Raw genomic sequence first — 144,179 nt, 5'->3', positions numbered from 1 at the left:
GCGTTCTGTCTGGTTATACTTCCCTAAGCTTAAGGTGTTCATTATTTTGGGTGCCCTGAGTTATTTAGACCCTGTCCTCCTTCACAGCTGCCCTTTTATCAGCTCTATGGATTGGAACTGTATTTTCTTTTCTTTGTTCCCTATGCGAGAATAGAAATTGGAGTATTGAACAGTTCATTCTCATATTTACAAGACAGATGCAGGCTGGCAGAACAAGTACCTACACACCTCGTCAAGTCCTCCTTGAGCACTTCCTGCCCTTCCCTGATCCAGTCCACACTGTCTGCTCTATCATGTATTTTTCTATGCAGGTCAAAAGGTGCCTCTTGTGGTAATTGCTGCATCTAACTAGATCTGGCTGATGAATGAGCCTGTGGCTAACACAAAGCAGTATCTGTAGTTATTAAGAACATCACACAGAGCTTTGGCAAACAAAACTCAAAAGGGCTTGGTTTGGTTTTGGGGTGGTTTTTTGTTTTGGTTTTTTTTTTAATTTAATTTTAATTTTCTTAAATTTGAAAGTTTGATTCTACTTCATTTGAATGGCATCCCACCAGTAGTCTTTCCCCCCTCCCCCTTTGGAGGAAAAAAAAGTGGAAGATGTAAAAAATGTAAAATTATGTAAAAAATGTAAAATTATTATTTTCCCCTCATGGAACAAATGAGAGCTGAACATTTTTAACCAATTCCCCAATAAACAAAGAGTGCAAAAACACTTAACAGGCTCTTGCCTAGACAAATATAAAGCAGTGAGCCCAAACTTTCCAACTGGATGGGTCATGCTGTTATTCTGGTGTCAGGATAGGCTGGATGTCAACACCAGTTCTCCTCTATCTGACTGGATCTCCTGCACCATACAGTCTCTCACGGCAAATGACAACCCCTCATCAATGTATTGCACAAGCACAGGTCATTTGCACCATGTAAGATCAGATTGGGTTAACATCCGTCAGGATGGCTGTAGGATTACCGTGTGGTGAGGCTTGATGGGCTTTATGCCTCACAGGGTCACTTCAACCGTATGGCTGTGCATGCTATCCGTGATGTTCTTCCTGTTCCTGGGGATCCTGCAGGAGGTGGTTATCACCAGAACAATTAATCATAGAATCATAGAATAGTTAGGATTGAAAAGGACCTCACAGAGTAGAGGGGCAGGATCACCTCCTTCAACCTGCTGGTCACGCTCCTCTTGATGCAGCCCAGGATACGGTTGGCTTTCTGTGCTGTGAGTGCACACTGCTGACTCATGTTCGTTTTCTCATTGACTAACACCCCCAAGTCCTTCTCCGCAGGACTACCATGAATTTCCTTTTTGCCCAACCTGTAGCTGTGCCTGGGATTGCCCCAACCCAGGTGTAGGACCTTGCACTTGGCATGGTTAAACTTCATGAGGTTGGCATCAGCCCAGCTCACAAGCGTGTCAAGGTCCCTCTGAATGGCATTCCTTCCCTCCAGTGTATCAACAGAACCACACAGCTTGGTGTCATTGGCAAACTTGCTGAGGGCACACTCAATTCCATTGTCCATGTCAGCGACAAAGATATTAAACAAGACCGGTCCCAACACCGATCCCTGAGGGACACCACTCGTTACTGGTCTCCAACCGGACATGGACAGGGGTGGAGCAGTTGACGTCATCTACCTTGACTTGTGCAAAGCATTCAACACTGTCCCACATGACATTCTTGTCTCTAAATTGGAGTGTCATCAATTTGATAGGTGGACCACTCGGTGGATAAAGAACTGGCTGGATGGTTGCACTCAAAGTGTCTGGTCCCTGTAAATGAGGTTTGGTGGTTGTGGCCTGTATTTGGCCTATATATGAGCTTGTGAGTTTGGTACTCCACATGCAGATACCTCAGGACCTCTCCACTAAGGTGCAAGTAAAAGCAATGCAGAATAATAAAAGCAGAAAAGACCCACAACAATGATACATTTGGAGAAAGACAGACTTTGCTGATGGATGTGAGGGTTTTCTTGCCATTACCCTGAGGAGTTAGCTGAATAAGCAGGTAGTGAGGAAGCTTGGTCTGAGCAGTATTTGAATTTGCAGGGTGCTAGGCAAGTGCATGATGTGATAGCCAGTGAATGGTTTCCATATGCTATTCATGTTCTTATTGTTCTTCTGAAAGGTGATACCTTTTTTCCATTGAAATAGTATCCCCTTGTTGGCCAGTGAGGGGAGAAGTGGTCTGTTGGAGTTCATTCTGTAATTGCTATCTAACTGCTGACAGAAAGCATTTGGGAAGCTTTTTAAGCAACCTAACGATTTTACATTGTGTACACCTAGAGGAGCACTCAGCCTTTCCAGTTCCGTTGGTGCATTAACATGTCATGTAATGAAACTATTCAGCTGAGATTAGAGGAAAGCTGCAGGGGCAGGCAGTGAGGAATCGGTTAGTCACAACTGTATCTTCCTGACACTCATATTGGCAGGGTCACAGAAACAGGCAGAGTGGAGCATGAAATGAGTACATTGCTGATAATTTATTAAACAAAACAAATTGATATAAAGCCATCTAACACAGACATTATGATTCCCTCCAAAAAGCAGCTATTGCAACACCAACCTCATGTTCCAATGAAGCATTTTTTTTGGCCCAAGAATTCAAAGCTTCCTGGTCTGAGCATTCTCAGTTTGCAGGTGGTAGTCAGGTTGTCAATGACCAATTTCCACTGCCTATGTCCACAACCTGGGACTTCAGCAGGATTTTTGAGTGCTAGTTCATTGCTGTAACACAGAGGCCACGCTATGTCACTTGCCAAATCCTCCCTTCAGTGGTGTCTTTTCATTTTGGACAAGGGTTGGCATTTCTGTATAGCATTCCTCAAAAATGCCTGCAGCTCAATAAGTTGCAGTGGAATTAGAAGGCAATTTCTATTCCACGACAGAAGCTCCCTAATGTCTCGTTTTTTAAAAGCTTTCAAATGTTGAATTTAAGTCAACAAAATTGCAATTGTTTTTCCCCTAATATTCCAGCCAAGGGAGGGAGTATTTATGCAGATACTGCTCAAAGTACTTGAGAAAATGTTTGTCTGTGGCTTTGAGTGGAGGACTCCAAACTTCCAGCAAAGCTTCCCATGGGTGATTTCACAGTCATGTGCTTAGGGTAGAGGAAAACAGCCTCCTGCAGCCCTCACAAGTGCTGGGCAACTTGTAATCCTGTGGGCAGCTCACAATAGGCTCAAGGGACTACTTTTTTAAGAACCACTGAAAATTCTCATGGGTTTCAGAACTGGGAAATTTGATAGGGAAAACTCATCAGAGAATGGAGCACTTTCTCAGTGCTCCAAAGAGGAAAAATACTCTTCCTTTTGTTCTTTCCTCCCTTAATTTCTTTCTTTCTCTCTTGCCTTCCCATCTTCCCTTGGCTTGCTTTCCTGTCTTTCTCTTCTTTCTCCCTTTCTTAACACAGATAATTGAAAAACTGTCATTCTGGAATTCCTTTGTCACTGCAGAAGGCACTGAACAGTGATTCCAAAATAGCCCAGCGTTTTCTTTTAATCCATAATTCATCATCCTAAATTGTTGTTCACTCACTGCAACCCTGAACAAAATGTCACAGTCACAGCATAAAGAAATCAAGCAAATGAAAAAGGAACAAAAGGAAAAGCAGCAAACCCCAAGGCTATCTGCAAGGAGAAATAATTTTATCCAAAAGGCTTTTGCATAGGAAATCTGACTTGTGCCATGTATGTCACCACATAATAGGGAAATGCAGTAGTCTTATCCTGAGGTGTGCTGTAGAGCAACTTATTGGGTGGAATAAGATGGAGACAGGGCAGAGAAAGACAGTAGAATATAACTTTCCCCACCAAGCAGGACTGCAGTGAGAAGCCAGGCCTGGCTCTGTCAAGACTTTCTCCATTCAATTGCAGACTCTCACTCAACTGTGATTTATGCAGCTGACACCAAGACGTGGCACTGGCTGAGCCCATTGACTCTGCTCCAATCCCTGCAAAATACAGTAGCAGCCATGGAAATGCTGGGAGAGTGGAACAGAAAAGTGCCATAGGATCCAGTGGGGGTGGTGGTGTCTTAGGACCTCTGAAACCTGTAGCCAGAACCACACTGTGGGAGGTATCTCACAGTGCTGCACATGCCAATCTGAATGTCACGTTAATATGGGATTTCCAGGAAACACCTTCATCTGGAAGGAGTCCAAAGAGGGAGTTTTGTGCCTTGCAACCTTTAGTTTGTCTTCAGCTCTAAGCACATCAAGCTCTGGCAGTGGTCACATGGAATCAGCTCTCCTCCACACCTCTTATAGTGCCACCAGCTTCAGGGCTAGGAGCAGACAGTTTTACAGTGTTGCAAGAGGAGACAGGCAGAAGGCCAGTCAGGCAAGAAAAAATCCCAGAAGCTGGAATGATTGAATTAATATGTGCAAGTTTTCCTGTTCCCATTGACATTAGTGGGGAATTTTACTGCAGCTTTCAAGGGAAACAGAATTAGGCTCACTTTTGGGAAGAGCAGATCAAAACCAGAGACAGAACTCTTGTACATGTGATTGTGCTGTGATTTAAATCTTGTTGGTTTTCCTCAGATGCCCATGCAAAGATGTTGGAGAAACTGTATTAAAAGAGAAGATTTTAAGGTCTCCCTGACAAGAGAAATAGAATGGAGAAAGTCAAGGGTTAGTAAATGCAGTTATTATCCATTCATCCCACTTATCCCCTTAGGCCTGTAGCATTCACATTAGAGTACACTGGTTTAAATGCTCTGCTCTAAATAATATCTGCGAAAAAAATATTGATTGCAAACATATTCATAGCTTTTTAAAAGCTTGCTCAGCTGTGAGAAAGAGGGGTTAAGTCCTTGATCCAGCAAGGTGTTTAAACATATGCCTATTTTAAGCATGTGAGTGGTCTCATTGATTTATATTTATGAATTCTGCTGAAGATGGGTCTTTGACCTCTGCATTAGCTTTGCAGTTACTCACGTGCTTCACTTTTGGCGTGTGTAGTCCTGTGACTTTCCTGAGGAAACTCACATGCTTGGCTGGCTTGGGACTAAGGGAGAGGGAGAATCTTCAAGAGATGGACGTCATTGCAGCATGGCCAGGGTTAGAAGGAAAAACGTCCCAGATCCATGTCTGTGGCTAAGTCACCACCTTTCTCGTGACTGCTTAACTCTGTTCAACTGCTCGTAGCTCTGGGATAAGCCGTAGTGTTGAGAGAGTTTCTTGGGAGAAAGCAAACTTTCACTCAACATTTTGGCACTTATAGTTCCACCCTTTGCCAGATATGGAAAACAAAAGGTGTAGCCAAAAAGTTTAAAGTCTTGAAGAAAAAGATACTATAAAAGTTTGGTTTTAATCAGGGAAAGTAGTTTTGGAAAGCAGAGAGGAAACAACAATTTGGGTCTAATTCTGTTCCTTCTGGCAAAATACTAACCCCCTACGCTGACCACATGAGATCATCAGTGTGGCTTTCCTCCAAGCTGATAACAGAAGTGCTTGGCTGGTACGCCTTGCTCAGATGCTCAGATAAACCCGTTTTTGGCTAAAAAGGATTTCTCCTTCAGGTCAGATGCACCAACTTGTTTTCAGCCCCTTCTGTGGGGAGAGCCGCTATCTGCTCCCCCAGATCACTTGGGGTGGTCTGTCAGCCTTTCTCCTGGGGTCTCCATTGGGAACAGATTTTGGTCTTTTACTATGAGAGCTGAGCTTATAATGGGACAAAGGGAAGTATCATAGGGCAGGGTGGACCATCTTTCTGCCCCTGATCCCACCCTACCTTTCCTGTGATTCTGTGAGCTAGGCTCAGAAGTCTCAGGGTGGTCCCTTCCCACCCCATGTCTCTAAAATCCAGCTATCATGTGCACTGTGGTGAGGGAGACTGATTACAAGCAGTAGCTGCTGGTGTGTTGGCAAGTAAATACTATTCCAGTAAGAGGATTGGTGGATACATACACAGTGTATGGTTTGTATGGTTTGTCAATTCATTTTGACAGCTGGAATATCTTCTGACTTGCTGTCAATGAACAACCTTTTCTCTAATTCCAAAGCAGAGCGAAGCCTCTATGCGGGGCAATGCCACTAACACTATGGTGAGAGCTGAGCAGCACAGGCAGTTTAAGCATACCACACAGAGAAATAGCTGAGCACACTGGGACACAGGAATGCTGGGGAACGGATGATGGAGTTGTCTGGGATTCCAGTTCCTTGGATTCTGGCCCAAGACTTTACATTTTGTTTATACAATAGTAATCCCGAGCACTTCAAGTGTTAGATCCCTGGCGATACGTTTCAGGGGAGTTACATGGATTTACACTGCTCAAGGCCTTGCCCTATATTTTCCAAAGGGTTTTCCAAACTTTGCTAATGAAAAATACCAGAGTGATCTGATCAGCAAAGGGTTAGGTTGCTGTGGTCTGCAGGCTGGGGAGTATGGGGAGGCCTTCTCCCCAGCTTCCCCTGGAAAAGCCCTGGGTGCAATCTCTTCCAGGCTGAGGGGTGTAGGATGAGATGTGTAGGCACCAAGACACTTGGAATTTATCTGCTGGCTCTCACCCCTTTTAATACTGTCTGTAATGTGCTCAGCTCCTACTTTGAAAAGCTGTGGGGCACTCCTTGCAAGCCATAAAGTTTAAAAGTCTCAACACTGATTAACTCCTTCAGCCCCAAACAGCACCCCAGAGATATTCTCCTCCCTTTGCATAAATTCACTTGGAATGGCAGAAGTGAGCTGACAGCCCATTAAAGCCTGTAAAATACCACTCCCCAAATAAGATAAAATACAAGTTGTGTCTTGACTTATTCTGCCCCCTCCTGCTGACACCGTTTGCACTGCTGGAGTCTCAGACCCATCCCTATATCCTAACAGCCCCAGCAGGTCAGTCACAGGCTCCATCTTGCCCAGGCTCCTGTTTCCAGAAGTGGTCTGAGGTGGATGTCCTGTATGACTCTCATCACTATCTATCTCCTTGTCCACAGCTTCCCCATGGAGCACTGTATTCCTCTGAGGTAAGGACCAGCACAAATGTAGGTAACAACTGAGGGTTACCATCCAGGTAAGAGGAATTGATTCTTGCTGTGTTCATGGATCAGTGGAGAAAGGAGAGAGAAGGAGAAGGGCTCATGAGAACACAGTATGCAGTCTAACAAGTTTTTTTGTCAGGATTTCCAAGTCTGCATAAACCATATTATTAATACCTAAACAAAGCTTGATGTTTAATTTTTTCTTTTTTTTTTTTTCTTTTCTCTCCTGTCTTCCTGTTACAGGATTGTAAAACTCATTTCCAAACCATCTTATTTCTTTCCTGTTACTAACAGCAGCGGAAGTGATTAATACACACACTGTGGGGGAAGAAGTGTACCTGAAAAGAAAAACCATTCATTCTTTCTTCCACCTGTATCCAAACTTATTCTCTTTTCTCCATTCTTCCCTTGGGGCTCAGACGATGGAGTTACTGAGATTTCTGGAGCTGCCATGGAAACTGGAAGTGTGTTCAGGCCCAAGAAGAGCCCAGCTTTGCACTGTTCAAAGCAAAAGGTCCCCCTTCTTGTTTCAGGAGGTGAGAAAGGCTGAGATACTGAGTTTAAAACATTGCCTGTGTATGGGCAATGAGGTTTGGTCTGAAATTCACTGCTCCAGTAAGAATTTGTCTTGTGGGTTTTTGCCTGGTATTAATTTTAATGATTACATGATGCAAGCTCTGGCAAAACAGAATTTATAATGGAAACACTGGCTTCACATTAGTGGGAGCAATGAGATGGTAATAACAACGCCTGTGCTTATTTAAGCTTGTTCGGGCTATTTCGGAATTGGAAAGCTGAAAGTCTTCCTCAGATGCCTCAACTTGGCCCCAGGCTGAATTACAGTGCCTGTCCCCTGGTAGTGCCTGTCCCTGTGACACAGCTGCTGGAGAGTGAGGTACAGAGCATGGCTGAAAAGGTCCTGCAAAGCCAGATGCTTGTCCAAATGCTTTTCTGTGCAACCAGTACAGAGAGCTCACCACTAGCACGGCATCCGCACAGTGAGAGAACGGCCAGACTTAACTGAAAAGGAGTTTTGGAGGTGGAACAAGTGGCCTGGAAAGGGATTTGCCAGGCTGGAATATAAGAAGTTAATAGCAAATACTGCACCTGATTTTGGTGGGAGGTTTTTCTATGCAAGGTTGGCAAGGGTATGCTAATGAGTATCATTAGAACTGGGTAACAAGGTACTTCCATGTAGGATTGCCTAACTCTCTTGCTGTGCTTTCAAGCTGAACATATGTTTTCAATTATTAACATGATTAACGGGAATGAGGTGACTTGAATCCCAATGAGCTCTATCTTGCTATCATGAGCAAACCCCACTATATGGGAATGCTTATGCAGTGTGGAAGTGCAAGATTTCCTTCACAAGCAGAGGTATTACAAGGTCCAGGTGTCTAACTCTTAGCAAGTTTAAAGATTTACTACTAGAGCCACTTGCTGTATTAAATCCCTAGGCTCCTGCCCTTGCATCTCCAGCAGCACAGGGTGTCGAAACTGCTAAGCAGGAGGCAGTTCGTACTGTGCTGTCCCAGATTGGCTTGGGTTTTGATCAGGACTCTAAGAAGGGCTGGGAAGCATGAAACCATCTTCTTCCTATCACCATCTGGAACAACATCCAGAATGCATAAATCTCTGGTTCAGCTGAGACTTTCCCACTATTTTCTGTGGGCTGTAAGCCTCCCTTTCCATTTGTGGTGGACAAATTTTGCTAAGGTGTGCATGATTTTCATCCTGCCCCATGCCTTCGAGAAGAGAAGAAGGTTTAGAATTTGGAACAAGAGAAACAGACTTGGAAATTTTTTTAACACTTAGTTTCTTTCCAGCTGCCAGACCCAGACATCATCATTATACTTGGACCCTTTTCCCCCCATCAATTAAGCCATGGTCTAATTCCTTCTGACATAAGTACATGTCACTCACAGAAGTTATGAAATGATATCTTTGTCATTGAGTCATTCAGCTTCTTAACAAACACGAAAACGTTTGGTGAAAGCAGAATTGTAGAGAATGAGAGTGTTTGCCAAAGGTCCAATCTAGAAATGGACAGAAGAACAGAGGAACATCCTCCTTCAGATCAACAGAAACAAAAGAGTGCCATGAGCACTGGAACTAATGAAGCTAGCCTTCCCATGGGCTTGGGTCTGGTGGTTGAATGAAAATTCCCATTTACATTTTTCTAGGGTTGCTAGACTTTCAGATTTGCTGCCTCTTGCAGCTTCTGTGGGTTAAAGTGAGGGTAAGTTCATATTATAGCCTTGACCTCAGTCATGATACAGATTGAGCCTTTCTCCTCTGGATCCATATTTTCATAGATTCTGTAAGAAAGTAGCTGTCTCCAGGTAAGCTTGGAATTACTAAAAAGGATTGCAAGGAGAGCAAGAAGGCAGAAGGAGAATGACTTCATAAATCATTATTTCCATGGGAAATGTGACTAAAATTGCTATACAGGGCAAGCGCAGATGGTTTTTACAGTACCAGCAGTGTGTGCACATGTGTGTATGCAGAGAGATGTACAGTATCAGTTAGCATCAAGAAGCTGTGTGACTAAATATCCTTTTTAGTTTGAAATATTCTCTCTATATACGTACATATGTATATATACACATACATATAAATGTCATCTTCCTTTTTGTCTTTATGCATATATATGTGTGCAGTTTTCTGTTTTAGCATTCTATATATATTTAGGCAGAGTATATAGCATTGTCAAATAGGCTGGTATATGACTGTTTGTTGTACTGCATTTCAGACCTATACTTACTCTTTTCAGCTCTACCAAATCAAATAGATTGCATATAAAGTCTCTTGAATTCAGCCATGGAAAAGAGGGGGGTGTGTTGGTGTGTATGAATGTGTTTGCATAATAGGTAATGGGATGTACAGCCATACAAAGGTTGTGTTCACTTTGGTGAGGGACAGCTACCTAATATAAAAACAGTAAGTGCACCCTAACTAAGCACCTATTGCCACAGCTCAAGTGTCTGTATGCTAATGGATGGTCCCAAGTCACCTGTTATCCACCTTCCTGTGAGTAATTTTATTGTTAGCAAACAAGAAAATTCATGTCACAGGAATAATCCACAAATGGTTATGGGTGGTATTTCCATGTGTGACTGTACCTGGGATCTCTATGAATAAAAACTTGCCTTGTAATAAACTATGAGTTCCCAGACTGTAAAATACTTATAATTGGATCTGCACGGAACCGCTGTTTTGCTTGCTGCAGTGAAGGAGAGTGGAGTATTACCAGTTAACTAATGGCACGTTAGCAGACAGTATGGAATAGGTTTAACATAGTCGCTGCTACAGGTGTACAATCACACAGAAGCTGCTGTCAAACAGTAACAATTTTTGGTAATTGCCAAGCACAGTGAGAGGCAGCAATCCTCTATATTCCATTACCCATTCTCTCAGACATCCACTTTTGCTGAGGAAGGGATTTTAGAAACAGAACCTATATTTAAGGTCAATTGAAGTCTGAAGAGATTCCAATTTTTCTTTAAGTTGCCATTATCCAGTAATGCACTGCTGCAAGCATCTGGAGAAAGCAAGGCAGGGGGGTGAGCTGCTCTTGTGCTGGAGCAGGCATCTGAAAGCAGAGTCCCTGCTTTTTGGTTGGCGCAAGGCTGGCCCAAACTGGGGACCTCAAACAAAAACAAACTGCTGTTTGTGAGAGTGTGCCCACCTGCGAAGTGCTTTCCACACCACAGGATGCTTTGTTGGCATTGGTTGGGCTAAAGAGGTTATTTATGGAAGGTCACATGGTTTCAAATGGAGAAGAGAAACTGCTTTAGCAAGGGATACTGAGGTGTCTCAGGCCCATGGATTGCTTTTATTGCTGCTTAGGTAAGTCCCAAGAGAGATCTTTGCCTTCTGTGTCCTTGGCTGCTTCCATGCAGGCAAAAGACATTCACTGCTATAGATGGGCCTGATGAAGAGGGCTGACTCCCTCACAGTTGTCTTGTTTTTTCTGTATGTAGCATGAAGCAAATGAAACACAGAAGCCTGGGTTTTAATAAAAAATGCCCATCATTCCTGGGAGATGGGGACCATTAAAGGTGAGCAGAAGGAATCCACTGTGGGTGCAGCAGTGTTAGCTGGCACCTAAACAGGTTGCAGGGTTTGTCACCCTATTTTGGTACCAGTTTTTTGATACCAAGCTTTCAAAAGCCTTGGTGTCTTTAAGCCAAATCTCTGCATTTCATTCTCAACATCAGATTAATCTGGACTTTCATTTTACCTTGCCAGAACCTCAGTTCTTGAAATACCTAAAGAGAATGAAGAAAGGAGGATTCCCAGAGAGAAGTCTGGGAAGTCACCACCAGGCTGGGGCACAGTATGCAGTGGTGGTGGGACCACTGAGACTCCAAACCACCCTACTTAGGATGCAGTATCCTGAGATGCGGGCTGTGAGTGATGATAGTGAGGAAGGAGTGGAGGCTTGCTTTCTCCCACCCCTACTTCCCAATCCTTTGAGTGCTCTGGCAGCCCATGCTGAGTGGCTGGGGCAGAGCTGGGGGAGCACAGATGCTGCTGCACCTAAGTCTGCCTTTCCCATGCCTTAATCACTGCCCTAATTCACTGCTGGAGTGAATTAAGTAAAACTGAATTAGGGGCTCTCTATTTCTGAATGAGAATGTTTAATCTGTCTCTTGATTATGTGTCTAGCTACAGTATTAATAACAATTACACGACATTTTCTTATCATCACAGCAGGAATTACATGATCCTGTGGTTTTATCCTGCTCCCAACTGAATTCTGCAGGAAATAACCCTTATCTATGGCAGGAGCAAGCTTGAGTCCATTACAATGGCAAATCATCAGTATCACCCTTCAAGGTGTATCCCAAAGGGCTGAGGGGTCCTGCTAGCTCAGGGCAGAGCTCGGCTGTCTGGATAAATATGTGGGGCTGTCTTGTAATTTCTGCTGCTCCAGTCACAGCTGGAGACTAGAAGCTGAGCTGGAGGAATAGCCAGTTACTTGAGCCAACACAGCAATGCTTCTGGTTGCTCTAGATCAGGCAGCCTCTCTTAGATTTTTGCCTGAAGTGCCTGAATGTGAAGAGCTGAGATGTCTATTGACAGCAAAGAGCATCCAATCCAAGATGCCAATTTGTAATATGAGATGCAGTTAAATACCACCTTGAACCAGCTGATGTTCATCTGCTTGTCCATAGCCCTGAATTATTTATCTGTTACCAATTGCACAGCATTTTATTGCTTCAGCTTACTCTTTTGTGCCTTGTATTCATGCTCAAAAGAATAGCACAGATCCACAGAAAAATCTCCCATGTCAGTATCCTGCGACTGGAACTTCCTTGTTTCACTGCCACAGTTTTGAAAAACGTGAGAAGAAAGGACAATTTTTGGGTAGATGTTTCATCAACATACACTTTTGTGCCTTCTGCACTCATCCAGCCTTTTTTTCTCTCACACAAATAACAAGTGATGCACCACAGTCTGGAACGTCATCAAGATGCAGAAGTTGGACAGTATGTTAAGAGAAGAATCCAGGTATCTGTAACACTTCAGATCCATCCTTGTGGTTTATGGATCTGCAGTATGATCTGCCTGATAACTTATGTGCAATTTGACTTATCACAGTCTCAGATTATTGCTTTTATCACCCTGGAATAACTGGTGAAAAGTAACAGTTACTTTGCTTTCAGCTTCCAATGGAATTGTATCTCTCTGTGCTGAAGGCAATGTGCCATATCTCAGGGAATTCCACGCACAAGTAATTTCTTCGTATCCTTTTGGTTATGCTTCAGATTTTGTTATCATTATTTATTTATTGAGCATTGCCAATGAGCTCAGTCCTATAGACCATGTAGGAAAAGCATGCAGAGCCTGACTCTCAGCCAAGCATGTTATGCTATGGTGAGTCTGGCTTTCGCTCCCTTATCTTCAGGGCTTACCAATGAAGAGTTTCATATGGGTGCATTAGGTACCAAGCTCTTTGTTTCATTTGCTAGCTGTACGTTCAAACAGCTTTGGGAGTATGGCCTTGCTGAGAAGCTGAGACTTAAATCAGCTGCAGTGGGAACTCCAATACCTCATTCCTGAATCATACCATTCTGTTTTTCCTTTTATTTTCTCTCTTATTTTGTTCATACCCCTTCTTGCATGCTGAAAAAGTGCTGTACATTATCAGAAGCAAATGCCACAAGGCTTCCCTCATTCCTTTGAATACAAAAGCAGACTTCTCCTGAGCATGAATAGCACACAGTCAGGTCACTTGGTGATGTGAGGTGTTGCACATCCCAAAACTTGCATTAACCTGCGTTACCTTCTTCCCTGCTTGCACCCCTAAATGTTGCTCAAAAAATGGCTGCAAAAGTTGCCATTCATCTGGGGTGTTTATTAAGATCCTGTCCAGACTTTGCAGTTTATAGTAAATCCTGCTATCATACTGAGCTGTCGTAACACTATGTGTTCCATCAGCTGCAATTGGTACTCTGGCTCATAATAGTGTACCTAATAGCTGGAGGGGTGGAGTACAGAAGCTTACCCTGGCTGCAGGGGACATGAGCCAAAGCCGGGAGGTGATGGGAAGTGGAAAAATGTGAGAGCTTCTGTGAGGACATTAGCCAAAAGCAAGAAACATATAAGTAAATAAATCAGTAGGTGGCTGAGGAAATATGAGTGTAGTAAGAAAAGTAAGTGGAAGAAAACACAAGATTAGAGAAAAGCACTGGAAGAGAAGATGGGGAAAAAAAAAGAATATTTTACTGGGTGCTTATTTTTCTTAGGAGGAGTTCGGAGAGGGACTTGGGGAATGGGAAGAAACTAAATAGAAAAATTAAAAGCTGTGAAAGGAAGGAGAAAAAGGAAGATGCTGAAGGATATAAGAAATGTTAAATATAGTATATTGACTTTAGGGGATGGGAAAACATAGGCTGTGAACGGATGTAAAAAGCAAGTAGGACCAGACTTTAGTGTCCTTATGTTCAACATCCTGCTGTTCAATGTGAATAAGCCAGTGAACCCAGGGGGATGCTCTGCAGAGCAAAGGGCTTGTCTGCAGGAGAGAAGGGATGAGAATCTGACAGAAGTGTGAGGTAGATTGAGAATTGGATTGCTGAGAAAGTACAAGAGAAAAAAAAAATCAATGTTCCTGTGGAAAGGCTGATGTCAGGGTGTTGTGGAAACATAGTTTGATTTTTTGCTTTCTGCAGCATAACTGCTGAGAGGCAGGAGGAAAACCAAGCAGGTCTGGTGGTTGCTAAAGGGTTTGCACATGAGCCCTGCCTTTTGGGTACAAGTGTGAATCTCCCTCTTCAGATGTTATCTTGAGCTTTTCTGTGATGGCTGGAACCCACTTGAGTACATCCATGCAGTGACTTGGTGCATGCTGGTGTATCAGAAGTCCAATAGCTTTTTAGGAGGAAGTTAAGAGTTTACCAGGAGCCTTCCTTTATTCTGAATTAAAATCTCTTTTTGTACAAAGAAAGTCTTCTGAAAATACAGGCAATTGTGATTTTTTTTACACTTTCCAAGAAAAGAACTATTTGCATGAAAGCTTCTACATTTTGCTTTGACTCCTCTTCACACAGTTTTGGTTGCCTGTTGGAACAGGGGGAGGACATTCTCCAACTGTAATGGAAGTGCTACAGGGTGATGCAAGGGAAATCTCCACTCTGTTTACCTGCATGGTCCTCAATCCTGAGGTTGCCATTCAGCTTTATTCTCTGTGCTAATTTTATTGCTGGTGGTTTTGGACTGTGAACAAAATCATTTGTAAGAGCTACTGTGAAGCAGGGCAAATCAGCCTGCATGCCCCATCCTCCTGCAGATAATTTGAAGTTATCTCACACATGTTGATACTGCATCACTGTCTGCAGCACACAACAGCTCAGAGACCCAGAAACATTGCCCATACTACTCCTCACCACTAAAGCAGGGAGCAGGTGAAGTGATGGTGATAACTTCACTTCCTTGCTGCACAGATAGCCCCTGGTGCTCTGCTACAAACCTGCATGGAGGGAAGAGTCTTGTCCTTTCCTTCACATCCCTGGATCATAAAGCTCTTGCAGGTCAGCACTGCAGTGGGAGAGGGGGGATTTGTGAGGGGTGCTGCACTTTCAGGCCCTGGCAGAGACATTTATTTTTCAGGGCTCCTTGTGAAGCAGCATGCAGGGGGAAATCTGGAACAATCATAGAATCATAGAATAGTTAGGGTTGGAATTCCTCATTTTCTGAGCCCTGGCAGGCAGGGATGAGGGACTTAGAGCAGCTCAGGGCTCATACATAAGCTTGCGGTTCAGGATGGTGACTGTGGCATCCCATAGCTCAGGCTTTGACTTCAGCAGGGTTGATCCTAGGATAGAGATTGGAGCCTGAGGGTCTTCATGGACAGCTGAGCCCTGAGTAAACCTTCTCTGCTTTCAACCACAGTGAGGGCAAAAATTCAGGGTGACCCAGGAAACACTGTGAGTCCTGTATCAGATCTAGGAGAGACTGGAAAGGCGGTATGTGTGACCACATGAGTGTACACATGCCACAGAGCTGGAATTGGGGGGGAAAAGGGGAATGCAACCCCCTTAGGACTCTTGCTACTAGAAAACCCACATGTGCAAGCAGGGATCAGAGTTAGATAAGAATGGTCCCTGCTTGCCCAAAACCAGCATGAGAAAGGAAAGGTGTCTGAACCTGAATTTGTAACTGCCCAGGTGTTGACGTGGCTGAAAAGCACCTGCAGCTCATCCTTACCTCTGTGCTGTTGCAAACAAAAAGGAACTGGATTGAGCTGTTAATGAAATAGAATTGAGAATATTGAGAAGCTATATGAGACTACTGAGAGAATTTTCCTGCTTCAAGTGGGACCAAATATACCTGTAACACTGTCAGATCTCTTCCTAAAATCCTCCACTAACACTAAATCCCAAGTCTCCCTATGGATTGCTAGCCAGCTTTGGATTTTCCTCCAATATCTAACTGCAGTTTCACAGGACCTAATGGATTCTTTCCGGAAAACTGAACAAATACGATAAGTGATTGTTGGTATTTTCTTGGACAGTGTTTCACATACTGCAAAAACCATTAGCAAATCTCCTTTTGGAGCTTCTAGAGTGACCAACGTAATTATCTGGGCTGTTTCTGATAGGCCACATTCTCTAAATGTCTTATATTCTTGTTACTCTTTTTAACAGCCACCCAGAACTAGTTCCAATACACTAGCTGCGTCTTCACCTTGCAGAGCTAAGTAATTTCCTCTTGCATATGACACTCCTGTATTAATATATCTCAGTATGAGAGTTGCCTTTCAGGAATTTTACCTGCTTTGCTCATATGTGGTTTATGTCATACTGTAGCTTTCACATCCTCTTTTTCTTTTCAGTCATCCCACTTTGCTATGATTCCTCATTTTGTATTTGTGCATTTGATCTTTCATTTCTTCATGTAGTGCTTTGTGCACATTGCTACTAAATGCTGTCTTGATAGCTTTACACTGCTTCTCCAACATATTTGAGATAATTTTGAATTCTGATCCCATTCTCTGAAGTGCTTCCATCCACTCTCACCTTGGTGTCATCATCTGCAAGTTTTATAAGTGCACTCTCCACTCAATCATCTCTGAGGATGGCAAGGAGATACTGAGCTTGGTAATAAAACATTCGTTTTAAACCTTGCAAAGATAAATAGTGAGTTAAGCTCTGATAAAGAACACCTCAGGATGAAATAGGAGTGAATATATCTTAGCTCTAGGACTTCTAATCCTCGTTTGTATGAATAGTTTGCATATGCTACATACTTGACTAAAGATGGGATAAACACAATCCTAATTTTTGTGAAGGGCTTTCTTCCTCGACCAGCCTAACTGCAAATGAGAAATGACACTGGTAAACTGAAGTATGAAAAGAGACAGATTGTATAGCACAAGATAGTACCAGGAAGAAGTTTAGTATTCAGGGAATGTACAGCCCTAAAATACTTGTCAGTGTTGCAGTATTCTGACATATAAGTGGGACACATCTGAAGCCCTATCTTTGCCCTCCATTGCCTAGTGCTAAGAATTGGCACACTGACAGAATTCATCTCGCTCAGGAGTCAAGATGTTATAAGAGCCACCTCTAGCAAGAAAAAAAGAAAGAAAGAGTAAAAAAAAAAGGAATGGCAACACCTATAGAAGTTTTACAGCCTTGGTTTGTCAATTGCAGCATCTATACTCTTGACAAGCCTGGGAGGTTTTATCTGAACTCAGAAACGTACAATTTGTGAACTTTGTGAACTTGCTCTCTAAAATAATGTCAAGAAGCATTGGGTGAAGAGAATACTTTCCTTAGCCTTTGGGATGTTGCCACTTCTCCCAAATTGCTGTCAACCTTGCCACTGCTTGTATGATTTTACCATCTGTGTAATCGATTGACAAAATATATCTTTTTGCTTCCAGAAGGTATTCATCTTGCCTTTACTTGAAGCTGTCTTTTTCTATGTAGGGTTGCTTTCATGCCTGGAGATCTAACTGGAACTGAGCTCAAAATACACTAGGTTCCAATTGTACCTGTTCTTTTTGTTTGGTTGCTTTTAGGGAATTTAATGGTTCTGAATGATGCTAGGTCAACACCCTCTGTATTGATATTCGGTCAGGTACAGGATCAGTGCTGGCTTTACTAAGGCTTCCTTACTGGGGTGTATCTCAGCCCAGTAGGACTGAGACCAGTTCACTGGCTCAGTTGTGGTCCCTGCAACAACCCACAGCACAGGTACCTATTACAAGTGCAAACACTGATTGTAACCTGGGCTGTGGACTCTGATCCACTATGAGAGGCCTGAGACCAGGCCATTCCATAGACAGCTGTTGAAGAGCTTCAGGGCACTGAGCAGCCCAGCCAGTTCTCTCTGGTGGAGACCGGGAGCTCTGTGTCCTGATACCAGCTGCCTGAGGCTGTTGGCTCCCCAGCAGATGTGTGGGGAGCCTGCTTGTGGCAGGGCCAGTCTGAATGCTTCTGGGCTTTTCTCAAGGAAGCAGAGGAAAATCTTAGCAAGGAGATTTACATGGGAAGGGGGTGACTGGTTACACACTGAAAAGAGGCCTTGGCTCAGCTGATTTATTTACTCAGACTTTTCTCAGGTCTAGGTAATGTCATTCTCCATGGGGCATGCATAATAAAAGCACAGCTCTGGCAGGGTTTCCTATGTTGAAGAAGTTCCTCTCTGAAGACTGTTCTTCTTGGATAGTAGAACTTCTCCACCTGGTAAATAAAAAATGAAGACCTCTTCTGTATTTGTAAGTGTAAGCCCCTTGGTTCTGTATTTCCTGGGATATCCAAAGCACATTGGCTCCCCTGGAAGCAGTCTGTCATTGCCAGCGATTAGGATGCTTTTCCAGAAAACTGGAGTTACCACCTCAAGTTCCCACCAGGACCCTGCTTCTTTGGCTGGTGGGGTGGGAGTCCTGTCAAGACCTCTTCTGGCTCTTGGAGGCCATTTATTTTCAAGGCTTTTTCCCTGTGCATCAGCACAGTACAATTTTTCAAGAACTAAAAGAATGACATGTGCAGACTGACCCTGACAAGCACTCAAGATCTGAATCTGTTCAGGTCCTTCAAACACAAACTCCCAATTATTTCTCTCTCTCTCTCTTTTCATGAGCAATGGTATGAGCTCATGGATGATCAGATTCAGCAGCTGAAGTACCAGTGGGATCCTGAACTAATTTGGTGTCCCATCAAATTCTTTGATACAGCTGTACAACAGCTGAATGTTTTAGTGAGTAGAGGGAAAAAACAGCTCTCCTGGGTGTATTGGTCCTGCTGATGGTTTTTTGGCTTTTAGAACAGAAAACCTAACTACAATAATAATCTTATGAACTGCCTCATTTTTCCTGTTTATTATTTTTACTCAAGCACATGGTATGACTGAAGGTAACCTAGCCAAAAAAGCAGCATAGACAGCAAGCAAATACTATGAAGAGCCAGCACAGAGCACCATGATCTAACACAGGGAAACTCCAGCTGCCAGGTTAATTACTGTTATTTAGTCACATGCCAGGAAACATGTGATTAATTGTGGCAAGAAAATGCAGTGCCCTTCATCGAACTTAAAAGAAGTCTGTGTGTCAGGAAGAAAGTCAAAAGCTGTGAAGCTGATAAACTGAAATAGCAGCATTAAAGAGAAAGATAAAAGCTAATGGTGGTCGTACTGCAGGTGAGGCTTCCCACTGCATCCGACCTCTAGCAGGGTCCTGTCAAAAAGCAGGGAATATCATGGCATCCAAGCACAAAGGATGCTGTTTTTGTTCTGGCTGAAATCCTACACCAGTGGCTTGACAGAGCCTGGGGAAGTGTGGGAGCACAGAGAGATAGTGCTTAAGTACAGGGTTCCTCTGCAGTGCATAGGTGTGTGCTTGGCTAACAAGCAGTGACATGGCTCTCTTCCTGAATGGATCCTTGCCTTCAGGTGCAACGGTGTCTGTAGCATGGAGCTGCTGTCTGCTTCACACTCTCCCTCACACTCTGGTCAGCAACAGCTCTGGATCTCAGCTGTTCCAGGGCACGTAGCGTGTGGGATCCTGAAAGGGCAGATGACTCAGACAAATAATGGTTTAGGTGAGGCACTGCTAGGCTTGGCAGGGGCTGTGCTGGTTACAGGCAGGATTTCTGCTGGTGGACCGCTAGCATTGCTGCCGGTGCTCCACATGGTGTATGACTGCCAAGGTCAATATAGTGTGTGCACATTTGTCTCACCACTGTCACGCTGTTCCTCTGTGGGTACATCTGTGTCCCTAGGCAAGTATTTAGTAAGCTCTTCTGTAACAAGGACACACAGAGAATAGTTGTTAAATGTTTTATACTGTGCAGTACAGCCAAGGATGTTTGCTCCCGTAAGATTGTCCTGGGACATCCATCTAGAGGGGATGACTAAGTGCAAAAGAAAAGTAAGTATGCAGTAGAAGCGCTGCTTATAAAGATGTGATTCCAGAAACAGTGTTTTTCTTGTTCAGCATCACAGTTTTCTATCCCCAACATCACAGCAGGAAGCATTCCTTCTCCTTAACAAGTGACACATGAAAGGCTACAGTGCAAAGGCATGTCCCTCATGCTGGGCTTCCTGACACAACCAGTATATATCCCCATACATAACTAAGCAGAGGGCATGTGCTCTCTTTACTGATTCTCCCCTCCTCTACCACTTCTTCCTCTTCTCATACCTTTCTCACCATCCCTTCCTTCACACAAGCCTTTAGGGATAACAGTGGTCCTGTGAAGTTTTCCATGCACGAAATCTTCTGTGGTGACAGATTTTAGGAGTGTTCTGTATGAAGTACATGTAGAAGTGCAGTGCTCTGTGCAAATACCTTTATTTTGTCCACTGTATATCACCACCTTTCAGTGAGAGAAAAAGCTATAAGGGAAACCTGATTCTTTTTCTCACCTGACATCAGTTTTATCCTTGGAGTGACATGGCCTTCTACAGAGTCACTCCCAATTTACAGCAGTGCACATGAAATGACAGTTGGACAAAGTATCTCCCTCTTGGACTTACGGAAGGAATGACCTTGCTGGGGAATTAGTGAGTCTAGAAATGTTATTTCAGTGGGGAAGGGCTCATTTACACCTGTCTGCATTGGAAAAATCTAATTTACAAGTAAAAGTAAAATCATTATGCAACCATCTCTCCATGAGGTACAGGTATCTCTCAGTTCAGAAATAGTTTTGAAGGCTGGAGAAAACAGTGAGTGATCCTGTTCACTGATACTGGCAGAATGAAAAAGGGAAAAGGATCTTAACCCCAGTTCACAAACCCACAGACCTTCAGCTTACAGAACCAGGAAAGTAAGTTGTTCTATTCGCCATTTGACTTCTTGGAAGAAAACACTTGCTCCTCTACCTGAAACTCTTGAAAGAACAAAGGGTATAGAAAATATATGGTTTCTGCAGGCCAACCCCAGTTTCTCTTTCAGGTTATTTTGTTTGTGTGAAAGATACTGAGGACAAGTTCACTGTGGTTCAGACATGTTCCACAGAGGGATGATCTAGCTAATTTCTGCTGTAAGAGTCACAGTGCAAAACTGATTTCTCGAGGTTTGCTGGTTTTGGCCCTGTTTTCAGAAACAGTGTCTTTCATGATTTCAACAGATGATGATGAAGGTTTGAAGCCAAAAGGGTCATGAAGGCTACAAACTGGATCAGTTTTCATCCCCTGTGGTAAGTGAGCCTATTTACTGCCTGTTCCAAAGCACTGAAAGATTAAATTTGGGAGAAAGCAATAGATGACTTCTAGAGGGTATGTGAACTGAAATAGCTTTGAGCATCTCTTTTCCCTCTTACATGAAATATGCTCTGTAGTGTGATACAGAAGACCTGTGTAGTTTCTTATAATGATTGTGGGATCCAAACACCGAATTTTGCAAACTGTAAATATGCAAATAAACATGATAAAGTAACATTTATTGATTATATGTGCTTGTGAAAAGACTACTTTTAATTGCACAGTGCAAAATGTTCTTGAAGCAATATCTGGAAGTAAATCTATAGTGTTGATAAAAATATATCACTGTGGTTTATTTACTTAGACATAGTTGTAGTACAAAAAGCAGTCATAGTGCTAGGGCAGGTATGTGGGGAGTGGTGTCCTTCACTTGGTGCAGAGGAGTCTCCGGGGATGTACAGCACTGCTGACTGCCCAATTGCATTGTGTCAAGGAGGAACTGTGTGAATAGCTTGCTATGGGCAGCATACCACTTTTGAGGCATAGGCTCCACTGTGTGTGCATCTGAGTGGGAGTCAACAGTATGAACAAGGAGAATGATACTTAATAAAATAAAAAATATTAATCAAAGACATCTCAGCTGTGTTTCAGCCCATCCGCTATGGCATCTCTGCAAGTAGCTTGTCATTGCCAGCAATTAGGATGCTTCTCCAGAAAACTGGAGACCTGCTTTCTGTTGTCTCAGACTAAAAATGCTTTCCTTAACTCCTACTATAAGGGAAGTGGGGAATAAGTAAGGAGATGTTTTCCACTATTCAGCTGAAACTAAAATACTGCATAGAAAGGAAAGGCTTTATCTCTGTCCTTCTGAACCTGAATATATTGTCACTGAAGAGAAGTATTTGCAATACCTAGGTTGAGCACTCACTAAGCATCTGGTTCTCCCTGACATCTGTATAAGAAGCCAGGGTCTGACACCCTGGGGAGCTGGTGATCTGAATCACTTACCAGTCTTTTCCATTCAGACACTGCAGGGAGAGGGCCTGAATATACTGCAGTAACTCTGGAAAGGCTGTGTTGTTTCCTCATACTCTCACCTCCCCTCCTACCACACCTCCTTCAGTCTTCTTTCCTTTTTTTTTTTTTTCCCTTCTCCCACATTCCCCATGGTGAGCTGATGATGGTGCAATTAGCTAGGAAAGACTGTATTTAAAGAGATAAGCAAACCCTGCTTCTGGTAGAACTTTTCAACATGGAGAAACCTTTTTCTTGATCTCCAGGAATCTTACTGTGGGGTAACACAGCTGTATTTTCTACACTTTGCTGTGGCAAAGCTGTATCATAGGTAGACAGCCTCAAATTACTTGGCTGTAGCCTTACTGATCTGGTTTATGAGTTTGAACAGACAAAGTACCCTTTGAGATTACAGCACCATTGTGTGATGTGTTCACATTTGTCTTTGTTGCTCTAAAATAGACTTTTGTATTATGCATTAGCACATAGTGCTTAACCCCAGCCTCAAATGACTTTCAGTACTACAGCTGCACACCACTACAATGAAGTCTTGCTCGAGAGGAAAGGATGGAATTTCCTGCCCTCTCTCAGACCACAGATCATCAGTATTTACCACTTCTGGCACCTATGAAGAATTCAGCATGACCCCCAGAATTCAGATAAATACAGAGAAGGAGGTTCAAACTACCTCAGTCAAAGGTGGGGTCATTGTTTCAGCAAGTCTTTCCCCACAGCAGATTCTCTCTTTCATCTATCATCGCTCTCCTATGAGAGATGCTTCTGAGCTGTATCACATTTTGATATCCAATCATCAGCCTACAGAGTGCTACAGAGGGTTGTTTTGTACTGCTGAAGTTCAGTCCAACACACTAAGTGACTCAGCTCAGGAAGAATAGTTGGCAATGGGACTGCAGTTTATACTGGCTTCTGCCATCTTTAGCGGGAGGCCTACCAAAGGCTGAGTTGCTCTTTCTTTGTCTTCACTACCCATAGGAAAAGAATCTGTTTCCTCTCTTTGGAGAACTGAACAACTCCAAAGAATGTAGAACCTTAAACTTTATTTAATAGAGAGGAAGGGCTTGCAGATATGGATCATTTGCCTTGGAAGAGTGAAGGCTTCAGCTGATACTTCAAATCTCTGTGAGAAAATGCAGTGATTACAATCACTGCATCTCATGATGTAATGTGTTGATCAAACTCTGATGGGGAAGCAGCATAAAAATTCTTATGCTATCAGAGGAAATAACCATTTTGTATTGCTTTAAAAGTGAAGATACCACCTCTTGGTATGGAAGTCTAGGATGAGAGCTCTGGTTCTAAAAGGCCTCAAGGTATTTGGACCTTGCATGGCAAACCCTGTAGTCAGGCAGGGTGAAACTGCTTTCAAGGTAAAACTGCATGATACAATATTTGCTACTTGGGGTTTTAACACCTCAAAAAACATTCTTGGAGGGTAACAAGATTTTCTGGAAGTGAGCCACTTTCGAGTGTTATTGCCAGCACGTCTGCCTACTCTGGGTAGCATCAGAAACTGTGCTGAAAAATTAAACAAACATAGTTCTTGGCATCTAAACAGATGGGAAAGGACATGTTGACTCCCAAGTCTTTAGCTGAGGAGGTAGTCTGTTTCTCATTGTTATCACTGTGCAGTGAGGAACTGCAAAACACCCACATAGATTTTCAGACCTGCTATCTGCACTTAACCTTTAATCCTGAAAGTACTCAGCCATGAGCATATAATTTTAAATGTCTGAGTAGTCCGACCGACTCCAGTGGGAATACAGACTGAATGAAGTTAAACATTTGCATAAACATTTGCAGGATCAGTATCGTTCACTACAGATGCAATTCTTGCACTATAAACACAAACTCGGCTCGGGCTGAGTACTCAGCTCAAGCTCTCAGGGCATTAATAAACCTATATCTTCTACAGATGTATTTTAGATTTCAGATTAATGCGTGATTTCTATGTTATAGAACAGTTTACATTAGGCTAATGAATAACTTTTCTCGTGAGAGAGGAGGAATGATATACTTTCTGAAATAACTGCACACATTTGAAAGAATGTAATCTGAACTGGATCAGCAACATAATAGCTTCCGTGTTTCAAAGAGGTTCAGGCATCTTGGTTGGATTTTTGGCCTTTTAAAGCTTTTAAAGATATTTTCTGTGGTTTAGACCTGATCTGAAAGTCCTCCTTCCTGTCTTTGCAAGGACAAGATTGCTTGCATGAGTAAGGGATTGACTCATTCCTAAAGGTGAGGTCTGCTTTCCATTTGCCCTGTCTGAGGATTCATTGAACCCTGACTAGGTCATTTTGCTCCAGAAAAGGACAAGCAGCTTTTGTGGTCTTCAGTTACAAGAAGACAAACACAAACAGTCTGAAGTAGACTCTAGTTGCAGTTGTGCCTGGTTTTATACCTGCTTTCAGGTAAGTTCAGTCAAATTCCCTCTGGTTTACACCCTATTTAACTAGATCACAATTTGTCCCACTGAAGCTAGGTGTCTGCCCTACAGATCAAAGACAAAGTTTTGATTATTTCTTTTGCAAAATTCACTCCTATTTGTACTCTCACATGCTTTCATCTCACTTGTGTTTAAGGGCTGTGGTTGATACAGAAGCATTTATATTCCGTGAATCATTCTAGCAAGGCTGCTTTTAAAATATGATAGAATGCACTGGGGAAATCAATTAAAAATATCTTACACTTTTCTTGAGTTCCTTGCTTTAATTGACACGCCTCCTCCCCCCCCCCCCCCCCCCCCCCCCCCCAGTCTTGCTTTTCTGACTAAACACGTTAGGACTTCTGAGGAAAGAGGTATGTTCATGCAAATGCATTGTAATGGAACAGGCAGCTTTTCCTAGAGTTAAAGCGATGTAACATTTTCCATTCTAAACCTCTGTGTTTTCTGTGGTCTCTGAAATACAAATGATTCAGGATGAAATCCGCTGGATTGGGACTTTGTCCAAATGTGAATATTTTGGATAGATTTGAACAAAACTGGTTCAGCCAGTTCAGAATATCATGAGAGTGAAAAAAAAAAAAAGACCCACAACTTTTCTTGAACTAAATAGGATTTTACAGCCTTTTCTGAGCATTTCTGTAACTTTATCAGCAGAAGACTGAAAAATTAACTCTGACATGGAAGTAGCCTTCCTTGAAGTAGACATGTATTTGCTTGCTCAAGAAGAAATTAGTTTTGATTTGACTGAGGTGTAAACCTTTGAAAACTGTGATTGAGCATGTGCAGTGGATTATTTTGGTAAGCTTGTGAAGTGTGCAGCTACAGAGAATTTTCTGTACATGCATGGCTGACTAATTTTGCTGGAAAGGGAAAAATCTATCTAAGCACATTGCTAAAATCAGTGAAAATACCTGCAGGACTGTGGGGACACTGTTGGAGACTGTCCAAAGATCTTTTAGACCATGAAAAGAGCAAGAAAAGATTCTTTAGGTTTTGTAAGGAGTTTAAAGAGTAAGTGGCAAGCAGATTTTGTAAAGTTGAATGGGATTATGTTTCCAGAACTGAGTGCTTGGCACACATACGTTTTCTGCAGGGAAGCATGTCATGCAGAACACCCTCTTCCTCAGCAGATCTGCCCAGTGAAGGAATCCCCCAGCAGCTGGGGAGCTGCTTCTTTATCTCATGTCTAGCTGATTGTAGAGCTTAAGTGGCAGGGGTTTATGAGGATATTCACATGGTTGGGCTGCTGAGAGTACTCTGAATTCTACAGAAAATCTTGCTAATTAAAACTTAGCCTCTGGGATGGAGTGTGTGTGTGCACATGTGTGTGTGTCTTTTTAGACCGAGGCACAATCAGGAACTGTTCTCACTTGCATCAGATACACTTCAGATTAATCAAAAACTCTAATTGAGAATATGTGCATGTCTCCTGGCAGCCCACACTCTCCAGTGTACCTCACTTCAATAGGTGCCAGCTATTTGACTCCAACAGCTGTGTTTTGCAGAAAGTGGGTGTCTCTCTCCAACTCCCTTCAAAACCAAGAAGCATAATGCTGAGCTTACTGAAAAAGTCATTTACTCTGAAGAAAGAGTCCAGAGGAGATAAAGTCCACAAAGATAACTGGACAGCTGGAGTACCTCTCCTATGAAGACAGATTGAGAGTTGGGGTTGTTCAGCCTGGAGAAGAGAAAGCTCCAAGAAGACCTTAGAGCAGCTCCCAGTACTTAAAGGAGGTCTATAGGAAACACACAGAGGGAGTTTTTACAAGGGCATGGATGATAGACAGGAATGGCTTTAAACTGGAAGAGGGTAGATTTAGATTAGACATCAGAAAGAAACATTTTACTGTGAGGGTGGTGAGACACCGGTACAGATTGCCCAGAGAAGCTGTGGCTGCCCCATGCCTGGCAGTGCTCAAAGCCAGGATGGACAGGGCTTTGAGCAATCTGGACTAGTGGAAGGTGTCCCTGCCTGGTGCAGGGAGGGGTTGGAACTTTAAGGTCCCTTCCAATCTAAACCATTCAATGATTCTATGATCTCTTTATTTTACACTCCCTGGATGAATACTTATCTGTGATTTCTTCCTTTGTCTTTTCATTCATCCTATCTCTCCATCAGGGCTTTGGCAGGTGAGAAGGTAAACAGTTATTCACTGAAATCATTGCATGCCAGACAACTTCTGCCCAGTCAGTGCCAACACTGACATGAATCACCTCCTTGACAAGACTGTCAGAGGAGTGATTGTGCTGGTGAGCAGGTGATCTTTTCACTGCCATCTCTTTTGGCTGCTGGATCTTTTCCTGCTCTTGCAACAGAATTTCTGCCAGAACCTTGACACATCCTGGCACAGCTTGGGGAGAAGACTTTTACAGAGGCTCTGTAGCTCTGGGCTGGCAGAGGTCTAACATCATTATAGACAGAAGGGGGACAGAAATGGCGGTACGCTGAGAATGGGTTGCAGTAATTCAGCTTATTGATAAACATGATGAGATAACAGAAAAACTTTAAAAACCAACAATATTCTGCTTTGAGTGGATACCATGGCTCCAAAATAGAGGTACTTTTTAGTTGTTAGGTAATATCTCTGCCCTTCTTAGTTTTTGTGTTCTCATTTCTCAATGTCTCACAGTAGGATGAGATAGCAGCAAATGCCGAACAACAGGAAACTCAGTAGTGTGGAAAAAGAGTAGCATGAGCTGTGCACACCCCAGTCAGTGAACCACAGTGAGAGCCAGCAGCAGTGTGGAATTTGTCCTGAGGTGATTAAGGGTGGAACTGAGTAAGCAGAAAGAAAGGTAATTTTAACAGGCAATGACCCCGTATCAGCAGAGCAGCCTCTGAGCAGAGCCCCATAAAGGGTCAACCTCCTGTGAAAATCCAGGCAGAGACCCCAGGAGTGTAAGAGGCGAGCAGATGTGTCACCTCAGTGAGAAGGTGGAGTTGTCAGGACCTTGATGTCTCCCATAGGACTATGGAAGAATATCTTAGATAACATCAGGCAGAGGCTTATCAAATGATATGCAGATACCTGTCACACAAATGACACTGGACATCATCCAACACGACTTTCTCACCTTTGAGGTTTAATGAAAATCTGCCTCAAGTGACTTCAAGGACAGCAGCTTCATAGAGCATGTTCTCTGTTCCCTGCTGTTCCCACGGAAAGGCAAACAGATGACTTGTGGTGGCCAGTCTGGAGTTTCTGAGAACTGGGAGTTTGTGTAATCAGCCAATACGGGTGGGAGTGGGACAACCCAAAAGAGGAACAACCGACACATCAGTGGTGCACTACTGTGCTCGAACACTGCACTGGATGTGTGTGCAGCCACCAGCAAGCCGGGACCACCCAAGTCAAGGGTCCCGCCGCTGGCGCTGCGAGTGCCGCCACTCCGCAGGGAGCCCGCATCCAGACCCACGGAGCGTGGGTACTGGCCCTCCGCCGCTCTCTGCTGGAGGCAGGCGAGGGCCCGGGCCCAGAGCGCACGGCTCTGAAAGCACTCTGCTGCTAGCGCGGCCCGGCCGCTCCTGACCAGCCCAGGAAAGGCACAGCCGGGATAGGGACAGGGGTTCGGCCCCTCCGCCTCACAGAAGGGGAGCTTTACCCCCGCTGCCGCCAGGCCGTTGGCCTCCCCCGTAGCCGCTGGAGAGAGGGGCCGGAGAGTCCAGCAGCGCCGGGCTGGGTCCGTGCAGAGGCGAGGGGCTCGCAGCCCCCGGCCAGTGAGCGAGGAGGCGGCGGCCCAGCGTGCTGCAACCATGGCGACGCCGGTAGCCCCGGCCCGCCCCCCGCGGGGCCGGGCGGCGCGGGATTGGTCGGGGGGCGGGCGTTCGCCCTCTGCCCCCTGACCCTGCGCGGCGGCAGCGGCGGCAGGAGTGGAGGCTGCTGCTGGCCGTTTCCTGGTGGCCTGGCGGCGGCGCGGGAGGGAGGATGCGGCGCAGGTCTCGGCTGCTGCTCTGCTTTGCCTTCCTCTGGGTGCTGGGCATCGCCTACTACATGTACTCGGGCGGCAGCGCCGCACTGGCCGGCGGCGGCAGCGGCGGCGGGAGGAAGGTGAGAGCCCAGCCCGGAGCCTGGCGCGGGGCGGGTGGGGAAGGTGTGCTTGATCCGTGCCCCAGCGGCGGGGCGGCTCTCGCCGGGCTCGGCGGGGAGCGGCGCTGCTCGTTCCTGCGGCGGGGATATCCCCTCATCCCCGCGGGTGGGGGGCTCTGGCGTTCAGGCGGGGTGAAACTCCCGCCGGCTTCTCCTTGTCCCCAGCCTGCTCGTCCTTCCCTAGCCCGCTTCCCGGAGGCAGATGGCTTCTTTGTGGACTTCAGACCGGTTTCAGCCTCGTCACGTCGCTCCCTACCCAACTGCGACCGGCCACGTCCCGGGCCGGGGGAAGTTGGTGTGGGAGGGGAGAATGGGGCGGGCGGGGACCTGGGTTGCACTCCGGGGATGGGGGGCCCGCTTCGGCTTGGCTCAGCTCCGCTCCCCTCCGAGCAGATAGCCTCTGCCCCTTTCTTCCTCCCTTCCCTTCCCCCGCCGCAGCGGAGTCGTTTGGGATCGTGTTCCCACCTCGAGAACACTCGAGGGTCCTAGCTGGAAATTCATTTCCCCTTTTTTTTCCCTCTTGGATGCACAGTGGTTTCCTTGCTCCTTAGCGCTACGCCTAGAAGATAGCATTTTCGGATCTGTTTTGCAGTGTTTCAGGGAATAGCTGGATTTGTCACGTTTCGTGTCTGTGGTGTGGAAGGTCTGTTTCTTCTTTTTTTAAACGGGTCAGTTCCTAACGTTCAAGAAGTTGTCTGTTGACAGCACAGGAGTAAGCTCTCCTTATTCTGTCCATCAACTTATGAAGTAAATTTCTCCATGTGTTGTAGTAATTCATTGATCAGGAAGGTAACTGGGAGTTAAGTGCTTCATAGTTCATGTTTGTGTCAGTTAAACCATGGTTTTGTGGCATGATGTGTCAAATGACAACTTTATCCACTAACTAATTATGTGTAAGCGTGCTTTTTTTTTTTTTTTTCTTTTGGTGGGCTTTCCCTCCCCCTCCCCCAAAAAAGCCAACCAAAGACAAGGGCTTTTTAGAGAATGTTTGAACCTTAGATTTTGGAACAGGAAAGGGGATAAAGCGTCTCAGAACTGCATCGGTTTCAGAAAACCCCAGACAAACCCAGAAATGGGAATATGGCAAGTGAGTGAAGTACAATAGCACATTGCAGCTAAGCAGTGTTATTTGCTAATTAAATGGCAGTCTCCTGTTAAGTGAAAAGTAGCCTTTCTTAAATGTAGCAGTGTATAAGGAGAGAAATCTTTTCACGTTGCTTTGCTGCAGTTTGGTTCATCAGTGCATGTATCTCCAGTAAAATTCTGCTGATGACTGGCTCCCGTGGCAGGTTGTGAAAGCAAATACTTGCGTGATTACTTACATGAGCAAGGGTCTGGAGAATGAGCTGCTGCTCGTTGATAATTGGCTCTCCGTTCTGATGTGCCCTGTTTTATCTTTTCCCTGTAGCTTAGGAATGCGTTCAACAGCAGCTTTTGACATAATACATTAAAGTAAGTGTTAAGTGTGTATTGCTAAATACAAGCTCTTGGTCCTTCAAAGTAGATACAGGAGCAGAAATAGATCAAGCATGTTATAAAAAGTAAAGCAGTAGCCTAAAGCCTTTTTCAAAGAACCACCAGAGTGTATTTAGAAAGGAAAAGCAGTCTTGGGCAGCTACTGGTATGTAGTGGGATAAAGAAAAGCTGTCAAGGCAAATATATCTGCAGATAGGGAAATATATTTTTAACTCTTACGTTGTGTTTCATTTGGAGTTTCTGGACAGATTTGCAACTCTGCTCAATTAATTTTTACTGCTGGGGAAACTGCAATGTTGGGAATAGTGATTTGCCCAAGGTCACCTAGAAGACTAGGTGAGAATAAAATAGAAAAGAAACCAGTTTTTCTAGGTACCAGGCCGGTACCTAATTACTGGAACCTGCTGCTGTTTATTATTGATATTAGCAGGAGTTTTTATTATGGTTTTAAGATATACTGACATGTGCTTCAGTAGTATGATTTGTTATAATTCTGTGCAAAATTCAGTAAACCTTGCTGGTCTGGGTAATTGGGAGAGTTTAGGAAAGATAATTTAAAGAAAATGAGACATTTGATAGGCCTGAACTGAAGCGTAGTGCTAGGACTGAAAATGTGAAAGTTTAAAGTTAAAGTGTGGTAAGGAAGAAAGTAGGTACTGTGACCACAAGAAACAAGTGGGGAAATTAACAATTATACGTGCATTGGTGATTTAGGATTCTATTTTCTGTCAGTGAAGCGTAAAATTTAATCCTGCGCCTCAGCGTAGGTCAACAAATGTAAGTAGAGGAAGATGTGTGTAATGTAATGGCTTTTGAATCTCAATAAAAGGCTTATTAACTTAGTGTCAGACCTTGGTATAAAGCAAAAACACAAACTGTCTTAAACATAGGAACAGAAACCCTCCTGTAGTAAATTTCTTTGTGTGTATGACTTCATGTAGTCCTTACTTGCCCACTATTTCAGTATAATGGAAATGGAGTTTGTACAGAAGAACATCACTTTTAGTAAATTGAAGTTTCTACAATGTTCAGACTATAAAATTACAGAAGCTGGGAGGAGATAGTTCTCCAATTGTGTAAGCGATTTACATGTTAATTACAGACCTGGCTATACAAACAGAATATTTTTTTCCATGAGGGTGATTTTTCTTCCATACATAGAGCTAGTGTGTTATCCAGACATCCTGGATGTGTTTAGTATGGCAGCCAGTCCTGCTGCTATATGATGTGTGCCACTTCAGTGGAGTTGAAGGTGTTTGCCCTTTGCCATCATTGCACTTGAGTAAAAGAAGAGTGATAATTATTTTTTTTGTCCCCTTGCTTTTGTTATTAGAGTAGTGTCTGCATTAATGTAAGCTTGTACTTGTTTTGGTTCTCTGTTTACAACTTTCTAATGAGATCTGTGGAGCTATTTGGATGCTGCAATGTGTGGTACAGCCTTGCCCAATCTTTTGGCCCCTGGCAACAGCAGTGAAATCCACAGCTTTGTGTGCAGTGCTCTGGCCTGGTAGGAGCTGAGCTGTCATGAAAGTGTTTAAAGCACACAAAGTAGAAGCTATTTCATTGGTAAATGTGTGAATAGTAATAACAAAAACATTAGGAAGGTGCAGTGTTTCTCACTCAGGACCTGGGCATAAAACTGTAGTAGAAAGAAGTGGTGTCTTCCATGTCTGGAATTGTGGGTGTGACAACCTTTTTCTTTTTTGCCTTTTTTAAAAGAAAATTATTTCTTGAAAAGAAGGGTAGAGTTGAAGCCTTTAATTCAAAATGTGCTTGGAGGGGGAAGAAGTATATTTTTTTACGTTCTTCTCACCTTTAGTGAATGTCCAATTAAAATGATTGTAAGCATATGAGAGCCATGTTCAGTTCATTTTCTAGCCACTGGGTTATAGATTGGAAAGAGTGAGTCTGATTCACTTGTGTAAAGGTTAGAGAAACAGTTCGCAAAAGAGAGGCAGTAACACATAAGAAAGTTGCAAGCCCTACAGTTGCGAGAATGAAAGAAAATGTGGGCTACTTTTATGTTCACTTAATGTGTTTTATATTAAAAAAGGCTTTGGAATGGAGACTGGAACTTCCCTTCTTTTTGTGACTGAAGTTCCTAACCCGCAGCAAAAGTGGTTTATGCTCTGTGTTCCAGGCTTGTACAATGTGGAGCAGCTAGTGAAAAATGGGTAGAAAGTTACTCATACCCTCCCAAGCCAAAGTCATCATGATGTGATCCTCTCTGAAGAGTGTGGATTCGAATATGAGTCTTTGTCACACAGGTTTTGAGTTCTTTAACCACCAAGTTCTTTCACAGTAGAGTGACTGGACTGGAGAAAAACCAAACCCAACAAACTCAACCCAAAAAAACTCTGCCAGCCAAAACCCCCAGCTGTTTGCAAAAGAACTTGCTCTTCTAGGCAGTAAGAGAGTAGCCCCTTGTAGTTGAGCCCTTCAGGCAAGACAGAGGAATGTCTACATCTTGTCGAAAGCACCCTATGCTTCACTGCTGCCAAGAGTGAAATCCTACTAGGCATATCCCAGAGGAGACCTGTAGGCAGCAAGGGCATTTACTGTTAAAAACGAAGGCATTGAGAGCAGCCTGCTAGGTTAAGCCATAGCTGAGCCAAGGTTTGGAGCCTTCTGGATTTAGGTGCCAGAATGCTGGCAATCTTTTGTTGCCATCTAGAGTGTCAGTTGTTCTTACGTTGGACCTCTGTCCCTTCCCACCCTTTGCTATGTAAAGGAGGAGGCTAAAAACAATCTTTCAGTAACAGGAGAAGGCTAACTTTTGACAGTGCTTCTTAAAATTAGAAACGTATTTCTTTTTCATCAACTCTCTCTCCCTTACCCCTCCCACCCCCCCAGAAAAGAAGAATCCCCCCCAAAAAAAGGCCAACAAAACCAAATCCCAAACTGCCTTGAACTAGAAGCTTGTTACTCTCTTGGTTTTACCAGATTTACTGGGTCTAATGTAATGAGGAAATCTGATTAACGGTTAGTTGAGCCACAAGGAGGCAGGCTTCTCCTATAGAACCCGTTATTGCCCTGTACATAGTGCTATTTTTTCTTTCTGTATTGTGGTTTTGTTTTGGTTTTGTTTGGGGTTTTTTGTTATTTTGGAGCAGGCTTTTGGTAGGTGGTGTACCATGGAGCTAGCTGAGATGAAATAAAATCAAAAGTAAAAGGTGATACTTTACCTTTAGTGCATGATGAATTGGAAGTGACTCCATGACTTTGGGGAAACTATGGGAAAAAGAAACAAACTTTGTAAGTTCGTGTTCTACAAGGATGAAACTTTAGAATAACTCTTTCCAGCATATGCAAAGCTTTCTTTTGCTATTTATTGTCTCCTTTTTTTGGAACCCCTAAACTATTTCATTTACTGTAAAATGAGGCTCTTATTGCCATTATGCATAATGATGTACATAGTGCTATGTATGCTACAGATTTAATATTCCTAACCTTCTTTCTGAAGGTTTAAGTAGGAGGAAAAAGGAAGTGTCTTTTAATTTCATGTGCATTAGCCTGTTTTTGCCAGAGTATGAAACTGCATGTTGTAACTTCTTATGACTGTTCCTCTAAAGGTGGGGTAGGGCAGTAGAGCTTCTTTTTGGAAGGAGGTTAAAAGTAACTGTTCCAGTTCTAATGTATCCCTTCATCTGAGGAAGGCATTGCCAGGTTTAATTGCTAAATCTTAAGCTTAGTTTGCCACATAATTTTAAAACATAACTTCAGGTCCTTATATAATGTGACATTGGACAGGATTTATAATATCTTAGTCTTCAGACAAGTGGAAAAGTTTGCAATGCTAAAATAGTCAGGTTATCATGTGTCCTTTCTGTGGCATCTAGAAGGTGCAAGGAGATAGAAAAGGATAGAAAACCTCTATAACAGGTTACAGTTTCTGCTGATGCACATTTTTCTTCTCTACAGTTCTACAATAAATGTGAAAGAAATTAAGAGCCTATGCATTTCAATAATAAAGCTGTCCTAATCTCACTAGGATGCAAATATGAGTCTCTGGAGTTTGTCGTATTTTTTTTAATATAACATATGTCACTTGACAAAGTGACTGTCTTGGCAATTCAGTCACTTCTTTTTGTGGATTACTTAATAAAATTTAACGTTTAGTACAATGAAAAGACAGTCAAATGCAAATTTTGGGTAGTCTCTTTAGGTCTGTGGTTGTATAAAGTTCTTCTCTTTTAATCTGCTATTTGGAATGCTTCAGTGGGGCTTTTTTCCTGTTGATATGGAGAGACAATGACAAATCACTTCTTATCTAGAAGACTGTTGTGTTGTCCCCTGCAACCTGCCAGAAACTGACGACTCTGGCTTTGATATAGATGCTATTGGGTTGCTGTTCGCCAAATTGTTTCATAAACGTAGAAGTAGAGCAGGACTGCGGTGGTGGCAGAAGGGATTGGAGAAACAAGAATGAATTCTTCAGTAGTTTCATACAAAACATGGTCATTAACCAGCTTTTCACCTACTTTTTCCCTTTCATGTGGGCATTTTAGTAGCTTGCTGTACTTCTCTGTGTTACCCTGTTGCTGCTGTGGTTTGCTGCTTACTGTGATCTCTGTGTACAAAGTTTATAAGCTTTAGTGATGTCATTGGGCAGACACAGTTTAAAAACTTACTGCACTAATGAAGTGTGCCATGTACCTTACCTGTTCTGTCTCGTTGGTCTTGTGTTTTGAGACATATTGCAAATAAATGCCAGTCATTCTTTCCATGTATTCTAGATCCTTCTAAAAATACATAAGGAAAAGTGATGTAATAACACTTTTTTTTCTAATTTAGAAAAGGCATTTCATATGAAGTAAAAAGCTATTAAATATCTGTCTTGGTGGTGATAATGGAAATGAAATTATCATCACTTGGTCCTTAGACACCTCCAAGCCCCATTTAAACATATGTTAGACAACTTTAATCTCTGTTTTCAAAATTACATAGTAATTCCACATTTTTCCCTAGAAATTGTGATTGTTTTTATTATTTTTTCCACTTCAGTCCCTTTGGTCCTTTTCTCTTTGGTTTACAATGTTACATATTATCCAAGTGCTTGTGTATAACTGATAATGTTTTGTTAAGATGGTGGTAGATCAGATGAGGTATGTGGTATTGTCTCCTAGAAAGCATTTCACAATAATACTCTGCTTTAGAATAGAGGAGACACTTTTATATTGGTACTGGGTGTCACAAGAGAATAACCCTTGTTTCAGGACTAGAAACTGTTTAAAAATAATTCCAGCAGACAGCCTAGGAAGTATTTTTTTTTTGTTGGCCTTTCGGTGACTACATTATAAATAATATAATACACAGTGGTTTTGGTTAAGTTAAATCTGTTTGAAAAGAAAGGATGAGGACACAGTTGATCCTGTGAAACTCAGGTGATGAATGTAAGCTGCTCAGAGGAAGTCAATGCAAAGGATAAATAAAACTAGTATTTTTGTTCAAGTTGATTTGGCCCACTTAAATCTTTTCTCCGTAAAACTACTCTTGAGAGCAGTTTAGCTATAGTGGTACAAATCAAGGGTACAAACAGTTTTTCAACTCCCTGGCCATTGATAACTTGTTACTAAATGTGATTTTTATTAGGGCTTGGTGGAAAAGCTGGGTATTGCTAATATATTGCCAGTGCCATATGTTTGCAATGCGTTGAAACTCTAATAATGAATCTGCAGGAAGCAGTGAGACATTTGCATTTTTTCTTTGCAGGAATATAGGGCTGAATGTCATTGCCTGAATATATCGGGATAGTGTGGAAACAGAATATCAGCGTGGGTGTTACAGAAAGAAACACTAAGCAGGTTGTTTTTTGCCATCATGTAATGCAAAGTAATGGAATCTTTAGTTATATAAATTTTAAAGCCTGGGTTTGCTCTTCATGCTTTTTGTTTTTAAATTATTTCTCATGTTCTCGTATTTTCCCTTTCATATAAGTTTTCAGAGGAATAAAGGATGGCTTGAGGAGGGAAGGTGGAAGAAAGTTGTACGTCCACATTAAAATGTTTGGTTTATATATTTGGGAATTTAAAGAGACAGCATAAAATAGTAGAGAAGACTAGATACTGAACCATTTCACGTTCCCTCTGGGTCTCTAGAGTTCTTCCAACAGAAAGCTTTATATGATAGACCTCTCCTGCTAAGTGGAAGTGAAACTATTTAAATATGTCATTGGGTTTTGTGCATGTGCTGGATTTCCTCCCCCCCCCCCCCCATTACTTGGAGAATGAATAATTTAATGAAACCTGTATGTTATTGGTGCATACCAAGTACTTTCTCACCTGTCATTCTTTCAAGTGTTCATTTGCCAAGTAGTCTTACCATGAATGAAGCAGTTCTAGACTATTTGTGTCCTGTGGCAGTTGTTAAATGATAGAGACAGTGGAGAAAAACCAACCCCTCAGCATCTGTTTTCTTTATGTAAACTGTGACTGATGCATCTTCTGTTGGACTATAGTATATTTTAAACTTCCAAACTTCTGTTGTGGCTTTAAGGTAGGCCTTTATTTTTTTTTTCCTTGGTGTGTATCAACCTGTGTGTTAAAGTTGCTTTTCTCCTGAGGGGAAAAAAAGTAACTAGTTCATATGATAGCCTTCCAGCCTAGCGTGTGCAGATTACTATCAACACTTTTTTTCCCTGGTTGTCTTGGAATCTAAACTGTTTATTTTCTGCACTATCCCTTTTTTTGTGCACTGATTTTGTTACTTGTCAAGGGTACCTTTATTGTCACTTAAACAAGTTAAAATATGTTAGTCCAGATAGCTTCACCACCTGTCAAAGCCCATCTCTGTAAAGGGACTATCCAAGCAGATGTTAGTTTTGAGCCTCACTTACGGAATTCACTTACGGGAAAGGCATGAGATAATAAAAGAACAGAGAGTCTGAATTTTTAGAGCATTCTGTATATCCCTCAAAACTGCTACATAGCGCATATCAGATGCAATAATTTGGATTTGTCTTCTTTATAACTATGCTCTCTTATGGAAGTTGTAAAATTGCTGTAAAACGTGGATGCTTTTTTGAAGAAAGCAAAGAATACTAGAGATTCTGCAGAGTTCAAGCAGTAGAAAAATGCAATAGGCTGTACTGAGTAATGGATCTGTTTGAAACAAAAAGACTTTATACAAGGAAAGATTATACAAAGAATTGGCACTGAGCTAATGCTATTGTGTACAAATTCTCAAAGAGCTATGACTTAATGAGCAGAAAATGTTTTCTCCCTGTATACAGTTCCAAATATTTAGCCACCCTGGAAATAATCAACACAGCCAGAATTAGTTTTGGTTACTAAAATAAATTTACTCTAGCTGGCCTGTTGGTTTAAGGATGGTCAATAAATATATCGGTGTATATCTGGATATATGTTTTAGTGAGATGAAACACTGAGGTTTGTAGATAGAAAAAGAAAAGCCAAGCTCTCTTGCTTCTCTTAAATGAAATGGAAAACTGTTCACTTAAGTACACTTAGGCTTTCTTAAGGCCTTGGTAAGGAAAAAGAGAATTTCCTTCTTTCTTATTTTGGTAGCAAGCTGCTGCTGACTAATCATGGGCTAGCCTGAATGCCTACAGGTCATTGTTCAACCATTTGGAAATATCCCCATCCCAAAACCACTATTGTGGTAGGTAGACCTGTCACACTGGGGGGGTTATTGAATTGAAGTATATATCTGCTGGAGAGTTTTGCAAAGTAAGGTTTAGCATATGTTGTCCAGACAGTGTAGTAAGTTCTTGTTACAGGTGGCAGCACATCATCTGCTACAAGGGAATGCACTGGTCCTCCTGGTTACCATAATGGATCATCTGTGAACAGCAACTTTGCTCATTTTCACCTGTGTTATCTATTTGGAGCAAATAAGGGTTGTTCTTTACTTCTCTGACTTGTAGTCTCACGGCGCAGTGTGCTGCTTTGCCAGCAGACCCTGACATGAAGATGTGCTATGTCCTTTATCCTCAACAAATGGTGAACTGACTGTTTTACCATGTGGAATAGTTATTACTCGTATATACTATGTTAGTGACTGTTTTTCAAGTTTTAATTAAGGAAATGCTCCTTTCTATTCTCCTGACAGAACATCTAGCTTTTCTGATGGTGAGCAGTAGTTGTAGCAAGTGCCATAGGAGCCTGTGAGAGAGCTGGAGCTTTACTCCATTACTTGGTGCACCTTTAAGAGCCATTCTTAATACCTCTTAGATTGGTAGATGTCTATTGAAAGCAGTGCCTCCACCCCACATGTTAAGCTATGTGGTTTCTGTTAATAAGCACATTTTAAGACCTTGCAGGTCTTGATAGTTAAACAAAAGGGCATTTGGAGTCAGAAAAAAGTATTTCAACTAAAAGTAGTGGATAGTGGCCTAGCAAATAGCAGTACTTCTTTGCATCCTTAGGTTTCATATTTAAAGTGCAAATAAGTATGGAAAGTTAAGGTGCAGTTGTTCAGTTATTCCCAATACTTTCTGAATATTCTTTAGCAAAAATAAGCAAGAGATAGATCTTGATGTTCACTCTGGCCTAGACCTAAAATAACTGGCTTCATACACAGCAAAAACTATTTGCTTAAAAATCCATTTCAGTTGCCTACTGAGATAACTAATGCAGATCATAGTGGTGTTCTAGGAAAAATACTTCTTGTATCCTGGGAACAATAGCTTGAAAATAAAGATGATAAAATTGGTCTGCAATCATTTAATGTTCTGTCGCATGTGTGCTTGCTGTCCTGAGAGCCAGAAGCTTAGGTGAAAACTGGCTTTATACACATGGATGGTCTTGATGTGTGACTTTTTTAATGTGTTGTTTTTTGGTTTTAAATTTTTCATTATTATTCCTTAATGGTTGCAGATGTTTTAAATTGGGCCATGGTTTTGTCCTTATTTTAGTGATGTGCTAAAGCAGCTGTGTGGTGGTTTTGGGGTTTTGTGGGGTTTATTTTTAAGCATGTTGTAAATTTTTTGATGATTTTAACTAGTAATTTTGTTAGGTTGGGTGTGTATAGTTATTTTTCTTGATAAACTTGGCTGTTGTAAACATTGTTCAACAATATTAGAAAGTCTGGTGAAAAGATACCACTAGTTGTTCAGAACACTTTTGACTATTGTTTGTGCTACAGCACTGTTTATAGTCCCGGTTCTGTTATGCAAAAGATTGAATGGTCTTAACAGGCTATTTCTACACCATGAACTTGGAAAAGGGCTTCTCCCTAGTAGGATTTAGGTATCTGTGAATGTTAGCTGTGTTCTTATTCTGGAAATGCCCATGTGGTTCTCTCTTGGTGCGGCCTTTCACTCAAAACCAAACCTTTTTGTCTATGTGTAACACAACAAGCTGTATTAGATAATTGGGTTTTATGGGTTAAAAATCTGTAATTGAATGGACAAGAAATGACAATGTCCCATGTTATACATCCTAGGGAAAAGATAAGCTTTTCAGGCTTCAGCATTGAAGTGTAATGGGACCTCATGGTGCTAAGCTTAATAGAATGGGGGTCTGGATCTGATATGGTAGTCAAGCTGTGTAGTGAACCATAGCTGATGTCTAACGTTAGTATGGTTAATACACCATTTCTAAATCCTCCAGTTCACATATACTCAGTTTTGCTTAAATTGTGATATTCTGATGTATATTTCAGAGGGCAGCTACAGTTCAGTCAGATGCAGGGAACAGTTCGGAAATACGGCATTTGTTCAGATTAACTGTTATTGTGGCTATCATCTCATGATGTTGTTATCCCAGTTACTGAGAGAAGATTCCAGTGACAGATCTGGATAAGTACACAAGAAAACTGATGTAAAAAACTTTCTATTACTCACTGAATGTTATGTATCCTGTAACGATTATAAAGGCAGTTTAGGGATGTTGTTAGAGAAGTCTTGGGATGCAGGAGAACTTTGGATGTAACTTTCTTTCAATACCTTACAATGCCTGAACCGGTTCCTTCTTAACTGTAAATTGCTCTCTGGTGTGTGTGTTGTAGGGTAATGCTGTTGAAGTGATTTGGTAAAATCTTGTGAAGACTCCTAGGACTATGTTAGGAAACACTGGGTTTAGTGTGCCCAATCTGTGGTGAAAGCCAGTTCATAATGATGACTAAGCAAGGTGTTAGATGTTACTGGATCTATGCACATATTAGTCTTCTACGATGTTACCTGGTTTTTCTTAAAAGACATGACCAGCGGAACTCAAGGAGAAACCCTGATTTAAGATGGCAACTTCTATTTAAATGATCTGTAAAAGGATTGAAATGATGGAAATTCTTTGACTCTAAGCACTCATTTATGTATGCAAAACAGCTATAAGTGTGTGCAGTTTGCTTTGATTATTAACACTTTTCAGTTTGAGTGTTGTATGCAGTCTTATTTTGAGTTTATCCCTAATTCCTGTTAGCTGTATGACTATATCACTTTCCTCTTGTACTGTCATGATATTTTCCCAGAACATCATGGCACATGCTGGATTTTTCTGGTGGTATGTTTTTTGTTGTGTTTTTTTTTTTGTTGTTGTTTTTTTGGGGGGGGAGTGAGTTGGGTTTTATTTTTTTTTTTTTAGCCGTATATATTAGTTAAGGCAGTTTTTTTAGGTAGAGATTCTATTTTATACAAGTGAGGATAGATGTAAAACTGGTTTTGGCAAAGCATGTGTGGGTTTTTTCTTTCAAACTGGAGACAGTGGCCTTTTTGTACATGGAGATACTTCGCTGCTGTTTCTCATACAAAATTTGAACAAGCCTGACTTTCTTCTTTTATGCCTGGAAGTGTGAGCTTTGCAGTGACACAGATAGATATCTGCAGTTCTAAGTCAGTTGAAGACATTTGTCTGGTTTTGTCTTCTGCAGGTTAAAGTACTGCGTTCCTTTTCCTGGAGGGAGGTGTCAAAGAGGAAGTGTTAAATGATCAGTCCGGAAAACGTACTTTCATATAAGCATCTTATCAGAGTAATTAAAAGATGTTTTTTTTTTCCGAGCTTATTTTATCAGCTAGCACTTGCGGATATCAGTTTTCTAGCTCTGAATTTGTTTAGCTGGCTCTTTTGTCAGCTGAAGAAAGAAGTCTCCAACGGGAGTGTTTTTTTGGAAGCATGTCAGTATAACTGTTCTTCTGGCAACTGCACGATGTTTTCATTTAGACTGTTCTCATGTTCTTACTGACAGTAGGCTGTAGCAGCTGGGATAGCAGCATGTTTGCTTTCTTGTGACATGGTTTAGTTTTCTTTTTCAGGCTTATCAGTTTAAGACAATAACTTTATAGTTTCCATCCCCCCCTTGTATTGAAATGGCATTTTGCCACTATACAAATAGTGAAGAAAATGGCAATGGAATGATACGAAGTGCTAGTACTGGCTTCCCTGCTGCTTTTGGAAGTTAGTAGTTATTTCATGCCTGAATGCTATTTTTGCCCATAGTTCAATGGTCAAGCAGTTGATTCTCCTTTACTCTCTTTCTGAATTCTAGGTTTTTGCCAGGAAAACAAAGCTTTTCCCCAGCTCAGCCAGTAAGCATCAGTGCTTGCCAGTTAATGCAATGATGTTAGCATTGATAGGACTACTGTTGAGATGGGAATTGTCCCACTTGTACAGTTTGAATAGGTGGATACCATGGTATGGGCTGTATTTCTACTGTTCATTTGAGTGCTAGCATGCCCAAGTGTGTCATCTTAATTTGTCCACATTAACTTTAAGATTAATCCCCTAAATACTTTAGTGAAGAGAATGCTAGACTCATATCTAGTAAAAATGCCTTTTAGCATGTTATAGTGGGAGGAATTAGTCCCTAACATGGTATTAGTAATCACAGTTTTTATGTTTACCTATCCTAGTATAATCTATCTCACAGGCAGCACTGTGTAGTTTTTCAGCTGTTAACTTGAGTCTGCCCTTTTGTTTTTTTTCTGGAAGTACAGTTCTAGTTCTTATGTCCATTCTGATAATAGTAGTCACTTGTAATATGCACTGCCCTCTTACTCCTTTGAGGATTGAAGATGTACAGCAGAAGTGGTATTCTAGTTGTTCAGTTCCTGTGCTGTGCTCTTGAGTTTGTATTTGAATCTCTAGCAGCTGTACTCTTTATATCTTAGTTGAAAAAAAGTACTGTGTTAATAAATTGCATGTTCTCTTCTTCCCTGCAACTATGAAAAGCTACTGATACTGACATGACAGTATTTCTGCCATGGACTACAGAACATATGGTGAATACATTTTGGGAAATCTGCTACCTAACCAGGAACTTAGAAAGTTAGATTGTCACTTGATTATTTTCCATTAACTGAAACTTTTATGTTCCTAGATTTAAACACTAAATAATTGCGTGCTGGCAGAATATGAAAAAAGGACCTCAGACCTTCTGTTTCTGTAAATAACTTAAACTAGCAACTGATTACTTCTGTTTCTGATGCCCAGTGTTCAACACCAGTGTTTCTGTGGAAGTTGGTCTGCAAGAAACTAATAATTTTCATAGTATCTGGTACACACTGGCACAAGTTTTACTTGTGTACTGCAACAGAAAAGAGAAATGTAATGATACAGGGTGCTGCTTGATCTTAAAAGGCATAGTATATGTTGTACGTGATTTCATCAGTCACCAACAAAGCATCCTGTATAAGAAAAGGAAATAATGGAATGAAGATAAGCTGTAGGTTAAAAAGCAAAGAAAGGTATGCTACAGAAGTGTAGCTGTTTACTTCACTTTTCTCTATCTTGGAAAATAATCACAAGCCCTAAAAGATCAAGTGTGTATTTTACTAAACTTAACATTAGTATAAAATGCTGCCTATGTTGCTTGGTCTCTGCATGAAAGTCAAATGCAGTTGAACTGAAGGAAATCTGGGAACAGTACCATGCTGCAGATGTGTTTTTTGTTTGGTGTTTATTTGTACTAATGGCAACAATGTCTAAGTTCAGTTATCCTATTAAATTCACATAGCTTTAAGGCTTACAAAACAATAGTCTCTGCTAGGAATAACCATGCAGTTTTAGACTGGGCTGCTTAGTACACCTCTTTACCAAGTTTACTTGTAGACAAAACCAGTTATTTCTCATTCAGAGGAAATATGCATGGAAAGCTGTTCTTTTCACGTTTGCTTTGTTGTTTGGGCTGTTCCATCACTGTACTTGACCATTTGGTTGCTTCTTGACAACTCAACTGATTTCTTTTTCAGTCATGTTTGGATTTTAATGAAGACAATTGGTTTGGTTTTGATTTTTTCCTGTAGACTGTGTCAGTTGCCTTCAGATTTGCATTAGCAGAGAAGGAGGCTTCTACAAACATAAACCACATCTGTCATTGTACCACAGTGTCTTTTTTGGCAGCTATAAAGTACGGTGTGTGTAAGGAGAAATATGCGGTGTACGAGTGTGCAAAACTAAGGAAGATAAACACAGTCATGGTCCTTCATCCTAGGATTCTGGGTGATTTGGGTTGTACCCACTTTCAGTGGGTACATTTCAAAAGAAGTTCTACAACAGTCTGTAAAAACGCGACTTTTACAGAGCCACAGACCATGGAAAGATTCAGCTGGGTTGGAGAATCCATGAGTGAAGTTACAACTCAAACTGTGGCAAAACTAAGGTACTGAAAATCTTCTAGAAGGGTCAGTTAACTCTGTAATCATTACAGTGACTCCAACTATTGAAATACTGGGTTTAGGTTATCGTTAGAGCTAGAATACATGTCTGAAAGATAAGACAAACTCACTTTTTTTTCCTATTGCTGGCTGTTTGGGAATTCACAGTAACTTTTGACAAGTAGTGAGTTAGTTCTGGCCAGCATAGAGCAACCATGGCTCCCACTGCAGTCATTGCCTCTCTGGTACAAAACAGCTGGTGTTGATGTGATTTTTCAGGCTTGCTTTCTTCCTGGGCCATTGTTCCTGCTAGTTACGTGGTACTGGTGCTGGAAATGTCAATGCCTATATTAACATTGCACAACTTCAGCTTATTTCAAAATTGATCAGAAGGTGTTTTGAGAGGAGATCTGCAATTATGAAGGGGAGTTGAAACTGTGAAATAATTTTTTTTCCTATGAATTTTAATGTGTTTGCTGTTTTACCATGTGATTTTCAAACTGTACTTCAATAGTAGGCTTGGGCTGTTGACTGAGAGAGGCTGTATACTGTGCAACGATGTTCATTTGCCAAAGCTGTTTTGCAGCTGCCTTCTTACAGATGCACTAATCCAGAATGTGCTGCATGTTCAGCATCCCCCTCTGCCCATATTTGTTACTTAAAACCTGTCTTGTCATGCTGCTGTCAAAGGTATTGGACTGAAGATTTCTTCTATTACAACAAGAAATAACAAGCACCGTTTTCCCAATTTTTTTTTACCATTTGATGTGTGCTATTTTACTTTACAAACTGTCTGCATTGAATGCAAGTGGAAAGTTTGTCTTATAAATTATGGTTAATTTAATCTGCCTGATATTTTTGTCACTATACTGTTTACAGTCTATAAGACTTCTTAAATATGTTGGAACTTGTTTCTTTTTGAGGATGGCAAAATGTGTGTGTCTTTCACATCACCATTTACTCTGTGCTGCAGTTTGGATAAGCAGGTGTATCAGAGCCTTCAGTTATCTCTATAAAGCTGCAGAACAGCACCTTATTTTCTGGATCACTGGTTACTGGACAGTTGTACTTGAGCATGGTTTCCAAACCAGAATGATGTTGACCTCAGATGTCACTGACATAAGGATACTGTAATAATTTTCTCTATAAAGGATTGATAAAATAGAGTAAAAGCCATGTAGGCAGGACAATTTGTACTTTATTTTTGTCTATAAGAGGGAATGCACTGTTACTGAACTCTCACACAAGATACTATGACCGTATGGTCATGATTAATGCGTAACTGTACTTAATTAAAATTTTTACAGTCTTTTCTTCCCCCCCAAACACTTGCTTTCCTCATTGTGTAGTGTTAACTAATAGGAATGTAATCTTATTGTATAAATTTTCCTTCTTGAGAGTTACAGAAGGTGATAACCTTTTGGAGACCAAACAGCTCCTTGGAGTCCTTAAAGAGGTGTGGTTTTCTTTATAACAAAGGCTACATTTTGCAAAGCCTGAACAGCATCTTCTGCATAAAGTCATCATAATAAGAAAATCTCGGAGCATAGCCAATGCTTGAAATTCAAGTAAGGTTTAGTAGTCTTCATTTGAATTGTTATACAGTAGTAGTACAGAGACTACCAAACTTATGAGTTAAAATTCATGTTAATTTTCAAGATGACAGTGAAAACAATCAGCTCTGTGTTCAGAGGGTTGGTTCATTGCTCTACCAAGGAGCTCTGCCCCAGGAAGGAACTTTGCCTTGGTTTATAAAGATCACAGAATAGGTTCGTATTCTGTGCTGACTGGCTTTCTTTGCATCTGGTAACTTACTGTCCCTCTGATTTTTCTGTCTTCTCCCTTCCAGCTGATACTTGACTGCTGCAAATAAGTAGCCATGTGGTTACTGTCTTCACAAATAGTTTTTTGGAGTATTTTCCCACAAAGTTATGCGATTTTATTGTTCCAGGTTTTAAATAATTTGTCTGCTGATAGGATTATATTAGATTATCCATTTTACAGTAGTGATTTTATATTAGATTATCCATTTTACAGTAGTGATTTAGTGAACCATGCACATAGGCACTGACGCAGAAGGAAGAGTTCTTGCCTGTTGATGTTTTTTGGCCACCAGTACAGACCAATACCATATGGAAGGTAATTATGTAAAACACTGTCATAAAACAAGAAAAAATTTTTCCCATCTTGCTTGGAGAATTCTCACATTAGTGCAGGACAGGTGTCATGGGTTCAGCAGTAGCAAGTTCAGAAACAAACAAAAAATAACATGGTTATTTTACTGCTGGACGGAAAGTGTGATACAGTGCTGTGCTGGTGGTAACCGAAGCCTGAGGAACATAATGGTCTTACAAAAACCCACAGTTCTTCGGAGTGAGAGAGTGCGTGTGCTGGGTGGCAGGAGGTTATGCCAACACTTCAGACAATTTGATGTTTCAAACTGAACTTGGGTATGAATTTGTATCCAAGATTTTGAGTGAAGGTTAACTTAATGTTCACAAGGACATTTCGAAAAAGTTTCTGCCAGATCTGAATTAGCTGTCATTGTGGACTTTCTTTTTCCAAAGAAATCTGCTCTTGTTTGCAGTCTTGGAGTCTGTGTTTGTGTGGCATGGCATATCTCCAAAGGCTTGGGAATTTGTTTTTGAAGAGTGGTGATGTAGCTATTTCTTTATTCTAGCTGATTACAAAATCAACCGTCTTTGTTCTGCTCATTCTAATATATTCATTCCATAAATCAGATATAACCATCAGTATTTTTCCTTGAAGATTTCCTCGCTTTTGTGACACTTTCAGTTGCTTGACTTGAGGAACTGGTTTTCGAGCCCAGGCATTTGTATTTACTGAGAGGGATATAAAGCTTAATGTTTGTGTTTTTGTTTTCTGAGATTTGTCCATAGCAGGTACTGATGACAAGAAAACAGTATGTGAACTGCAGAAAAATGTGCTCTGTTGGTGCAGATTATCAACACAGATGTTACGGGTAAAAATTACCACAATGCAGAAACCCTCTCAAGTTTAGCCTCTGAAGCTATACATCAACAGCTAGATTCAGAAGTTGACACATTATTTGTTATGAGTAGTTGAGAGTGGCTTCTCTATTTTAAAATCTTATTTAATATCTTTGACTGTGAGCTATACCTTTTGTTGTACTTGTGTTCAATGAAACCAGTCTAAGCATTTGTCTGATGTGTCTGTTTTGAAAAAAGCAATCTGTTCAGTGACATTTTTTTTGGTTTTGAACAGCAACACATAGGAATTCTTGCCTGTCGTTGCTCCTTCTGTCCATGTGACTGCTCTCAAGGGCTTTTGCCAATCTGCTGTGGTTTTCCAGTGGAAAGGTCAAATTTTTCAAGCAGTCTTTCTTTCCCATTGCCATACTCTTGGGCAGCGGTGTTTTCTGATCAGAAAGCAAGTCTGAGGAAGTACTACATGGGCACTTATCTGTTAAATGGGTGAATAAGTGGTCTCAATTAGTGCAGAAAGCAAATAAACTGACGTAATTATTTTGTTAAGAGCCAGATTTTAAATACACCCAATTCGCTGTAATTACTGATTGACTAGTTCAGTAATTGGCCACTTGTGCAGAATGTGCATCTGATAGCCTCAGATGGCTAGTGAAATGGTTCTCATCTTGAAGTTTTGGGAAATGGGGCATAAAGTGTCAAGTTGCCACAGGCTGACTTCAAAGACAATCATTGCGGAAGTTTTAAAACTAAAGCTTTCTTCCAGACAAGTTTTCTAATGGGGAAAAAAGCAAGTTTTCCTTGCCCTGTTTCAGAATTCAGTTTCTTGGGAAACACATGTACTGAGGGGAGTGGAATTCTTATGTTGAACACACTGTTAGTGCTCTTGAGTTCAATAAACTAGTGTTTTTGATAGTTCTGTCATTTTTGAAGAATGTGCTTGGAAGAGGTGATTAATTGTTCATAACTGTTACGAGACTGGAAGTTTTCACTAGATACACATTTGGTTTTACTCAATATTGTCCTTCAAGGGAGTAAAACCAGCTGCTTGTCAGTACAGGAAAGGTCTGAATGAAGACTTTCTTTAAGTCTCCATATCCAACCCTCAGTATTGTTATTCCCACACCTTCTTCCTTTCATCTGAAGTAGATTGAATTGGTTTCTTTTTAACATACTTTAAGCTATAGGTCTTTCTGGGGCTTCTTTTTTTTTTTTTTTCTGTGATGAGAGGAACAAGGTAAGAAGAGTCTGAAGAGGGGTGTTACTGGAATTGAAAGGGAAGTCTGCTGTTGGGCTTGAGATAATTTTCCCAGTGTGTCTTGCTCAGACAACTGTGCATGACAAGTATGGTTTTACAAGTGCCTAAGAAGTTCTCTACTTTGGGAGGTGGGAGAGGCTACATGGTTGCAGATATTTTTATTAGCACAATAGTTGGTGTGGTGTTGTTATTTTTGTTTTGTTTTGGTTGGGTTTTTTGTTGTTTTTTTTTTTAATAGAGGTAGTGAATTTTGACATTCAAGGTCTGAATCTGTCAACTAATAGTGAAGATATTTCAGTACTTAAAAGTACAATGACTTTCTTCCTGGGCAATCTAGATTTCCATTTCCTCTGTGTTTTGGGGGTATGCACTGTGATAGGTAGCATCTTGTACCTTGTATTTTAGTCTGGTTAGACTCCAAAGAGTGAGCCGATGAACAGCTTCACAAACCCTATGATTTTTTGTGTTATATTGGAAGCTCTTTTTGCTTTGAATCTGAAGAGGCATGTAGTGAAGAAGAAAGCTTCACAGCCAGGCATCAAATACCTTTTCTTCTTTGGTTTTGCTGTATTTTATAGCATATATGCATAGCCTATAAAAAGCATAAAAGCATTCTGTTATTTTCTTTGCTTCTACTTGACGCGAAGATCTTTTTCTGGTAATATGACAATTTTCCATTCTTGCATCCATACTGGGATATGGATAGACTGTGAACTCCCTCTTCCTCATAGCTGGAAATGTCCTAGTGAAAGCCATTGAGAAGGGCTGTTGTAGGTGGAATTAGTCAAAATAATTGCTGTTGCTTGCAAGTTTGGCTGTGCTTTCTGTGAGATTTTGTTGTCGAATGGACTGTGGGTGAATCTGCAATGACAGTAGAGTGAAAGCCCACAGAGCTGCTGCAACAGACATAGCTAGTACCATGGATACACAACAATGTGTCTGTATTGCAATGGAAATTAAACCTGCTGTTCCTGCTTATGAATGACCGATTACTGTCAGCCTTGGCTCTGAGGTGAGTAGTATATGTTTTGCTGTTATCCAGCACATTAGGGTGGATTATGATAGGTTTTGGGGATGTAGCTTGTACTGGCAGGGAGACTTGACTCTCTAGTCCATGATAAAAGACTGCATTTGCATGAGAATTCGTAGAAAAAAATACTTAGCAGTAAATGGTATAAAGGGAATTTCTGAAGCAACAAGGATCTTTGAGGCTAGTAAAGTGAAGCAGGTGGCTACAGCTCTTCATTCAGCTGTGTTCGATGTGGTGGGTTGACCTTTGCTGGACACAAGGTGCCTACCAAGCTGCTCTATCACTTCCCTCTTTGACAAGACAGAGGGAGAAAATACAAAGGAAACCTTTTGGGTTGAGATAAGGACAGGAAAGTTATTCAGCAATTACTGTCATTGGCAAGACAGACTCAACTTAAGGAAATTAATTTGTTGGCAGTTCATAACAGAGTAAGATAGTGAGAAATTAAAACAAAATCTAAAACCACTTTTTCCCCAAACCTCCCTTCTCAGGCTCAACTTCACTCTTGACTCTTCTACCTTCTCCCTTCCTTTTATTATACAACAGTATTGTAAAACTCAGTTGTTTTTAATTTTCTGCTTGTCCATCTCTTAAGTGAGTAGAAACTCATGACATAACTTCAATGTGGAAAGGTAGCGAGGCAAGACAGTAGCCAGCATTTCTGTTGCACAGTTCATATGCACATTTACAGGGCAGTAAATGTGCAGGCTTGTCTTGAACACAAGAACTATGGCTAGGAATAAGGGGCTTCTGTGTTACTATTATTATTAGTGTAACCATAGATCTTCAACAACTTTGTACATTTTACTCCAGGTACTATCAGCACATGTGCTAAAAATGTAGATTGCTGAATGAAACAGCAGTGGTAATCAGAGCAGTAATAATAATACTAATAATTGGAGTGTGTGGAAAATCTAAACCAGATATCCTCATTCTTAGATTTTGAGGAAATAGAAGTGCTCAGAATAGCACCATTGATACTACATTCTCTTGCAGTTGTCTGTTCTGTAAGTGGCCTTCTCTACCTTGCCATCTGTTTGGTTGCCTTACAGCATATGTCACTAACACTTACATGGTTTTCCAAGAGTTTTGAGCCAGTGTCCTTTATTTTTGTTTATAATCTTGGTAAGGCAACTCACGGTTTGGAAGCTAAGCAGCAGTGATGAGGAAACAATTTTCTGTTTTCCTTGTGACTGTCAGTTTAACTAGCCTGGGTGTGAGCTGACTGCTCTGGGCTTTTGCAGGAAAGCTCTTTTAATCATCTTATTAACATTAATAGGTCTACATGAGCTTAATTACTGTGTATCAATACTTGCTTAGCAAGAACAGATAATTTAGTGGGCAATATTACTGGGCTAGTAAGAGACTTTGCTCAACCAAACTCTTCTGCAATCCATAAAGCAAAGAGGGGTGAAAACAGCAGGAAAGAAGACACCTCCCCCCAAACCCCAACAACCCAGTTAAGGGTGAAAAGGACAGGAAAAGAAAATGTGAAAGGGCATATACCAAAAGGGTATCATCAACACAGCACAGTAGGAATAATTGCTCTGCTTTAGGAGAAAAGAGTTGGCAGAGCACAGGGAGTGGGCACTGTAGAGCTGAAGGGAGCAGATGGGTCTCAGCAAAGAGGGTAGATCATAGAATGAATTTAAGCATGTTATTTTTGATCTTGTGCCTTTAAAGTGACAGTGGGTAGACCAAACACCTGTTCTTTATCATCACTTTTTAGGAAATGTAAATAAGCCTAAATGTTAATTAACTTCTAAAACTTCACCTCAGCTTACATCTAAAATATTTGCTGATGTGTTTCCTCCATACACAGAAGGGGCATTTTGAGGAAAATGATCTTTGTGAAAACACCTCCACAACCCTGACAACATACTGTAATATAGGACAAGTTTAGGAGTAAATTAACTTAAGAACCAATTAACCTATTTCATTGGTATATATGTAGTACTCTTATAACAAGTTTGTTGGGTGCATCTCTGTTGTTGATCTGTGTGATGAAGAGAGACAGTTTGCTATGTTTCATTGTGGTTCTAGGACTTCATTTTCCATATCTTGTGTTAGGGAGTTTGCGTTAGGTGTCAGTCCTTGGAATGCACTGTGCTTCTGTAGAGAACAAACTGTGGAGGATCTTGAACTTTGTTAAAAGTAGCTAACTGCAGGTGGAATCCTGGGGTAGGACTTCAGCTTTGGTTTCACCAGGAGGGAGGGAGGTGCTTTGAGCATGCTGGGGCTGTGCCTTAATAATAAATGCTGCAAAACACAATGCAAACTTGCACCAAGGAGTGCCCCTTTGGCATCCTAAATCACTATTGTGGATGCAGCTGGTGTGAGCTACATCATTACTTCACTGTTAAGGTTTTCAACAAGCTGTAATCTGCTTACTGAATGCCTAACTTATAAAGTCATGGAATAGTTTAGATTGGAAAAGACCTTTAAGATTATCAAATCCAACTGTTAACCTGGCACTACCAAGTCCTCCACTAAACCATGTCCGTAAGTGCCACATCTACACATTTTTAAAAATATCTCCAGGGATGGTGACTCCACCACTTCCTTGGGCAGCCTGTGCCAGTGCTTGGCAACCCTTTTGGTGAAGAATTGTTTCTTAATATCTGATCTAAAGCTCCTCTGGCACAGCTTGAGACGATTTCCTGTTGTCCTATCTCTTCGGGAGAAGAGACTGACATCCACCTCCCTACAACCTCCTTTCAGGTAGTTGTAGAGACTGGTAAGGTCTCCCCTGAACTTCTTTTTTTTCCAGGCTAAGCAACTTTAGTTCTCTCAGCTGCTCATCATCAGGCTTGTGCTCTAGACCCGTCACCAGCTCTGTTGCCCTTTGTTGGACACACTCCAGCACATCAATATCTGTCTCGTGATGAGGGGCTGAGAACTGAACACAGGATTTGAGGTGCAGCTTCACCAGTGCCAGGAACAGGGGGTTGATCAGTTGCATGGCCTTGCTGGCCACACTGTTTCTGATAAAACCCAGGATGCTCTAGTCCACTTGGACACCAGCTGGCTGATATTCAGCTGCCTGTCAACCAGCACACCCAGGTCCTTCTCCTCTGCACAGCTTTCTAGCCACTCTTCTTTAAGCCTCTATTGTTGCATGAGGTTGTTGTTACCCAAGTACAGAACCTGGCACTGAGCCTTGTTGAGCCTTGTACCATTGATCCAGCCTGTTCAGATACCTCTATAGAGCCTTCCTATCCTCTGTCTTCAAATTTACTGAGGATGCACTCGATCCTCTCATCCAGATCATTAGGGAAGTTATTCAACAGAACTGGCTCCAGTACTGAGCCCTGGGGAACACTCTTGTGGCCGGCTGCTAACTGGATTTAACTGCTCACCACTCTTCTTTTTGGGTGCAGCCATTCAGCCAGGATTTTTTTACCTAGTGAAGATTATCCCTGTTCAAGCCATGAGCAGCCAGTTTCTCCAGGAGAATGCTGTTGGAAACGGTGTCAAAAGCTGAAGTCTAGGTAGACAACATCCATAGATGCCCCAGTTAAGTAAAGCAGAAGGGAAGGGAGCTCTTCAGAAGGTTAGAAACTTTGTGATGCTAGTTCATACTTGACAAGGGTTAAATATAGCATGTCTCCTTGTGAAGTTTAAATGATATCCAGGAAGTCAGGACCTGCCAGAGTTCTTTGTCAGCAAGAAGTTGGTGCTATAACGGTGTTGCTTGTTAGGCTTAATAGTTGCTTCTGTGCCATGACAATAGAAGGCATTCAAGTCCAGTGCTTAATATTGGCCATGCTGATAATCTGTCTGCATTTATTATGTAATTGCATCTCCTGAAATCATGTTATTTGGTATTGTCTTAGAAAGAAAATTGCGTGACATAAATTTCAAGTCCCGGGAAATGTCTTTTATTTGGTTTCTGATCAGGTTTAAAGGGCATAGCTGAGAACCTGAGTCTGGTCCAAACTCATTTGTTCAGTAACTCTGAACTGCCCCACTTGTTGAAAAGAAAAATGCTGCTGGGGTTAAATCTTGGGGGGGGGAAGAACCCACAAACTTTTTCAATAAAAAGTTATCTGAATATAGGCCTTGCATGTTGTCTGTGGGTTTTTTTTTTTGCACGTGTATTTGTTTCATGAGCCATCAGGGTATACATGAGTATAAGGCTTACAAATTTACATAAATAAACAAGTATTGCCTTTTCTGTTTAATGTTTGTGTCTTCAGAAAGTCCTGGCACTGAATTGTTGTGCTAATTTCTATGAAATTGGAACTCTGAGATTTCTGTAAGGTACTTCTAGCAGTGAGCTGCACAACTCAGAGCTGCAATTTTTCTAATCATTCTTGATTACATCTTCATTTCTTGCATGTCAGGGGTAATTAAATGTTGACTAATTATAGTGCTTTAGATTTTTGCTGACAAAAACCTGCTTTAGAAAGTGCAAGTTCCTGTTCTAGTTATAGTTGTCTTCTTCCAGCCTATATTTTAACAAATGAGAAGTATCACTTGGAGGCTGTCCGAGCAAAAGTGAAAGCAGTCTGAATCACAGTGTAATTGGCTGCCCTAAAGTACAGTAAGCTATAGAATTAGCTGCCTTGAAATGGTGGTATTAACTTTGCATATCTTTCTGTACAGCAGTTCTTTTTATACCTGTCAGTTACTTCTACACTTCTTTTGCTGAAGGGTGGGATAGCAAAGGGTTGCGCCAGAGCAAGTGGGATTTAATTGCCATCACTGGGATCTAGAGTATAGTTATGGTGGAGAACTGGGTGGGTATGTAATGGTGTTTCCTTCCAAAACTTCAGCAGTGTTACTCTCTGTCCCTGCCATCCTAAAGTAAAGAGGAATATAATGTCTTTAATGACTTCTTACCCTGCCCTACAAATCAGTATTTTCTAACTGAATTCAAGTGATGGGAATTTCAATTGCATTTCACAAAGCAGCATACGAATTTGTGCTGCACAAAGCTGAAATATGGGGCAGCCATAAATGAGAGATCTAGCTGTGAGTTAGCAAACAGCTGAGTGTAATAAACAATTACACTTTATTGTGGAAATTAGCTGTCTATGGAAACTACAGGAAACTGACTGGAGTTTGATGATATCTTTCATAAATCTGTAAGAGCACTAAGTTATGGTAATGCTTTTCAGCATTCTAAAGTATAACTTTTGCTTTGTGGTAGGCCAGCTGTCGTAAGTAACTTGTATAGCTGAAGTGAGCCTCTAAAGGAGTAGAGGATAAAGGTTGATGCCGCTTTTGTCAATGCACTTCTGTGGTGTGTGTTAACTTGGCACATGTGTCCTGGGTTCAGCAGTAGCAGTCATTTTTTCTCCTTATTGGTAGCTGGTGCAGTGCTGTGTTTTGACTTTCAGGCTGGGAACGGTGTTGATCGTACTTATGTTTGTAGTTACTGCTCAAATGTTTACTCTAATCAAGGACTATCTAAGCCTCAGGCTCTTCCAGGGAGGAGGGGAGGCCGGGAGGAAGGAGAGACAGGACACCTGACCCAGGCTAGCCAAAGAGGTATTCCATACCATAGCATGTCATACCCAGGATGTAACCAAGAGTTACCTGGAAGGGTTAGAGGACTCTGGGGGATGGAGGAGGTATCAGTTGGTGCTTGGTTGGGCAGGGTGGGGTGAGTTATGGGTTGGTGGCTGGTGAGGTGTTGTATTCTCTTCACTTGTTATTTCCTTTATCATTATTATTTGTAGTAGTAGTAGCAGTAGTGATTTGTGTTATACCTTAGTTATTAAACTGTTCTTATCTCAACCCGTGGGAGCTACATTCTTTGGATTCTCCTTCCCAACTCTCCCGGAGTTGGGGGAGCAAGGGAGGGGAGTGAGTGCACAAGCTCTGTGCGGCTTGGTTTAAATCACGACAACATGTTTTCAAGAGTTAGGATAAAAACTGCTTAAGATGCACCTTTATTTCTCTTGAATGAAAAGATTTTATGGAAATTCAGTCATCAGTATCTTATATGCAGTATAGTGAGTTACCATACTAGAATGTCTGTCTCTTTTTTGGCAAACTCAATATGCCATAGTATATCTGTAGCAATTTCTAAAAATGCTTCACATATAGTCTTACAGATTTGGAAGGCTTCTTCTCTTACTGTGAATATATAGGGTTATAATTTTAGATAAGGCAAAATATTCTTGCCACTTTTTGTGATAATACTTGTTTAGTTGACTCAGAAAATGGAGAGATTGCAGTGTTTTCATGGAAGAGTGACCACAAAAAAACTGTTCTTAGTCCTGAAGCAGATCTTGGTTTTGGCTTCTTTTCTTTTGCTGTGAAGCACACTCGCAGGCAGTTGTGAAAATCAAGCTTATTTACTTAGCCCCGCTAGTGTGTTAGATGAGTATTTATTGTTCTCAAAATTGATTTGGAGATGTAGCTTGCTGCATGTGTCTGTGATTACTGTGTAAAATCTGTGGGACTGTTCTAAATGATGGACTTCTAGTGTTAGTATTCTAACCAGGCTTCTGGCTATGTGTGTTGCCCAGGAAATGGGGAGTGCTAGTGTGCTCTCTGAAGCTTTTGTAGAACCCTCTATCCCCTACACCTAGTGAGTGGTGATTTTTAAAGCATCTTTTAATGCCCCTGTATTAGACATAGAAAGTACCTTGCTGTGAGTATGAATGCTTAATGGCTTGCTTGTGAAATTCTGTCACATTTTCTTTGATGCTGCACTAGGCACATCAGTTTTGCATGAGTTCTGTCTTGTTTTTGCAGTTTCAGAACTGCACTTTATCTTCAGCTAACAAATGGCAGAGCCAGTCATGTACAGATCTGTCACTATCCAAGAATGGTTTTGATGATTAAAACTTGACTTGTGTCGCTGAAGTCAAATCCCGTGTTTTCTTCTCCACACCAGTCTCCCTTCAGTGATGAGCTTTTGAAACTTGACTTTGGTTAAAACAAGAGATAAGGCCTCATAGCCTGGGTGGAAATGTGGCTGAGTTGTGGTTGGGACCTCTGAACCCAGTGGATTTTAAATGGAAGTTTACAGTGGGTGCAATATACAGCAATTTGTCCTTCCATTAATATTCCCACCACTTCTATTCTACTTTCTTGTCTTACATGGTATCTAAACTCTTCCCCCTAGTCACTTCATCAATTCCTTTCTGTTCTTTTACTGCAAGAAAGAGACCTGGTATATGTATACAGGCCTCTATTCCCTTGTTTTAACAGGTTATGTTGTTGCTAAGCATACTGGGTGTAAAACCATCTGTGTTCAGTCAGTTTCCTGATAATTGCTCCCTGACTCCAGTGAATCAGTCTTTCACAGCTCTTCATGGTTCTGAGGAGTCTGTTAGTAATCACAGTATAAAGCAAAGGTTTAGTGGTTCTGAATTTAAACTGTCATTCTCAGAAGCTAGGGGACATCACCCCAGTTTCTCCAGGCTCTAGGTATAGCATCCATGTGAGCTTCTACTCCATCTGAACAGTGGAAGTGAGTGTTTTCTTCAGGGGTACTGGGAAAAGGTCTCTTAAATGGTTTTCAGCTACAGTTGGTTGCCAGAGTTTTTGTGATCTGGGAAGCTATGAAACCTGCGTCTTTTGAATAATGAAATTCATGTTTCTGTGGTATTTTGGACAGCTTTGAGCAAGAGTATTGGGATTTGAAGAGGGATGCTTTCTATTAACTCCTTAAAAATTATCTGGAGCAAAGGACAAATCTGATGTCTGATACTCATAAAGGAAGTTGAGAGATGCCCTGAGACTCTTAGCCTTAATTTGAGGTGATACTCCTGTTCCTAGTGGTCTGCTGCTATTTTGGAAAGAAGCTTAGAGGAAATAATATATGATCTAGCCCTAGCTGAAAATTACTCTAAAAATAGAGGTTTACTTACTCATTTGAATGCTTTTTGCTAAAGGCTTTTGAATTTCTTTGAAGAATAAAGTCTGTAGGAGATAAATTTAAATAATTATTTGAAGGAGAAGGAAGATAGGCAACAGTACAAATACTATTAAAAATCAGCAGAAACTGAGCTTAACATTTTTATTTTTAGGTGTGATCTGTGCTTTGGCTGAGATTCACTTGTTCATCTCTTGTCTGTCCTCCTTAGTTTTTCTGAGTACTTGAAAACTTCCACAGAAATTATATACCTTCTGAAGATAATTAAACATCAAAGTACCTGTAATCTTTAATACTCCTTGTGTTAGTTTCCCTTTCATGCTTTATTTCCCACAAGTTATATGCAGCTCTGCCTGGTCATAACTTTCTGTGAACGTACATAGTTTTGAACTAGCCTGGATGCCACTTCCATGATGCTCTGAAGGAGTTATGTTTTGTTTTTCTTTTTAAGGCTGTCAGCTGCAAAATGGTGTTTTTGAAAGTGAGTTTAGGTAAGCTGAATAATGAAAGATGACTTCTAATGACTGTCAAATTACCTGGTTGGAAAAAAAAATCACAAATTAAATGTGTGAGGAAGCATAAGCGTATTCCTGCTGTGTGTGTGTGTGAACAGTGTTCTAGGCTAAGCAGAGCCTAGACATTTAACACAAAACTTGACATTTCGGATTATCAGGTGATTAGGGGGAAAGATGCGCAGAGTCCAGTTCAGTGAGGGGAGAAATGACTTCATCCTTTACAGTTAAGAGGAGAAAAACGTTTTCTATTCCTTAATGTGATGGTGCACTCTTCTCAAGTGTTTTGTTCTGAGTATATGCCTTCTACTAAGGTGTGGCAATTTCTAGTCTGTCCTTTGGCAAATCTGAGACCATCAGAACTTGATGTTCTACATGTTCTCTTGTTTTAAGAACTTAAAGGGTGGACAGTCATTTTGCAAACAATCCTTTTTTGGGTCCACTGCTAAGATTTTTAGTTGGGCAAAACTTCTCTTGCAAACACTGTTGAATCTAATTTCTTGCTTGCTCATTCAGTAAAAGTTATGTTAAACATGTCTTTGAAGTTTGTATCTCTTGAATTTGTGAAATCTACAGTGGTTTGGATTCCTGGTTGTGGAAACATTTGTTCAGAGCATGACTGATAAATTAAATGAAAGCTTTCTTTCGTAGCTTAAACAGGAAAGGAGTGTGGTTACTTTTGAAGATTCAGGAGGGCTAGGTTAGCTGGTGTAAAATGTCTCTCTGGGACTTCTAATTAACTTCTTGCATAGGTGTTTCTTGAAAGGCACATAGGAAAGGAAATACTCTTTCATTTGTAATTTTCTTCACTTGTGCCTGTGGGACAAAAGAAATAGTAGTTACTTAAAATCTGTTTACAGAGTAGGGTTTGAAATGTAAAAGCTTTGTTTTTAAACTTACACCAAATAGGTCTAATCTGTTGGGTACTTGGGTGTGTGTGTGTATATATTACTTTGTCTTTCTCTTATCTGGTATCTTGACTGTATCTGAATGTTTTTCATTGCCTTAAAACTATTGCATATATGTTTGTAGCATAGTGCTGTGTCTTTTAAAGCCATAGTACTTCTTGTAATCAAGGTGTCTTAAAATGAGGGTAACCCTTGCTGCCTCCCCAAATCATTAGTTATTGCAGGGAACTAACAGTCACACAAAGCAATGACTTTCATCTTCTGAAAGTGCTATTGAATTAGCAGCTATCTAAATAGTAAATTAAGTGCTGTAATGCAAGTTTTATCTTTGCAGTACCTTCCTCTAAATCTGCAGAAACTTACTTCTGCAGAGATCAAGAATTTCTGTGTAAGTATAGAAGTGTTTTCTTTATTAGCAAAGGTTGGCTTCACAGAAGTCATCGTTGAAGTAACTGGGAAATTCCTTTCGTTGTCAGTATGAACTAATTAGTATCACATTGTTTGGCTTTTAGCACTTGCTAAGTGAAATCAAATTAAGTTGCACTTGCTTATTTGTTTCCAAAATAATAATTTTACATGTTTGACGAATGGGCTTGCCTTTGTTCATGCACACTCATTCTGGGATAGATTTCCCATTAAAATGAAAATAAGGCTGCCTATGAGTCTAAGCAGAAAACTCACAAAGTAGCTTTGTATTTAAGTACTCTGAGAAACAAGGGTCCAGTTATGTCCTCAGATGTCTTAGACTCTGTAGCCATGCAAGTTAAGAAAAATCCAATTTTTCATCTTTGCCATGCTATTTCACTGCTTATTTGAGGTAAGGCTATGGCCCTGTGCAAGAACCCATACTGTAGAGTGCAAGATGGATAGCAAAACTGGCTGCTGGGCTGTCTTCTGCTTTAGATACTTTTTTTAGCTTCCTGTGTGCTGACAAGTGAGTCTGTAGGCCATGCAGTGTAAGCTGTCTCTAGGATAGTGAAAGTTTGCTTGGTTTTGTATTTATCCAGTTGTGTTGATTGCAGTGAAGGAGTATATTTTCCTAACAAATCATCTATTGCTGATGAGCTGATCAGACATCATGCTGAAGTTGTATTAGTCATGAATAGCCTCCCAAGAGGGGAACAATGTGCACAGCAAATACAACTGGGGAGCACATGTCCAGGCACTTTGGTTTGTGAAACAGTTAAATGCCATCAAAACTGCATAGAATTGGTTTGGACAGGCTATGTGTAGCATTGAAGCAAAAGCTGATGCTGCTTCTGACAGCAGTAAATTAATGGTAGACAATATGGTTGGAGGAGAGCAATGAAGTCCACCATGCTTGTTGCTTTTAGCCAATTGTTCCTTAAAAATAACTTGATCAGTTGCTCTCTCCCATAGGCTTGTTCACAGAGTAATAGCTTCCTGGCAGAGAGCATGGTTGAGCTGGCAGCTCGGAGCAGGCGTATATTGCCAACTTCTGCATGGTGCAGAGGATGGCCTTTGGCCAAGCAGTGAGCTGTGAACTCTGAGGATAATTCTTCTGCGGGTCATTGTGAAAGTACTGGCATGAATTCTGCCCAAAACACAGCCTTTTGAATTAAGAGGAAAACTACCATTTACTGAAGTTCTTGTTTGTACTGGCAGATTGGCCTAACATTTTAATTCAGCTCTCACTCTTCAGTTAATGCATCAGGTATGAATCATGTTGCAGTACATAGCTGTCATGCCTTCATTCTGAAGCCTTATAATTCTTTTGAAAAAAAAACTGTCAGGATTATCTGTTCTTCTTTGTTTAAAAAAAGAAAACTCAGGAAAACTCTAAATGTAATATTTAAGTGTGTATGTAGAGGCTTCAGTGTTGGGAACATTTTACGTAGAAATGCTTAAATCCTTGATGGAGTGCTGAAAAAGTATGTAGAAAGCCTAGAATGTAGTAACTGCGTGGGAAAGATAGCTGTTGCTTTTACGTTTGACAATTCTGTAATATTCTGTTAGCTTGATCTTTAAATAATTGGAGTAATGTTTATAGTATGCATTCCACCAAGGTTTTAAAAACAGAAGTTGAAAATCCTTTTCCTTACAGTCACCTTCTCAAGATGGAAAGAAATGTTACTAGGAAATATTTCTATGTAATAAATTAGGAAACTCTCAGATTTGCCAAGCCATTCTTCAATCATCTGTAAAGCAGAATTGTCTCAGCAAGCAATGCCTTTATTGGTAGACCAAGAAGTATATCTAGTGTACTTCCACTAAATTTTAACTTAAACCATGTAGCGTTCAGAATGGGAATGCTGTCAACCCACAGATAAGCATTCATATGGAAACTTCAGTGTTAGTGTGTTTCTTGCATTTTTCTTATCTTATTTTGATAAAGCACTCTTTCTTCTTGTTTGCATCTATGAATCTTATCACTAGTAATTTCATTAAAAATCACTTAAGATGAAGATTCGTTTGTTTGGATATGAATCATTGGAAGACTAATACAAGAATTTGATAAGATCATGAGTGGGAGTAAGAGAAAGCCAAACCTGATTTTCTTGTGCAGCAACGAAACTTGGCAGCCTGAGGATTCTAGACTTTTCATTTCTTTATTAATACATTTGTCATGATGGATGACATGCGGTATGTTTTTCCAGGACAACAGAAGTATTGACTGCCAGAGCAGCTATTTCATTTTCTGTTCTCTCCCTTGTAATGCTTTTTTTGGTATGGAAGGAGTACCCTTCCATACAGTTTACTGGTTGTGCAACAAAAAACCTGTTCACCTAATAATTTTTTGTTAGCCAAGGACTTATGCATCTGTTCTGACATTTGACTTATCAAAGTACCATGAGGGACCAGTGGAAAAGGAGAAATAGTTGAGTTTTTTTTTGTCATATTAATCAGTGTTGCTGTGTAAAGTGCTGTAGAACAATTAAGAATGATATCTCATAGCCTCTGATTGCTTTTGAAATGAAGCTTTTTTGACTTTGAAGCAGAAATGTTATGATGGAAATCTGTAGTTTGTTTCCAACAGATTCTTGCTTTGTTACAAAAGTTCACTGCTTACTGCTCTTACAAGGAAGAAAGACCTGTCTGAAGCTTTACCCATAAGCAGTAGGTGGCTGGAAAATTAATAGGACAAGTGGTATATTTCAAAGTTTTGTACCTTTTAAAAGTGTTAAATATGTACTGTGGTTTGGTTTTCCCAACCCTTCAGTTTCCATAGTTCTTGTGTGCATGAAATACTTTCTCTTTTTTTTTTTTGGCAATTTTTTGTGTAGAGAGTAACATTCTTTTGAGGAAAATGCATCCCTTCTTTGGGATCAGTGTAGGCATCACTAAAATGCAAGCGTATTTACTACCAGAAAATAGAATTGACTTACTAAAATGTCTTGCACATCTGTCATCTTAGTCAGCCTAACAGATGAGATTTAGTAGTTCTTGCAGTGGCTTGAAAGAGAGCAAAACCTCACAGGGCACAAACTCCTTTACTTCTAAGCTCTCTAAGCCATCAGGAGATTCTCCTTTTGATGATTCAAGCCTGCTACCTTTCCAGGACCACTGCATTCTGATACATTATCCATATATGTTATAACATTTCTGCTACAGTGTGCTCTTGGGTGTGCTATCTCTGCTATGTGAAGCCCTGGTGTAATTGGTCTAGAAGAATAGAATTTGCAGTGTCTAGGTTCACATGTCGGTACCTGCAGGCTCTTGAGCTTCAAAACTTTTAGCTGGGTCATGGCTGACATAGCTGTGCAACTTGGGCTCATATATAATGTAGTAGTCACTTGGAGATGTCTGGCCCTGTCTTTAGTGGAAAATAAAACTGAAAAGTGGTGTTCTGCTGGCACTTGGTAAGAGATTAATAGATATCTAGATGGAAGGCATGAGAAACTCTGCTTGAAAGTATACTCTTAATAGTTTTGAGTCCTTTCTAGGAGCTGTATCCATCAAAGCAGAGCTCTACTTTTGTTGTCTGTTCAGCACAGCCATGATGAAGAGCTCCTGGAGACACACACTCTTCTATGTCTGCCAACTCTGCTTGTCTTTATGTATGTCCTTAGTTCCTGCTAGTTGAGTTGATCAGTGCACAGGCTAATCTTGGTGTCATTGTGTGTATAGTAAAACCAAGTCTGCTTTTCTACATACTCAGAACTAGATATCTGAAGTGCATTAGCAATGAGCTTTAAGGGGTTTTTTTAAGCGTTTTTTCAGCTGTGACTAGACATATTGCCAGTGTGCATGTGTAACACAGCCTTCTGTGTGCTGAACCAATGTAGGAAGTGAATTAAGAATGTAAACTGCAAAAAGTCTGGTGCAAGAGCAGGGAAAACTAATTTTAACCTTGTCCTTCATTTGAAAGCAGACATGTCCAGTTTATCAGTAGTGTGGAGGAGGAAGGTGGTGGTGGTGTTCTTCCAGTTGCGCTGCTGTGTGGGTTCCCTGAGGCTTGGTGTATTTCATGCTTTCTACACTGTATTTCTTTCTTTGTATTTTTTTCTTAAACCTAGCTACATAAATTCATGCTTTTAGTATTTGACTGGCAATAAAGACATTATTTTCTTCAAAAGGTTATGAGATTTCAGTATTGTTTCTAGAAAGTTCAGAGCCCTGCAGCTTGTACTGATCTTCAAGAAAATCGTTGTCATCAGGGACGCACTTCTCCTTTTGAGGGGTTGAAAATGTGGGAACTCAAAGTTAAGTAAAAATAACCAGTATTTCATTTAATCTCCAAAGGAATGATTTTGGTTAAGAAAACAAATATTTACTTTTATCTGGAATATGTCTTATTCATACAGTTACATAGTTTGTAGAGATTAATGCTTAAGATTCATTTTGCGCTTCACAACAGGTCTGTGTTTTCTTGATCCTGCTGGTGCAGAGCTCTAAGTTTCTTTTCATTTTGGAGAACCATTCTGTATGATCTCTTCTGCCTTATAAAAATTTATGGTAGAAATAATCCCAAGATGCTTTTCCATAATTAAACTTGGGCATGAAGCATGCGTGTTGAGTTTAATGATTAAACAGTATATTCTATTTTCCTTCCCTCCCCTGCCTTTTGCCCCCTCTAGACTGTTCCAGACAAGACCCTTTCTTCTGAAAAAATCTCTTAACTCTGCTTCTGACAGTTCTGCAGGTTCTGCATTTTCTTCAGATTCCTTTTTCTCTGCTCTCGCTACAGAGTTTCCTGGAATTTAACAAGTAGACAGAAATGAATGTACGTGGTTAAAAAATGAGAAGTGATACCTTTGTTGAGAAGAGAGCAATCTGGATACCACATCTGAGGGCTGATAGATTATGTTCTCCATATCACCTTTTGTGATCCTGCCCCATATGCTCACCCTCGTTCATGTGGTCAAGGTCTTCAATGTGACGTAGTTTTCAGTGGTGATGGCTAGATCTGTCCCCAGAATTATCTCTGATAATTGTCATCAGGTATGTATACTGTTCGAGATGTACTTTATATCTTAATTTGGGAAGAAGGTCAAGGAAGAAAAAGCATACAAAATCTGTTATGAAGGAAGCCTCTCTTATTTTAAATCACTCAGCATAGAAAAGTGCATAGAAATAAAATCAAATCAACACAATCTTTTAATCCAGAAACCTAGCAGAGTGCAGGATGGTAATAAAAATACATTAACATGTAAGAAAACAGGGCTAAGAAATCTAAATTAAACAGGAGAGAAAAATTATACTACTTCAACCTGCAAGTGTTTAATGGGAGAAGATACAGGCTCATTGCTGTGTAAAGGGACACTAGAAAATACAAGATGCTGCTTGATATTCACAAGGCTTAAAGCATGGTTGCCGGTGAACAATCTCTGAATACTAAATTCAGTAGACAATTCTTGAATAATTGTTATAAGACTTTGTATCCTAGACTTAATGTATACTCTGCTTTTTATTTGAAGTCATTATTCCATAAGTGCAATTTTTACCACTGATTAAAACTAAAAAAAAAAAATTTTTTGAAAAGCAGCACAAAATAATATTTGAAAATCTAAATATTGAATGGTCTTTTTTCTCTTCAGAGGTGCTAGCAGCATCAGTTTGTAGCTAGTGGAATAAACTGCTGCTTAAGACTGAATCAATATTTTCTATTAAAGTGAAGTGTTAACTGCAGTGTATGAGGGTGTGTAAGTTTATCTTTGCCTCTAGTAGGTTGATTTTGTAAATGGAAGGTCTTCCTGTGTCCAAAACTAATAGATCAACCTGTCTGTGAACTGCTTCAGGCTTACTGCCACCAGGCAATGAACCAAGATTATTCTCAAAGCTGTTGTTTGTAGTCATGTGTGTAATAAGACAGCCTTACTATTGTATCTGAAAAGCATTTCAACTAATAGCCTGATTAAAAAAATAATAATACTTACAGAGGTGTTCGTTAACAGAAAAATCTATGGTCCTTGTTGTAGGTCATGTATTTTATCAATGACTCAATATTCTATTGGTTTTCACAAACTTAAATATAATTTTAAAATTCGGAGTTTCCATTTACATCTGACAGTTCACTTATCATTGGCAATGGGCTAGTTGTTGTTTTCAGTAACTCCAGCCAAAAGAGAATTCCATTGGTAGTAATGTAAGCAGCTGATACAGGAATAAACCCAACAAAAATTTTGTGCACAAGTATTACAAACCAAGTTGTTATGTTCTTATGCTTATAAGTGAAGCTCTTGCCCAGTTGCTTTAATTGGTACATTTCTTCTTGTATAAGAAAGCTTAAAGATTACCTTTATATACTGTCAGCATATTTTATAAATATGTGACATTGCAACAAGTAGTTATATGACCTAAAATGTGAGGGTTTTTTGAGTGCTTTGCCTTAAGTGCTGTTGGTAAAGAAGTCAAAAGCATGAAAAGTTGTAAAATTGGTGGTTGCTGGGTGTGTAGCTTTGAAGCAGTAGAAGAAAATATGTCAGCTGTGTTTAGCATTGTTTCAGAGCCAAGTTTGGCCATCCCAGATCATAATATACAGGGCTTTTCAGGTGCACCTAATGCTGACAGCAACCAACTTCTTTTTATAATGCCAACAGTCAGAAACATTTGGAGAAATTGAAAGGGTACAGCCTTGTGAAATACAGGAGTGGAACAGGTTTTGATGTTAGATTGAGGAAGCTGAGCGGTCAGCTTTGAAAAGCAATGTAAGAAACCACTGCTGTAACTTACTCCTGTTTGTGTTGCAACATGATTGAGTGGCACCTGATCAGTCTGAACATCAAAGAATTCAACTCTGGTTTAAAGGACTGATGCATCCTTTCAGAGGAGAGACGTGTGAGTGCATGAATGAAAAGGAAAAAGGGGGAAGAAGGTTGGAAGCACCTAGCAATATTGCTTGGGGTTGGCAAAAAGTACTGGATACTTGGCTTTTGGAAAGTAGCATCCAGTAGCTGGAGAAGTTAATAGGTGTTCCTCACTCCTTTCCCTTTTTAAATTATTTGTGAATGTTGTTTTTAGTGCCTGTGTAAGTTTAGGGATTTTATCTTTCAGATTTTTCTTTAGCACTTCATTTTTTTTCAGCTTTAATCTTAACATGTGAATAATAACCATCAACAGACCAGCACACACTTTTCGAGCAGGTGACCTATGTCTCTATTTTTATCGGTGTTTTTCTATCAATGCAAAATACATGAGTTTTCAAGGGATTTTTAATAATAAACCTTTTAAAGTTGCTTTTACCTGAAAGATATGTATCCAGTAGTAAGAATGAAGTGTCAAAGAAATGCTTGCTTTGAATTGTTGCTTGGGAGTTCTGGTGGTTTTCTACATTTTCTTTAGGAGTCTTTAAACCTGTGTGACTGTTTTTTAGACTTTCTCCCTATCCAGCAAACTCGTTTGATGGACCGTCCTATACTTTTCTTCCTTCCTCTTCTCCCTCCTCCAGCTTTTGAATCTGTTGTTCAGTTAAAAATGAACTTCAATATTTTATCTTTGTCAAGGTATTTGAAACTAGACAATGTAGCAGATACGTGCAGATCAGGTTATGACTTCCATGAAGGAATGGCTGTGTTGAGAATTGCAATATTTGTAGCTCCCTGTGGGTTACAATTACAAAGCCTAATTTCTCGTGGCCTTAGCTTATAAATATTGCTGCTTGCATAGTTCTGTTATCAGTTCTGTTATCTACTCTAGTCCTACTGAAGCCTTAAAAATGATAGTAAAGCTGCATTTAGGCTGGAGCTCAACTATTAATCTGGCCATTTATTAGAATAGAATTTAAGGAGTTTTGACAGATCATATTTGCTCACTAATCTAGAAATAGCTTTTAAATCATTAGTCTGTGTAAATGGGAAGTATGACTGTGCTAGGTACAAGCTCTCTGAAGCTTAGCTTCACTTGTGTGCTGTGGCTCAATATTTTGGTGCTGTTTTCCAAACTACAGGTAAAATGGGGTAAGAAATTAGAGCAATATGTAGGGCTTTTAAGATCTGGTGGTTCTAAATTTTGGATAGTGTGACTGATCTGAAAATCAAAGCCAGTTGACTAAACATGGTTTATTTATCCACACTAACCAAAACAAGTCATTAGGAAGATGAGAGTACTTGAGCTCTTCTAACTCATGTAGTTTGAATCCCTCCTATTGTTTGATGAGCAATTTGTTTCTTATTCTCTCCTCTAAATCTTTTAGGTGTAAAAAAAGTGTTCTAGGACTAAAGAAATATCCAGAACAGTTGTTTTGGTTTGAATGTGTTTTGTTTTCTTTGTTGTTGTTTTGCCTTAGAGGATCTAGCTTTCAGGTTTGAGATACTGGATGTCTACAGCTATAACCTGTTGCTCTTGGAAATACTGTTGTTCAGTCTTCTAATGAAAAGACTGGCTGATGAAGCTTGACACTTGTAATGCCTCATTGTGATGATGAATTCTGGATGATTTGGAAGAACAGTGATGAAGGAAATGGTTTAAAAAGCCAGGGATACAATTGTCTTCAGATCTGCATGTAGTATATACTGTGTTACTACTTGTTCCCTTTATTCCCCTGTTGTCTGAACTGCTGGGGCTGGACATCTGTTACATGTATTTGTAAAGGATGACCTTGCTTGAAGTTCTATGTAAAATGAGGCTCTGTATAAAAGAGAGATTAAACAGTGTCTGCAGTCAGTAAAAGTGGTAAATACAGCTGTAGCAATCTGATTGCACAGTCCAGTGTGGATTTTTTTTTGTGAGATAAGATGTCTGATAAATTTAGTGAGCACAGTGGCACTTCATAATGGAATGTCAGAGGGTTTTAAAGACAGTGATCCCCTTTTTAGCTGGTGAGAAGGTTGCTATCCTGTAGAGATGATGTTCCAGTCAGATAACAGTTGGAAAGAGTTGATGAGTCAGATTTCAGGTGGGGAGTGGTGTTACTGCTGTGCAAAACTGAGGACCGCATCTGCAGCGTATGCAAGGGTGTAAATAAGCCCTGTGTTTTCACATGAATAAAGGAAAAAAAATGTCACTGTCTCAAATCATATTGTGTGGAATAACCAATATTAAAATTCTCCTTTCCCATCACTTCAGCTATTTCATTGTCAGTCGTTCTGCTACTGTTTTGACTGTTACAGTAAATGAAATGAAAAAATGGTGAGAAATAAGAAATAATATATTAATGACCTCTTTATTGACATGAGTAGTGTTTTCTTTAAAAATGATTTGTAGTGTTAGATATTCACTGCATTACCTGGCTGTCTTGCTTGATTTACCACCACCATATGAGTGATTTACTATGTTCAAGCAGAGTAGTTGAAGTATTTGGAGCAGTGCAGTGATCTTTCTCAATATTAAACCTGCTGGTCAGTACAAGCATCAGACTGGTAACCATTTTCTTAACTGGAGCTAGTTTGAGATGCGGAGCTGCCTTCTATTGTATTGGCATGCATTATTTCCTGAGCATTGTGTAGTTCTTATTCTTTCATCTTTAAGGACTTTTCTAATCTATGTGACAATGTATTTTGCAGAAAGCTGAACACATGTTTTTATTCTACCAGCTACATTTGGGAATGCTGCTGTACCTTGAGTTTAAGATAATTGATACTACCATTTTTTCCCTTATTTTTCATGAGGTCTTGTTTCTTCTCCTTAGCATTTTTTGCCTTCTTTGGTGTAATACATCTCTTAATTTTGTTATTTGCTGCTGTGCTATGATCAGGTTTTAAACTCTTCTCACTTGCCAGAGAGCAATTAATTTTTTTTCCTGACTTCTAATGATAGCTCAAACTACTTGTTAGGATTTCTGTTGCATTTTTGAAAGTGCACTTGGTCTCCCACCCTTGTGCCTGCCCCCGTTTTTCTACCACAGTCAGCCTGCAATTTGAGTTCACATCTGGCTGCTAATGTGAAAAGGTACTTCTCTCTATGTAAGTATGTGTGTATATATTTTTGCGTGTATATATGCATCTGTACACATGAATTTAAAGAGTCAATTCTCTTCAAATCTTTTTTATTTTCTGAATTACTTTGGATGGCTTATGACTGAAATGTCAGTATATGGGCGTATCTAGTGAGAGGAGGCAGTGCACTCACTGTTTAAAATAGTGGGGTAGTACACTGTTTAAAATAGTGTGGAAACAGTAGAAGAGTGACGTTTTACCCTTATCTTTTATATACTATTCATTACTTCCAAAACAGATGATGGCTTTTACCTCATCTTTTGGCATTTTCCAACATTAAAGCCAATATTCCATTTCCAGTTTGGTAGTGAAAAACCTTGTTTGAGCTAATGAATTCTAGAAAATGGTAGCTCATACAGTTCTACAAAAGGGTTTAGGCAGCCTTAAACTAGAATCTGAGTTGGAGTTTTCTTTTCTGTTGGAGTCTTTTGAGTTGTTAAAATCAAAGACTTTTTCTTATTGGTAGGTTTGAGAGCCAGTACAAAAGTTTTCTGTGCTGCACCTGGTTTAGCCATCATGTTTGGCTCAGCCTAATTTTGGCTTTCCTTCTCTGAGGTCAGTTTTTGTGATAAGGGCTCTTTGTGGAAGCTGTGTGAGATATCCACAAAGGGTGCACAGTTGGTGACCTCTCCTCTGAGGGACTGCAGATGAATGGGCTATAACTTGAGCAGAATTTAGCCTCCATCCTCTTCTTGCTAGGCTTTAACATCCAGAAAGAGGTTTTCCACCTCTTTTTAAAATGAGGTTAACTCCAGTGTGCCTGTGTAGTACGAAATCACCTTCCAGCTTGCTGCTTTCAAGTGTGCAGGATTTCTGGGATGCTTCAGTAAACTTCACAGTCCTTTCTAAACATAATCCTCTCAGTTGTGAAAACTCTTTTTCCTGTGAAGAGGTTTGTATATTTTTAGCATTGTCTAACAACTGAAGGTTATGTTCTCCCAGGTTTCATAGGTACATTTCGTCCACAGTGGAAATCTTGGCAGTTTTGCACACAGGACCTAAATCCCCTAAAGGGCTCAATTTTATACATTTGGTATAAAATTTGTTTGCATAAAGCTGCTGCTCCCCTCTGTGCCTCCTCATCTGCTTTTGGTCATAGACTTGCTCATCAGCCTTGCTCAGGACTGAATGAATAGGATCTCAACATGAAGGAATGTACTTTCTCACAAAAGGGCAGGCAAAGTAATCAAGTGCAGTCTGGAGGAGAAGATACAAGTGTGCTAGGAGCAGAATGCATAGCAGCAAGGTGAAATGTCTGATTTCCCTCCTTGAAGCTGTGGGTCTCAGTGTGTCTGAAATTCTACTAATAGACTGCTGTGACATGGGTTTCCTGTATTAGCATTAGTTTGGGTGTTAACCTTAGACAAAAGAGCAAGCTTAGAATCATAGAATAGTTAGGATTGGAAAGGACCTCAAGATCATCTAGTTCCAACCCCCCTGCTGTGGGCAGGGACACCTCACACTAAACCATATCACCCACGGCTTCATCCAACCTGGCCTTGAACACTGCCAGGGATGGAGCATTCACAACCTCCCTGGGCAACCCACTCCAGTGCCTCACCACCCTAACAGTAAAGAATTTCTTTCTTATATCTAATGTAAACCTCTGCTGTTTAAGTTTCAACCCATTACCCCTTGTCCTATCACTACAGTCCCTAATGAATAGTCCCTCCCCAGCATCCCTGTAGGCCCCCTTCAGATACTGGAAGGCTGCTATGAGGTCTCCATGCAGCCTTCTCCAGGCTGAAGAGCCCCAACTTTCTCAGCCTGTCTTCATATGGGAGGTGCTCCAGTCCCCTGATCAGCCTCGTGGCCTCCTCTGGACTTGTTCCAACAGTTCCATGTCCTTTTTATGTTGAGGACACCAGAACTGCACACAATATTCCAGGTGAGGTCTCATGAGAGCAGAGTAGAGGGGCAGGATCACCTCCTTCGACCTGCTGGTCACGCTCCTTTTGATGCAGCCCAGGATACGGTTGGCTTTCTGAGCTGTGAGTGCACACTGCTGGCTCATGTTCATTTTCTCATTGACTAACACCCCCAAGTCCTTCCCCGCAGGACTACCATGAATTTCGTTTTTGCCCAAGCTTCTTCCCTCCCCTCCCCCAGTTGGTGCCTTATTGCAGAATGGTGCTTTTTAAAGGTTGAATGTTGTATAGCTTTGTTCTTTGTTTCTTAGACACAAAGATTTGCATTACCTATTTCAGATACAGATCTTAGTACTAAAATTTGGCAGAAAGCTTGAAGGAAGTATGTATGCTCCTTATCTCTGTCGTGTATTTGTATGCAGGGGTTTGCCTTTCACGCTTCTTGCCTGGTTTGTCATAGCCATTTGTTTTAATATGGGATTGCCTATGATTTAGTAGTCCAGAGTATTTCATATGAATGATGTTGTTTAGGTCCGTCAAAACTGGCAGATGTTATTGGTAATTACCTGTGTGAATTTCATACTTATGGAACCTTTAGTGTTTGAATGCTTTAGTAAGTTACCATTTACTGTCAGAATTTTTCCATTGTACTGAAACTTTATACCTGTGGGCAGCATTTTTAATTTTAATTTTTATTTTTTTTTTTTAAGTGAGAGTCTGCTGGGAAACCCTGATGTTAAATACTGATACCGTGTCATGTGCCCAGACCTGCGGAGACTTGTCCATAAATCCTAATGTAGGGATGGAAGACAAAATATGCAGGGAGTTATGGAAAGCAGAAGTCATCTGTCAAACGCAAGCTTTTTGTAAGGTTATTAAATTATAGGAGTTACTAAGTATTTTTTCAGACTTCTGGGACTTACGCCATCTGTGTTCAAAGATTTCCCCCCTTAAACAGACGTAGAAGGAAATAATTCCCTTGTTTTTCAGTGTCTCTACTTTCTGAATCTGAAGATTAACCTGTTCCCGCTTTTTAAAAGGTGGAGATTTAAAGTCAGTCTCACGTTTTGTTTTTCTATTGTTTTCTTAAAGAACAAAGCAATACTTTTGCAAGCTGTGGAAATGATCTAAGACACAGCAATTTTAATCCCCTTTTCTCAAACTGTCTTTGGTTTCCTTACATGCTTGTGGTAACCTTTTGTTAGGGCTGAGAAAATATGGTGTAATGGTCCTTTATTGCACCATAACCTGGCAGATGTGATCCAGCAAAACACTCAACCTGTTAACTGCATCTTGTTTTCCTTTTTTTTCTTCCACTTTCCTCCTCCAGGGTTGTTCTCTTGGATTCAATTTCCAATGTTGTTTTATTTTAGTAGCCACCTCGTTCCCTTTACTAACAAAGTGCAGATACAACTATCACAGCTGTTTTGCCTTCAGATATACTTGTGTTTCTGATAAACATGTATCCTTTTGATGTCAGCTACATTTGTAGGTTTAAATAAAACAAAATTAAGCTGAAAAAGGTTCAGTTCTAATGGCTTTCTCTTCCTGCTCTCTGTGCTTCAAGATATTTGTAAAGCTATGGGAGTTTTTTTGCTTTCATTTTTCCCTTCTGCACCAGCTGGTTCTTGCATTGCAGCTGAGGGATTGCCTGCTGCTGCCCTCAGAAGTGTGTAATTGGAGAATCATAGGATCACAGAATAGTTAGGGTTGCAAAGGGCCTTAAGATCATCTAGTTCCAACCCCCCTGCCATGGACAGGGACAGCTCACACTAAACCATGTCACCCAAGGCTCTGTCCACCGGGCCTTGAAAACCTTCAGGGATGGAGCATTTACAGCTTCCTTGGGCAACCCATTCTAGTGCTTCACCACCCTCATGTCATGGGTTGAGCAGTAGCAGTCATTTTTTCTCCTTCCTGTAGCTGGTGCAGTGCTGTGTTTTGACTTCTGGGCTGGGAACAGTTGCTTGATAGCGAGCATGTTTTGAGGGTGTTTTTGTTCAAGGCCTTTTCTGAGCACGTGCTCTGCCGGGGAGGAGGGGAGGCCGGGAGGAAGGAGAGACAGGACACCTGACCCAGGCTAGCCAATGAGGTATTCCATACCATAGCATGTGATGCCCAGGATGCAACTGGGAGAGGGAGCTGGAAGGGTGGAGCTCTGAAGGAAAATGGAGGAGGGAGCACGCGGTGCTTGGCCGGGCAGGGTGGAGTGAGTTATGGGTCGGTGGCTGGTGGGGTGTTGTATTCTCTTCACTTGTTGTTTGCTGTATCATTATTATTTGTAGTGGTAATGGCAGTAGTGATTTGTGTTATGCCTTAGCAATTAAACTGTTCTTATTTCAATCCATGGAGGCTACATTCTTTGGATTCTCCTTCCTAACTCTCCGGGACTTGGGGGAGCAAGGGGGGCAGTGAGTGAGCGAACTGTGCGGATTTTGGTTTAAACCACGACACCTCACAGTAAAGAAGTTCCTCCTTATATCTAATCTGAGCTTCTCCTGTTGAAGTTTTAACCCATTACCCCTTGTCCTGTCACTACAGTCCTTAATGAAGAGTCCCTCCCCAGCATCCCTATAGCCCCTCTTCAGATACTGGAAGGCTGCTATGAGGTCTCCACGCAGTCTTCTCTTCTCCAGGCTGAAGAGCCCCAACTTTCTCAGCCTGTCTTCATATGGGAGGTGCTCCAGTCCCCTGATCAGCCTCGTGGCCTCCTCTGGACTTGTTCCAACAGTTCCATGTCCTTTTTATGTTGAGGACACCAGAACTGCACACAATACTCCAAGTGAGGTCTCATGAGAGCAGAGTAGAGGGGCAGGATCACCTCTTTCAACCTGCTGCTCACGTTTCTTTTGATGCAGCCCAGGATACGGTTGGCTTTCTGGGCTGTAAGTGCACACTGAAGCCGGCTCATGTTCATTTTCTCATCAACCAACACCCCCAAGTCCTTCTCCTTGGGCTGCTCTGAATCTCTTCTCTGCCCAACCTGTAGCTGTGCCTGGGATTGCTCCGACCCAGGTGTAGGACCTTGCACTTGTCATGGTTAAACTTCATGAGGTTGACATCAGCCCATCTCACAAGTGTGTCGAGGTCCCTCTGGATGGCATTCCTTCCCTCCAGTGTATCAACTGGACCACACAGCTTGGTGTCATTGGCAAACTAATTGGAAATACCTGGACTACTGGAATAGTTCAGTATACATAATTTTTCGGATGCATGCATTTTAAGTTGACTTCTGATTGTGTATTCAGTCCTTCACTTTTAATTATTTAACTCCAGTTTCCTGGATGTCCAGAAAATAGTAAATATTAAAACAGAGCACTATATCTTTTGCTTTGTTTGCTTTCCCCGTTCATGCCATACCCTGTGGTAGAATAGGTTTATTTTTTCCTTTAAAGAGTCAGTCTTATAGCTAAGAGCAAGTAGTGATGAGTTGCATTCAAAGAGGATTAGGGACAGGACTTTGAAATGCAGGCTAATTCATTGGACGCTCCTGGTATTGTAGAATTAACAAGAGGTGACATTAAATCATGCTTGAGTATTTTGTTGGAGTAATTGCTTTCTTTCAAGCAGAAAAAATTATGGTGGTTTTGAGTGATGGGTGTATTAATGTTGTAACTAAACTTGTAATCCTTTACTGGTAATGGGAACACCCCTTTCAGCACTTTTTTCCCCTGCTACCCTGACTGCTGCTTCCCTTGCATCAAACACATGGGATAATTTACTGGCTGATCTTGTGGTTTAAAAAAATCCCAACCAGTGAAATAATGCATCTGTACATCCCCCCAGCTTACTGTCAAGTCAGCCAAATGAATGGGATCACCTGATCTGCCACACCAGTCTATAGAGGGAGAAGTAGGGACAGTCCAGCAGTTCAGGATGGAGATGTGGTGAAGTGTGAACAGCCTCTTTCAGCAGCAGCATCTGGCCCTTAGAGCAGATGACTTGTCAGGGTAAGCAGCACCAGCTACATGCTTCCTTTGCAAAGCATTGGAGCAGTTTAAGATTATATTGTCTTTCTGTTTTTTTTTCCTCTTGCTGAACTAGTTACTCCAAGGGACCTTTCATCTGCTGTAAGTAAAATCAACTGGGATTGTTAAGCAGGGGTTTAGTCTAATCTCATTATTTTTTTTTGAATGACTAATGGGCCAGCCATATCTCTTGGATCTGAATTAGAGTCTGTGTACTTGTATTAAGCTACTTGAATGTTCAGATTTCACATCTTGAAAAGTGCTCAAGCAAGAAAATGAATGCACATAGTAATTCTCAAACAGGAGCTATGGATGGGCGGACTTTGAAAGGAGCACAGTGGGCAGATACTGTTTGTGAATCAAGTCATGCCCTTTTTCTGCCTTTCCTGATTCCAGAAACTCATAATTTAAAATAATAATAATAATAATAATAAAACAAATTAAAATATTCTATGCAAATGTTAGGGAGTGTGGGAAAAGCAGTAGGTACCAGATAGGCATGCTAAAATTAATGCTGCTATGTACCTCAAAACAATTCTTAACCCATATAAGACATGATGACAAAATCCTCCCTGAGGCAAACGTACCAATAAGATGCCTTTAAGAAGTTGCAAATGATAAAGTTTTATGATGTTTTTGTGGGTTTTTTTTTTTTGCTGTTCAAGTTTTTTTCCTGGCATATGTATAACAGATCAAATCACTCCATTCCTTTTGATTGATGATGGTTTATGATTAATTTATTCTCAGATTTTTTCCCACTGTAGTGCAACTAAAAGAGCAACATAAACACCATTGCTGCTGAGCGTGCCCTTACTGTGTAAATCATGGAAGTGTGTGTTTGCACTGACAATAATTTTGGAATAGAAGACCTGTTATAAACATTATTTTTAAAAATCCCCATCAATAAACTATTGAAATAAATACCTTATTTTATGTAAGTCTTTCCTTTTGGGAGGTAAAATTGAGTGATAATAGACTTAGATGTTATCTTGACTTTAAATGATCATTGCATATGTTTTGTGATGTTTTATTTTCACAGTTTATGGCATGTAGTTCAGACAAGTGAGATTTTTTTTTTTTTGAGACATGATAAATTCGACGGGAAATACTGGATACTGTTTCTGACTCCCTGCTGTCATGCTCAGAGATGTTTATTTGTTGCTTTCAAAGTTACTGGTGCATTTGAGACTTGCTTCTCTATCAGACCCAATACCCTTAAATGTTTCTCCTCCCCACCATCCACTCTTATACATGAACCATGAGGACTGCATAGTCTTGGGGGAAAAAAAACCCAACAAACCAACCCAAATCAGCAAAGCCTATCAATGGCTCCTCTGCAGTATTTCTGTTGCTTTCGTGTTCTTTCTGGTGTATGAAACATGCTGAGAAAGCTGGGGCTGTTAAGTCTGGAGAAGAGACCTCATAGCAGCCTTCCAATATCTGAAGAGGGCCTACAAGGATGCAGAAGAGGGGCTCTTCATTAGCGACTGTAGTGACAGGACAAAGGGTAACGGGTTCAAACTTAAACAGGGGAAGTTCAGGTTAGATGTAAGGAAGACATTCTTCACTGCGAGGGTGGTGAGGTACTGGAACAGGTTGCCCAAAGAAGTGGTAAATACCCCATCCCTGTCAGTGTTCAAGGACAGGTTGGACACAGCCTTGGGAGACTTGGTCTTGTGTGAGGTGTCCCTGGCCATGGCAGGGTGGTTGGAACTTTCTAACCCTAACCATTCTATGATTCTGTACCAGAAACTTCAGATAAAGCATTATTTTTTGTCTAATCAATTCTGGATTTATAAAATTTCAGGTTTTATAGTTGTTTTGGTACTTCGTATAGTGTATGAGCTCTAAAATATGTATTTTGCCCTAAGTAAAGGTAAAATTTACAGAGAATATTGATCACTAAGGCATTTAATTTTGTCTGGAGACTGCAGGTTATAGTAACTGGCATTTCAGAATATTTTAAGTGTATTCGCTGAGAGTGTACCTAAACATATTTCCTATATGTGCAACTATGAAAATATGATCTTGATTAGTTTTTCCCTCATTTTTTGAGAATTTAAAATAGTCTTTTTGTATGCATGAGTGTGTGTGTCAGTTTCCCCCTGCAGTATTCAAACATATGAACGGAATGTACCCTTGACAGCACTTTGCTTACACTGAGTAAAGGAATAAGAATGAAAATTAAATGATCTTTGCTGTAATGTTTTTAGACATTATGTCTAACAGTGGTAATCTGTTCTTGCAAAGTACATACATTTTCAGTGTTTTTTCTGTTTATTTGTACTTTGCTTCTTGGTGTACTTGGAAATGTCTATTTTACTAATGCTAAGCAAGTGGGCAATCAAAGGAAGTCAGCATTTGTTTATGGGATATTTTCTGCTTGTCTTGCCTGTAAGAAGCAGCATTTCAGGCATTTTCAGAGCACTCTTTATCTGTGCTTCATAAAAAACATTTTTGCTGACAAGGGAAGACATAGGTGTCCTGTAATGTAATTACATTAAGCTGCTGGAATGCTTTCTTGGCATGTAGGAAAGCTGGATTCATTTACTATAGCAAGAGAGACTTGGGATCATGTTTCTGAAGACTTCTTGGAAGGCAGCAAGTGAGCATTAGGTCAGAAAGCAAGCCAACAGGCTGGATCCTCTCCTCTCCTGAAGGGTCTCCTGGGTTAGGAGGAACAAGCACTTCAGACCCTGCTTAGCTATTCTACAAACATCTAACATGATGTAATTAAAGATTATAAACTGAATTTGGAGGGAATGAGGCAGTGCCGCCAGCAGTAGCAAGGAAGAATGGGCTTTGGCTGTGACTGTGGCTTAGGCAGTTGTCTGACAGCTCAGCTTTCAGTCCTTTTCTTAGGTAGCTAAGTTCTAAGGAGCCTTCATGCTTGGTTTAGAGACCTGAATTGTAGCCGGCATTAAACTTGGAATGCCAAGTGTGCTCTACATAACATCAAGGTGCTTTTGTGTATCTGGCCCCAAGTACATGATCATAACAGAAGTATATGAACTGCTGAAAGAAGTGTCATCTGCAGCGAGATCATCCCTTCCAAAATCATCAACCAGTTTATCTGATCTGTGCTGCATGATGTAGCAAAGCCTTGTATTAGGCCAGCTGGATCAAATGATGCTCTTTGAAGATGCTGCCAGTATTCAGTTTCCTCTTAGAAAATCATCAGTAGAAGAAAATCTGTCTGCAGTTGGCCCTTGGCCAACATCTTAAAAGCAAGTACCAAACCATATATTAAGCCTTAGCATGTCCCATGAAGTCACGTTCTTCAATTATTCTATCTGACTGTATGCTGCCAAGGCAAGTAGACCTTGGTTTTATTCTGTGTAATTCCCCACTTCATGTGTTTTGTGTGAATTTCTTTGAAAAATTGTGCTGGTACATGGTGATGAGCAAAGCAGTTGATTTGATGTGGGTCTAGGACAGCTGGATAACTTTAGACTTTGGGTAGTGCTCTTTTGGGTAGCTTGTGAGATGTTTTCATTTGGCTCTCATCTTTCCATGGAAGAGATGTTGAACAGCTGTCCAGATAGAATGTGGTGCAGTCCTAGCTCCCAACCATTTCCTTTGCCCAAATCATAGAATCATAGAATAGTTAGGGTTGGAAAGGACCTTAAGATCATCTGGTTCCAACCCCCCTACCATGGGCAGGGACACCTCACACTAAACCATATCACCCACGGCTTCATCCAACCTGGTCTTGAACACTGCCAGGGATAGAGCATTCACAACCTCCCTGGGCAACCCATTCCAGTGCCTCACCACCCTAACAGTAAAGAATTTCTTTCTTATATCTAATGTAAACCTTTGCTGTTTAAGCTTCAACCTGTTACCCCTTGTCCTATTGCTACAGTCCCTAATGAAGAGTCCGTCTTCTGCATCCTTGTAGGCCCTCTTCAGATACTGGAAGGCTGCTATGTTGTTCAGCATCTGGGTTGTCTGTGAGAGCAATGGCTAGCATTGGAGGCATGTTCCGCTCCCATTTAAGATGTTTCCAACCACAAGAGCTTTGCTGAAGTCTCTGTTGACTTGCCACTTGTAAGGCATGTGTTATTTTAATATATCTAGTGATGTTACATGTTGGTAAGTTGTTCTGTTGTTGATAGAAGTCAGTGTAGGATAGAAATCTTTGCCATAATGAGATCTAATACATAGCAGTTAAATGTCAAATCCGTGATACTTGAAACTATAATTAAAAGAAAAAAGCACTGGAAGACAGAAATAGGAAAACAGTAGTGGTTTAAAATGTTTCTTATGTAGGAGCAATACCTAGGGACTTGGATCGGTTTATTATCTCTTTTACTGTGCCAAATAGAACAACAATTGACAAAATGCTAATTGCTTTCCAATGCTTGAAAGGAATATAGGAATCGATGCAAATAAATATATCAAAACTGGAAAGGTAAATGGCCTGCAAGAGTTAAGTAACAGTAATGAAATTATCCACTAATGTACATCTGTGTGTAATTGCTACTTTCTAAACTCAATTGGCACTAGTCTTAAATTTCTTGTTGAATATGATCGTGTCTTGTTGTAGATGTGTAGAAATGCTGTAAAAATGTGTTTGAATCTTGCTTTGCTTTTGTACTACCTCATCCTCCCTTTCCCCTCACCAGTCAGAGCAGCTGCAAATGTGTAACTAATCATTTCCTGAAAGAATTTTTCAAGTCGAGTTCTTGCAATATGAAAATCCAGTTTCATCTTTATCATATTTCAAATTCAATCTACAGTCTTACTTGAGTGGGTGAGTTGAGCAAGGAAAGAAAAGTGGTAACAACAAGACTTGTAAACTGATGTAGGCTTTCTGAGACATAGAGTTTATTATATCCTGAAAGGGAATATTGCTGCACTTCAGTGATTAATCAGCCCAACAAAAAAGCCAAATAAAACCCTAAACCCCCCTGATTTATTCAATATAACCCTATTGAATTTAGGTTATGGTTTGCAAGGATGTTTTAGCGATTTGCTAAGTAAATATACATCACTAACTTCTGAGGTTTTGGAGTAGCAAAGGTATTTAGATAATCTAATTTAAAAATTACATTTAGTTTAGATATATTTGGTACATATAAGACATTATTACAATATTGCATAAGATTTCCCACTGAATAGAGTTAAAAGGTTGCAGTTTTGTTTCGTTGCATGTCATCTGGTACTGAATCAGGAATTAATGAGAAGCAGTGATATGATGTATAAAATTAAAGTATGCCACATCCCTGCAACGTGTGCCCTAAAGCTAGTGTGTACTTTGTTTGATGTTGCTGTATGTATCCTGGCATGAGAAAATAACTGCATGATTAATGAGCACAAACATATTACTCTAGTGGTATTCCATGTGTGTCTAATGTTTGGTTGCTGCCTCTGCTACTTTGCCATCTACAATTTTTATTTTTTCATAAGGTCAAAGTACTTGTCCAGGTGTATTTACAGCATTTACATATTTAGGTTGTAGCCTGATATTGTCAGCTTTCTTAATATGTTAGGAAAATAGTATTTTGAAGTATTAATGTATTAATAGGATTTTAGTACAGAAAAAAGCTTTAGCCTTTTCTTTTTCAATTTTTATTCATTAAATCTCCCTCTTGTGCTCTCATGATTAGAGCTGTGCCTCCTCTTAAATGATTTCAGTTGCTTTCAATCTTGCCTTGAGCTTAGTTTTTTGTATGGCTGACTTTTGTCATTGCAAGCATTGTTAATCTTATACAAAGAAGATTACTCATCAAATGCAAGCGGCTTCTTAAAATTGCATTAGAAGTTGGGATTTTGTCTCACTTCAAGCAAGCTGAAAGACCAACTCTGTCCCATGATGATGACAACATGGGAATGTCATTTGACCCTGTGATTCATTTGTGTATTGCACCAAATTAACAGGCTGAAGCAATTAAGTCGGAGATGTAAAGAAAGTGCCTCTACTTATGTCAGTGGTTTTATTGTCTGCTTTCTTCTTTTGTACACCTGAGTTCTCTGTAAAGGATATGCCATATTCTTTGCCCCTAAAAAGCATTGTTTTACCACATGGACCCAAATGCTTTACTGGGTGAAAGTTAGTGCTTGCAACAGAACATCACTTTTAGCTATGTAGTTAGTTAAAAAAATAATTAAAATAGTTTTCTTTTGGGGAAGAAAAATACCACAAACCCCTAGTCTAGGGCACAAAGGTTTGAGGTTAATAACCTGTACTCTGTTGTCCTGGGAGGCAAGTTGAACATCTAGCAATCTGAGGTGGGAACTTTCATCCTGGCAGCTTGGCTCACTTCAAAAGGTCTGAAGGCTGTACCCAAGTAGTTTCCTAAAAGGCATACAAAACAGCATTTAGCTGTAATATCTGAAGTTCACCTTTGGTAGTTGTGGATTTTTTTGTGTTTTTTTTTTTTTTAAACAAACAAACAACAAACCCCAAAGTGAAAGAATTTGATAAATAATTATGCTTAATGGTGCATGTTGTCATCTAAAAGGATTAATGGAAAGGGAGAGTTTTCCCCTGAAGCCTTAAAGGGAGGGAGAGAATGAGGAAGCGCTCAATATTTTTTGTTTAAGTAAAGGAGAAATCCTTGCAAATTTTCTTTTTTCCATTGCTTAATACATGTTTTGCATTCATTTTTCAACTTGCATAGGTATTTTTTAGGCTCGTTACAGTAATTTGGGATGATGAAGAACTTTCTGGAAATTTGCAAAACCTGGCTTTCTTATTGGGAAGATTTTTCTTCCAGCCACAGTTGATTCTTAAGTGTTTCCATAGTGTTGCTATCTTTAATGTGATGCACAAGGCCAAATAACTAGTGAAATACAGTTTTCTAGAACCAAAGAAAGCTTCTGTTAGTGTGCTGGTGAGACTCCATGCACAAGTGACAGATTCCCTCACTAGTATGAGCCATGATAATTTTCTTGAAATGTACTTGTATGATTTTTGGTAGGTGTTTTGGTTTTCCTTGTTGCTGTTATTTTAAAACTGAAAGTGCAATTATGAACCTTTATGTACCAACCTGGTGAAAGGTAGTACAAGAACCTAGACAAATTCCTTCCCTCTAGTATCCTTGATGCATGGTGATATGAAAAACACACATTTCTAGCATTTAATTTTTTTAACTGATTTAGTATTTGGATGGCTTTTTTAATCTGAAAATTATGAACAATAACAAGCAGTATTCAGTTTTGCATTACAGTATTTTGGAAATCTGATGCCTTTTTTCAGCATACTTCCAGATATTGGTGCCTAGTTAATGTAGGCACTTAAGCTGAATTTATGTTAGAAAATTCGGGCATACCTGGGGATATGCTGAAATGATATAATTTGTGGTTGAAATGTTCCCTAAGGTAGGCATGGCCTGTTCCAGCTACTTACTGTTCTACACAAGCTATTCACAGATGAGGTTTAGGAACTGGGATGGCTAAGACAGCTTACCATGTGCACTTTGTACACCATCACCCTGTTCTGGAGACTACGACGGGTTCCTAGAAGAGATATGAACTGTTCTGCACTGCTTGGCTTTGTTGCCTGTTAATGTTTTTAGGCGCAGTTACTTACTAGTATACGCATAGTATTGTATCTTCTTACCTGGTTGTAGTGTGGATGCCTCTAGCAGCGTTGTGCAAATAAAACTGGTATCATAATTGGTACTTCTTCAGTGCAGATATAGAAAAGGAAACAGAATTTCCTTTGGCAAATGTGTAAAAGCAACAGAAGCTGATGGCACTTAAATCAGTTGGCTAAGTGTAGTGTGCAAATCGGCATACAGTTGCTAATTACCTTCTTACAAATACTCTCTTCTCTGCTTCTTCCAAATCCATTATGGGAGAATTCCAGCTTGACATCTTGTATTTTTGTGGTAACGAGCATACCAGAGTGTGGGTTTTTTTCTCTTGAAAGCAGATTCAGAATAAATGTTGGAAATAGAAAGAGGGGGAAGATGGATTTTTTTTCCCACTCTCTAAACGGGTATTATCAATATTGCTGGATTTGCAACTCCATAGGAGTTGCCTATAAAGTGTAGAAATGAACACATGAAAATAACAACTTGAAGATCTGTTGGAAGTGTTTTCTTAATAGTAAGACTGACACTCTAGATATAACTGCTAGATAACCTGACTTTTCTGTTTGAGAGAAAAAAGGCTGTTTCTTGCTTGAGTAAGGCTTTCTTCAGGCTTTGAGTTTAATCTTTTTGCCTGTGTTGCTCACTTGAATGTTACTGATTTATTTATTTGGAAAGAAAATTCCATCTTTCATGATAGATTTCCTTCTTTAAACATTTTCCTTTTTTTCCCAAATAAGAATTGCTACATAAATTAAATGCAGAATCTGTTAAACATTTGGTCTGTATTTTTACATTTTTTAATGAATGGAAGAAATAATCCTTTCCCTTAAAAGCCAAAGTTAGCTCTCTTGGACCACTTCACGTGACGAAACTTACTTGTTGCTGCTTGCTTTGAAAACACAAAATTAGATCAATTGAGGAGATTATTTTAAAGATTATGTACTTTTTTCAGGAGGACCCAAATGATATCGATCCAAAAAGAAAAGACGTGCGTGGCAGTGATGGGGAAGACAAAGCACAAAGTGTGGAGACGCTACCTCCAGGTATTGCAGTAACATTTGTTATGAAAGATCTACAGCAATAAAACATTTATTATCTAAAGTCATAAAACACAGCAGTTGTTCTGATTGTAGTCATTCTTTGTAGTTTGGAAGTGCTAGGATTATTGTAGCAATATGTGCCACTATATTCTTAAAGCTTCAGCTTCCTTACATCTTACCTGCTTCACTGCTCCTTTGGGTTTAAAACCACAGAGAATGTGACTTTATGCTAGTACATTTGTAGTGTCCTGCAATAAGCTTGAGGTGATGTGGAAGCCCTGGATGCAAAAGTAGTCAATTTCTCTTGATGGTCAGTGCTGGCAGGCAACAGACAAGTTGCCTTGGGACTGTGCTTCTGACTGAAGAGTCAGCCAACGTTCATACTTTTTGTTTAGCTTTTGATGGGGTGGATTTTCCCAAGTGTGATGATAATGTACCTTATTTTTCTCTTACTTGCTCGTTATTTGTCATGTGCTGGCAAATAAGAGCAACATGATTTTTGTTTTATTGGAGTGAAATTGTCATATGCCTTGAGGATGAGCTAGGAAAATCAAGTGTTAAGGAATCTTCATTTCCTGTGACTGCTTCCATAAACTTTAGCTGTTTTGCATCAATGGGATTTAATATGTAGCTACAATTGACATAGCAAGAAAAACAGAAATAGTAAAATGGATTTGAGTGTTTTACACTGTACTGAAAAGTTTACCATACAAAGAGGACAACTTATGATCAGATAGCTTCACAACATGTTTTACTCTTCTTTGATTAATCCTGTTTGGCTTACAAATTTATCTTAGCCAAATGTTTGAAATATGATATCACAGGTCTTGAAGAGAGAACTAAAGAAGGTAAACTTTCCTTTAGGCAGCTGGAAACTTCCATCCACAATAATGTGTGAGGTATGATTTGTGTTTTACAGTCTTGGATTCCTGGTACAGAATAAGCTGTTTGACATTCATGGCTTTTTTTCCTGTAGCCTTTGGCCTACCTTGTCTTAGCTGCTTTCTGGAGAGGGAAAACAAGATTCTGGTTATATATGTATGCTTTTTTGGCAAAATTTTTACTTTGTGTATGAACTGGGTAATAAATCCTAGAGAGCTGAAGAGCTTGGCTTATTCAACTTGGTTTCTGGAAGATCTTTTAAAGTGGGTTTTGGCTTTTTTTTTTTTTTTCCCCTTAACAGAGCTGCAAAGTTGTTACTGGGATTATAGGTCAGCCAATTTTGTGCCTTCCAGCTACTATTCTTACTTCCTCTTTTTTAATGTTTATATATTCCTGGCCAAGCTCTGTACATTTCCCTTAAGACTTTCCCAGTTGGCCCTAAGTAACCATTCAAGCAGTAAAAGAAATAAGAAGGGTCACAGGCTGAAAGGGAATGATATCAGAAGCTGAAGGGTTAAAGCTAGAAGTAAAATTAAGTGTAAAATTTAAGAAGTGAAATTAAGAAATAAGAAATAGAGGATGGCAGTGCTTTTCATTTCATCTGTTGATTAGTAATCTCTTCTGGCTTGATTTAACAGGAAAAGAATCATTACTGCAAAGTAGGATGAGAGTCTCAAATCAAACATCAAAGGCTACATGGTCAGAATTATGCACTCAAATCACTATTTTGATTATTTTCAGTTAATGTAGTCAAACTTCTGAATCTTTATGGCAACAAAGCTTGGAATTCATATTTCTGTAGATTCTTTGCACTTTTGTTTTAGAGCTAAATGATCAAATTTAGGAGGGCTTTAGTTCAAAACTTTCTTCCTTTTCCATTGAGGTGAGAAGACCTGTAGTTTAGATTTTGGTGTTTTGTAGGATGGTGTCTTCAGAACTTCCCAGATTTAAGGGACTGTTTATTATGTTTAAAATGGCCTTATATAAAAATTAAACTATTGGGGTGTTCACTTTTTGTACATCAGAGTGTATCTATTCTTTGTCATTTGGTGACTCTCTGCAGAAGTCTGCTGGTTTGTGAAAATAGTTGTGTTAGCTTTTGTAGTTAGACTCGCCCTGGATTGTCTGCATGGATAACTGAAGCAAAACTGTGTAACTAGATCTCTGAAATGACAGGAGTTTCAGCAGTTTAATTAAACAGCTCTTTTTGTTATTTAGTAAATATCTGGAGTCTCTTAATGCATATAAAGCAAATTAATTTTATTTATAGTGAGTATCCTACTGCTTTTAAGCTGTATTAAGAAAGAAGAGTGCAAGCTATTTAGGGGTTTTTGTATCCATCTATTCCTGCCTACTGCTTGGCTGGGTGAAGATTTACCTGCCATGCTCTTATGTTTCTCTTCTGTCTCACTTTGAGTTGCTCTTACTGTTATTTATCTTTTCCCTAATAGATCTGCTTCTTATTGCACATTGTTGACAGGGCTTTATACTGGAGCCAGAATGAGGCTTTGTCTCATTCCTGGCTCCAGAAGCCAAATTCACTTGCTCTTATAATCTGTAGGCTGTCACTGCTTTTTGGTAAACTTAGCCGTATGAAGTAGTCTCCTTTCTGCTAAGGCTTACTCTATGCTTTCTGGACTAGTGTTGCATTTGCTGGTTTTGAAGTCTTGGAAAATGGTAAACAATACATTTAAATGATTTATATCCAGCTCTACTTGGATGGAAACTGGAATGGAATAAAATACAGCTATTTATTACAGAGAAAAAAAACCCTCAAAATGTGCTTCCTGTTTGAAATAAACCAGCATATTATTTAAAGTAATAGCAGTGGATTGCACTATTTTTGTTGATGGCCTTCTCCAAGATTTCGGAGTTGGGGAATAAAAAATTTCACTGTATTTCACCTTTTTCTTTTTTTCTACTTAGCTTCTCAGGCTCAAAATGGTCTGTCAAGTAAGCACTTGTCAAAACCAAGTTGAGCACTGCTGCATACCCTGTTGAGCTTAAAAGATGAATTTGTTGTTAGCTCTCAGTGCAATGCATGTAGACACGTTTGCTTGAATTTAAAGTTACAAACTTGTTTAAGTTTGAAATAATGTAGTTGGGTTTTCCAGTACTTATTCCACCTGGTAAAGTCATTGAAATTTGGGAAGCTACAGAGCCAGCTAACTCTCCAGAAGAAATTAAATCGAATGTGTTCCTATTTGTGTACCTCAGGGAAGTATACAACAAAAGCAGTACCTGTTATTGGAAAAAGTTTGTTAAACCACTTTTAACTTCCAAATAGTTGATAAATTGTTGGGAAGGCAAGCGTTTAAGCAAAAGTAATGCTAGAGAGTATACTTGGGTATGAATCAGCCTTTCATTTTCCGGCACTTAACTTGAGCTATTAGCACTTGCAACCATGTGGGCAACCCAAATTATGTGTTGTAGCTCATAAAGAGCGCAACCTGTTTAAGAAGAATGCTTGCAGCAGCATCACCCTTTATAACTAATGTGATGCCTGTATGATCTCGTGTTTCAGCTACTCCTTCCACTGGATGGAAGGTAGCTGGAGGAGTGGATGGGGGTGGCAGCAGGCATAGTGTTAAACTCCATAGGAAGTTGAAGAGTTTGAGAGTTGAAAGTCTACATAAATGCATTTAAAGTGTGGATTATATTTTGTAAAATGCTCTAAAAATCTTTCTTTTTTGGACCAGAAAAGCAGGGACATGACACGTCTTGTACTTAAAAAAAATATTCAACATATGTTCCATGTTGAAGCTGTATTACAAATTGGAAGCAAGGGTGATAATGTAATTTAGTTAACAAGGAATTTGTAAAGCTTTGGAAATGCTACATGAGTGAGTTATATGGGGAGATGATCTTGTGATCTGTTTCTTCCAGATTTCTGAATTGAGCCACTCTTGCATTTTGTGTAGTTTTGTTGCAAGTGAGGTTTGGTGTCATTTTTGTAAATAACGGTATCTGGTCATTTGTAGTTTAGTAGCTAGCTGGGGCGCAAACTTGTTTTCAAAGTAAGTTCCTGGAAATACTTTGAAGAAAGAACTTGAAAGGCTAAGAAAAACTTGGCAATCTGTGGGCTACCAACAGCAGCTTTAAAGCTTCCTTTTTAGAAAAGTAACTGGAATTTGAAAATCTGTTTTTCTCCCTCTGGTTATTTTCCTATCATTTCCCCTTTTGGGCTACTTCACCAAGAATATATTGAATGTTCTTCAGTCTGTTTTTGTTTGACTTTCTAGTTCTGGCTTGTGTGTCTGTACATGGTTTAACTTTAGGATGGTAATTCAAATTCCAGTCCAAGTTGCTTTTGTAGATGAGCTCCTTAGATGATCCTGAGATTATAGAGGATTTTTAAACAAGTTGTCTGTATTTGTCTGGTTAAACAACAGACAATTATTTTGTTTAATGATGGGAAGTGTTTGTTCTTTCAATGTCAGAATCTTCTAGCGGGAGTTAACACACCATACCTGGGGCATGGCTTATGGATAGGAAGCTGTGAATGAGGCCTGCCTTAGTTTATGTACCTAGCAGGGTGAGAGGTGGAGCAAAGGTAAATATTGAAGCATCTAAGCAATCTCTTGTTAATAGCTGTTAGACTACCATATCAGTTCAGGATATGCCTGATGTATGCTACTTGTCTAAAAGCTGAGTTTGGATAGAATGACATCTCTGCAACCTTCTACTTACTGAACTTAATTAAAAGTCCCTCAAAAATTCTATGTGTTGGTTATGACAACAACGAATATTGACTCTTCTGTAATAAAAAGTGACCTCAAAAGGCAGCTTTTCCTTTCTTTTTTGTTCTTTCTTTGAGTTAAAGGTATACATTTGCTGTAGGTAGCACAGGTTTGGCTGTCAATAGGCAAAAAAGTAATCATTCAAACAGTGGCAAGAACTGATAATTTTAAGACACTCAGTAAATACCATACTGTTGTTTTATACCCGAAGATGGTGGATGTCCTGAAGTTTCGTTCCTAGTGTCTGGATGTTAATCTGCCACTCTGTGCTAGTGCCACAACTAGTCACATAAAAATACAGCCCTTGATAAAGAGGGATTAATTTCTAAATCATTTCTGATTGTAAAGGAGATTGCAGTTACGTCTCAATAAGATGTAACTTAAGAGCCATGTTTTGCTCTACCTGCATAAAATGCTGGTTTGAGAATAATGTTGTCTTGTACTTGTAAAAGGCCTGTTCCTCAAATGCTTTGATTATAACTGACTGTTTTTACTGATGTAATGAGACAGTAAATTAAATTATAATGTCTTTGAAGTCTGGACTGAATGTTAAAAATATAACTGTTTCTTGGATAATTTTATAGCCAGATCATCTGCCATGTTAATGCATGTCTATGTGGAGGGTTTGGGAGTTTTTTAATGGAAATTGTGGTAGTTGGAGTTAAAAACCAAGAAAAACTAAACAAAAACAAAAACCCCAAAACAGACAAGATGAACATAGTCTGGTGATTTTGTCTAAACTGGGATCTGTAAAATTGTTTAATTTAATATTACTTTGCAGGATGTTCTAGAGGAATATAATATGCAAAAGTGACTGTAAATGTTGCACTGTTAACAATTAAGGTTTAATTGTGTCGTTGGAAAATTAAAAACTGTTTCATCAGTTATATTTGAATTGCTGGATGCTGCTTTTTAAATTGAGGAGATTAAATTTGTCATTTTTCTGCTTTTCTATTGTAGGAAAAGTTCGGTGGCAAGACTTCAATCAAGATGCTTATGTTGGTGCTACTGTGGTGCGATCCGGTCAGGATCCATATGCCCGCAATAAGTTCAATCAGGTGGAAAGTGACAAATTGCGAATGGACCGAAGCATTCCTGACACCAGACATGATCAGTAAGTGCTGAGTCATGCTTGACTTGGATTAACTGTTCTGTATGTATGGCTTTCAAGCAGCAGGTGGTTTTTCTAAAGCAGGAGAGCTCTTCAGCTTTCAAAATGACAGAGATAGTAAACTCTGGTGTGATCCTTGAGCAGTGGGTTAAAGAACAGTGAATCTTAATCAAGATTTTCCCATTTCCATGACTTCTGTCAATGTGTATTCTATATCCAAACTGACGCTGCCTTTCAGTCTCATTTTGTGCTTACCTGATGGCTTTTCTTGGTTTCTACGTTTGTAAGTCTTTTTCTCTGTAAGGATGAGCAAACAGTGGAGCAGGTTGCCCAGAGGAGGTGTAAAGTCCCTAGATATAGGGATGTTCAAAGCCTGCTGTAGCTGGCCCTGCTTTGCGCAGGGATTTTATACTGAAAGATTTCCAGGGGTCCCTTGCAATCTCATTTGCTCTGTGATCCTGTTCCTCTAAGTACATGACAGTTGTCACCTCCAGACCTAAAAGAATCCATTTATGCACACCCTGGTGAACATAGGGCAGAATTACACTTCAAAATTACTTCAGTTATGCATGAAAAGAGCTGTTTTTGTCAAGCTACTTGTGTAGATTCAGGAAATAGTACATTTCAGGAAAAATTTTCTTGTGGGCAGAGAGGACTTTCATTTCAGAAAGGGGTTTGAGTGATTGCAGTGATCTCATTTAAGCAGAAGTGATTAATATGAAAAAGAGAGTTGCATTTGGACTTCCCTAACTTAAAAATAATAAAAGCAGCTTGAAGTTGATTTTCAAAATTAGGCAAGCATAGTCTCAAAGCATAAAGTTAACCAACTGTGCATAGCTAATATGCGTAACTAATTCTGCAGTTAGGAAGAACATATACCCACCAGACGCCTGAGGGAGGAAGGTACCAGGTTTTTCCTCCACAAAGCTCTTTAACCCGGAATGGCATAGTGAAGGGGATTTGTATAAAATTCAGGCCCTTACTGTGTCATTTTGAAATCCCTCATATCATAGCATGGGTTAAGTTCTTTAAGCACATGATTGCTAGATAGAATAAAGCAAGTCTTGTATAATTTGCCATTAATTGAGCAGAAAAGTAGGAAGAATCTAGTGTTTCACTTGTTGCCATGAAAGTACTAAAAAGCCTGATGCACATGGCATACTGAGGAGATTTTGAATTTTCTTCATCACGCATACTTTTTATGATTGGTCATATGCTCCCCACCCCACCAAGATATGCTTCCTAAAATTGGCAACACATTGTCTTTTCCCACAAGAGCAAAGCTCAGCCACCACCTTCTAGAAGCTTCTGTAATTCAGGTGTGCTGAATTTGGAACCCTCCTAGGTATTTAATAACCTGAGGAGGGTCTAACAGACAAAAGCCAGGCAAAGAACTTAAATACGAAATGACAAGAGGCAAATTATATTAAAGTGGCCATGCTTGTTTTAACTGTCGGTGTTGAGATTGTATCCTGACCTGCCTGTTTTTGTTGTTTTTTTTTTTCCTCAATAAATGGAGCCTGGAAAAGAACCCTGCAATTGAGAGAGAGAGATATTTTTCAGAGGAAAGGTCTTAATGGTGCTGTGATTTTTACTTAGGCTTGGCCATGGAGCTGATTTAAGTGCCCATCAGTTTGTAAATGGTTATCTTAAAGAAAAAAAACCTACTAACAAAACAAAACAAAAACCAAAATGGCCCAGACTGAAGCAATCATTCCTGCAAATTTCCCATGATTCTTTCCCTGCCAAGTTGCAATTAGTTTTCCTTCTATTTTGTCAAGGACATTCACTGTAGAAGTTGAAAAAGTCGCATGGAATATTTGTTTAGGAGCTGCACAATGAAAAAAGCAAGAGCAATAGCCACAGGAAAAAGACAATGTTACAGATCTGAGCATTTGACACATTGGAAGCATGTTATTTCCGATAGAGTTGGAGGCAATTGGGCTAAGATGAATGTCTTTTATGGAGCTGCTACAATCTTTTTCTTTAAGAGAATAAACCTGGATGAGGAAGTTACTGTTTCTGCTTAAGCAGCTCTTTATTAATTGCATGAATGTGTCTAAGAGGCTGTTTGACTTTAACTACATAATAATACTATTTAGTTTCTGAAATTGCCTAGGCTGTTTGGAAGCAATTTATCAGGATTTCTACATTAGGTATGTAAATGTGTGTGCAATTATGCATCTCTTTTAATACTACATTGTTTAGTCTTTTCTGCACTGGAGAAACTTTTACTAAGATCACATTAAGACCAAAGTTTTCTGCTTGCTTTCTTGTGAAAGGCTGCCAGCAGCACTAGAAAACAGATTGGTTCACCTGTTGCAACTGCTTGCCTTTATTTTAAGCCAAAGGGGTACAACATAAGAAAAGACACAGTGACAGGAGGACTAAACAGGCATGCAGATTTTCACCCCAGCTGATGCTCACAACTGCTGCTTCCAACAGCTTTGAGAAAACTCTGGGTTTCCTTCTGTTGCAGTCTGTTGATGGAGCTATCCCTTTCATAGTAGATTTTGGAGATCCAGAAAGTGAGTGTCACAGTGGTAACAGGAAACTTCTGGAGTTGTCCTCATGTCGGTATAAGATAATCTCCCAAGTGGGTTGAAGGGTGAAATACTCCATGGCTTTTCTGCACAAGTGGTTTCTGATCACATCTGTTATGTGTTGGCATAATTTTGGGGAATTACTGTTAAGTACTTTTAGCTGAACTAAACTGTGTTTTCTTTCTCATGGGGCAGCTGTTAGAAGCTTCTGACCCTCATACTTTGTATTTATTCTTAAGTAGAGAAGAAGCTTTCCTGTCTGTTTGGTACCCCAGATATCTGTTGAGGTGAATGTTCTCCTTATGCTGGTTAAAGTGGATATTTCTGTCAAAAAATGGTTTCAACAAATCATGGAGGTTTCAGAAAATCTTTTCCTTATATGAACAAGTTGGCAACTCAGATTTCTGGGGGAAAGAATGTACTTTTCATGTTTTAACTTATTTTAGTGAACTATACTAAGCATTGAAGGTCTAGATTGAAATTTTCAGTTCAAGTTCTACTTTATCCAAATGTATTTTCTCATTCTGCATGTAAAAATAAATGCTGTATCTTGAGGAAGGAAAGTCTAATCTCCGTGCCAGAAGTTATGACATTGTTGCTTTGGTTTGAGTTCTAACTGTGGCACTATTGACACAGCAGAATAGGAAGACTGCTACTATTTCAGTTAAAGCAGGTATTTTCTGAAGAGCTGAGAGCAGAAATAGTGAAACATTCATCCAGTTTTATTTGGAACTCTAAAAATCTGAGTTTCATCTTCAGAAATATGCAGTAGTGCTCTTCTGAGTTTTTTTAAAATTGAGAGGCTTCATTACCTTGAGTAATTCCAGCCTAAGATGTGCTCTGGCTCAAGTGCTCTCTTCTGCGAAGAGATCAGTGTAGGTTTAATGTGACTTTTAAAATTATTCTAATGCAAGTGCTTCATGTGATAACTGCATGCACAATAGCCTTACCCTCTGTGGGCAATTTGAAAGCTATCAGAAAAAAGATAAAAAAGAATATACTTTTTTTGGCACGTCTTGTAGCTCTCTAGATGCATTGCCAGAGGCTCACAATAGAGGTTTTAATTCCTTAGGTTCCAGGAATGCATACACAATGGATTTATTGCTTCAATGTTGGGCACTAGTGATGAAGCCATCTTATATACCTACCATTTGAGAAACAGAGCTGGAGCACCTCTCCTGTGAAAATAGGCTGAGAAAGTTGGGCTTGTTCAGCCTGGAAAACCTTATAGCATCCTTCCAGTACCTAAAAGGGGGGTACAAGAAAGCTGGAGAGGGACTTCTTACAAGGATGTGTAGGGATAGGACAAGGGATAATGGCTTTAAGCTGAAAGAGGGTAGATTTAGATTAGATACTAAGAAGAAACATTTCACTGTGAGGATGGTGAAATACTGGAACAGGTTGTTCAGAGAAGCTGTGGCTGCCCCATCCCTGACAGTGTTCAAGGCCAGGTTGGATGGGGTTTTGAGCAACCTGGTCTAGTGGAAGGTGTTCCTGCCCATGGCAGGGAGTTGGAACTGAAGGAGCTTTAAGGTTTCTTCCAACCCAAACCATTCTATGATCTGGCCTTTCTTATCTGGTACAGGAATTGTAGAGTTGGCATGGGCTTTGTTTTCCTTCAGAAAGAGTGAAGTTACCATGACACAGTCAGTTTTGTTTCACAGCAAGCACTAATATGTGCGATGTTATGGATGTGTTGCATAGAAAACACTACAGGTTCTTGGGACTTTGTAGGGTGGGCAAAGGGCAAGAAACACACTGCCACCTCACTCTGATTCCAGGAAATTGAAGGTGGTGTGGTTTATCATGCGTGTTGGAGATGTTAAAACAGGTGTGGAGCAGCCTTTTACGTAGGCAGACACCTAGTTGTAGAAGTTTAGGTAACAATCTACCTTTCTTCCTGTAAAAGCTTGTTTGATTAATTATGCACGGAGTATGGAATTACTTGCTGAATTTGCTACAAGTGTATTCTAGCTGAGTTTATTCCCTATGCAGACAGCTAGGCCTGTTAAATTTTTACCTCTAATATTGAATAAAGTGTATGTAAAGAAATGCATCACTCTTGTATATGTTACTGCATGAATGGTGATTGCTATTGTGACCTGCCAGACTGTAACGCTTTCAGAATAAACTCAATACACAGTGTTTCCTAGGACTATTAATTTCTAATACAATGAGACTAGTGTACTTTTGTGGTTTATTAGCAGTGAATTTAAACAGCTTAACTTTATATAGCCCTGCAGGAATTATTTTGGGATTTGCTTCTTTTTGTTGTGTATATTAACTTCAGGCTACTATAGTTGATGAAAAATGAGTTGACACAGGTGGAATATTTCATTACCTTTATGGTTTGGAAAGATGTGTTTCTACTTTTAGTTGGCTCAACATTGTCACAGTTAAGTTTGTTTTTCAAGTTCTGAATGTTACAATCCTTACAGCTTCTCACTAGAGAGAAAATAATTTTTATCTATGAGCAGGGCCAGGGTGCTACAGGAGCTTTAAAAGTAAATGGAGAAGTGGATGCATGCCATTTTAAAGAAGAGACAGATGGTAGCCTGTGAACCTGTGCATTTTAATTAAAAATATGCTCATTTGTTTAGATTTATTGAATGCTGCTTTTAACGTAATATAAGTACTCTGGTTTCATACTCAGTTTCATGAAAGGTATTTATGACATACTGCTGTTATGATAGTCTGACTTTCCTGAACCTGCCTATATCTGGCACTGACATGTTAGTGTACCAAGGCAATTGCCAAAAGTGGCAAAACAGGAGTTGATTATAATCTCACCTGAAAACAAGGTAATTCATTCTTCTGAGGTAGGCATAGTGTGTATGTGAGTTTAATGAAGGCTGTCTGGTATACCTGGAATGTAAAAATACTGTGTTCAAATGAAAGGGTATTATGTCTTTCAGGTGTCAGCGGAAACAATGGCGGATAGATTTGCCAGCCACTAGTGTGGTGATCACCTTTCATAATGAGGCAAGATCTGCTTTGCTTCGAACTGTTGTCAGGTACACCTAGGAGATCTTGATCATTTTTTTTTGTTGTTTTTTTTTGTTTATTTGTTTTTTTCTCTTTTTTGGCTCAAGACTATTCATTTGTGTCAGGTAATGGCTTATGATAAGGAAGGGAAGTAACAATCCATTATGCTTTTCTAAACCAATTGGTGAGGGGAAACATGAGTCTTAATTTCAATTATGCCTTCAGATCTTACATTCTGAAATAGCAATATTAAACCAAATCTCTCCTTTTAACTACACATACATGAAAGTTATTGGATGATGTTTGGAGGTTGGCTGTATAATATTTTCCAAGAAAATGTCAAAGAAGATGCGTTCTATGGGGATATTTGAGCTCAGGATACCTGCAAAACTCCATGTTACAAGTTGCCTAATGAACTGATTTCTGAAGGCTGAAATTTTCTGGGGGAGTGGACAATTGTATATGTGCCTCTCTTCACAGACACTTCCCATGAGAATAAGCCAAAAACATATTTTTGTTGAAAATGGCATCCTGGGCTTAGTTCCACTGTGGCTTAGCAAAGTAACTGTTTTTATGGTGTCATTGAAAATTAAGACTGTTTAGTACTGAATACCTTTTTTGTTTGTTTCAGTGTCCTTAAAAAAAGCCCATCACATCTTATTAAGGAAATCATACTTGTGGATGACTACAGTAACGATCGTAAGTACATTTTCAGGGTCTTTATTTTGTTCATTCTGATAAGACTTTCTGTAGAGGCTAGTAGATGACTTGGAGAATTGGTTACATTCAAGGAGTTTGCAAACACTAGTCCAATATTGGGTTTTATTTCTTTTGTATCTGTTGTTGTGGAAATGTAGAGTTCCAATAAGTGTTTCAGGTACATTTTATTGCTTCCTGTTAGCTGAAGGAGTAGAGTGTGTAGTTGAAAACAGCCTTTCAATAGTATAATATCTGATGTAAAAACAAACCCCATGGTGCTTGCAGCAAATATTTTTGTAGCTCTGCTTTGAATGAATACTGGTCTCCATCAATCTCTTGGAAAAAGTTGTTACTGAATCTAAAATTGTTAAATTGCAAATAAAAGACAGACTAGGGACAAGGTGGGCCCTCTCCGGAAGCCAGCAGGAGAACTGGCTACCCTGGATTTGGAGAAGACTGAGGTTCTTAATGACTTCTGTGCCTCGATCTTCACTGGCAAATGCTCTGACCACACCACCCAAGTCTTGGAAGGCAGATGCAGGAACTGTGAGAATGAATGCCTTGGGCCCACTGTAGGAGAGGATCTGGTTCAAGACCATCTTAAGAACCTGAACAAGTCCATGGGACCTGATGAAATCCATCTGCGGGTCCTGAAGAAGATGGTGAATGAAGTTGCAAAGCCACTGGCCATCATATTTGAAAAATCATGGCAGACAGGTGAAGCTCCCGATGGCTGGAAAAAGGAAAATATAACCCCCATTTTCAAGGAGGGGAAAATGGATGACCCAGGGAATTACAGATCAGTCAGTCTTACGTCTGTGCCTGGCAAAAACTTGGAGGAGCAGGTTCTTCTGGAAGGTATGCTAGGGCACATGAAGAACAACGTGCTCGGTGACAGCCAGCATGGCTTCATGAAGGGGAAGCCCTGCCTGACCAATTTGGCGGCCTTCTGTGATGGGGCTACGGAACTGATGGACAGGGGATGTCACCTACCTGGACTTGTGCAAAGCGTTCGACACTGTCCCACACGACATCCTTGTCTCTAAATTGGAGAGACATCAATTTGGTAGGTGGAGCACTCAGTGGATAAAGAACTGGCTGGATGGCCACACGCAAAGAGTTGTGGTCAACGGTTCAGTGTCCGGCTGGAAACCAGTAGTGAGTGGTGTCCCTCAGGGATCGGTGTTGGGACCAGTCTTGCTCAACATCTTTGTCGCTGACATGGACAAGTTTGCCGATGACACCAAGCTGTGTGGTTCTGTTGATACGCTGGAGGAAAGGAAGGCCATCCAGAGGGACCTTGACACGCTTGTGAGGTAGGCTAATGCCAACTTTATGAAGTTTAACCATGCCAAGTGTGAGGTCCTAAACCTGGGTGGGAGCAATCCCAGGCACAGCTACAGGTTGGGCAGAGAAGAGATTCAGAGCAGCCCTGCAGAGAAGGACTTGAGGGTGTTGGTTGATGAGAAAATGAACATGAGCCAGCTTCAGTGTGTGCTTGCAGCCCAGAAAGCCAACCATATCCTGGGCTGCATCAAGAGAAGAGTGACCAGCAGGTTGAAGGAGGTGATCCTGCCCCTCTACTCTGCTCTCATGAGACCTCACTTGGAGTATTGTTTGCAGTTCTGGTGTCCTCAACATAAAAGGGACGTGGGACTGTTGGAACAAGTCCAGAGGAGGGCCACGAGGATGATCAGGGGCCTGGAGCACCTCCTGTATGAAGACAGACTGAGAAAGCTGGGGCTGTTCAGCCTGGAGAAGAGAAGGCTGCATGGAGACCTCATAGCAGCCATCCAGTATCTGAAGGGGGCCTATAAGGATGCTGGGGAGGAACTCTTCATTAGGGACTGTAGCGATAAGGGGTATAAACAGGGGAAGTTTAGATTGGATATAAATAAGTTCTTTACTGTGAGGTTGGTGAGACATTGGAATGGGTTGCCCAGCGATGTTGTGAATGTTCCATCCCTGGCAGTGTTTAAGGCCGGATTACACAGAGCCTTGGGTGACATGGTTTAGTGTGAGGTGTCCCTGCCCATGGCAGGGGGGGGTTGGAACTAGGTGATCTTGAGGTCCTTTCCAACCCTAACCATTCTTTTATTCTATAAAATAAGTCAAGATTTATATAAGTACCAGGGTATGACAATACAAACTTGAACATTTGGAATGGACCTCTGAGTAACATTTCCTGAAGGAAGCTGATGTCTGTACTTGCATTGCAAGTTTATCACGAGTTTGGGATAGGCTTAAACCTTAATGTTGTTTAAAAAGTGATCCTTATTATACACAAAGAAAACCACTTAATCCTATTTTTAATGCAATGTAGAAGCTCTCTAAAATGAGCAAAGGGAATATCACTAAATTAAAATATTACAAGAATGTAAACATGTAAAAAATTAGCTTCAGGTAATATAATGAGAGTGCTAATTTCTTAACCTGGTAATTTTTCTTCATTTTTGGTGAGACATATAGGTACTTTTTTTTAAGCCTGTATATTGTATTTAGCTATTTATCACCATAAAAAATTTCCACTACAAAGCTTTTGGTTTTCTTTGGTAGCCTGTCTTATAGTGTCGTTCAGTGTTGGACATCAAAGTTGATTTCTTTATTTTTGAATTGTAGCTGAGGATGGTGCTCTCTTGGGAAAAATTGAGAAAGTGCGGGTTCTTCGCAATGATCGCCGAGAAGGTAGGCTTCATCTGGGGGGAGGAAGATACAAATTCCGTTGTGCTGCCATACCTGTTAATCTTCATCAAGCTTTTTAAAGGAACATTCTGCTATATGCATTCTGTATTGAAGGGGGTATTTTTACTTTATAAATCAATATTCTATTGGAAGGAATAAAAGCAAATGCATCTGTGGAAGTAAAAACAGTGATTCTGATTAGTTCTGGTTTGTTGTGTGCACAGTTGCCCATTGGCGTTCATGCTGAAAGCTGATTTGAGAAATTGCCTCTCACCCTCAACCTCTCATTTTTTCTTACAGTACTGAATCCTCAGTTAAGCTGCTCCCATTGTATGTAAGGTCTTACTGTAAACTGTATGAATGTTTGAAATGATCCAGCTTAAAAATAGCCCTCTATATGGCAGGTTCCCTTACTAGAGATCATTTTAAGAATCTAGCTTATGGACAGCCCAGTGAATACTTTGTTTTGGCAGACTTGAGAGGATTTGAGCTGCCAACAGGGCCAGGACCAGGTATGCCACATTTGCTGAAGCCATGTAACAAACTCTCTTACACTTCTGTTTTCTGTTTGTTGCTTTCTAAATTACAGTTTCATATCACTGAGCCCTTCACTCAACAGTTTCCTGGCTGTGGAGCTTAAAGTATTAGATATAGGCAACTGTTATTCTGCAGCTGTTTGAAATAATAACAGAGTTGACAATTGAAATAGCTTACTGAATTAACAAGTATGTGTTTTGCTTGTGTAATTTTGTAAGCACTGTATCTTCTAGGCTGCTAGCCTAGCCTGGGGAGCAGGTAGAAGCATCATACTGTCAGAAACTGGAAATGACATGCACAAAAATCGTGTTCTCCTATAATTAAAGCTGTTGCACACTGATGAATTCTTTGTGTTTAAATAATTAAGTTTGGAATCTACTCATGAACAGAGGCATGTTAGGAAAGCCGGCCTTTTATGACTTGCCATGGTTGCAGTGTTCTGAGTAAGTTAATATTTTTATGATCAGAACAGGACTTAAAGATGGAATGGAATAGTAATGGAAAAGCAGACTGAATTAACACTCATATTAGTTTTTTAGTCATTATATATATGTTGTACTATATTTACAGATTCCTATTTCATTTTCAGATAAACTGATGCATATTTTTAAGTACAATATGACAAATCTTTTACTATGTCAAAAATTGCTACTTACACATTAAAGGTAGAGTACTAGTTTACGTGGTATTTTTGTGAGATTAAGATTAAATTATTATCATGGGACCTTGTGCACTGTTTGTAAAGTTTTGCCTAGGCGTCCTTATGTGCAACCAGGTGATAATTGAAATGCTGTAACATTCCATTTGATTGCTGGCTTGATATGCTTGAGTTTGCTACTTTGCTTTTCATTTTCACTCTAGGCTTCTATATACTAATTCATTAAATATACTAATTGTGTATCAGGCACATGCAAATTAAAATTTAAGAGGATCAGTGAAATGAACCAGTGTGTAAGATGCTAAGAGTAACACAGTAGAATGAACAGAGGGAAGCAGCGTGTTTTAAAACAAAAATTAAAATAAAGGGATGGTTCCTGTGGAGGGGATAACACAGAGTGCCTTGCTTTCAGAAATGTGATATAGTCTCATCTGTAGGGATGTATTTTGGAGGCCATGGTAGTTTACAGAATAAATATTCAGTGGAATCTTCTCTTTCTGTTCTAAGACTGAATGTGATTGTAAAGCACTCAATGACCTGAGTAGTCACCTCTTTTTTTCCCCTTAGATCTGAAATTAGAAACAGTGCTGTGTGTCTTCTGTGGAAGTAGAGCAAGACAGTAGGTTCTATAAGAATGTAAGTTGGAAATAGTAAGCTCTGGAAGGAGAAATTGAAAAAATAAAACAAACATAGCCAGGGTGCATGAGGAATGGTTTGTAGAAAAACTGAACAGAACAGGTTCAAAGGTTGAAGTTTGGGAGATAGCATGAAAACAGGGAGGTACATTTAGCTGCCAATGTATCATAGATAAGGTGTAGAAGTACTATCCAAGAGTATCAGCATAGTGCATATCTGCAACAGTGAAGTGCTCACAATGTGCAGTAAGGATCTTGATGAGGCTGTTGCTGAATGCTGGACAGAGCAAACAAGGTTTTCATGTTGAGCATTTTGTATCCTATTTGGCAGAGTCCAATTTGCAGGTTTTATTTTGTAAAGGGGATAGAAAGAAGTGGGCTTGATTCTTACAGTATTTCGGGGGGGGGGGTAAGAGATTTAGTGAAAAACAGTGTAAAGTAATTACTTGTCTCTGGTCTTGAGTGATAATGAAATGAATTTTGAGGATTAGTAGAGGAAAGCAGGGAGGAATTTTGCAAAGGAATTAGAGGAAGCTTGCTATTGTTTTGTACTGATGTATATGACGGTATGTTCTGGAGTTTGTGTGTATGTATAACAAGGGCTTTAAGGAATGGTGAGGGCATCCAATAAATACCAAAAGAGAATGAAGAAAGGAAAGGAACAGGGCAAACTAGTGGGGGAATCTGTGAAATTGAGGTATAGAGAAGAGCCTTTTGGGTTTTCCAGAAGTTTCTTCCTAAAGAAATATTTTCAAGATAAGATTAAAAAAGGCATGCAACACCATCCCCCCCCAAAAAAAAAAAACAACAACAAAAAACCTCAAACCAAAACAAATGAAAAAACCCAACAAACCAAAAAAACTGCAAAACAAGAGATTGGCAAGAAAACACAGGGGAAAGCCAATTGAAAGGGAGGGGTGAGGGGAAGGCTCTCAGACATGAATTAATTCTTCCTGGAAGAAACTGATAGGAGAATGGACACACTGGTGAGAACCAAGATGGTGGGTGGCCAAAAGGTGGAGAGGCTAAATTAATAATTGTGCTTGTGTCAGTTCTGTCTTAAACTATAGGAAAGGGGCTTTGTTTTAGGACCAATCTTGAGTAGTGTTTATCAATATAAATACAATTTCCTGTAATATCATTTAATGTGAATACCAAACACTGTAACACAGCTGTACTTGTGTATCACTTGTTTTTAAGAGGTACTTCAATTCTTCTGCTTAAATTGATCGAGACCTGTAGACTAGGGTGCAATAGCTTGGAGGCTTGCAGGCTGTTTTGTATGAAGTAATTGTTAACTACCATCTCATTTTGGTAATGAAACTAGTGTGTTTGTTCTGTCTGAGTGAAGGTAATTAAATTCACAACTAACTTGGAATGCAGTAGGTTCTCACTACTGTGTTTTCCTCGGTAAGGACTTAAGACTTTGTATCTTTACTTCTCAGGCTTGATGCGCTCCCGTGTCAGAGGTGCAGATGCAGCACAAGCAAAAGTGCTGACCTTCCTGGATAGTCACTGTGAATGTAATGAACACTGGCTGGAACCACTTCTGGAAAGAGTAGCTGAGGTTAGTAAAGAATTTTAAAGTAATTTCCTGAAGGAGTAGCTTTTAGATTTTAAAGCCATCTGTTTTATACTACATTAATTTTATGCATTTTTATAAGGAAACCTTTTCTCTGAAATGAGATGATGGAAGAGATCGGAGTATTCGGTGATTAAAACACATTTTTGTTCATTTAATCTGTGAACGTTGGAGCATAAAATCTGAATATTTATTGCTATCTTTATAAGCAATTCAAATATATGCTTCTTTGGTTCTTTAGGGACCTCCTCAGTAAGTGTTGGAAGTCTTTTGAGCAAAGTATAGTTCTCCTCGACCAGTATCATCTCAATGTAATTCAGTTTATCTGAGTATTTATGCCTCATTGAGATTCAGTGTGATAATAGGAGAGAGGCTGAGCTGTGAAACCAAAATTCTCATGGAAATTAGCAGGGACTGTGGGCTCTCAGCTTCTGTGAAAATGGCACTTAGTCTGTGTCCTGGAAAAGCAATTGAGAGGATTGAGAGTGAAAGTATAGTATTTTCTCGAGGTACTGGTTATACTTGTTAACTTCCTCTGGAGAAACTCAGTTGAAGTGGAAAGTGAATCAGGTGTGATCCCCAAAAGGACTGGGGAACGCTCAAGACAACAGGGTTTTTCTTCTTTCTTAATTGCATTCCCTTTCTGGTAAACTCCCCTTCCTGTAAGGGGAAGCAATTAATTTCAGAATGCTCCTGATCAAGATGGTATTGCTCTAAGTACTCTCTTGTTAATGGCCAGGTCTTCGCTCATTCTACCTATGCTTTCCTTTGTATTTGACCCCAGAAAGGGGAAGGGGGCGGGGGGTAAAAAAAGGAAGGTAACCCCATATATTCAGCATGCCAATAGAGAAGCCCACAACTGATGACTGATTTTTCTAATTTTGTTTGGTTCTGTGATGCTTTATAGAATCATTTATATAAATGATTTAGGTTGGAAAGGATCTTTAAGATCACATCCAACCCAGTTAAACTAGCATTGCCAAGACCTCTACTGAACCGTGGTCATAAGTGTCATGTCTAGATGTGTTTTAAACCACAGCAATGCCTTTTAAATAACTCCAGGGATGGTGACTCCGCTTCCCTGGGCAGCCTCTTCTAATGCTTGACAACCCTTCTGGTGGATAAATGTTTCCTCTTATCCAGTCTAAACCTCTCCTGCTGCAACTCGAGGAGATTTCTTCTTGTCCTATCACTTGTTACTTGGGAGAGGAGACTGGTACCCAACTTGCTGCCATCTCCTTTCAGGTAGTTGCAGGGAGTGATCAGGTACCCCTTGAGCCTCCTTTTTTTCCAGGCTAAATAATCCAAGTTCCCTCAGCTGCTCCTCATCACACTTGGGCTCTAGACCCTTTGTTGCCCTTTGTCGGACACACTCCAGCACATCAATGCCTGTCTTGTGCTGAGGGGGCCAAAATTGAACATAGGATTTCAGCTGCTGAGTACAGGAGGCCAATCCCTTCCCTAGTCTTGCTGGCCGCACTGTTTCTGATACAAGCCAGGATGCACTTAGACTTCTTGGCTGGTTGGGCACAAGCTCACTTATGTTCAGACAGGTGTCAACAGACACCTTCAGGTCCTTTTCTGCCAAGCAGCTTTCCAGCCACTTTTCCCTAAACCTGTGGTGTTGCATGGGCTTGTTGTGACCCAAGTGCAGGACCTAGCACTGAGCCTTGTTTAACCTCATACAATTAGTCTCAGTCCATTGTATTCATTGTGTATTTCAGTAATACTGTAAGTTGCCTAAGACGTATTAGCAGGTAAATCCTATTTTGGAGCAGAAATAACTTTAATCAGCTCAAACCTGGATGCTATTAAAGGACCTAGAGCTTACAAAGCCCTTGTGTGAATAATGTAGCAATTCCGTCTGGTTTTGGTTTTTTGTTTGTTTTTTTTTTTTCCCTGTGTACAGTGCTACAGACTCGAAAGTGTTGGGGAATTTCTCTATAACTAGAAAAATAAATTGGAAGGCATTAAATATATTTCAAAAGGAAGTTGAGTATGCCTACGCATAAAGCACTAATGGATTCTGGGATTTGGGAACTGTTTTCACGCCTTTTTGTGCAAATGCTGAATGTAAACCCTCTTATTAAATTGCTGACAGTTTTGTTAGGATCCATCATTATATGTGGTATACTTGATGGGAAAAACTGGTGCATAATTTGCTTTGTGCAGCAGCTACTTTTTAGCAGCCCATGAATTAGTAGATCCTTCAAAATTTGCTCCTCACCATTGTCACTGTGATACACACTGATTGTGTCTCATTGAATAGTTTTCAACTGTATGAGTACAGTTTTTCATTCCTAAAAGCTTGATGTACTGTTAAATAATTGATGTTGAATTCCAATTTACTTTTATCTAGGACTAGATTCTCAACCAACAGGCATGGGGATTGATGAAGTAGCTTCTAAGCTTTCTGCTTGTTCAGATGATTAAGGCATGGATAATGTTTACATGTAGTATATGATAGTTCTTTCTTATTTTCAATGGATTGATTTTGCTCACTGTGCAGACAATCTGTTACTTGCTGTTAATTGGGAGTGTTTTCTTGATAGTCTTCAGTGACAGTAAACTGAATAGATACGAAGTCATTTCTGCTGTGGCCTCAAAGGTGACTTTTTCAGATCAGGACTAATATGCATTAATACAGTATTTTCTGATGTGCTGCTATATTTATTCTGCATATGGTGGAAAGTGTAGGTTTCTTCTTTTCTCCATTTGTTCTAGAATTGCCCTGTTGGCATTTAATTCTGTCAGACCTTTGGGTGATTAGTTGTGTGTGTTACAGTTTAAAAATTTATGGCTTACAAGAAACAGTCTGAATTGAATGAGCTATATAATACTCTACCTGATGTGCTGTAGCCACTTCAGAAATCTGTGTCTCTGAGATCTTGCCTGTTAGGAACACTTGAGACGTCAAGCTTTCCTCTTCAGTTGAAGGATGATCCATCCCACAGTTATTTTTCTTTGAGATGATTTCCTGGTTAGAGTATCTTAGTCTATTGACTGTGCTTGCTTAGCATTTCTAGAGGGGTCTGGCACTGGTGGGGATTTTTCTTCAGAAATTTGAACAAAGGCTTAAAACAGAAGCAACATACATACAAGGTGAGTATTTGAGTTCAGACAGGTATGGATACCCACATACATTGGAGCTGATCTATGTTCTCCCTCTTTGTTCTCTCCCAGAGAATGGTTTTCTGCTGGTTCCCTAAGGTTACCTCTTATACCCTCTAGACCTTTTTTGTGTGTGTTAGGGGAGATTAATGAGGAGACAGTGGGGGTTAACCCTTTGATTTCCCCAAAAAATCAACATATTAATAAGCATACAGAGTTTTGAGAACACTGGTAGCTACTTGCCATTTCATGAACATTTGTCTACTTGGCTTTTTCCATTTCAAATTTCTAAGCACTTTGACATTCTATTCTTGTAAATCAGTTATATGAGAAAAATAAAAATTGAAAGATTCTGTTGCAGAACTGTTCTAATCTGTTTTCATAGCATAACTGTAAATCCTATATCACTTTCAGGAAGGTATTTTTAAACAAAGATATTAAAAGGAAGGAAGATCTAAGATTAAGAAATGAGGTGTGGATCCCTTTCTCATATCTGATTTTTATGACCTTGAATGAGTCAACTTTTAACTGCCACAAAGCTGAAAGGAAAATACTCATATTTTATCTTCAGAGTCTTGCGAAGCTTAATTTTTGAAGCGTCCTGAGTTTGTGGTTTGGTTTTTTTGGGGGGTTGGGGGAAAGGAAGCAATGTATACACAATCTTGAGGATAATTTCTGATGGTTTATGAGAATAATATATAATAGTCTAACTCTCTAGGGCATGCATAACTTCCTAATGAAACATGAAGATAAAATTGTCTGCTACAGATTTCCAGGCAGTAGAGACTTGCAGTATTCACAGGCTGTTTCTTTCCATTATCTTCATCAAGGTGCACATGGTTTTACGATTGTATGTTCCATTATATGTTATGGTGTCAACCCCTCTGAAAGATTTCTAGTTCAATCACCCTGTAGATAAAAAAGTGTCTTCTTGTAAGATAATTTAAAGGAAGCAGCTGCTTTTTAGTATTTTAAGTGAATTAACTCCCTGTACTTTAGAGACTCACAAGCTCTTTTTAGCAGTCTTTGCATTAACAACTTTGTGGTGCTCTGCAAAGCATCCGCTTCAGAATGTGCAAGTCTTTTGTCTGCTTTGCTGCTGCACAAATCTCTAATTTCAAATCATGACAGGAACAGTATGTTTCCAAGCCAACAAAGTGGGGTAGTACAATGAACTGAATGCTCACAACCTGAGTATTTGTCTGTCAGAGAAACAAGTGGAAATTGTTTAAATAATGTATTAGGTGTAGCAAGTGGTGTTAGTATGGTGTTGTGCTGATATTGATAGAACTAATCAGACCAACAGCAAAAGTTTGAGGAAATCCTAAATGCACAGGCACAGGGTCCCACCTGCTTACTCAGCATGGGGGAGGCAAATTGAAGCCTGACTGAAGCTTTCCCTAATGTGACACCTAACAGCTTGGGCAACTTTTACCACCAGGTTCAACTGTACCAAATAGAAGCATTTAAGAAAAATGCAAGGTTTTGTCAGAAAAGCTTTTCTTTAAGATGGGCATAGATGCATAAGCCATCCCCGTTTCAGCTAAGGAAAGAGGGAGAGAAGAAATGAAGGATGGTTTCAGTTTTGTAATTAATTCTGATGGGTATATTGTGAATAATTAGGCTGGATAGCTTCTGAGTCATAAATAAAGGAGTTTCCTAATTCTCATACTGTTTACAGAATGCCTAAAATAAGGTCATGGGTGCATCTGAAGTTCTTTAGTGGTAAAGGGGGCCATACCAACCCAGTTAGTGTTCTGCAGTGAAGGTGTAGTAAATCATTATTGCCTCTCAGCTACAACAGCTAGCAAAATTGTATGCTTGCATTACAAACAGGGCTGCAGCTAACAGAAGCAGAAGTTAGAGGTGATTGATGGAGGAATACAACAGGTTGGTCTCTCTTGTCCCTGTTTCTAGTTTGCTTTAGACTAAGCTTAGTGGCAGACCTGATTAAATTTTGTGTTATATACCTCATAAAAGCAGGTATTTGTCCCAGGTGGTATAGCCGCATTCATACTTAAAAGGAATGTAGAAGTCTATAATAATGCTGGCTCATGTTCAGTCAGCTGAACATGAGCCAGAAGAGTGCCCAGGCAGCCAAGAAGGCCAACAGTATCCTGGTCTGTATGAGAAATAGTATGGCAACAGGGCCAGGGCATGGATCCTCCCCTGTACTCAGCACTGGTGAGGCCACATCTCAAATCCTGTGTTCGCTTCTGGCCCTCTCACTGCAAGACAGACATTGAGGTGGCGGAGTGAGTCCAGAGAAGGGCAACAAAGCTGGATGAAAGGTCTTATGAAGAGCTGCTGAGAGAACTGGGGTTGCTTAGTCTGGAGAAGGGAAGGCTCAAGGGGGGACCTCATTGCTCTCTACTACAGCTACCTGAAAGGAGGTTGTCGTGAAGTGGGTGTCAGTCTCTTCTTCAAAGTAATAAGCGATAGAACAAGAGGTAATGACCTCAAGCTGCACCAGGGGAGATTTAAATTGGATATTAGGAAACATTTCTTCATAGAGACGGTGATCAGACATTGGAACAGGCTTTCCAAGGAAGTGGTGGAATCACTGTCCCTGGAAGTGTTCAAAAACGGTATAGGTGAGGCGCTCAGTGACATGCTTTAGTGGTGGCCTTGGCAGTCCTGGGGTAATGGTTGAACTTGATGGTCTTAAAGGTCTTTTCCAACCTCGTTGATTCTGTGATTATGTGAGTCTTCAGCTTTTAGCTTAATCCTCAGCTCAGCTTCTCTTGAATTCACTTGGATTCTCCTTTTGGCTAATACAGAAGTTAGTGACCTTTTGCTCACTCAGGCAGAATGACCTAGTAAAAGCCAATTGTAATAAGGGCTTATTAAAATCAGCATAGATTGTATAATTAAGATTCAATAACTGAGAATGGGTGTTTAATGCCCTTATTGGACCAAGCAAAGAATTTGACTAAGAACTGCTTCTAAGTCTCTTGTTATGAGCTCAAGCTACTCTCATACTAGTCAGGTTTCAATCTGTTCTGTGTGATACTCATTAGCAAAAGGATGTGTTGCTGAGCCACTGTTCAGAGTATATATATTGTTGTTTGAAGAGATATTTACAGAATAAATTCTTAAGAGGGACATGTCTAGGTTGGTATGGTTTATAGCCACGAGAACTGTTTCTCTGTAACAGAGATAGCAAAACTTCTCCTGTTCAAAACTGGTTTCTTTTATATTCACAGATTTGGTGGTACACTATTCTGAAGTTATCTGTGCTCTTTGAATAATGTTAACTTGTGGAGCTCAAACTTCTATTTTGAAATCAACCAAAATGTTCTATCAAATTGCCATAGAAGTTATGCTTCAGTGTGTAGATGTAACTTCTTTTTTTTTCTCAGTAAATCATGGAGACAAACTGGCTTAACCATGATACTGCATTTCTAATATTAGATGAGTGTCATTTTTTTTTTTTTTTTTTTTAGAGTACTGATGTCTGTGATCCTACTGGGTGATGCCTGTGGAGCTATTGAAAGACTTTTTTGTTTTATTTTTCTTAAACTATAGCATTGCTCAGAGTAGTATATGAGACCATGGTTGGCCAGGGAAATGTGCTATCTGCACCACTCTAATCTTGGCTGCTGGAAATTAATAGCATTCATTAGTCTGAGGTGTTTTTAGGTTCTCTTTGCTATCTAAATATCTGATTGTGAAGTGTGATTCTTCCAGTGTGGAATGGATTCGCATAAACCTCAGACTTTTCTGACTGCAGAAAGGCCTAACTGTTCCCTAGAGGTTGAAATGATAAGATCCTAGCATACTGGCTAGGGAGATTTGCTGTGGAAAATATGAATTGCCTGGATGTTTATTTTCTTTGTTTTTAGTTTAAAAGTAAGAATGGAAGCACTGTGTGCTCAACTGCCTTTAGAACTACAGGTTTGCTGCCTTCCTCAAGAACAAGTCAGAAGAGGGGGATTACTTAAATATAAGTAGCCTAGCACAGAAAAGTTTTCCCGGCCATATTGTGTGGTTTCTCCTTTATGAAGCAGTACTGAGCAAGGCTGTTTGTAGCTCAGGCTATTCAGAACCACATGTTGAAGTAGGGGGAGAGCTGGGGAAGACGTGCTAATGAAATCCTGCTGAACTGTTCAACATCTCATTCTGCCTGAATCTTTATATATTGATTTCATTATTTCAATATTACTTTCTAATATTTATTTTAGGACAAGACCAGAGTTGTGTCTCCTATTATTGATGTAATTAATATGGACAACTTCCAGTATGTGGGGGCGTCAGCTGATTTAAAAGGCGGTATGTACCTGTACTGGAATATAGATTTAAAACAGAAAAAAGGCATTGAGAATCAAAGCGCATAATCACTGCAATTGTGGAATGGGCGGTTAATGTACTGTTCTTCCCTTTCATGTATCTAGTTTTAAGTCCTGTAGGTCACTTGTTTATAGGCTGTGATTTTAATTGGCCTTACTGTCCTCTGCTTTAAAACAGTTCATCTTTATTATACTAATTCTTAAAAGTTTATACTGCATTTTACTAATGTGCAAGACTTGCTCCGATGTTTGTAGGATTGTGTAAATGTGTCAGAATAAACTTATGGCCAGAGCTTATGATTCTCTTTAGATAGGACAAGCTTTCATCGCTCACTAGCTTAGATGCCCACCAGCAATGCGGTGCCTATGAGTTTTTTTCAAGATGCTGGTTTGCTTAAAAAATGAAACTCTTCTGAATAAGCAGAAAGCTTTGGAATGTGTTTAAAAGAGAAATGTTTTTGTTAGCCATGGTCTGTAATTGTGAAGAGAGTAACATGTGACCATGAAAATTTGTAGTGTTTAAACCTTTACCATTACAAAATTCCCTGTTAAATTGAGTTTAGAAGCACCACAGTTTCTCTACATCTAGCTAGTGTAAACTGTTGACAGCAAATAGTAAAAAGACTTGTGAACCCCCCAGTAAGAATAAATAAATCCTCCCTCTGCATTGTCAAAGGAGGGCAACCACACGTTAAAATCCTTACTTATTACAAGTTCTTAAAGCTTTTTTTCCCTGTTAGTAAGAACCTAGCATGTGAAATAGCTGTTCTCAGCCCATCCTTCTCCCCTTTTTTTTTAATAATTGTTCCCACAATGCTGGAAACTGAACTGGCTGCATAAAGATACAAGATGAGCCACAACATGGAAATTTCACAGCGCTGTTTTCACACTTTTTCTGAGTAGACTTTCTTGAGCGAGGAATGGAAAAAACAATTTCAAGTCTGTTCTTTCAGTTACTAGTCTCTGACTGGCCACCAAGCATTGTTCCAATAAACTATAATAAAACCAATCTTTGTGTAATGTTGCATATGGTTCAATTCGTCTGTGATATGGAAGTGAGAGGTTCTGTATCCTTTTAATTAACATCTTGAAATAAGACCTACAGTGCACATATTCACAGTATGCTAATGTATAGTTCTGTGCTATTATCTGTGTGCCAGCTTTATTAAAACCTTAAGTCTTTTACCCAATCTATTCATATACCTAGAGTATGGAAATCTCTGTACCATTATGTGGCTCTTATTGTTGTCTGCAGTAGGAGGAGGAATTCTTTCACTGAAACCTTTGATTGGTTCCTGCAGGGTTCATGCTCTTTAATTCTTCCCAAGTGAAGTGGGAAAAGATTTAGAGATCATTTCACTTGTTACTGCTTTTCATGCTTCATCTTTGGAACTAAGTTTCCCTCTTTTTTTTCTTTCTTTTATTTTTTTAAACCATCTTAGTGCTTGTTTACTCCCCTCATACACAATAGCAATAGATTATTTATATATATTTTTTTTAAAGTGTATGTGGCCTCTGTACTTCTATCCAGAAGTGTGAAGTAGTCTCTCTTTAATGCTAACAATAGAAATTTTGCACATACCAGTGTTTAAACCTATCTGAGGGTTTGTTGGAACATGAATAATAGATTTCTCCTCAGTTCTCCGAGGACAGATTACCATGTTAGAGGCACTACAGCATTTGGCATCTCAGGACACTTTTCACTGGGGCCAAGTCTAAACATGGAAATGAAGCTATGCTTTCAACCTCAGATACAGTATCTGTGTGAAGCATGGAGAGTTGAGACAGCTGGAACAGCATTTGTGTCTGCTCTGTTTTGAAAGGGCTTAATCACCCAAGACCAGGAACCTAGCAAATGCTACAAACTTTAAACTGGACAGGGCTGAAACAATTCACAAGTCTGGCCAGCACTAAATCCATGCGCTTTATGTTACAAATCATTTTTGAGGGGGGATTTTCCAAAGTGTTTATGCTGCTCTGAGAAAGACTTTAATTCCTGGAATAAATTGTAGTTAACAGAGACCTAATAATTTAGAGTATGCCTACAATGCAGTTTACACTGGATAGAATTTCATACTGGACATGCACTTGTGTTTAAAAATACTTCTTTTACAGAGTTACTGATATTATCTCATTGAATGCAGATTTTTCCCAGAGTCAGTGAAAACGGAGACGGAAAACTAGTCTTTATGGGTAGACAATTCATACACTTGTTCAGCGTTTGCAAGAGTGTTGTGTTCCAAAAGAGACCCCTTGTGTTCACTAGAGTGTATGTAACTCTATCTCTACCACTTCTCCTGGAGAACAGTAGGGTTTTTTAAGTTCTCCCAGATGCAAGTAATTTTGCTGGGCATGTATGATAAAATGTGACTTTTTAACTGCAGCGAAATATTGGAGCTCATTTTACTTTTCATGCTGGAGGCTTTGCAGTAATATAGATTGTAGTAATTTTAGTGTTTTGCTACTTGGAGTTTTGGAATAGTTAGATGGTCTTTCATTTTTACAGTGCAGCAGTTCATAAGATACTCAAACATGGAGAGAAAGAGTTGGCATGCATTCTGTGAAGACTGTTTAGGATAATTCTGTATTCTGTGTGTGTGAGCTAAATATCTTGTGAGTTAAACCAAAAAGTGTTTGGTTTTCAGCTCTCTGCATTAATCATTACTACACGTTTGTGGATGCAGACAAATAGTTTGTGGGACTGTATTTGTTGTCTGTTTACCTTAGCTTTTTCCCCATTTCCCTACAAAGTAATTGCTTTATCTTTATGCTGGAGAAAGAAAACTATTGACATCTGTGCACCAGAAATCTGGAAATCCTTCATTACATGACCTCATAGGATCTAAATGTGTTTGGCAGCAAGCAATCTGTATAAGGCTGATTTGTGTCTCCCAGGTGTACAGTGAGAGGGCTATGGACCTTGCATAGTTTTTAAACAAGTGTTGACGCTTATGGGCATAACCCAGCTCAGAAACTGTTATGAAAGTGTTTCCTATAGGAAGTTTATCTTACATGTATCGCTGCCTAACGGAGGTAATTTAAATGGCTGTCAGCTTTTGCTGCTCTAGGTGACCTATCAGTCTTGTCTATTCTAGTGGTCTTTATGTGCTTCTGCGCTTAACTCGTGAAAGGACCAGACCAACTGTTGCTGAGTGTGTGCACATACATGTACATACGTAAGGGAAGTAAGATTTTGGTCCTCTAGTGGTTGCCTCAGGTTTAAAAGATGATACACATGAAAGTATACAGTGGGAAAGAGGATGTTAAATGAAAGTTAATAAGTGGGATGTAGCCTGTTGTGACCTGCATGATAGAGTTCCTGCTGATGGAGGACTACCAAGGGTAGTACAAAAAGCCTGTGAACATAAATATTTGATGAGAGTTGAAAGGCAGTTGTACAGTGAAGAATGCTGGGAACATTTGTAGTGGCAGGAAGATCATAGAATCATAGAATAGTTAGGATTGGAAAGGACCTCAAGATCATCTAGTTCCAACCCCCCTGCCATGGGCAGGGACATCTCACACTAAACCATGTCACCCAAGGCCTCATCCAACCTGGTCTTGAACACTGCCAGGGATGGAGCATTCACTACCTCCCTGGGCAACCCATTCCAGCACCTCACCACCCTAACAGTAAAGAATTTCTTCCTTAGATCCAGTCTAAACCCCTGCTGTTTAAGTTTCAACCTGTTACCCCTTGTCCTATCACTACAGTCCCTAATGAATAGTCCCTCTCCAGCATCCCTGTAGGCCCCCTTCAGATACTGGAAGGCTGCTATGAGGTCTCCATGCAGCCTTCTCTTCTCCAGGCTGAACAGCCCCAACTTTCTCAGCCTGTCTTCATACAGGAGGTGCTCCAGTCCCCTGATCATCCTCATGGCCCTCCTCTGGACTTGTTCTAATAGTACCATGTCCTTTCTATGTTGAGGACACCAGAACTGCATCTTTATGTGATAATTTATTTGATGTAAGGATAATGAGATGTGTGTAAGGCTTTTGCTTTGTTACTTGTTGACTGGGTTTCTTACTTTGTGTAATAGATGGCAACAGGAGAAAGCAAAGTTATTTTGTATTTCAGATTAGGTTTTTTTTTATTGTTCTGTCAGCTTCTTTTCATCTGTCCTCCTGCTTGTTTATTTTCTTCCCAGAAGTTTGTACAAGTTTAAATTTTTTATTTAAATTACAGTTTCCAGTGTTTTCAGTTAACATTGTGTTACTATGAGTTGAATGATGACTACAGTCTTTTTAACATCCTACTCTAATATTTTCTTCTTGAAGGCTTTGATTGGAACCTGGTGTTCAAATGGGACTACATGACACCAGAGCAAAGAAGAGCACGGCAAGGAAATCCAGTAGCTCCCATAAAGTATGTCTATAACGCCACTTCTTTCTCTAATAGCTTGTAGTTTTCAGCTAAAAAAAGTTAGAAATCATGTTCTCTGAGTCAGAAAGAGGATCTTTACTATAGCTTCTCTAATACTGAGATTTCATTCATATTTATGTAATATTGTATGACTCTCAAAATTATATTTTAAAAAATACTTTAAAGCACACTGATAGACAATTTCCTCTTCATAAAAAGTAGAACCAAGACATAGTTGGTATGTCTTGAGGGTTAAAAAGAGAACATTAGTTTTAATGTTTTATTTTGCTGGCACAAATTGCCACACTTTACATAAGGAACTTGTGAGCCAAATGGAGATTCGGGAACTACTTCAGAAGGTGGTCAAAACACCTTATATGCAATAGAAATGTGTGCAGACAACATTTGATGTGTTACATGCACCATTAGCATTTGAAAGCATTGCATTTTTTTTTCCCAAGCACGTATTAGCCTTGAGATGCAAATAATAGTTACCTCCCAGTTCATGGTTCTGTATTTCATTTATTGTTTCTTGTCTTTTTAGGACACCCATGATAGCTGGTGGCTTGTTTGTGATGGACAAATCCTATTTTGAAGAACTAGGGAAGTATGACATGATGATGGATGTTTGGGGTGGAGAAAACTTGGGTATGTATATTATTTACTTAGGGATCAGTCTTGAAAGTAGGTTTTGTCATTGCCTTTATTGTCAGAGAGTTCTGGTCTTCCTGATTTTGTGCAAAGAGGGTTAAAACCTGAGTTAGATCTTCACATGCAGTATTGGCAAAATTAAAAAAGTTTATTTCAATGGAGAAAAATAAAACAAGGTAGGAATTATGTGCTAAATATGAAAGAATAAAAGTATGTTCATTAAGCAGTAATCTTTTCACTTTTATTTTATTTTTGTAATGGACTTTGGCTGATAAAGAATTACTGGATGTAGATGGACAGTTGTTTTCAAAACAGCAGTCTTGTTTTAAGGTTGCATCCTCATCTAAAGTTACTGATTATAGAATCATAGAATAGTTAGGGTTGGAAAGGACCTTAAGATCACCTAGTTCCAATACCCCTGCCATGGGCAGGGACATCTCACACTAAACCATATCACCCAAGGCTTCATCCAACCTGGTCTTGAACACTGCCTGGGATGGAGCATTCACTACCTCCCTGGGCAACCCATTCCAGTGCCTCACCACCCTAACAGTAAAGAATTTCTTCCTTACATCTAACCTAAACTCCCCCTATTTAAACCTGTTACCCCTTGTCCTGTCACTACAGTCCCTAATGAAGAGTTCCTCCCCAGCATCCCTATAGACCCCCTTCAGACACTGGAAGGCTGCTTTGAGGTCTCCACGCAGCCTTCTCTTCTCCAGGCTGAACAGCCCCAACTTTCTCAGCCTGTCTTCATATGGGAGGTGCTCCAGTCCCCTGATCATCCTCATGGCCTCCTCTGGACTTGTTCCAACAGTTCCATGTCCTTTTTATGTTGAGAACACCAGAACTGCGCACAATACTCCAAGTGAGGTCTCATGAGAGCAGAGTAGAGGGGCAGGATCCTGTTTAAATGCTGGCCATGTAAGGCATATTTTAAGATGTTGCTGAAATAAAATTATGAAAGTAGAACTTAGGAGTTCATGAGTTTAATGTTCTTGCATACATCTTAAGAAATCAATTAACACTTAGCTGACTGAAGAATTATTTATTTCTTAATAATATCATACTGCCTGGCATCTGAACTGAATAATTTTGTACATCTGCTTTGGCCCTGTGAGATAATTCTGGTTGAGAGGACATTTTTGCCCTAGTTCCTCATTTTCAGATGTTTCAGTGAGTTGTGTTTAGGAAAGAGGGAGGACTGGCTGCAAGAACTTGTATTTTAGCCATTTCTTCTTTGACCTTGTGATTAGATCTGTCTTTAGTAGCAGTTGTTTGGGGATTTTTTATTTTCTGCATTACAATATTAAACAAAGTTTTTCTCTAGTTAAGAATGGTATTACTTGTGTTAAGATAAAAAAAGATTTGATAGGAGCAGAAGTCTACAACTTCTCAAGACTTCCAGTCTATCATTAATTCAGTTTTCTAGGGTAGAAATGCAACTCAGACGTTTGAAGTAGTGTGTTTTAGGATCAGCTCTAATTATAGAAACTTTTCTACTGCACATGCTAGCTGCAAAATACTAAAATACCTTCAACTTGTAAAAGCTCATGAGTATTTTGAGTTGCTGAAATATGCTTATGCATTGAGCATATGCGTGGCCTACCAGGAAACGTCTGCTGTAGAAAGCACACTATCTATGGAGGCATGGTAACCAAATACTTAACACTCCTTTAGGGAACTTCAAGCCTGGAGCTAGCATCCTTGCAGTCCAGTCTCCAACTTTCATATGCAGTGTACCCAAGAAACCTCTGATGTGTTTTTGAGTGGTTACTTTCTGTCTGTCTTTTTCTCACTGTTTTGGCTGTATGGTGTTAAACTGTGTTAATATCATAATTTTTCATTTTTTAATGTCCTGGAAAGTCATTGGATAAACTTACTACAGCAATACTTGCACTCACTTTTTTGCCACTAGAGCACTTAAATATTTGATTAGCTACAAGCGTGTACTTGAGATTTTTTTCTGGAAATCTAGCAGCTGCTTTTATGCTTTGATAATTGAGGCCTTGATAGCAGGAAAGGGCACAAGCAACAGCCCCCCACTCAAGGTGAGAAGACTACATGCAAAAAGCTGTTACTGCTGCTCCTGCTGCATTCTGTTCCCCCTCCTTCATGGGAAGGAGGAGATGGAGACTTTGGGGTGCCTTCTCTCTGCTCCTTGAAAAGGCAAAGTCAGTCAGTACAGCAGACAGCTAATGATTTCTTCATAGCTGCCAGACTGATGACAAGTAAAAATCACATGGCGCATGATTTAATTGGCAATAAATGACACATGCACCAGATACCAGAAATCTGCGATGTGCAGTTTAAAATTCAACATACACACTCATCAGGCCTCTTTACTCTCAAGCATATCTCTGTATCAGCAACTTCATGTTACATGCAGATAACCTGATAGAGGGACTTGCAAAATAATTCTGCATGTTATGTTTATGCTTCATAAAACGTGGCATTTTTCTTTCAAGCATGTACAGAGCAGCTGGTCTCTGAGATTTTGTTCACGTTAGTATAATGCTAACTTTACAAATTTCAAGATGGACCTGCAGTGTTTTGTCTAAATTAGTGAGGAGAGCTTTCTCCACCAAGACCCAGTTTTCAGTTCATTGCTCGATGTGACTGATAACGTGTTTGCTGTACAAAACATGGATCAAAGTTTGTTCAGTCTTGTCTTGAATTTGTAAACTCTAATTTTCAGACTCTTTACAATGCTTTTTGACAAGCATAGGAGAATTAGAGTACACTGGAGAACTGGTTGGACTATTGGAAGGTTTGGGTATAATTTGAAAACTTAGGCTTTTACTTAATTTTGCTTAAATCGGAAAGCGAGTAAGACATTCCCTGTCTTGTGTATCAATAGCACACTACTATAAAATGAGCAGTCTGTTACTGAGAGGTCTCGCACTATCTCATGCAACTGAAGAATGTTTGACATGCTTTTTTATGTCTTTTTAATGAAAAACTGGGTCCACTGAAATAGTTACAATAGTAAAATTTCTCCCACTGTTTGAGTAGGGCAAAAAACATGTCCTAAAGGAGTTTCTGGGTTTTCTTGAAGTTGTAGTTGCTGTACATTACTACTTCTTTAAAAGGCTTTAGAATCCATGTTGGTGCAAGTGAAAATTAGTTTGCTTCTCTCTACTTGGTATTCCTTTGCTGTCTTTCCCATAGAACTATTTTTCGTCATTTTCAATTTTGGTATTTTTCAGAACTTAAGGTGTGAAAAATATACATGTAGGTTGATATTTCTGGGAGTTCATGGGCGGAGAATTACTCAAATTAACATACACAGTAGAAGCAGCTATGCCTAATAAAAAGTTGACAAAAGATATTTCTAAATTACTTCTAAAACAAAAATACTTTTTCAATGCCTAAATATATTCAACAGGTGACAGTGACTCTGGAAGGCTGTGTTGCCATTCAGCGAGACCTGGACAGGCTGGAGAGTTGGATGGGGAGAAACTTGATGAAATTCTACAAGGGCAAGTGTATAGTCTTGCATCTGGGGAAGAACAACCCCATGTACCAGTACAGGTTGGGGGTTGACCTGCTGGAAAGTAGTGAAGGGGAAAGGGACCTGGGGGTCCTGATGGATAGGAGGATGACCATGAGCCAGTTATGTGCCCTTGTGGCCAAGAAGGCCAAATGGCATCCTAGGGTGCATTAGAAAGGATGTGGTTAGTAGGGCAAGAGAGGTTCTCCTCCCCCCTCTGCTCTGCCTTGGTGAGGCCACATCTGGAGTTTTGTGTCCAGTTTTGGGCCCCTCAGTTCAAGAAGGACAGGGAATTGCTTGAAAGAGTCCAGCACAGAGCCACAGAGATGATGAAGGGAGTGGAACACCTCCCTTATGAGGAGAGGCTGAGGGAGCTGGGTCTCTTTAGCTTGGAGATGAGGAGACTGAGGGGTGACCTCATCAGTGTTTACAAATATGTAAAGGGTGGGTGTCAGGATGATGGAGCTAGGCTTTTTTCAGTGATATCCAGTGACAGGACAGGGGGCAATGGGTGTAAACTGGAGCATAGGACGTTCCATGTGAACATCAGGAAGAACTTCTTTACTGTAAGAGTGACAGAGCACTGGAACAGGTTGCCCAGGGGGGTTGTGGAGTCTCTTGCGTTGGAGATATTCAAGGCCCACCTGGACAAGTTCCTGTGTGATGTATTCTAGGTTACCCTGCTCTTGCAGGGGGTTTGGACTAGATGATCTTTTGAGGTCCCTTCCAACCCTTGGGATTCTGGGATTCTGTGATTAAACCTTCAAATGAATAATTTAAAAAAGAGTGAGCTTTAGGCATACTGCATTTACATTTATTTCTTTACAAGGTTCTCACTTTACCTCATTTCAGAGGTGTGTATATAATAATATATATAATTATATGTAGTAATACTTAGATTATTCCAGTACTAGATTTCAAGCACTTGGTCCATACTTGCTTTTCTAATGCAAACCCCTTTGTCTTTGAGATCTCCCTGTCTTCTTTCACTAGGCTGTCCTCACTGAGTGCAGCATCCTGTCATATTGGTCTAATAGCTGTATGAACTGTCTAACAAAAGTCCATAAATAATACTTCAAAGTGGAACAAGAAAACTGTTACTCCTCTGCTTTCACAATTTGAGCAGTATGGGACAAAATGAGCTAGATACAGGGAAGCCTGCAGTCATCTATATATGTGTAAAAAAAAAAAAAACCTGAAGTCAGTACTGTGAGAAATGTACAGAGAGAATGTCATGTTCAGTTGCTTTAAAAATTACTTTTGCCTCTTGTCCCATGTTCCTCCAAGACCATAAGTTACTGGCAAAGACAGTATTGCCATGAATATTTTTGGAGGATGAACTGTTGACAGATTGGACTATGTTGACTGCCTGGCATTCATGAATACACCTAATTGACCTTGATGCAATAGAATTTCACTGAAGTAAAACAAATCAGAAATGATCCTTGTAAAACCAAAGACCACTGGGAAGAAGGGCAGTTAACTTGCACCATCAACAGCGGAAATCACTGCACCTCTCTCTTCATTTTTGGGGGGTTTTGTTATTGTTGTTTGGTCTTTGTTGTGTTTTTTTAAAATTGATTATTCTTTTTCTCTGGACAGACAGTCCAGCAGCCGTGCTCTCTGACCCTGGGGGTGGTTTTGGTGTTTGGGTTGTTTTTTTTTCCTGAGTTTATTTTTTTGAAGTAATGTGATTTTTATGACTTGTGTCTGTGGGAAGAAGGCTTCTGAAGGAAAAAATGACACTTACTATGACTTAGTATAAGTCATCAAAGGTAGACACTGACTTTAGAGCTGCATTATTTATATACTTATCCATGTTTAAGCTGTGGAAACATAATGAATTATTATAAAGAGCCTTGAAACAAAGCACAGCACTCAATAAGAGAAGGGTGTATAAATATTTCTAGACCTTCTTGTCCTCACTAGCTGGGGAAGCTCACTGGATTGGCTTAAAAGTGTACTGTCCATAGCCTTCAGTTTACAGAAGCTGCATCTTTCTTTGCTTTGCCTCCAAAGCAAGTTTGATTTGATGTAACTCCTATAGATGGTGTTTGGCAATGTATGTTTAACTTCTGTAATACGTTTGCAGCTCTAATCTATTGATTGTTTTGTAATGCTTTGATTTTGTCTATTGTGTTAGTCCTTTAGCTGAAAATTTTTATTATAAGCTAGATCGTTAACTTATCTACTGTTGTGTACGCTTTAGACAAAGTATAGTAATAGTACATATAGACAGAACTTACTCTGGCCAATTGCAGCATAGTTTTTGAATTTGGGGACTGCTGCTAACCTCTGATTTTGCTTTCCAGTTAACAGGATTGTTTCTCCTGACCTTGGAGAACAATGAATGCTCAGCTATGCCTTTCTTTATCCTAGAATTTCTCAGAAAACTATGTAACTGATTTTCTCAGCAATAATCACTAAAAGCCTTATCTGTAAATGGTATACTTCAAAATTACAGTATTTGGTGATGTTGGTCTTTCATTCATGCTTTTATTTCAGAAATCTCATTCAGAGTTTGGCAGTGTGGTGGAAGCCTAGAAATCATCCCTTGCAGCAGAGTGGGTCACGTATTCCGCAAACAGCATCCTTACACATTTCCTGGTGGGAGCGGCACCGTGTTTGCAAGGTAACTGTTAAGGTCTTCAGCTAAATAGTAATGTTTCCGATTTCTTCAGGTGATCAGCAGGTGGCAGTAATTTCATTTTAAAGATCTTTTCTTGATAAACATTTGCAATATTATCTAGCATGGAAAAATACTAATTTTAAAAAGTTACTTTGAGGCAGCTACACAGAGAAAAGAACAAGAGAGTTAAAAAAGGGAAACTTCTAATAGTCAGAGCCTGAGAATCTGGAAAAGAAAGAAATGCTTAGCTTGGCGTTCTAGCAGTTTTGAGAAGATTGTGTTTTACTTGGTTCTGAAAATAGTGTTCTTTAAAAACGTTTTATAAATTTCAGTTTTATAAAAACAGTTGCATCATTCACTAGGATCCAGAATACACTAAGTCATGAAGAGGCTTTGCTTGCTTTTTGTTAATACATGATCAGTATGTCATATGCAAATGACTGTGTAAACTGATTATGGCATTTGTGCCAGTCTGTTGGCAACTTCATTCTATATCATATTTGCCTTTCCTGTGCTATTTCTATAGACCTAAGAAACTGCAGTATTAAGAGCTTAGATTGATTGCTTGTTAATTTTGCCATTGATAGACTATACAATAGAAACTGAAATACTGAGCTATTTCCTCAGTTTTGACTCTACAGAACAAGAACAGCAATTTAGTTCATGTTCATAGTGTTTTCTAAGTAGTGTGCGTAAAGGTACTGTGTCAGTGTATGCTGGTTATTCTGACCAAGGCTCTATCAGTTACAGAGAAGAATCACTGTAGGTTTTGGTTTAGAGAATGGGACTTGATGCATAGGGGACTGAAGAACTACAAGTGCCACCTAAAGATTCTGTGTGTTAGGAGCTGGAGATAAAATTGTTCACTTATCCTTGAAGGGATATGGAGCCCAGACTCTATGTAACATGAAGCAACACAAAACATAGATGTATTTAAATTCATAAGAATTTAAAAGCTGCTGATATATTTAGACTCATGTTTCACCTTAGATTGAGGAATCTCTTTATAGTGTAATTCTTCTCTTCCTGCCAAGATTACTCTAATGAATGTAATAGCTTGCTAAAATAAAGTCATTGCCCTGTTTCTTCCAGTAGTTATAGGGGGAATTTTCGGTTCCCTTATTCTTTGAGATCCGTATTTTATGCTACAGTGAAAAATGAATAACAGTACTCATGGGGAAAATGAAAGCTAGCAATGAAATACCCTCTCTTAATACATCTCTATTCCAGTTTTTATAGTGTGTATCAGGAGGGTAGAAAGATCTGCTGAGTAAACTGTATTACACAGGCTTAGGATGCAACTCACTTAGTTTCATGGTAGGTTTTAAAATTATGATGTCATAGCAATATGTTATAAAAATAAATAAATAAAATTTCCCGTATTCCCATTCCTCTGCAGTTTTTCCATCTGGGCTGTTGTCAAGATGCTGTTTTTCTTGTGATATAACTAGGTACTTCAACATAGCTCAGCTGAAAAGTAGGGTAAAAGTGTGTCTGTGTGTATGTAAGGGTACAACAGACATCAGGAATGCATCTTACTAGCAAGGATGAAGGATGCTGCATTTGTACTGGGATTAAAGCCTTTGGCTATTGTTGCAAAATTGAATCTTCATTGTGATTTGATCACTCAAATGTACTGACAGTTGCTACGATAGGGGTTTTTTTAAGTCACATTGTGTTTTAGCCATTTCTTTTCAAAGTCATTTTGAACACAATTCTTTTGTGTACTTGAATGGTGAGGCTTGCTGCAGCCTGCCAACTAGTGTCTTGGGTACTTAAATCCCTTTCCAGATCTACCTGCGTCCTCAACTGTCCAGCTGTTCCAAATTCTGAAATGCCCTTAAAATGATTTATTTCATTGGAACTATTTTTTAATTCACCTAGAAAGTTGATATCACTTAAAAGCAGGGTTGGTGAATTGCAGTATATTTGAAGACTTTCTCCTCAGCCAGCTTTCTTGGGTGTCAAACCAAGGTAACAGAATGCCTTAAAATCAGTTTCAGCAATGAGAGAATGAGAAACCTAAGGTAATGGGGTATCCCTGTAGTGCAGGTATTATCAGATATGTGTAGGACCATGTTGCCAAGAAACTTGGTGCATAGAATCTGTGCTGATCTTGCAGCTGGGACTTTTTAGCTTGTACCATCATCTGTCCCTTGACTGTGTGCAGTTTCTTCTGAAGTGGGTAGGCATCCTGTTTTTAGCTGCCTTAGCCAAAACAAATTGGTGACTGGATGAGAGACTGAGAGCCATGTTTCACTGGCCACACCACGCAGATGGGATGTGGGCAGATGCAGCTTGTGTCTGACAGGATTTGTTAGACTAGTATGTACTGCCTTAATATACCACTTCAAGAGAGCAAATAAATCTTGCAGTCACCAGTCTGCTCCATGCAAAGCTACCTCTGATCACGCAGTGTGAGGTTTCATTAACTGAAGCTCAGCATTAAGCGCTGAGTGTACCCTACACTGTGTTCCTCAGTACCCTGCCTTCTTTGGGTCTTACTACTTCAGGTAGTTCTCAGCATCTACACAGTTACTGTTCTCCTGTTATACTAAACTGGAAATGTTCACCCCTGAGTATGGGGAAGCATGATGAGACAGACATTCTGGCCTTGAAAGTGCCTTTGGAGTCATTAAACCCTGGCAGTGGGAGAGGAACTATTCAGTTTGCCAAAGTCTAACCCATGGACAAGCAGCAGGGGCAGGTATTACATGGTTAGCTGACAGTCACGCAGGCCTGAGAGACTGCAAGTGAAAGCAAAATGAAATAGCTCTCTAATCTGGATTGAATGGGATTTTGCTTAAAAAAAAATTAATTTTTCAAAGAAAAATCAGTCCTCAGACAAAAGATGGTTGAGGTCTGTCTTGTGACTCTTTTCTTCAGTGACCTGCAAAAACAACTCACTTTGTCCTGACTACTTTGACTTTTGAATTGGAAAATTATATTAAAGAAGTTATTGGCTGACTGAGTTTACTGCAGTTGCTTTAGATGAACTTACTGCCAAATGTAAAATAAGCTTCAGAGCACTGCAGTTGCAAGTGAAATAAGGCTTAATTTTCGAAGCATAAAAATATGAACAATAGAAGTAAATGAGTTTTACATGGAAGCCATGGAAAGGAAAAGGGCATTACCATCTTGCAGTTCTAAAAGAGATTTAAACACATCAGTCACACAAATCTAGGAATTTTTAGAGATATGTTTGATTGGAAATAAAGCCCTTGGGTTAGTGGTTTTGACCTTTACTGCAATAATTGATCTCTCTTGAATTTTAAAGCATTAAACATATTTTCTAATTACTGGATCTCCCCTGTTACCTCAGCTGCAGCAGCCTTCCTTGGTTCATAGCCTTAAATGTCATGATAGCTTATGTCTTTTGGAACTTTGAGTACTCTGCTGTTAAGAATAGAAAAAGACCGAACATGTCTTGCCTATGTTAGCATATCTGCTAACATATATAATGTTAGCATAAAAAGCATTATTAAATATTGCCAGTTGTTGAGATTTTAGCTTCCAATTAGGTTGCTTGTCCAGGCGAACACTCACTGAATTTGGCTCCTGTCAAGTTACTCTTACAGAAGAAAGAAACCCAAGCCCCCACAAACTAAATAACAACCTAACAACTTCCATGAAGTTTGCAGAAAGAATTCCAAGATGTTTATTAAATTCTGGATGGAAACCTGAAGCAGTGCTGAGTGTGGAAAAGGCATAAATTTTATTCTAAATGTATTGGTTTCAGTTATGTTACTGTCTAATAGTTTTCCGTTACTTGGGTTTTCAATAGGGAATTTCTGTGTGGCTTGAGGCCGCTGGCTATGTAGTACTAGGAGAGATTAAAGTCAACCCAAGGATAAACAATGCAGTTTGATTGCAGCTAGAGAAAATATAACCTCTGTGTTTCATATGGTTGTCCCTAGAAATACACGCAGGGCAGCAGAAGTCTGGATGGATGAGTACAAAAATTTCTATTATGCAGCAGTGCCTTCAGCCAGGAATGTACCTTATGGCAAGTAAGTCACAAGCGCTTCTTAGCCTTATTAATTTATTCTTTGTGAGATAGCACATTCTGAGGTGAATGCAATGGTAGCTCTTGTGTTATCTCTTGAAGATAAAGTTCTCCAGCTCTACTGTTTTTGAATTTTCTGTGTATTCCTTAATGTATATGGAGACAGCAGCCTGACTTTAAAAACTGCTCCTTTTTTCAACCCCCTCTAGTATTCAAAGCCGAATGGAACTTAGGAAGAGACTTAGCTGCAAACCCTTCAAGTGGTATCTTGAAAATGTTTATCCTGAGTTACGGTGAGTTTTGGTTGAATTGAAGGTAATATGGAGTGCTCTCTTTTTTTATTTCTTCCCCTCCCCAGGTATCATCAGTTCCTCTTTCTCCATCCTTGAATGTGAAGCATGTTTTTTAATTTGTGAAAGCAATGCCTTATGTGGACTTACTTGCTTTTGGGTTTTATTAGTTTTATTTCTAAAGAGCCATTTCCTCCTAGTAAGCTGCTTTTTCTACATACTGCAACCACAGCTGCAGTAGTAGGTATTTTAGAGAACAGTGTCCAAAGGACTCAATGTATCTGAGCCTGAAATTAGACTCCTAGAAGAGCTGCTTGCTCAAAAGTACACTGTTCTGTATCCTGTTGTTGTCCCTTTAAATCTTTAGTCTTTGCTTAAGCACATGCCTGGTTGAGTGAAGACATTGAATCTCAGTACAGTATAAGTAATGGGAGTCAGCAGATGAGGCTCGCCTTGTATGTTTAGCAGACAAGTATAGCTGCTGAAGAATAAAAAGCTCAGTCCTCTGCTCTTTCTGTCTTGTTCTCTGTCACTGGATAATCACTAACTTGGGGGAGGAGTAGGAGGGCTGTTGGGGAAGGAAGAGGGAAATGAGGGGTAACACTGCTAACAGTTTCTGTAATACGAATGCATCCTAACTGGTGAAAAATCCTGGAAAAGAAACACTTTTTGAAAGGATAAAAAGGGTTTGTTCAATAACCATTTAGTAAGTCAGATGTGAGACTATAAACTAGTTTGTCTGCTGTCAACCTGATATTGGTACTGTAACAGTAAAACCCTGTGTGGCTTATAAGAATGCTTGTTGGGTTTTTTTTTCCTGGAGGCATTTCATGTTAGTACAGTCAGGTAACTAGTGCCATACAGGTTTGGAATGCAAGAGCACCAGCCATTGCAGCCCTAGTGAAACATGGACAGAGCCACATAGACTGAAGAGTCTTGTAAACCAGGATGATGCTGAAGAAGTTATTCTTTATTGTCTCTTAAAAGTGCCAGAGGATATTTATTTTTGTTTTATTTGTCAGAAAAAACATATCTTGCAAGCTCTCCTGGAAAATGTGCTATCATAAGCATTACTTAAGTATAATGTCATCTTACTCTGTGTCATCTCTCATGTGCTTGTTCTGCTGAGTTGAATTATTATACTCATTTTATAGTCTGAAGTTTTAAAATGAGCTAATACGCCCTTGCTTTACTGACTCTACCTCACAGCTATACTTTGTTGAACAGGTTTGCCTATGTATTTCCATACTATATGAGTTTTATGTGCAGTCATTAGAAGATAGATATCAGCAAAATATTGATGGGTTTTGATTTTGTTTTCTACTAAATTTCTAACCCCTTTTCCAATGCTTCTGTAAAAACCATCTGGGGAAAAATGTAGAATGTCATATTTCTGCCACAAGCCAGCTTGGCTGAAAAAAACCCAAGAGAGCTTGCTACCTTAACTGATAGCATTCAGTTTCACCTGTCTTAAATGATCATCTTTAAATAATCTTTAATTTGCCTTTTGTGTTGAGTTTGTGTGTTCATAGAATCATGGTTTGAGTTGGAAAGGACCTTAAGATCACCTAGTTCCAAACCCCACCTCTCCCATGGGCAGGAACACCTTCCATTCCTCATTCTCTGGTACAGGTCTTTTTGTATTCCGTCCTAAGCTTGCAAATTTACTTATGTTTGATCAGTTCATGACCAGGTAATTGCCTTCCCTCCAAAGAAGATTGAGATTTTCAGATAGTAGTCATCATGTATCTTGAGCCTTTACTCCAAGTAAAGACAAGGAGTTTAAAAAAATTAAAAATAGATCAAAGAAATGGAATTAAGCAGATATTTCTGGTTTTATTTTAGGGTACCTGATCATCAAGATATAGCTTTTGGGGCTTTGCAACAGGGTACCAATTGCCTTGACACGTTGGGCCACTTTGCAGATGGTGTTGTTGGAGTTTATGAATGTCATAATGCTGGGGGAAACCAGGTTTGTATGCCATTATTTTTGTTTTTATTTTTTTATAAAAAAAATAAAGTGAAACTTGTTAAGCAAGTTCTGTGTATTGATGATGGGAAGATAAGTCTGGATCAGTTATTGTAAGAGAATATCTCTAATATAAGAGATTAATATCTCCATATCAGTTATTATAAGAGATTGGCTAAATAAGTCCTCTCTCAGGTATAATTGTACATATTCAGGATTAGAATCTGAGTCCAGCCATTCGTTCAGCATGCATCGAGATTATTGCCTTCTTTTGTCTCTATTAATATTTGCTTTTACACTGGAGGCCAATTACTTTCCCAGGAGTTTTGTACTTGTAGGGAAAGCTTTTTTTCAATAAATTGGCATGTTTCATGGGTGGAGGGGTGGAATTTTTGCTTAAGGAAAGATTTGGGTTGTATTAAGCATATGGCCTAGGGTCACAAAGTTAGAAGAATGCTTTACAGTGATAACCTGCTACTCATTTCTAATTTTCAGTAGCAGGCTATAAAAAAATCTGTCTTAAATCCCCATTTGGCTCTTCTAGAAAACAGTTGCTAAATGTCATATCCAGTTCACTCACAGTAAAGGGAGCATTTCAGCAAATCCCTTCTAATCCTACTCTTAAACTAATCGCAAATGTGTCAAAACTGTAAATGAGAGCATTAATTATTTTAAAGAATCTTATTTATACAGTTGTGACTTTGTTATTGTTCTTGAAATATATATATGTGTGCTCACTATTTTCTGTGCTGCTTTGTCACTAAATTCTTTTCAGAATCAATCTGACTTTAAATCAAATGCAAAATTAATACTTCAAGTACATCTATTAAAATAGAAGGTTCACCACTTACACATTCACTGTTGAATGAGTATCAGAATTCTGTTCACTCTAATTTAAATTAGAAGGGAAAATCCTAAAATCAAACAAAGGCTAAAATAAAGAACTTATTTCCTGGAAGGTAAATTATGTTGGTTTGAATACATTGCCATCATACAACCATAGAATAGTTGTGGTTGGAAAGGACCTGGAGATTATATACCTGAGGTATGCTTTTTTTTTCCCTTATAATTAAAGAGAATATATCTGGGGAGGCTTTTTGTACTAACTTTATGAAAGTACGTGCATCTTCTCAGAACGCCACAGTGGTTTTTAGAAGGGGTGCATATCGCAGAATTGCCTTGGTGCAGAGTTCTTGAGAGTTTCTGATGATGTTTTGTGTTCTCTATAGATATACAAAGTTAGCTTCCTCTTTCAAACTCACTTCCCTTGAATCTGACCGTATCTTCTGTGTGGTTTCTTCTGTGAAGCTGACCTTGTCAAAGGAATATGCATTTGCTTTGAACAGGTTCCTGTTCAGAGACATTCAGGCAGATTAAGAGCAGAACAGCTTAAAACCAGGTTTTGTGTCCAAGCAGAATTCATATGGGAGTGGAAGGAATGTTCTTGCAGCCTTCTGATGGAAGGGTAAAAATGTATAAAGCAGTATCTTCAAGTCTTTCACTGTCTCTGACTACAAGGTTTTAACCGCCTCCGTGGTAGTATTTTCAACTGTCACTATTCAGTGTAAGTCTTATAAAGGGGCCTTCTGTTTCAAAGGCATTTGTGATTCCTGGTAAGCTTTGAAGATAACTTGCTTAATTATTTAAGTTGTTAAAAGTGGCTATTAGTGATTCTTGTTGACATCTTACAAACTGGGCAGAACTGAGAAGCCAAGTAATTTTGCTGTCATCTGGGATTACCATATTGAGAGTGAAAAGTTTTCAGTCTAAAGGTTTGGGAGACAAAGGGGGAAAACTGTTCCTGCCTTTGCTTTGTTTTGCATAGCTGTGATTATTCTAGTACATGCATACTGTGGTACCTGTGCAGTGGTGATTACTTGTAATGCTGTGGGTTAGAAGTTTTGATTGTTTCCTGAGCATCTGCTCTCAAAAGAATTTAATAGTTACTGAATTTGCTAATTTTAAATGGGATTATGTAAGCCAAAAATTTGGTTATGGTATCAAAAAATAACTTAAAAAATGGGATGGGATTAGTCAGTTTATTTCTGAAACACTGATTGCTTGCAAAATAACATATAAATGTAGCCAGGCTTGACACTGTATGTCTAGGTTTTTGTATTCTGCTACTCTGAATCCTCTTAAGCTTTTTTGAGAAAAACTGCCATTTTAAGTAGTGATGAGCATGATTTGGATAATTAGCTTGGCTTTAGTTGATAAATCAGCTTCTTCCCTCCAAAGGATAATGACATAAATGAAGACCAGTCTAGATCTTGGAGATCAAACTTCGAGGAGAAAGGCATGGAGAGTGTCTGAACACCAGCACAAGAGCAGGCCCTGTGCAGAAGGATGCTGTGATCAAGCAAGCTGGGCAGCAGTACATACAGAACAGCTTTCGATGCTCTCAATTTAAGAGCTGCAATATTTAAATATATGTAGAGGAAATTCTATTGTACATCAAGCCTTTATAACAGTCTCCCTCTACCCTTGAGTTTGGCAGTCCTGTGTACTGCTTTCTGGTGGTCTCCATCATATTAGGAACTGCTTCCTCACTGTGCTATCCATTATGCATAGTTTAGTGCATGGGAAGGGTGGTAAGCAATGCTGAGACAGTTTTTAGGGTGTGTGTATATATATATATATATATGCATACATATAATATTATCTATTTTTAACATATATGTAAATCTGTCGTACATGGAAGATATGGTAGGGTGTAATACATGCACAGGGAGAGAGAAATAATGTAGCTGGAAAAATACCTGGACAAATTTTTTAAACCTCAGGACCAGTGTGACTGCCCGCTATATTAGTGCAAAGCCAGCAGAGGGAGCAAAGAGCCAGCCTTGAGCTTGACACTGAAGCAATGACTGTTACTGTGTCTGAAAAGGAACTATTTTCCTCTCCTGCTCTATGGGAAGTAATGAACTGTTCTAATATTCATACTTAGCTATTTACAGGATTTTATCTGTGTTACGTATGCAGAGACAGCGTGTGTGCCTTGTGCATGTGTTAGTGTACATAATTTTGTACACTTTTTTTCTTCCTTTTTCTAGGAATGGGCCTTAACAAAGGACAAGTCAGTGAAACATATGGATTTGTGCCTTACTGTCGTGGACAGAGCACCTGGTTCACTAATAAAACTTCAGGGCTGCAGGGAAAATGACAGCAGACAGGTTAGTATGTTGTGAATGCACTCTGCAAACAGTGGGGAAGACAAGGGCTTCCTTGAATGAGATGCAAGAACAAGCACTGGTAATCATATTTTTGTTTGGTTCTGTTCTTCATTCTGTCTTGCTATTGTTTGTGTAAAGTTAGGATGTGTGGGCAGAGCAGCAGGAATAAGCTTGTGTACTGAGCTTTTCTTTTCATAGGCCAGTGAAATCTTTTATGAACATAAAGAAGTTTTATTCAAACAGTGGCCTTTGTAAAGGTTTCACCCAACAGCACTGATGTGTAACAGTCTTCAGCTGCCACATCTGATTTCTGAAATAGAATATGTATTCCACAATGTATTCTTGCAAGGTCTTATTCAGTGAAGTTTGAAGATTATGTAATCTTTGTCTTAAAAGAGTGTGGTTTGTCTTTCTTCTTTTCACATATGACCTATTTACAACAGCACCTGATTTCTTCAGTTCATTTTCATTAATGCAGCATTCCAACTTCATCTATTTCCCATGCCTGAGGAAAATCACATTTGCAGTCATACCATCTTTTTGATCTAGTCATATAACAATTCATTTCTTTTTGCTAAGTCATCAGTTCTGATCATCTGCCAGATTTCTTCTGTGTCTCCAGTTCTGCAGACAGATAACAAAAATGCTATTCCTTGCTGGAGGAAGAATATTCTTGCCACCTTCCAGAAAAGGAAACTAAGGAAACAAGATATTTTTTATAAGGTTTAAGGGGACAATGTTAGAAATATAAAAGGAAAAGCTTTTTTTTAATTTTTTTTTATTTATTTTTAACATTCTATATTTGGGATTTACTCTGTACTTGACATCACCTTGAGCAAAGAGCTTCTAAAAGCACAGATTGACTGGTTGCCTTCTGTATAATTGAAAGGTGTCTGAGAGACTTATGTAAAGTTGTCTTCAGTGATTGTGTTTCCTGCTTCTCTATGTTTAGAATTGCAGTGTTAGGTGGATGGGTTTTGTGACTTTTTTTTCCTTCAGATCAAAGGTTTCACACAGGTAATGCAATTGTGTATATTTTGTATCTACTGCAGTATGTTACCTGAATAAGCAGTTGTTTTGTCAAGGCTTGCCATAACTTGTATGCTCTTATTCAAGGATCATTGAAATTATGTATTATTATTGAAGTTTTCATGGCTTTCCAAAGCACAAGCCGGGGAAGCTTATGAAGACTTCAAAGGACAGGATGTCAAACTCATCCTTTTCCTGCTTTTCTAGCTCAGTAGCTGTTGGCTGTTTTTTTTCTCTTTCAGAAATGGGAACAAATTGAAAGCAACTCTAAACTGAGGCACGTCGGCAGCAACCTCTGTCTAGACAGCCGAAATGCCAAAAATGGTGGTCTCACCGTTGAGATCTGCAGTCCTTCTTTGTCACAACAGTGGAAATTCACACTCAATCTGCAGCAGTAGAAAGACTTGCAAGCAAACTGCTGTTTCAATTCAGAGACATTGGGCAAAGTTTTGATTGAATTACTGATGTATTTCTTAAAACTTTCCATGGAACTTATATACCTCAGTATTCCACCTTTATCTGAAAATAGGAGAGTGCTGAAGCAGACAGCAGGGATCCAGGGGACTTGGAGCACTGCAAAAGTGTCACTGAACATGACTGCAGCACAATTCCTTCTTGGTGTGAAGACTTCAACGGTTCCTTTCTGTCTTCAGTTACACACTTGCACAGAAGATAATTAACTCTAGGAACAATTGATGTATGATAAAAAAGGATCTGAAGAAACACCTGTGGGGAACAGGGTGTGGGAGGGGGTGGGAACAATTGCTAGGAGAAGGTCATTTGAAAACTCCATTTGCATAGAAATCAGTTTGTTGTTTCCAGAAACAGAAGTGTCATTTTGAAGGCTTTTTTTTTTTCTCCTGTGTGTACTTGGTAATTTGAATATGAACTTTTCTATGATGGACTCTAAATATAAATATATAATAGTATATATATTGTCAGCTCCCAACGGTTTATATCAGTTTTCATCATCCTATAATTATCAACAAAGTGATTGATGTATGTATAAACAGGAATTGGATTGGAATGCTAGGAGAGTGAAAGTTTATGAAGGTGCGGATTTTGTGCTGCTGAGTATGATGTCCGTGCTAACACTGGATGCTTTTGCTTTGCAAACTGGATCTACTTCTTAACACTTCGCCCTCACTGGAGATCATGAAACTCAGGAGGAGAAAGAAAATAGCAGAATAAGCCAATGCATCTGCACAGATGATTGCTCTGATTGCTTATTCCAACTTGGAAATTCATTACATGTGCTCTTGATAACCTTAAACTTGTACTTGATATTTGTGTTGATCATTTCTATAATACTTTGACTTTAAAATACTTCTTTTGTTACAAAACAATATAAACAGTGTAGATCATTAGTGCAGCCATGTGGGTTCAGCACAGTTTTGTTCTGGCCCTAATGAGAAAAATTAGTCTCAGATGCCCCTTCTGAGTTGTAGAAATAAGATGCAATAGTAACGTCACTGTCGACAGCACAAAACCTGAATTTTAACTTGCAAGGATGAGCAGCTATGTAATATCTCTGAACTGCACTTGCTTAATTTATAGACCTACTCCTGGGAAATTTTCTTCCATTTTGTTTCTTTAAATGGAGCTTTTGAATGGATTCAGGTTTGGCTCTGGGAATCAGCCTGGATACCAGCAGATCCTATGTGTTTTAACCATAGAACCCGTGCATTTTGCAGCTTCAGTCCAGTTGATGTCGTTTTTATATTAAAATAATACTGTCAAAGTTAACCGCAACTTTGACCTGTCCTTTCTTATGTTTGCATAGACTGTATACTTTTCTATTGAAAGTAAATGCTTCAATTAGCTTTTAAAATGAAAAGCAAAGGTAAATAAGTATTAACAAGTGATACAGCAGTGACAAAGATTAGGGTAGACATGCAGTGCCAGGAACTGGTTTGGATGAGATGATGGATCTCTGAAAAACGTAAGGGTTGGCCATAGGGAAATCTGCTATACTGCAGTGTGCCGGTACAGTTCCCCTCTGTCTTTGTTCCTGGAAGTAGAGCAGTTCCTGATTTTTATTTTATTTTATATTTTATTTTACTTTTTTTATTTTTATTTCCTGTTTCCTTTGGCTGCATCTCTACGTTAGGTGTAGAGATGGAACTCTGCTGGGCAAAATGGCTTTAACTGTGCCAGCCAATGTGCCCATTTGTGTGTTTGAAGTTATGATTGCAAGTACTTGCATACCTTTTTGATGGGGCACTAAACCCAGTTTCTCCCATCCATCATCTGACTTTATGAATAACTAATACCTTGTTTTTTTTCCCCACTTCTTCACAATCCACTGACTCCAAAACTCGCCTGTTTTAGAGGCCATGCAGTGGTAAACTATTTTTCAGCTTTTAGTCTCTACCTATCTGTAGCCTCTTAACATAGCTGAGAACTTGAAGAGCATGCTTCATAAACATAGCAGTGGATTTCTTCATATTATGGAAAAAGAAATACTGAAATATGGGCTCAGCAGCAAGTCAGTTGTTTGGGGTTCTAAAAAAACAAAATTTAAAGGAAGAAAAAACCCCAAACACTCAGCTTCTACCATGGAAGTATTTCCATTTGCAACTTTGATCACAGTAAGAGTAGTACTAACTGAAATCAGCAGTCGTATCTCTGAATATTGACCTGCCTCTTACCTCTGAATCAGAAGTGCTAGTAAAAAATTCATGTTCCACCTCTTAAGTCTTTCATGTCAACCGTTACCATATAAAGTAGGAATATTGTCACTAATTCCCCATGGATGATGTGCATGGGGGTTTTAATATAGGACCTGTATGTTGCTTTTGTTTGGGAGAGCGGACAAGAAGCTGTATCCTTTTGTTGTGTTTACATGACAGTGTGCCAAAGTTACTGTGATTTTAGAGGGGTTTCATGTTGAAGAAATTCACCCATTTGAAAGAAAAATGAAAAGCCCTTGAAGCAAATTGCGATGGAGTCTCCTGAGAACTTTTCTTACCGTCTTCAGAGCAAGAATGGTGATACTGTTTGTTTTGCAGATTTTCAAAACATAGTTTGGAAATGGTTTTTTCAGTTGGTTTGAAAAGTCTGCTGTACAGAGCTTGTACTTTGTTCATTTTATAGATGGAAACCATCCTTGAAAAATTGTTTAACTTAAATAAAGAAGAATGCTTTATAGATAAGTGTGTGGTGGTTAATATAAGTGACTAAAACCCAGAAGTGTGCCTGGAGCTTGTAGATTGAAGTAGTTTTCAAATGCTTCAGTTCACTTTGCTGTTTCATAAAGTTCCTGTTTTAAAAGTATGTATTTCTGGGTGTATATTTGCATTTATGAAAAGCAAGTTTCTGTTTTCATAGAGTGGTTTGGGTTGGAAGGGACCTTAAAGCTCATCCAGTTCCAACCCCTCTGCCATGGGCAGGGACACCTTCCACTAGACCAGGTTGGTCCAAGCCCCGTCCAGCCTGGCCTTGAACACTGCCAGGGATGGGGCAGCCACAGCTTCTCTGGGCAACCTGTGCCAGGGCCTCACCACCCTCATGGTGAAGAGTACATCTTATTAGAATATTAGGATAGCTCCTTCTCCTGCCCCATTAGGCCTAATATACTGAAGGTTAGGACTGTCCCTGCCAGACCTCAGGAGACCAAGCCTGGCAGAGCATCCTGCAGCCTGCAGGATTATGGCAGCAGCTATAGTTCTCACAGCTGATGGGAATGCCTATCCGTATCTGCTTGTGTGGTCTTTTCTGCTCTGTATTTGTACAGGATAGTAGCTCAGATGTCTGTGGTGTACTTGAAGCTAGATCTGAAATACTCAAAATCAGAAAAAACCCAAACCCATTCTTTTCAAGAAATGTGTTTTGTGAGGCAAACACTTCACAGGACTAGTTCAGGGCGCTTGCAAATGAACTTGCACTGCCACAGCTGGGGAGGAAGCAAATCCCCTATGGTAGGTGATGAACAGCTGTGAAAGTGTGAAATTCTCCTACTGATGTAAGAGAGCATGGTGCACAATTATAGCATCACCTTGGGTGGTAGGGATGAGCAGCAAGGCAAACAACATTCTTTGGGAGGGTAAATGGAAGCAGAAGAATAAGTAAAAAATCTCATCTGTGATGTTTTGTCCAGCTTCAGAGATGCCTCAGGTCAGTCAGTTCTTGGGATACATCCTTCCTTCCTGGTTTGTGGTATGCAGGAGTAGGAGCTTTGCACCTGGTCTGTGAAACAGCTTTACAGTAAACCCCAAGGTCATTGATCAGCTCCCATAACCTACAGAAGCAGTTATAGGAGAGCTCTAATCCAATGCTGACTGTAGCAGTCTGTCCCTTATGTATCTGCCTAGAGTCTTACACATTTTCTGTACATGCTATTCCCAGTAAACTTCTTAATATAAATATCAGGACTGAATGGACTGTCCAGCAATGAACTGTTCAGCAGATCTTGCATTGCACTTACCAGAACTCCATTGTTTCCTTTGCCTTATATTCAAGTATATGTATATATATGGGGGGGGGGGGGAAGTTTCTCATTCAGTCTAATTCATTTTGTGGAATTCCAGGTTATATTTTTTTAGCCAGTTTTGATTCATGGGTTTACTCTGCTTGCCATTGACTGCCTAAAACCAGGGGTGTTTATGCCTCTTTTATAAGGGAACATTTAATAGTTCCTGTTTGTGGATAAACAAAACTGTATTTTTAATCCTCAATTTTCCAGAGGATGCCTGCGTGCATTTGGAAAGGAAGACAAGTATTGAGAGAGATTAAAAGACTATGATGTACTTGAGGTAAGGACTGTTGTCTTGTTTCAAGTGGTTCCTGCAGAGCATTGTCCAGTTCCTGACTGGGGTACTACTGCCATAACCTTAGTTATTTTAAATTGCTATGGTTTTGCATACAAATACCACGATCCCCTTTGCCTTACTTAAATGTATATTAAATATAGTGACTCTATAAAATTTATATGGTCTGGAGTTGCATGTGTGCATCACCTGTGTCCTAATTCAGACTGAAATACAATGGAAAATTTCATTGCAATAACTTGTTATTGAACTCTCTGGTAAGAGGCTGGTTCCTGCACAGAACGGTTTCAAATTAATAGAAACTATTGAGAAAAAATAGTGTGGGATAATGAGCCATGATTACGGAATGAGCACAAGTGTCAGGGTTGCATCTTTTGTTAGACTGCACATTTTATTTACAGCTTAACATCCAGTAGCTATTTTAAGATCTGCTAGTAATCAAGCTTAAAAACTGGGAATAAAGTCAGTCCACAGATGTTCTCTCTGTATAGCTCTCCAAGAGATTGTCTGAATGGGTGCAAAATACTCTTTTGATTTGATTTCATTCAATTTGATTTCTGGCTGCACAGCAGCATGTGTTTGCTCCATGTGCAGGAAGAGGGACCTGTTTGATTTCAAGTTCCTATTTCTACACAGCAGATATTTTTAATCCAAGGGGGAGTTTTATTATTAATGAAAAGGATCTGAAGTAGCAAATGGCTGCTTTCTGCTAGACCTGTATTAATTAAACCTCACCTTTGGTTAATCTGGGCATTGTGGCAAAAAGAGGGGTAGAAAAAGACTACCCCATCGTGGTGTGGTTGTGAGCATGTCTTCTGCAAAACATATTTAACTTTGTTAACCTCTGTGCCACCTTTGTTCCTGCCCAGCAAGTTGTTTTCATAGTGGACATGAGGTGGGTTCATAGGTGGAAGCTCCCTGCTCAGCTGAGCCAGCCTATTTGTTAATGCTGATCCTGCCTCTCCTCCCCTGGGATAGCATTGGTGCCTGTTCCATTGAGACAATTAAGTGAATAAAGCAGCAGGATGAGATTAACTTTATTGTTGTCTCTCCATCTTAGAGAGTTGAGTTGGCCTTTTGAAGGCTCTAGAGAGCTGAGGGATGCTCTGTTTTGCTTTCCAGTTGAGATACCTTTAATGATGATAATATTTTTTGTTGCTTATACCAAAACAGCCTTACTGATAGTATCTGAGTCTGAAGCCAGCAACACCTGTAGTGGCAACAGAGGAGGAAGAGGTAGCAAAGGAGATAATAAGTTTTTAACTTAACACTTTGGCTTAGACAACCCTGAGAAAGAAAATGCTCTGTTTTATCTGCACTGTGTGCTCTGTGGGGTATGGTGCAAACCATTCACCTGCTGGTTTTGGGATTGTATAAAGATGTTGCTTTTACTTTTCCTATTGAATGAGTTATTCAAGAGAGGGTGACATCTTTAGGTCACAGCTTCTGCTGTAGAAGGAGCTACAAGAGATGACATGCTTACTGGTATCTTGATGTCTAGGTAGTAAAGATGAGGGGAAAAAAGAGAAGGGGAAGAGAAAGAGGTGCAAAGTGCGAGAAGCAGCGGCAGAGCTGCATCTTACAGTGTATTTCAGAGTCAGTAAATTCATAGTTTAAGCTAAAATGAGATGCAGCTGTCCTGTGCCCTACAGCATAAGCTGTACCATCTTCAACAGTGATATCTGTTCCAAGTTCTCTGCTTCTGTTTGGATGTGACCTCCAGCAAGAGCGTTCAGCCTGGATGCAGAAGATCAGACACAATTTTCAGAAGATCTGAAAAGATATTTATGAGGTGTTTAACACGTCTTGGGAAACCGACGAATTTGAGAATTGGGAGATCTCATTCTTCAGCTGGTGTAATCCTCTTCCTGTCAACTCTTGCAATAGAAGTTTTATTTAACGAATACTTACAACATGGGTAGTAATGTGTGAAGGGCTCTGTTAGTGAGCTGGTGCTTTCTGTTCTGTCAGGGCCTGCCCTTCAGGGCAGGGGAGGTTACCACTCTTGGATTTGGGGGGATTGCATGTACAAAAGAGGCTGGCTGAGTGTAAGGTATCCACAGAGAACATGCTTGTCTGTGTGGTTCTCTGTATGGTGTGGCTATTTCTGTGTTCACCTAAACATACCAGCACACTGCCTCTCCATCTGTGGGAAGTGGCCTTCCTTTTCCCAGGAGATGAGCTTCTCTTTGCCTGGATCCTCTCGTGGGAGGGCTCAGGCCATAGGCCCTGCCAGCAGCTCTGTTTTATTTGACTGAGAGCCCTGGAGCACAGGTGTCCCGCTGCCATCTCCAGCTTTCCTCGGGACAAGTTTCCTGCAGGTTCCCTTGTTCCAGTTTCCTCCTTTTGGCAGAACAGAACCTGATTTTTTTTTCTCATGGCTGTTAGGGACTACAAAGAACAGCTCTTAAATTAGCCCTGAGGAGGTGAAAAGGTAGAGAAAGTTCACTGTAGGGAGCTTGGTCTGACGCATGTAATAAGCACAGGCTCTACCTGATGCAACTGATGAACCCTGTCATACGCACAGCCCTCTCCTTAGTTTGTTCTTGTTGTTTTAATTAACTTTTGGCAGCCACACCAAGCACAAGTCCTGTGCCTTTTTTCAACCTCAGCTGCAAAGTTACAGTGAAGCACTTTGGCCATAGCTTGTTTTGGCAGTATCGCATCCACCCAGGGAGCATCCCATGAAACTCAAGGCCTGTGTGAAGGTGCCAAAGGTACAAAACACCCCACCATAGTGACCCTTTGTCACTCTTCCCTAAAACACTCCTGCTCTATCTTCTCCCCCCTGCTTTGACAAGCAGCTCAGAGACCTACAAATCTGCTGTTATTGCAACTTCTTTGGGACGCTTGTGTGCCGTTTGGCCAGAGATGCTCTATGCGCTGAAGTGAGCACCTGCAGAGTGCTGTGGGAGGAGCTGAGAAGGGCAGAGCTCTTTCGCCTGTACTGTGCTTGTGCGCACACCTGGTATGTGTGATGCTGGTCCTGCTACTGATGCCTCTGAAGTCTGTCCTTCTGCAGGGTGGAATTCTCCTCAGCCCTGGGGACTGTGGAGCAGTTGGGTTGCTCCAATCTGAGAGGATGCCCCTGGGTTGTCCCCTGGTGCCTGCTGGGGGTGAAAGCACCCCGGAGCATGTAACTGATGGGGAGGAAGGGAAGGCGGCTCATGAACCCCTCAGTGCCCTGCAGCATTGACAGGAAAAGCAGGATTTAGGTCACCTCCCTAGGGAGCGGTGTGCACTCCACTGAGTGCCTCAGTCATGCAGCCCTGAGGTGACAAGGGGAACCCGTGAACCAGGCTGTAAATCCCCACAGTCTAGGTGAGATGTTGTGCTTTGTTTTCAATGAGGGAAGAGAACTTTGCAACCACCCATTTTTGAATAAATCTGTCTTAAGAAGAAAGAGCTGCTCCTCTTTTGCTGCTACTCGTTCAATGCTTCAGCCTTTGCACTGAACAGCAAATCTCATCCACTGCTGATTTTCATTAACCATATGAGAAACCGGGTTAAGCTACCTCAGGCACTGAAACCCTGATGGCTGCTGTGCGGCTGTCATTGCTGGGGAGGCTCTGTCAGCTAGGAAGGGGCACTGCTGTCCCATAACAATGAACCTAAGTGTGTTACTAGCCTGGTTTTGTCTGGAATTGAGTTAATTTTCAAGTAGCTGCTGCAGTGCTGTGTTTTGCTTTAATCTGGGAACAATGCTGGTAACACACCAATGTTTTAGTGGTTGCTCAGTGGCACTTTTCAGTCCCATGCTGTGCCAGTGAGGAGGGGCATGAGAAACCAGGAGGAAGCAGAGGTGGGACACCTGACCCAAACTAGCCAAAGGGGTATTCCATACCATGCCCAGTATAGAAACTTGGAGTTACCTGGAAGGCCCAAGTTGCTGCTTGGGTTGGGCTGGGTATCAGTTAGCGAGTGGTGAGCGGTTATATTGTGCATCACTTGTGGGTTTTCTTGTGGGGGAGGGTTTATTCTTTCCTTTCTCTATTTCTTATTCACAGAATCATGGACTGGTTTGGTTGGAAAGGACCTTAAAGCTCATCCAGTTCCAACCCCCTGCTGCGGGCAGGGACACCTTCCACTAGACCAGGTTGGTCCAAGCCCCGTCCAGCCTGGCCTTGAACACTGCCAGGGATGGGGCAGCCACAGCTTCTCTGGGCCGCCTGTGCCAGTGCCTCAGCATCCTCACAGGGAAGAACTTCCTAATATCTCATCTAAATCTACCCTCTTTCAGTTTAAAGCTATTCCCCCTTGTCCTATCCCTACATACCCTTGTAAAAAGTCCCTCTCCAGCTCTTGTAAACCCCTTTAGGTACTGGAAGGCTTCTATAAGGTATCCCTAGAGCCTTCTCTCCAAGCTGAACAAGCCCAGCTCTCTTAGCCTGTCAAATTCTTAGTTCTGTTATTGTTTTATCATCATGTTTTACTTTCAATTATATTCTTATCTCAACCTATGCGTTTCTTGCATTTTTTCCAATTCTCCTCCCCATCCCATTGGGAACTGGGGAGGGGAGTGAGTGAGCAAGTGGCTGTGTGGTACTTAGTTGCCAGCTGGGCTTAAGCCATGGCAGTTATAAATAACTCCTCATTGTTCAAAAATAAACAGTAGGAAGAAGTATTATTTTCTCCCTTTCTGTTCCAGCTTTCTCCCTTTTGGACAGCATCAAAGGGATGTGGTTTCTGCAGCACAAAAGCAGAGCTGGTTGGGAGCGGCAGCCATAAAACCAAGGAGACAACAGGTAGGATGAGCATATGGGGAGAAGAGTGGGTCTGGCATATCTGGTGGTTAAACCTGATGCACCGGCATGAGGTTGTTTCCCCACCTGTAGCTGCAGGGCAGGATTTCCAGCACCGCTGAGGTTTGGGCTGTAGCGGAGCAGCTCCCTCTGAGCCCAGTTTTATCAGGCCCCTGCTCTCCCTTGCTCAGAAGGTGCCTGCTCATCACTCCTGTAGGCTGCTTTTTGGGGAAGTATTCAGAGAAACACTCATGCCAGTGCCTTGCAAACCAGTCATGATACATGATGTACAGCTGGCCTGTAGAACCACCCTGCTTCTGTAGATGTTTCCATTGACATTTGGTAGTGCTGTGATTGAACAAATCCTGAGAAACAGATCCTTCATGGTGTCTTCCATACAGTCTCAGAAGTAGCTCTGTACTGGGAGTGGGTTGTTGGGAATGGTAATGGAGAGGACTGAAAAAAGGTGGATCAGAGGCAGAATGAGAAGAGGAGCAGCATGCACACACTGGAGGAAACCCGGCAGGTACAGAATGGTGTTCTTCTCTGCAAGTGTCTGATGGGGACTTTCCTCTGTGGCTGGGTGGGGATGCAGTTGCTTATGTTTGGAGATAGGTTTTCAGCCCAGATGTTCAAGAGTGTGTACAGTAATTCATGTGTTTGCCTTTATCACCAACAGTAAAATCCTGCCTTGTTCTTGGGGAGTCCTAATCTGGCAGAAGGAACATCCAACACTTCCTGTAAGGCTGAGGCCCACCCCTGAGTCATGGAAGTATGAAAAGGAGCATTGCACCTCAGCGTGTTTATGTCGCAGTTGGTACCAGCTGCCTGAGGGGCAGTGTGGGGCGAGGGCTGCACTGCAGTGGGTGAGCCTGGCTGCTCAGGGGAGCTTACTCTCATCCAATTTTGCGGATCATGAATTCCCCGGGAGCCTGAGAACCTGCTTTGCTGCTCCTTTTCCTTGGATGAAGGAAGGATTGCATGTTCCCAGGCAAAACCTGTAACAGGGAACAGATTCTGAAAAACAATAGAGCTGAAGCTGGTAGAATACCTGAATCCTGTGCCACTTCTCTGATGCAGGTGCTCCTGAGGAGTCCCATCCAAGCCCTCAGTGGGGAACTGGGAACAGTGAAAGAGGGGGGGGGAGCTCTCTGGCTCCTTGATTCTCATCCGCTTTTGCCTTTCTTAAGCTCTCATTCCCAAATACCAAACTGTGGCTGGCAGAGCATCTGACCTGTGCTGTAATCTAAGAAAACTGGAGCGCAGAGACCATCTCTGAAGAGAGTTGAGATGGCTTCGCTTTGCAGGGGTCTGATGAGATGTCATTCATTACTGTGTGTAAAGTGCTTATTTAAGTATCGGATGAAAGTGCTGTAGGGAGTGCCTGTGCTTCGACTTAATGATGGCTGGGGGTATTTATTATCCTCTGCAGCGTCTGTGACTTGGCAGCTTTTTCTCTCTGCCCCTCTCTAGGGACAGAGGGGCAAGTGGAACAGGGTATGAGAAAACACCATAAAATGGAGCATTGAGTTTGGCTTAATTAAGAAAGACTACACTGCTGGAATTATTAATTGCAAATTCTCTTGAGGATAATTTCACAGGAGATTGAGTTACTGCAGGCCCTGGCCTGATCTGAATGGGTGACATTGATCTAAATGACAGAGCTGAGGTTATGTGCGTGTGTGTCTCAGTGTTAATCAGATCCTAGATTTCATAATTCCACAAAATAAATTCCTTGTTTTATTCAGTTAGTGTTAAAACTGATTTGCATTGCTTTTTGACAACTCTGGTCCTGTACCCCAATTACACACAGCATTAGCTCTGGTCGCAGCACATCAAGCACCAAGGAGCAAAGTGATGTGCTGCTGGGGGTGGCTCTCCACCCATGACAGTGAACCCAAAGCCATTCTGCTTTGGTTTATGACACAGCAGAACATCTCGGCTGCTGTGCAGCTGGTCTCACTGCAGGGGCTTGTGATCATCTCCTTAGGTCTTTCCTGCCTCTGTGTGCTGTTGCAGTGATGTACGGAGCCACCCGCGGGTGCCAGTGCCATGCTGTGTGTGGCTGTTCACACTTGGAGAGCTCTGCTACCTGCCAGGGTCTGTTCCTGCCAATCCATCACCCTGATGATGCACCTACACATTTATAGCCTCAGCACCCATTTGGGATGTGCCAGCCTCCACAGTGTGCTTCAGGTAAGCACTGTGGTTTCATTGCTGCTTGATCATGGGTACAATGTCTCAAAAGCAGAAAAGGAACCCGTTTCTTGGAGAGGCTGACTGTGTGAAAGGACCAGAATGTCTTTCAGACTGGCACATTCTGGGTTGTCAGTTCAGATACCTGCATGTTGAAAAGGTTTCTGAGAGTTTGGATTTGTAGGACATGCCAGAATCTCTTGCCCTCAGCCTTTTTTGTTGCTAGCTAAGTGACTTAAATAAAATAGTCACCTCCCTGGAGACTGGGTCTACAGAGATATTAAACAGGTCAAGGGGCTGGCTGCTGCTTGCTTCTGTTAATGTTTTATTTTCCCTGAGAATCTGCAAGAATTTTCTTTGGACAACCTAGATGTAAACTGAATTTCTTTCTGTGGAAAACTCAGGTTACAAGAAACACCCTGAGCAAACCAGACACCCCAGGCACCTGACAGATCACAGCAAGAGGTCAGTGTTGAGCCGCACTCGCACGTACCTGAAGGATGCTCTGCAGCCTGGTCCCCGGTGGATGGCTCTGCGGCCACGGGGGAAGGACGGACACAGGTCCAAAGCGTGGGGCCATCTCTACTGTGGCTGTTGGCAAAGACCACTGGAACCCCACTTACGTGTTCCCCTGCACGGTTTCTGCTCCCTCTGAGGATTAAGGTGTAAACCAGGTCATAGTAATTGCCAGCTTGGAGCTGAGAAGGGGGTCACCGCAGATGATGCCTGTCTGGTTTTGCCTGCAAATGACACTGATTTAGCAGGTCAGTTGTGGGTTTGGGTGAGTGCCATTGGTGGTACAGACAAACCTTGCCAGGAAGAGTCAGAGCAGTACAGACAAAGACATCTCTGAGACCTGGGACGGCTGCCTGTGTCCCTGTGTTCACCCATCCCTACCCTGAAGTGGCTTGGGCATATCCAGCTGGGTGCTGGGATGCATGTGGGGGCAACTACCCCTTTCAATGCCTGTGTGCAGAACATGTTGAAAGGCTTTTTAAATTCAGTTCATGCTAAAGAAAATGACCTTGAACTGAGCGGCTGGATAAAGATGTCAGGCTTTTGCTTCTAATGGGCTTAGAGTGAGAACCTGTAATTTAGGTAGATCTTAGTATTTTCTCCCTATCCTTTCACCTACACGCCCAGAGGACAAGCACACATCTCCCCCATCTAGGCCAGAAAAGAACGAGACAGAAAAGCATCCAGTAATATATATTTGACTGTATTTCAAAGTTGTTGATTGTAAACAAACTTTGTTGAAGAAATAAAATCACATGACAAGAGATCAGAGTGATAACTATAAATCCATTCTGTTATTGTTGCCACACTTCACATTTTTGGAACTCAGAATTTAGCTCATGGTGTACAAAACTTGTAAAAATTTATTGCAAGCGTGCCTTTGTGTAGAACAAAACTGGTGTCACAAAAGTCATTCCCCGTCCCATGCAGAAACACAGTTGTGTATCTCTTATGGTGAAGAGGTCACGCACCTGCGTTTCCTGAAAAGACTTGGCTGTTACGAATTTGCTCTGAAAAGTCTTTAAAAGAAACAAAAACCCAATATGGGGGGAGGAAGGGGGGGGAGAGAAAGGGAGAAAAAAGCCATTGCAGTGAATGCTTTACTGCAGGGATTTACACTGCCAACAGAAATCTCTAGAATTATAAAGGATATGGAACTTTGCAACAGAACTGCAGCCGCTGATGTTGAGCACAGCCCAATGGAGTCACCTGTGAATTTCTCAGCCAGCTGGGGCACGTCTTTGCATCTGCTGCCATCACTGCTGTTGGTGGAATGTAAGTTGCACGTATTGAAAATCAAGCCTATGAAATGTCCTTTTATCCAGAATCCCCATTGTTTCTGTTTCTACTGTGACACTTCCTCAGCCTGTGGCTTTCATGCTGTGCTGACACGCAGCAGTGCTTTGACTCCAGGGTTTATGACTACTGAACATGTATTGTACAGGGAAAAGGCAGGGAGGGAGGCCAAGGATGTAGCTAAAGCAGGGATCACGTTGCTAAAGCAGCTGTGCAGACTCGTGCTAAACATCAGCCTTTCCTTTTTAATTCAAAAGCAGCAGGGGGTGGGGGGGTACCCATGCTGGGAAGAGGGGAGTTAGAAGGGATCACCTGGCTCCTCTCCCTCTGCATGCCCAAGCTCTTTCCTCTGCCTCCCAAACCCACTGTTCCCCTTAAACTCCTCCTTGTGTCAGACTGTACGGATTAGCCTCACCTACATGGGATCAGATTAATCTCTGGCAGAAATCTGAGTTTTGCCATCTCCAATGTCACCCCAGACCACGGGGTCAAGCTATTTTTAGTGATAGTACTGAAAGATTTGGCTTGTATCTAGAAAGAAAATCCAGGTTGCAAAAGTAAGTCATGAAGAGACCTGCAGGTTGGTTTCCATCAGATGAGTAAC

General features: G+C 40.2%; 1 protein-coding gene across 1 annotated transcript; it reads left to right on the top strand.

The window, feature by feature from the left end:
* Nucleotides 1–28,488: 28,488 nt before the first annotated feature.
* GALNT2 (polypeptide N-acetylgalactosaminyltransferase 2) lies at nt 28,489–133,208 on the top strand. The gene is made up of 16 exons (XM_034060945.1): nt 28,489–28,670; nt 82,912–83,002; nt 88,582–88,735; nt 94,191–94,289; nt 94,892–94,959; nt 97,579–97,644; nt 100,917–101,038; nt 108,349–108,436; nt 112,732–112,819; nt 113,361–113,464; nt 119,466–119,592; nt 123,507–123,599; nt 123,805–123,888; nt 125,731–125,857; nt 128,908–129,027; nt 130,299–133,208. Exons 1-16 carry the CDS (start codon nt 28,548–28,550, stop codon nt 130,452–130,454), a joined length of 1,710 nt encoding a protein of 569 aa, XP_033916836.1. The 5' UTR covers nt 28,489–28,547; the 3' UTR covers nt 130,455–133,208.
* Nucleotides 133,209–144,179: the final 10,971 nt, after the last annotated feature.

This window comes from Melopsittacus undulatus, chromosome 3 (assembly GCF_012275295.1).
Source record: "Melopsittacus undulatus isolate bMelUnd1 chromosome 3, bMelUnd1.mat.Z, whole genome shotgun sequence".
NCBI classification, from domain to species: Eukaryota; Metazoa; Chordata; class Aves; order Psittaciformes; family Psittaculidae; genus Melopsittacus; species Melopsittacus undulatus.
Note: the sequence above shows the minus strand (reverse complement) of the source record. Positions and strands in the feature narration are given on the sequence as shown.

What these genes read in the sequence shown, in the direction of transcription:
- GALNT2 (XM_034060945.1), top strand. Translation starts at nt 28,548, where the DNA reads ATGCGGCGCAGGTCTCGGCTGCTGCTCTGCTTTGCCTTCCTCTGGGTG. An exon ending in AGCGGCACCGTGTTTGCAAG is followed by an intron (nt 119,593 to 123,506) that starts GTAACTGTTAAG and finishes GGTTGTCCCTAG; the next exon opens with AAATACACGCAGGGCAGCAG. An exon ending in AGGAATGTACCTTATGGCAA is followed by an intron (nt 123,600 to 123,804) that starts GTAAGTCACAAG and finishes AACCCCCTCTAG; the next exon opens with TATTCAAAGCCGAATGGAAC.